Source organism: Aulostomus chinensis, chromosome 12, assembly GCF_037954235.1.
Source record: "Aulostomus chinensis isolate RoL2024-O1b breed Wild chromosome 12, RoL_Achi_v1.0, whole genome shotgun sequence".
Classification (NCBI taxonomy): Eukaryota; Metazoa; Chordata; class Actinopteri; order Syngnathiformes; family Aulostomidae; genus Aulostomus; species Aulostomus chinensis.
The window spans coordinates 17,051,686-17,195,864 of NC_141331.1; the positions used below are offsets into that span (position 1 = coordinate 17,051,686).

The 144,179-nt window shown below is 41.6% G+C and overlaps 5 protein-coding genes across 11 annotated transcripts in view; 3 read left to right on the forward strand and 2 right to left on the reverse strand.

Annotated features, from left to right (window-relative positions):
* The window catches only part of LOC147252296 (toll-like receptor 7), a 3,518-nt gene extending 1,806 nt beyond the window's left edge, over positions 1-1,712 (reverse strand). Inside the window, exons 1-2 of one of the 2 annotated variants that reach the window (XM_086220535.1) lie at positions 1,574-1,658; positions 1-1,350 (exon numbers count right to left, since the gene is read on the reverse strand). The exon at positions 1-1,350 is cut by the window's left edge and continues 1,806 nt beyond it. In XM_086220535.1, coding sequence (XP_086076661.1) covers positions 1-1,350; positions 1,574-1,588 — 1,365 coding nt within the window. In that variant the 5' untranslated portion in view covers positions 1,589-1,658. Of the gene's footprint in view, positions 1,351-1,573 lie in introns of both variants that reach the window. The other variant, XM_086220536.1, reaches the window with a different exon arrangement.
* A 2,175-nt stretch (positions 1,713-3,887) lies between these two features.
* Positions 3,888-42,475, reverse strand: LOC147252297 (FERM and PDZ domain-containing protein 4-like). 3 transcript variants are annotated; one of them, XM_086220531.1, is made up of 17 exons: positions 42,289-42,475; positions 27,709-27,825; positions 19,692-19,852; positions 19,360-19,462; positions 18,789-18,834; positions 17,725-17,829; positions 15,354-15,461; positions 14,855-14,986; positions 14,260-14,379; positions 13,999-14,135; positions 11,507-11,633; positions 11,200-11,289; positions 10,930-11,112; positions 10,655-10,787; positions 9,598-10,575; positions 7,467-8,657; positions 3,888-5,566 (listed from the first exon to the last, which is right to left on the reverse strand). In XM_086220531.1, exons 1-17 carry the CDS (start codon positions 42,330-42,332, stop codon positions 4,353-4,355), a joined length of 4,989 nt encoding a protein of 1,662 aa, XP_086076657.1. In that variant the 5' UTR covers positions 42,333-42,475; the 3' UTR covers positions 3,888-4,352. The 3 variants fall into 3 exon arrangements, with proteins under 3 accessions (XP_086076657.1, XP_086076658.1, XP_086076659.1); XM_086220532.1 differs by lacking the exon at positions 42,289-42,475 and adding an exon at positions 35,248-35,662; XM_086220533.1 differs by lacking the exons at positions 27,709-27,825; positions 42,289-42,475 and adding an exon at positions 27,273-27,456.
* Positions 42,476-50,746: 8,271 nt separating this feature from the next.
* LOC147252298 (rho GTPase-activating protein 6) lies at positions 50,747-76,120 on the forward strand. Of its 2 annotated transcripts, none has more exons than XM_086220546.1 (13): positions 50,747-50,978; positions 65,388-65,547; positions 66,960-67,031; positions 67,842-68,095; positions 68,219-68,414; positions 68,504-68,559; positions 68,644-68,794; positions 68,885-69,033; positions 71,173-71,352; positions 71,854-71,951; positions 73,127-73,362; positions 73,806-73,880; positions 74,910-76,120. In XM_086220546.1, exons 1-13 carry the CDS (start codon positions 50,838-50,840, stop codon positions 75,461-75,463), a joined length of 2,322 nt encoding a protein of 773 aa, XP_086076672.1. In that variant the 5' UTR covers positions 50,747-50,837; the 3' UTR covers positions 75,464-76,120. The 2 variants fall into 2 exon arrangements, with proteins under 2 accessions (XP_086076672.1, XP_086076673.1); XM_086220547.1 differs by lacking the exon at positions 50,747-50,978 and adding an exon at positions 56,500-56,990.
* Positions 76,121-81,797: 5,677 nt separating this feature from the next.
* mid1 (midline 1) lies at positions 81,798-122,994 on the forward strand. Of its 3 annotated transcripts, XM_086220557.1 has the most exons (13): positions 81,798-81,893; positions 82,201-82,307; positions 87,213-87,291; positions 104,797-105,518; positions 107,941-108,000; positions 114,115-114,210; positions 114,787-114,894; positions 117,652-117,800; positions 117,879-118,006; positions 118,609-118,752; positions 120,220-120,381; positions 120,467-120,674; positions 120,751-122,992. In XM_086220557.1, the coding sequence occupies exons 4-13, from the start codon at positions 104,853-104,855 to the stop codon at positions 121,097-121,099; spliced, it is 2,070 nt and encodes a 689-aa protein (XP_086076683.1). In that variant the 5' UTR covers positions 81,798-81,893; positions 82,201-82,307; positions 87,213-87,291; positions 104,797-104,852; the 3' UTR covers positions 121,100-122,992. The 3 variants fall into 3 exon arrangements, with proteins under 3 accessions (XP_086076683.1, XP_086076685.1, XP_086076684.1); XM_086220559.1 differs by lacking the exon at positions 118,609-118,752 and having other exon boundaries at positions 120,751-122,994; XM_086220558.1 differs by lacking the exon at positions 107,941-108,000 and having other exon boundaries at positions 120,751-122,989.
* Positions 122,995-124,925: 1,931 nt separating this feature from the next.
* Positions 124,926-142,791, forward strand: cog3 (component of oligomeric golgi complex 3). The gene is made up of 23 exons (XM_086220560.1): positions 124,926-125,161; positions 125,394-125,540; positions 125,620-125,681; positions 126,017-126,182; positions 126,479-126,553; positions 127,573-127,665; positions 128,957-129,082; positions 129,163-129,243; positions 129,324-129,367; positions 129,466-129,592; positions 129,683-129,774; positions 129,941-130,080; positions 134,426-134,586; positions 136,587-136,695; positions 136,795-136,913; positions 137,002-137,091; positions 137,711-137,831; positions 138,122-138,210; positions 138,324-138,458; positions 138,970-139,045; positions 139,180-139,307; positions 140,917-141,015; positions 141,125-142,791. The coding sequence occupies exons 1-23, from the start codon at positions 124,994-124,996 to the stop codon at positions 141,152-141,154; spliced, it is 2,478 nt and encodes an 825-aa protein (XP_086076686.1). The 5' UTR covers positions 124,926-124,993; the 3' UTR covers positions 141,155-142,791.
* The last annotated feature ends 1,388 nt before the right edge of the window (positions 142,792-144,179 follow it).

A 144,179-nucleotide genomic window follows, 5' to 3' on the forward strand; every position in this document is an offset into this window, starting at 1 on the left:
CATGGGAGACCAGTTCAATGGCTCCTCTTCCCCTCCAGAGAACCCAACAGTATCTTTCCCGTCAGATGGGGAAGATATTTTGTTGTCAGAGAGACTGAATATCTTAAAGCTTTTCAACTCCATCAGAATCGAAAGGTTTGTCATTTTGATGAAGTTGGTACCCAAATCTACAACCTCCAAGCTGGTAAGAGGTTGTAAAGGTTCTAAGCTCTCTCGTTTGAGCTGCTGGAACACAAAGCCTTTTAATCTAAGAACTTTAAGGGAGTTTAGTCTGGAGAAATATTTGCTCAGTGTCAGAGTTTGTGGGTATTTCTGAAGCTCATAGTTAAATGAAAGATCCAGTTCTTCCAGTCTGCCTAGGACACATGGGAAGACGGTGTCTGCTATGTCCCTTGCTAAAAAGTTTGAAGACAAGTCAAGAACTCTCAGTTCTTTTGTTGTCGCAAACCATTCACTTGGCACTGATTTTAGAGAGTTGCTGTGCAGGCGAAGTGTCTTTAGTTTTCTCAACATTTTAAAAGCTGTCTTGCTGATTTTGAGCTCTGAATTATTCGGGCATGGGTTGCAGGGAAAAGGGACATTGTAACAACGAGGGCAGTTTCCGCTAATATCTAGAATCTCCAAGTTAGTTAAGTTTTTGAAATCCTCCTCTGTGACTACTTCAAAATTATTGTTGTAGAGATACAATTCTGTCAGACTTGTAGGTAGTTGATGGGGAATAAAGGATAAGTTATTTGATTTAAGAGAGAGAAGCCTTAATTTGTTTAGCTGCAGAAAGGCACCATCTTCTATATCGTAGGAGACGTTGCATGGGTTACGATAATAACAGTTTTGACCAAGGTAAAGCATCTCAACATTTCGGATTTCAGAGAGGTTTGCTTTAGAAATAGAGTAAATGTGATTCACCTCCAAGCTCAACAGGATCAGATTAGAAGGCAGGCCTTTAGGGACCTCATAGAGCTGGTTTCCGTCTAAATACAGAGCTTGCAGGTTCTTAAGGCTGCTAAAGGTGTTATCCTCTATCATCAAACTCTTAGTGCAGATGTTGTCCTTGGGGCCGATTTTGATGGGCACGCAATTGCACCTCATGTCAATCTCAGTCAGGTTGTCCAGGCTGTAAAAAGAGGTGGAGTTTAATTTGGGAATATGGTTGATGGTGAGCGTCAGATTGGTGGTGTCTCTCGGGATTCCTCGTGGGATGGCTTTGAGTTTCCTGGCGGTGCAGTCCACCGTCACCTCACTCCCGTTGTTGGCCTCGCTAACGTCACATGGCAGACTTTTAGGGTATGAAACGTTAGCTGTGGTTACAGAAGAACAACACCAGAGACCCAGCAGCAGCGCCACACACATCTGTCAGAAACACATGCAGTTCTCTGAGAAATGTGTGGAGGTAGAAAACTAATAATACAGTCATTGCGAAGAAAACAAGCGCTCAAAGGGCTATATTGAGAAAGTGTAAACCCACATTTTAACAGAGGATATGCCACCTCATAATAGAACTGGTACAAGCTAACTTTTCCACTACCTATGAATCATACTGTGTAGAACATAGCCAAAGATAAATGTTACTCACTAGGTGGAAGAACATTGTTCATGTGAGAGACAAAAAGCTGGTCCAGCAGTGACTTCGGTTTGCTCAGCCGAGCTCTGAAAGCATTACGTTACTGAAGGACTGGAGGAGTTTCTTTTAGAGCTGAAGAGAAAGTAACAGGTGTGCCTTGCTTATGGATCCCTGGGGATATGTTTAGCTAGCATTACTTCTCTATTGTCACAAACCACAAGCATCTAAATTTTTCCAACCCTCACAATTTGTTAATGTGCCTGCATTTTGACATATATAATGGCATAAATATGCTTTTAATGGAAGAGTAAGACTTCCTATGGTAGAGAAGGCTCGGGAATCTAACAGCGCAATATAATTAAACAGCTGGTTTTGAAGGTTATTCTGTGGCCACCACCAGGGGAAAGAGCTGTTTCATTTTCTGATCAGCCTGCAGGGAAATGAGAAACCAATGCTTAAGTAACGGTTTACACGCTCTGATGGTAAACATACTTTGGCACCCAGCAGTCTTCTTCTGCGACTGCTTTTCAACGATAAAGCTCCATAATGGGAACAGGACATTTGAAACTTGGAACCTCGGTTCATCCTGGTTCAACAAAAATATAAACATTCTCGCACAGCTAATAAGGTCAACTAAAGAATCAGCTGAACCAAATCTCCCTCTCCCGTTCTCACAAAACATTCTATGGCTAAAAGTAGCTCCATCTGCTATTTTTTAGGATTATTTCACAAAGCATTTTAGAACTAAAACCAGCTCCTGAATCTGTGAAAGGTTCAGGGTTGTCATCATCCCAAAGAATCCCGACATGGCAGTCAGTCTTGTTATCATGTCAACATTGCAGGAGCTATCGGGGGTACTGAACTTTTGAAAAAGTATCATCTTAATCGTGAGCCTTTTGATGCAGATCCAAATGTTCCTTTGTTCTTCCTCTCATCCACAAGCTATGCAAGAAGAACAAGCTGCGTCCAGTTTGGTTTTCTTTTTCATTTGGAGGGTGAAGTCAAAATCTTTTTGGAAAGATATGGCTGTTTTGGCCTTTATTTGAGAGAACTAAAGCTAAGGATGAGTAATGATGATTTCAAATACTTGAACGTTCATTAAATGACAAAAAAAAAATCAGTAGTTCATGCGGTCATTGTCTTGTTTATACTGTGTGGTTGTAATTTAGTATTACTGCCAGAGGGTGGTGCACTGCAATTAATAGCTCTTGACCAATCTCAAACACCTAAGGAACACAGATTTATCACTAATTTTATGAGTGTTTCATACTGCAAAATTATCAACCAAATTATCAAGTCGATCCAGAGCCAGTATCCACATACAACTACTGATAGGTTTTCTTTTTTGAGGGTCGATTTACTTTCACGCATGAGCCAAGAGTGTGGTGTGATTTATGAGGTGATCAGTGCGTTCAATCTGAAATCCTTCTCATGACTTTCTGATTCATGATGTAAAATTGATGGTTTTGCTTTCAACTAACCTCGTCACAACAATGTTAAAACAGGGGACAGTCGTTTCTGCTTCAGTGAGATACCCTTGCTAACGTTTCCTCCTGCAAGACCTGCTCTCGTGTCTTAAGCGAAACGATAGAACTTTGTCACGTTGATACACAAAAAAGTGAATGGAAGCAGACTCACCCACAACAGGACGGTTAGTGGCTGACTGTTGTGAACTGGTGATTCCATGTGTTATGTGGGCTAATATCCATTCATCTCTTATACTCCAAGAATAGTTGGTAACAGTTTCTCTGCATAGTGTGAGGGACTGCTTCATCTCAATGAAAAAATAATCTGTAAAGATTCCCCTGATGAATACTGACTAGTATTTCATCTTGGAATGCACAACCTTACACAATTCGTAAAAAATGTTTTCCCAGTCAGCCCCTTGTGACGACCCAGATGCATAAACATCATACAATATTTTGCCGTCTCCTCTCACATGTATGAACACACTGCAGCAACTAAAGTGAAATGGGCCATCATCATCATTAATGCAAAAAGCATTACCACCACTCAGGCCTGAGTAAATGCTAAAATGATGAATTATTAAACAACGTTATAAAATTAAACACGGCTCAAGCAACTTTTTTTTTTATGAATAATGCAATTTTAGGAACAAACTTGTACAGCCCGTAATAGTCATTCTGTCGACTTCTGTTATTCTGTTGTAATGCCTCAGAGAGAAGAAAGCAGAATTAATAATTGTAAATGTGCGTGTTCGACTTCAAAATTGCTTTAAAAATGCATTGTACTAGAGGTAATAAACAAGATTACCAGAGTAAACAAAAAATAGACACATTTGAGATAATCTCTTTAATGACTTTGACAAAAATAACAGGAAGTGTTACACAGTGTACACAGTGTCCATGTGTAAAGTATTCATTAAATTAAGGTGAATTCATGTGCATCTCTTTCATTTCTTCATGTCTTGTCTGGTGCAATGATTTGTCTAGAGCTGTTTATAGTGTATGTAATTCTCTAACATAATATTTTTTACAATTTATAAACATATATTAAGGTTATCTACATGTTAAACCCCTATATAAGCAATAAATTATTTAAATAATCCTTATCATGTAATGTTAGATAATATACTAGGGAGGTGTGTCATATGCTTCATATAGAGGCCTTAAATCTATTTAAAATGTTCATATAATTTCATTTTATTATACATAATAAAATATTGTGTACACAAGGCAATTTTCTTCCACAGCAGTTCCCATTGGCTGTTACACCCATGTCTCTCATGTATGGCTTTGAAATCAGTTATTGGGACAAAAAGAAGAGCAGTTTATTTGTCGAGCAGTGTTTTCAGTGAGCGAGTTAGTGTGTTTAGAACAGCAGACATGGTGGCAGAGTGATGTGTCAATGCATTCACACTTTGATCGCCCGCGGAGCTTACCAGCGCCGCCTCGGCAGCTTTCAGCAGACACACGTAGTTCATGACGACCTCGTCTACCTTGGCTACCACCTCACGCCGCTCCGTCTTGCTGCCCAGTCCTTCCACTAATGACATGCAGGCTTGTGTGAGGCAGCAGAGTGTGTGGAAGCTGTGTGTCAGAGTGAGCAGTAACTCCTCCGGGCTGCTGTACTCTGCCACCATCTGACTGCAGGCGCTGCTCAACACTTTGGCCTGCATGAAAAGCAGTTGGGAGAAGGTCTCCATGTCTCCTTCGTTGACCTTCTCACCTCTAGATTTATTGCTCACGCTCGAACGCAGCAAGCTAATCATCTCTAAGGCATCCTTCCGAGCGAGTGCAAACCCTGTGTGGAGGCTGTAGGTTTTTCCCTTCATTGAATTTACACGAGCTAACCTCGCCTTCAGGGTCATGCCATTCATCGCAGCGACCATGTTACTCTGTTCAGCATCATGGTCTGATTTGGCTGTGTTTTCCTCACCACCGACAGAGAACAGAAGCTGCGAGGGCTTCTTTCTGTCGTCATCACCACCATCAGTGTTGGTCTTTCTCTGTAGGAAGCAGCGACTGAGCGACCCATGGCACCAACCTGTATTTAGCCTCAGAGCTGTTGACTCTGGCAGCAAAAGGGAAACTCCTCTTGACAACCTTCTACGTGATGAATTAGAGGCCACTGAAGCCTGGGAAGAACTCTTGGGCAAGGTTTTGGCAGAGATTATCCTTTGAATTTGTGGGGGATCTTGCGACTGGACATTTTCTCCAGCACTCTTCCCTGTAAATGAGGCTTTGGTTTTCTCTAACAGAGCCTCTAAGCTCCTAGAACCTGGCAACATGGTGCTCCAGCTCCTCCTGAACATCGGAGCCCTACGTGGCTTCCTGAGGCTGCCTGTTATTAGGTCACATGAAGGTCCGCATGAAGGGAAAGCCAGGGCGTGCGGGTTGGGCTCGGGTCCGGCCTGTGTCAGCCCGCTGGGCTCTGTGCTTCTTCGTAATGATGAAGGTGAGATGATTGTGGTGGTAGTGGTACTGGTCTCATTAAAGAGAGTTAAAGATGATTCTTCCCCAACCTTCTTCAGCTGTGTGCAAGCTACACTAGGGGCAGGAGGAAGACAGAGAGAACTGTTAAGCATCCACCTGACTACAACATGCGACTAGATTATCTTAAAGTCTGAGGGATCCAATTGCTGCAAAAAATGGGTCATTCTCCCTTTAAGACCCCATACAACGTCCATGTCGTTCAGGTGTTTTATTGATTTTCAAAAATATTTATGAAAACATAGGAGAAAGTCAAGTCATTTCACACAGACACTCTTTTGGGTTCCATTTAATATTTGTTACTGCTACATGAGAAATAAAGGTTTTCATAGGCAACCCTGTAGGTTTTCAGTTCCAGTAATAAATTCTCAGGCTTGAGGAGGTTATTTACAAAATGCCATAGGTTTTTTAATTTATTTATTTTTTTCAGATGTTTTAGGATTTTAGGACTGAGTGGCTTTGGCTTAAAAGTGGAAGAGACAACAATTGGGAGGAAACGGATTTGTTGGGTTTTTTGTTTTTTGTTTTTTTTTGGAAATTATTTAGAAAGGTACAGGACAAAAGTCTTAACTTACCGAACAAAATTAGAGAGGCAAAATATTCATATTTACATTACAGCAAGTTGGCTGAAAAACCTCGAAGTATTTCTGAGCTAATAGCGTAAAACACATTGATATTTATGTGTCATCACCAACTGCGGGAGCGCCGAAGTTATCAGGTGTTGGATTAACTGGGGAACTGGCTGAGAAATGTAAGGGTTCGTTCCATTCTCTGTCTCAAATACTGTCTCACCAACAGAAGAGCAAGATGAGGGTCAGTAGGGGTTCAGCATTTCTACGATGATCTAAGTTGAAAAACCAAAATGTTGTCCATGGCACTTTTAAGCAACAGTTTCAGATATACGCTTTTTTTGGCTTTCTTGTTGCATCATACAAGAAGATCTATCACTTTTATATTCGTCTGTCAGATTAATACGAAGCCAGCAGCCAGTTTGGAGGTTCAGAAATCTCTTTCCGTCACCAAAACAACAGAGGAAAGAGGATTCTCTTTCCCTGCTACCTTGCAAAATATACTGCAGACAGGGAATAGTTTCTCAGTGGAGAAAACATCCCTTAATGATGATATTTTAGTGTTGGATTTTTAAATTATGGAAGGAGAAGAAAAAAAATCTCAGGGAAAAGCTGGGAAAGTAAAACAAAAAGTAGTCCGAGGAAAGTGATGTTCCCCTTATTTGAACTAACAACTGAAAGTACATTCCTGACCTTGTCTGTTCAGTGGCCCTGAGACGCTGCAACTTAAGAAAACACTCAACAAAACATGAGCAAATTAAGAAAACATCTTCATCAAATTGACAACTTGTGAGCAAAGATTAGAAAAGATGCTGCAAATTCACAACATTGCAGAAATACTGCAAATTTTTATTACAGGACAAATGAAAAAGTTTATAAGTGCACTTAAAAGGGATGAACACGACTAAATAGGCTTTGCCTTGCCACAGTTCGTGACCGGGGCTCATCCCATGCTGAATTTAAGCGTTTTGGGTTTATTTAAAACTGACTTTTAAGAAAATGTTGCCCAAGTGTTGTCAAACTCACAAAGATGTTCTTTTATTACCGCCATCAAGGTTTGTTTGTTTGTCAGTTTGCAGGATTTGTAAAAAAATGACGGGGCCAATTTTCACCTGACCGTGAGGAGGAGTGTAGCATGGGAATAGCAATTAAATTTTAGGGCAGATCTTTTTAATCGTTGCAAAGAAGTGAGTTTGGCTGGGGGGGGGGGGGTTTAGGCTTCAAATGCCTGTCTTTCAGCAAGTAACCTCGTATCGCTTTGGTGAAGGTATGTCTTGCTCATGTTTAGTCTGTTTACTGTGTGCTGAGCTCTGTGTGGGGCTTTTCAAAACACTTTCATCCACTCACGCAGTCTTAGATTGCTGGATGACTATTTAGTTTTACCTGTGGTTTCTTTTATCTTGGGCATCCTGTGACTGCTGTCCCTCATGGTCCCAAACCCAGGCTCAGCACTGGTAGCTGCGTGGATCTTCCTCAGGAGGGTGGGGTCCATGGGATGGCCTGTCTTCCCTTGGCCTGGTGGGCCATAAACCTTTTCCTCTGCAGTTACATAACTAATCCCCTTCAGCGAGGACTCGGACAGTGCATGCATATTGTCTGTGACACAAAGAGGAGAATCCATGGGGGTGACACAGCTGCTGCTGCCTGTGCTACAACCGGCGTCTATAGAGGAACATTGTGAACTTTGGAGAGAGTGGACTCCTTCACTTTGTATCGAAGACATGCGCTTGCTCACGTGATATTCGTATAGCCGCGTGACATCTTGCTCTGATGGCGCGATCTTAATTTGCTGGTGCTCGCTGTCCTGTGAAGTTTCCTCTCCCTCTGCTGGGACCTTGGAAGGGGAACGGAGACGGACATTTAACTGTTGGCTTCTCTCATCCGAGTCCTGCTTCTCTCCCTTTACTGTCAACCTGTCTGCGTGGGAAGCCTGTGACTCATTCACACATTCTGGAGTGAGATTCTCTTCCATTTTGTTCACCGTTGCTCTCTGCTGCCATTTTTGATGCCTGTCTTTGAAGTGAGTCCGACCCAGATCAAGTTGATTCATGTAATAGGAATCTCTCACAGTGAAGGCGTTATACTTCCCAACTAGATGAGTGGGTTCCTCTTTTGCTGAGTCTTGAGAACCCATGTGAGATCTCTCACAGGTTTCTCGTTGGACTCGGCTCTCTGGCTCCCTCAGTTTTCCCCTTTGCCTGCTCATCACTGAGCCCATATGCATCTTAGTGAAGTATTCACTGACAGATTTTGTCTCCATCGTCTCTGGCTCCATCTCACCGCCATCTGAGTGGAAAAGCTGCGAGGAGGCAACAGCAGATGATTTTGCCTCATCCTCCTGGTGCTCCTGGGTCTGCTGCCCAGCTCCGGCTCCACCATCTCTCAGTGCAGTGACCTCTGTCTTCTCCTCAGCCACGGCGGGGTAGCCCTCTGTCACAGATACATGCATCCTCAGGTGGTTGTCGGAATGTCTCTGAGCGGTGGCCAGCTCTGAGCTCTCTGTCATCTCAGAGGAGTTTGTCTCGTTTCCAGAATCTGAGGACTCGGGACTAAACGCTCGTGATATTTCAACACCTGTGTATCACAAACAGAGAAACACCTCATTATAAAAGGAAAATACAACAGACGGTAGCACGAGTCACATTTAGTTAATTGCAAAGAGATTGGACCTCGTTCATGAAATATTCTTACAAATTTGATCTCAGACATAACCTCTGGTTTACAGACAGGAATTAAAGTCTGATGGCTGTGTGTAACTGCTGGCTCTTGACATCTATTGTGTACCTCTTGTAACTACCAGTCACCCACGCTTGCAGAGACTTTGTTACAAGAGGTACACAGTAGGCATTCAAAAATGAACCACTGAGAAAAGTGCAGAAAAATTACAGGCATTAACGAACAGCACCTACGTTATTCATTCTGCCCAGCTCAGAGTGAGTTTCTCTGTGGTTCTGCTGTCACTCACTGAGGATGTTTTCCTCTCTTTAATGAACACATAAGTCAAATTGAAACTGACTCAAAAATTAAAAAAAACAAAAACGGATCTGTGTTCTTGCAGACCTGTTTCAGCCACTGACCACACAATACATGCCAAGGTTAAGGAGTTACAAATAGGCTTTTCATCAGGCTTTGTTTCCTGTCTATAAGACAGAATTAGATATAAAAGAACATTTCATGAATGAGGCCCAATAACTGGGTGGAGGGTGAAAAAAATTCCTTGGGATACCACTAACAATATAAATAAAAGCCAAAAACTATGACTATCTTACCGACAACAGGTTGTCTCACATTTAACTGTTTGATAAAATGACCAAAGCGATGGTCAAAACAGCAACAAATCTTGACAAAAAGAATGATATCGTGACGGTGAGGATGAAATGAAATGAGGTACTCACACAAAAGGAAGTGTAGAACAAAATGGGCTTTATTGAAAAAAAACAACGACAAATCAAAAGTGAGTGGCTGGAGCATGCGTGATGTTAATGTATGAATGTTACAATAGTGAAAGCAGAACCTGCGCTACTCTCTGACTGTGCAGGACTCTGTTCCTCAGATGCAGCAAGGGCCTCGAGTGCCTGCAAAGTGGACACCACCGCATCGTCCAGAGGCTCCCCCTGGCCCTCCACTCTGTGGGTGGGCACTGAATCTATGAGGGACACTGGGATATCATTGCCACCCCCCTGGGCCTGACTCCCCGCACCTTGCTGCTCCTCCTCATCCGAGCTGTCCCTGAAGCCAGGAGGAGGAGCGGCAATGGCCAGGTTAAGAGAGTGCAGCAGTACGTCATTGTCCTCCTCATCATTTCCCTCTGGCGGCGGAGGGAGGGAGGTCAAGTCAATGATGTCATCGCTGGACCCTGAGAGCGAGAGTAATGTAGGCTTGTCAATGTCACTCATCACCATGTCCTCCTCGCAGCTGATGTCATCCTCATCCTCTGCATCATCTGTTGTCTCTGCATAGCAGATATCGTGTAGCAGCGGCTCCTCGATGCACTCAGTAGCACCGAAGATTTTGGTAGAGTATTGATACCCGTCCCCGTCTTCTATGGCATCCATCATCTTGTAGTCCTCCTCGAGACGCCTGTACATGTGGCTGTGATTGTCTATAATTTCTGGACTTTCATCCATCAGTCTCTGGTAACCCAGATTTTGGGGGTTTACACTGTCTAAGGGAGGATCTCCAAATATGAAGGAGACCTTTGCACTCCTTGAGGAGTCTTGGGATTTGGGTCTTGGGATGTTGAGGTAAGTTTGGGAGCATGGGACCCGGCAGCACTCTACTCTCTCTGCCATGTGCATTAAGTGCTGAGGCTGGTGGATCTCAGTTATGTAGACTGGCTGGCCTTCGCATCTGCCCTGGTCGAGGTATTCACACTCCTGGTCAGAAAACTCTTGGCTGCACCTCTGGTTGTTTCTGTCTTCGGGCCCCTTATGGGGGGTGCTGTACGTGCACTCAATGGCCTGGTAGTTCTGCTTTATTCTCGCTGCGTGGCCTGCAAAAAGGATGCAAAGATGAAAATAGCTCCATATGAGCATGTCATTGGCTATGTGTTATGATCTTATGACACGTACTTATTTCCATGCTGTTTGTGTTCTTGGCCACATTGAAGATAGAGCGCCGAGAGTCCACCAATAATCTGTAGTAGCCAGCAGTCAAACAGGCCAGATTCATTGCATCAACGGACTCCATTAAGAGAGTGATGGGCTGTGAAAGAGGCACATAAGCAGATGACTATGAGCGCAAAATGTCTGGCTGTAGAATGAGGCTATAATGGTTGCTAAACACACTTGGAGTGTACTCATAAAACCAGTCATTTTCTCTTTGAAAGGGCAGAAAGTTTGTTAACCTTCACATCCAGAACATGGAGCTCCACACGGACCCTGTTCTCATCTTCTGTGTACATCTCAATGCGGTTGACGTGACTAAAATCCGCCAGAAGTGCCACTAGGTTGGTTTTGGTGTTAATCACATGACTGATGCCGTATTTGGGCCCCACCAGTAAAGTCACTTCCGTGTGTTTCTCGCCTTGCTGCAAGAGACAGTCAGCAGTGACATTATGTGAAGTGAACAGGAGTTAACGTGGTATCTGCTGGCATAAAAGAAAGCTTTCACTCACAATTAGTGTGGATTTAAACACCCGTCCTCCGTAGAGCCTCAAGTCACTGAGATACTTCAGATAATGGACCTTTGCCTGCAAGGCAGTCAGCTGGAATGGGGAGGGACAAGTGACACGAGGTAATTAACATGAAGTATTCTCAGCAGCAAGTAAAACCCTATCTAATAAGCAGCTGGAAATGCTCTGAGAATGAACAGTCCAGTAGGTGGTGGCCAAGCATCTTTTGTGATGCTTCTATAAAGAAGACAGATGAAGCGAGATGTAGTTAAGAAGCGGTGAAATGGATAGAGATTACTAGGTGTTCTACCTTTTTACCAGGCGGCACCAGGTTCTGGTTGGTTTTGAGGATGTGAGTGAGAGCTTTTTTAATGTTCTTCTCTTTCATGCTTGACAGCACCGCAGGAGGCAAGAACAAAGCCAGGCCCCACTCCTTCCTACAGAGACACGATTCGCAGGAATCAGAGAGGGTCACGATGAAAAACAGTCGAGGCATCACTCCAGATCAGTTTATTCACCCTGAGGTGTTGGATTCTATGGCATTGCAGCAGAACAATACAGCTGAGATCATTATTATTTAATTGTGGAACAGCAGTCTAGCCTTCTCTACAGCAGTGGTTCCCACCCTATTTTCCCTTACAGTCTGTATGCACACACAGACACAGACACACACAGACACACACAGACACACAGACACACACACACACACACACACACACACACACACACACACACACAAACACCAAAAGAATAATAAATTGATCTTTAGGGCTTAAAATGAACATTGAACTCAATAGTGAAATTCTGGAAGTGAAAATAATGATATTCTCCACTATATCCAAGTTAAATTTATTACAAGCTGGCAGATTGAGACTCTATGGTATGAACTCCGATGGAAGGATAGCTTGTTTGATCAATGAAAAATTATAAGAGATTTCACTGAGAGGTATTTCACTTCCCACAATCCCAATATGATTACACTGTCACTATAAAGGTTACATTCAAGAAGGACGCTAAACTGTCGTTAGTTTTGGACTCATTGGATCAGCTCCCGTTAGCTTTTTTCCTTGCTTTGCTTCGCTTTGATTTGATTGAATCTGGTTGTTAATCATTACTTCTTTTTATTTTTTTAGCCACGAATCAAATATTTTATGGTGAAGATTAGGGCTGCAGCTATCGATTCGTTTAGTATTCGAGTAATCGGATAACAAGTGTTGCGTATTCTGCAATTTTTTTCTTTGCAACTTTTGCTTTATTTAAGAGAAATGGTACTATACAAAAGAGAAAATAAGACAAGTCTCTTAAATTGACAAGTATGAAATGGTAATATAAAAGTACTAAGTTAAGTAACAACTTCTGCTGTACTTTTACTTTTACTGTTTTTAGTTTACGTTTGACTGAAGTACAGACAGGGTCCTACAGGAGATCGGTTCACCAACGCGCCGCCTTTTTCTCCTCCTATGAGTTTGCGTGTCTGTATTTGGCCATCAAAAAACACCAATGAGAGAGCCATTAAAGTAGACTCGACCCTCTCTGTCTTTCTGTCAAACTCATGATAGCAGACTGTCTGTGTTTCACACACAGAGACTGTAGGTGTGCGGACACTCAAGTATAGTTTGTGACCAATTTTGGCATTTTTATTTTTTTAATTAGTCTGAGAGGACGACAGCATCCGCGATTGATGAGTGCTCAGTCTGCCCTCCTCTTCTCCCTCACCTGTTCGCTCTGCTCTGAGACGGTCTGACAGTTTCTGACAGAGAGACAGACTCTCATGTTTAATGTAAAGGCCTCCTTCTGTAGTTGTTTCATCTTATAAGTACACCTGGTTGCTGTCAATGTCATTCACCATCATGTTAGTTTCCACTGTTTTAATAAACTCCGTCCTTAACAACAAGTCTCCTCCCCATGCAGCTTCCTGCTGTGAGAACTGAAGCGCGGGTGAATTTATACATGGAAAACAAAAATAGACGCGTTGGGATTTGGTGTGACTTTATAAAACATCCTGCTGAGAGAGAAAGTCAACAGATCAGACACAGACAGGGTGAGAGGAACGCACTGAGCTCCTGTGTGTGTGTGTGTCTGTGTGTGTGTGTGTGTGTGTGTGTGTGTGTGTGTGTGTGTGTGTGTGTACTGCCTGCGCGTGAATGGAGGAACTGCACTGATGCAGAGAGGAGAGACGCTGCAGCCGTGTGATGATAAATTATATCAAAATTTAAACTTAAGCTTATCAGTGCTCTGGTCTTGAATAATTCAGCTGTTTAATACCGAATTTCAGTGCCCACACCGACATGCAAAACAAAGTACAGTTCAGATTTAAACGAGGCTTGCCCCGAGGAATTTTAGTAATCCCATTACTTGAGTTACTCGAGGAATCGTTTCAGCCCAAGTCAAGATTCACCTCGTAGTTGGTTGGCTTAGATTCCAGGCTTGAAACTCTTTCTGTTAGGATTTGCTGAAACATCGATGGTAAGTCAACTGCTGGACCCCCAGGAGCAGTTCAAAAAGTGCGTGGTCACTGTTGAGCTCTATTATATTTGCCTTAACCTTTGCAGGAGGACACACGTTATGATTCACCCTTGCAAATATGTCTCTCTTGACTGTTATATGTCCTGAATTTTTTATAAAACAAATTGTCCAGCAAGTGTGTTATTTTAATTTCATTTAATGCCCCCTTTGGAGGGCCTGGATGCCAGGTTGAGAACCACTGCTCTATAACCGCATTAGAAACAACAAAATGTCTCTGTAGTTCGGAGACATGCAGTCCGAGCCTACATGGCGCTGTGTGAAATCCAATATACTTACTCAATATACTTGAGGGAAACTTTCTGAGACTGCTTGGTATTGATGGTCAGAATATACATTTGCAGGGCAGCCAGACGGAGAGCTGTGTCATATTTCAGCTCTGACCCAAATCTCTCCAATACCACATCATTACAGCTCTGGAGGCGTCAGGGAGGGAGAGGACGAGAGCAGGTTACATTACAACAGAGATGGACTGAAGTCTTCTGGTTAGCATACTGAGATTCACGCTAGACTGTACCACCTACCGGCAGATCCACTCACCTGGACGTAGAGGTACTCAAATGCTACCGCGTCTCTCCTAAGCAGGTCCACGGGATCCTTTGGAACAAATGTGATACGAAAGAAGCACTTCATCTTGTGTGACCCTGGCCTCTGTGTCACCTAGAGTCAAATATAAAGGGAGGGGGATCTATTATTAAGACAGTCTTCCAAAAGTCTAATTATTAAATTTTAACATGCCTTTCAGGATTTCTACATTCGGATGATAAGGGGAAGTATTTTGCATGCGACCTTGTTCTAGGATTGATGTGGAGTACAAGTATCTCAGGATTATTACTGTGATTCATTTTGAGTGAAGGTATGGTTTGACATTTTCAGAAGTACGGTTATTTTCTTTCTTGCTTGTTTTTTCCTCATGTTTTTTGTTTCTTCTTAGTCTTTTTTTAACATGAAGTGGACAAATATGAGGGTGACGTTTCATCTAATTCTTAGCAGCAAGGAGACAAAGCACATTTGAGTGTTTGTTCGCCATTTTTCACGTTTAACAGTTGGCCGGTGAAGGGAAGAGTAATACCTCCCTCAGTTCAGTGTCAACTGTCTCTCTCAGGTTGAGTAGCACAGAAGAGAGCTTTCTCACCTGAGTTAGCATCTCCTGCTCGTGCAGGAGCATGAGTTTGCTGGCGGATCCTTCAGCTCTTTGCTCCAGCATCAGAGAAAAGTGCTCGATGCTCTTGATGGAGAGCTTCTCTTGCAGGGTCAGGATGACATCCTTTCACACGGACATAGTCTTGATTACAACAACTTCAAAACAATGCAGCTGCCTCATTGAGCACAAGAAAATGCCATTAACATTTGTAACGGATGAACACACTCATGACCACTGCTGTGCGTACAACCACAATTTCAAATGCGAGAGAAATAAATGAGGAGGATTTGAATTGCTGACCAAGTTCCTCCTGCTCCACTTCATTGAGTTCAAACTGTTCAGAGTTTAAATCCTATTTTAAAATTACGTAAGGCCCGAAGGCCGCTGTGAAGTGAGAACTTTGCTCTTGCAGACAGTGGTTAATAACATTTAGCAACTTTACATTATGCAGCTGCATTTATAGTGAGACAAGGTTCTCTCCAGCACTTACCTTAATGGATGTGTTACAGTCAAATTTAAATGATTTTGTCTGCCCATTCTCCAGGTACACCTTCAGAACATTTGGCATAAAAAGAAGAGAGTTGTCCTTCACCGTTTCCTGTTGATAGATTAAAAAGAAATCTGATCAGTAAATCTTACTCTTTCTTATGGAATAGAGAGGTCAAAGTACACAGTGTGTGTAGAAAATATCGTGTAGAAGTTTCACTATGGAAGTGAGTAAAGGACAATGGGAGAAGCAGTTTAAAATGTTGGGATGTTTTAATATACTGATTTAGTAACAGAAGTCATCCATCCATCGATTTATCCATCCATTTTCTTCCACTTATCCTCTTAAGGGTTGCAGGGGGGGCAGGGTTCGCCCTGGACAGGTCACCAGTCCATCACAGGACCAACACATAGAGACAGACAACCATTCACACTCACAGTCACACCTACGGTCAGTTTAGAGTATCAATCAGCCTCGTCCCCTCTTGATGTCTTTGGACTGTGGGAGGAAGCTGGAGTACCAGAGAGAACCCACACAGGAACAGGGAGAACATGGAGACTCACACTGAAAGATCCTGTGATGGAGCCGGGACTCAAACCTGGAACCTTCTTGCTGTGAGGCGACAGTGCTGACCACTGCACCACTGTAGTTGTATGTGTTAAAATGGAGCTGCTAATGATTAGTGCTATACTGACAGAGTAACAGAAGGTAAAGGTCTACTTTTCTCTTTTCCACTTTTCATCTTCCTCCAAACCTGTTCTTTTTCTGTTAGTCTCAAACCAATTCAAGCTAGCTTCTTCCTCTACGTAGCACTACAAGCTAGCAGGAGATTCATGCCTGGTTGTCCTAAGTTACATAGTTTGAAAACACATGTGAAAATGTGCTCTCCTTATTCACAAGTCTGAGCACCAACAAAATCATGCTAGCAGCAGTCAGCTAAGCATAAAGATTAGAAACAAGAAGCCCGGCTATATCCAAACATGACAAATCTGCTTGGAAGTTATAACCCGCCAAAACAATCTGTCCTGTTTACACTTCCTTTTTGTACAAAATAAACAAATAATATATAAAGTTTTAAAGAGGCCCTGTGGAGTTTTATAAAGGTTATTTAAACTGTTCAATATGTATGCTTTTGTATATGCTTGTGTTGAATCAGTTTTTCCTCTCATCAAACATTTATTCTTTACATCCATGTTTAATAGCTTGCAGTCTTCTTCCATCCTGCCCCTCTGGTGCACTGCTGTTTCTTGGTGCATTATAGCCACCTGTAGAGCAGTAGCGTGAAGCACAACACCAATACAAACCTGCTTCGTAGTGCAACAGTCTGTCTGTATCCCCTGATTCCATGTCTTTATGTCGAGCTAAGCTAACCACCTCCTAACTGTAGCTTCATATTCAAACCTGGTAGAAACTTGCCCGGGGCATTAAATGTGGACACCCTGGGGACACTCTGTCCTGAACCTCGGCAACCAGACGAACATGAGCACAGGATTTATGCAGGCATGCAACAGTCCACCTGATGCAGCGGCCTGCCAGGATTTATCCTGTGTCCTTCAGATACAATGGCGTAGTCACAGATAATATTTTTTTTGCTAAGAATTATTTTTTTCAGAACTTTTTTCCTCCCAATAATGTACCATGAACACAAATGAACATAGAGTTACTCTCCCATTAAACCCTGCAAGAAATAATTTTCCCTAACTGTCAAGCTTGTTATAATCTTTTTAAATCAACATTTAATAGTTTTCACTATATTTACCGAGGGGACATTGGAGCGAGACAACAGTCATAAAAAGCAAAACACATATGAATCGTTCTTAAAAATCTCCTAACTGTGGAGTTACTCTGTCTCTGTGACTCCGCCGCATGTCATACTTTGCATATCAGGGAAGCTGTGAGTCCTCCCTGTTTCCATCAGTCTTATCCACGATTCCTTTTACAACAATTTTCATGTCTTGTGTCTTGATGTTATAGTTTATTTCTCATATTTTGGTTCTCCGCGTGCCTGCGTGGGTTCTCTCCGGGTACTCCGGCTTCTTCCTACTGTCTAGGCTAATTGGATACTTCAATTGACCGTAGGTGTGACTGTGAGTGTGAATGGTTGTCTGTCTCTATGTGTTGGCCCTTCGATGGACTGGTGACCTGTCCAGGGTGAACCCCACCTCTTGACCGTAGCTGCTGGGATAGACTCCAGCCCCTCCCCGCAACCCTTAGTAGGTATAAGCGGAAGAAAATGGATGGATGGATGGATGGATGGATGGATGGATGGATGGATGGATGGGCTCTGTACCAGCTTTAAGACTCCAAATTTGCCTCGACCCGCTATTGATAACCTGAAAGTGTGCTGAATGAACGTGTGTCCAGAGCGACTCACAGGGACTTGGCCATTGATGATGACTTCTTCAGCAAAACGTACTTTCACAGGATTCGTCTTTAACTTGGCTTTCTTGGCTGCACTGATGAATGCCGATTTGGGTGACTTTTTATGAGGGGGGAAAAAGAAGAAGGAAAAACAAAAAGATATTAGACTATAAGACTAACAGTTTCTTCGGAGATGAGTCATGAATCCACAAAATTCAACATGTAACCTTTGCAAAAGATTACAAACTGCCATCTTTTCTCTCCTCGCTGAACCAATTAAGGCGTGTCTGTGTAAAAAGCACATGAGGGAGGAGACCCTAGCTGCCGCTATGTCATTGAGGTTGCAAAGAAACGCCTGGCAAACGGAAGTAATTACAGGCTGGATTATAAGAGCTGCTTGGTCCTCTGTGGATGACTGAATACTACACCCACATTTTCTGAGATTCAAATCCTTGTTCAAGCAAATTCACTTGTTAGGTATCCTCAATATTTTTGGAGCTGTTATGTTTTTTTTTCTTTCTTTTTTTGTGCAACTGATGGTGTTTTTTTTTTTTTTAAACTGACATTAAAAGCAAATTGATGAATTGAAACGTATGGATGCAGAATGGATTCAGACACTGTTGTGTGGTTTCAAACCCCAATAGTTATTGTCTTTCATCATTTCATGTCTGCCACAAAAGCAGCGGCGCGCATGTTGTTCAGTGCGCACATATCGATGAGTCGGTCTATTTTTGGTGCAAAATCGAGCATAATTCCATTTTCACTGACATATCATGTGAACTGTAAAGGAAGGGCAAATATAAGCTCTTGGCTCTGCTTTCAGGACCATCTGGTGCTCGGTGGCTTGTAAATGTTGATGTGGCGGGTTCATCTGAGGTCTTGCGAAGATCTGACGCTACAACATGAGAAAGCTGGGAAAGACTGAAGCAATTTAAGTGGCTTTGAGTTTAGTGAGATGCAACCTTTCTGATGCAGCGCCAACACCCACATATGGCATGATTAATGGACTATACTGAATAGTAGGCTACCAACAAACGTGACAGAAAGTTAGCGCTCCTGGAGGATTGATGTACTTACTGGGTACGGCTGAACGACAGTTAACAAAATGGACTCCTTGCAGCTCCTGTGGGAAAGACTGCCGTTTAATAACATGTTGAAACAAAGGAGCAAAAATAAAAAGAGGTTCAGGAAATCTTGGAGGGGTGGGACAAGATATCAAGACTGAAATATATCACTACATGTCTCGTGGCACATGGAGTTTTATCAGGAGGTTTTTGCAGTATTTTACAACATGTGTGTGTCATGAATCCATCTCTAACTTCCAGCAAGTGTTGCGTACTCTGCCCTAAGCACAGAGTTTGGCATAATTAACATTTCAATGGAATCAGGATTCAATGTGGCTGCGTATCTTCAACCATTAGTCAGACTTTGCTCTCTAGCATGTAAACAAGAATATGAATGGAATATCTGACTAACAATTCATGTAAAAACCTCCTCAGTGTAAAAGGAAAACAAAAACAACTCTAATTGGATTGGCAGTTGTAGGATAATGAATCATAAATCCATCAAGATGGCTGGTGTTTATAGCCACTATATCAACAGGTGTAACAGCAGGTAGATGGCGTCTCACCTCAGTGTGTTGTCATACCTGACAAGGTCAATAACCCTCTCCCTGGGTGCTGAACTGACTGGCTCATCGTTAATCATAATGATCTCGTCCCCCGGGATCAGCTTGCCTTCTGATGGACCCCCTGCCAACACACGCCAACGGAGAGTTAAGTGGTACAACCAGGCAAACCATTTGTCTTGGTAGCGACTCAAGGCTCTAACAAACGCTTACTCACTGGAAGCTGTTAAGAGCAATGAATCAGCGATGTAAACCACAGCCTCACACGGGTTTCCCCTCTGATATTTGCTGCCATTTAAGGAGCATTTCATCTCCTTTGGGGAAATGTGTTGATAATAATGTTACGACTCTACCTGGTGTGACTGAGCGGACCACCACAGGTTTCTCACTGCCTGCAACAAAGCCAAATCCAAGCACTGGGTCTCGTCTCATCTCCACCTTCCTGGGTGCTGGCGGTACAAACTTGTCTCCATCCAGACGAACCTCCTCCAGGGAGCTGCTCTGGGACACGTGGCTGCAGAAATAGGAGAAACACGATGTTTCCATTTAGCATCACCACATTCAGTTGTTGTTGTTACAATGGAATGTTTTTGTTTTCTGTCAAGGCCATAATTATAATTTATATTGAAAAGGGACACTCACACTCCCAATCAGTAAATATATAGCACAATGAAAAGAAGTCAAAGCCAAGAGCAATGAGAAAATGAGTTCCAGTCAGATAATTAGAATTTTGCAGAAGTACAATACATACACGAATATGACTTTATTTAATAATAATTACTTTCTGAGCATCATGCCAAGAGCCACCACTAACAATGACTGATGATTTATTTCATGTACAGATTTTTTTTGTTCACGGCTGTCTCTGTGTCATGAACTGAAACATGAATGTAAAATATTGCATTCAATTTCCATGTTATAATAACATTAAAATGAAAATGCTGGGCTCGGTCCAAGGACAGAGGGGAGGATATGTTGGGTCCAAACACCAACCTATCAATAAAGTATTGATAGGTCCATTGGCAATAATCTATAGGGCTAGAAAGCACAGAGAGAGTACACACATAGATACAGAAAATGTACAGTATCATCGAAAAAATTACAAAGAATTTAATCAAATTATGCCTACGTTTTTAGGGAGCAAGACCATTATATCACAAATGAGTCCTTTGGATCACAAAAGGAGAAAAATGACAAAGATAAAGCCAAAAAAAATCACACAGAAATTCATTTATGACAAAAAATAAGTTAGTCAGTTCTTCATATCATCACCTGCATCTCCACCAACTTTAATCAAAATCCAGCCGTTAGTTTTGGAGATATCCTGCTCATAAATACAGACACGCTGGTGATCACATGACCTTTGCAGAGGTAATTATCACCTTCAAGAAACAATGGCAGCTGGGACTCTGGTGAATTGTGTTCAAGCTTTAGAAATAAAGAGGACAACAATAAATGCAATTATGATTTGTGTAAAAACTGTCAATCCTCAGCATGTTTAAAGACAGCTTTTTTAAATAAAGAACTGGAGCAACGCTGCAAAAATAGAACATGTGGGTGATGAAATTCAAGCTCCAATGTTTGTATTCTCACATTGCAGATATCAAGTGTGGCATCGACTGTTTACTGTAGTACTCACACTTTTGTAGGTTACTGGACGGGCCAAGTTAAAAATGTAAGAGAGCAAAGATGTGAGATTTTTCTTGGAGTCTAACATTTCTGCAGGCTGCTTGCGCAAGCGTTTATATTTTGAACCATCTCTGACCCTTTGTTTCAGTTACCCTGATCAATGTGTTTGCTTGTGCCCTTGTAACGCAGCCGTGGTTCCTTTAGATGTGATCAGCTTCATAATGTCTCTCTGGCTGCAAAAGCAGCAGCGGTGGCGGCGGCGGCGGCAGCAGCAGCAGCAGCTCTGCGTGGTGCCAACAATGTTGGTTAATTAAAGCTGTTGGTCTGGGCAGACAGTGTGTAATTCACAGTTATTCTTGACACATGCACTATTCAGCACTAAATAATAACAATTAATCTTTCATGGAACAAAGGCACAGTGAGATCTGTCAATTGCAATCTGAATACGATGAAAAAAACAACCAGAACAAAATGGTACACAGTGTTCGAAGCTGAGTTATGTCAACTTTGATTTGGGTGGGATTCAACATTTTGCCTCACAGGTTTACACAAAAATGATTGACACTGTAAACTCAGCTTCCACTATATATATATATATATATATATATATATATATATATATATATATATATATATATATATATATATATATATATATATGAAGGGACTTCAATTATGTAGCACCTTTTCTACCTCGGCAGTACTCAAAGCACTCTAGACTCATTTGCACACACTGATGGGGGAGGTGGCCATGCATGGCGCCAACATACTTATCAGGGGCAATTAGGGGTTCAGTGTCTTGTTCAAGGACGCTTAAAACACAGTCTATGAAGGAGTCAGGAACCAGTTACCTTCCCACCACTAGACAGCCACTCTAACTCATGGGCCATGCAGGCCCTAACACACACATAAATCAAATGTTTTGTCATTTTATAAGCCTCCACATAAAATTTAAGGATATACACACTTATTTTACCCACCTATTCAAGTATCGTGAGGCCTTTGTTGTGTCGGTGAGCAATCATCAGCATAAAGCTGTGGTGGGGTACAGACTTGTCTGAGCCAGAACCATCTGTTAAATCTTATTCTGCAAATAACAGCAGTGCTCCAAATGAACTATTAAATAGCGATAAAATAGCAAAATAATTGTCTTTCTCTTGCCAGCTGCGGATCCAAACATTTTTGGTGTTTGTGTTTGCTTTCTTTTGAACGGTAGTTTCTGTACCACTATCTTAAGGGTGTCTGCTACAAGATCTTTTCTTCCAAATTTGCAAGGAATGACTTTTCATCCCTCTGTCTACTCCCTTTTTGAGCTTTCTTTGGTTTTTGCCATGCAAAAGGAAACAATAAACCGTTTAAAACCTTTTCCAAGCAATAAACAATGCCAAATTCAGTAAGTTTAAAGAACAGGCTAGAAAAAGCGGGAGAAACCATGTGACGCCACCCTTGCAACATGTTTAAGTTCAACACAGCAAGAAACCATGACTACACATTTCAATATCAGTCAAACAAAATATATTCAAATCCTTAAATGTATGTATTAAACGGCTTTAAAGCCAAGTCCCCTGTAGCAACAGCAGCTAACATTATCATCGCACCTGAAGGCAGCACTGAACACACTGAACCCTCAATGGATGACAAAGCCTTAGGTGAGGCATGAACAACTTTAGGTGATAACGATCTAGTCGGATAAGTTGTTGCTGGAGAAAATGTGGTTGGTGTTAGCTTAGCATTTTGCTTGCATGTGTCTGCATTGAAATTACTTACCAGCATGCTAAATCAAAAAAACAAAACAAAAAAAATCCAGGTATGCTGCTATCAGTCCAGATGTTCACAGGACCTGATTTTAAATTACCAACAGAACAAATAAGAAACAATCCAGCAGATATTGTGTAAATCTGACCCACCGGCACACTGATGCTAACGTGCTCACAGGCATAGGTGCTGTTTAACAAACAGCTCTAATATCAAACGCTACCGATTCAATTTAAATGATAAACTGTGTAATAAGTGCTGCATTTGTATCACGCAGCGGTCATAATTTATTTACAATGAAGATCCTTCCATTGGTGAGCTTGGTTACACAGATATGTTAAGTCTTATTTATATTTATATATATACTTATTTATAACATGAAGGGGAAAAGCGGCGTCTTCTTCCCACCATATAAACATAACGTGCTGTGTTTGAGGCTCATCACAACTCACAAAAAGCTCATTATGGACAAGACAACAGAGATGTTGAGAGCAAATAACAGGAAGACACATTGGTAAAAGTGAGTAAAAACCAGTTCAAAGCCTTTCAACAAACATTTTGAATCCATTTAATGATCAGACCAATCATGACTGACAAAACGGTGGTACAGGCTGTGTCCAAAGCCTGCAGCAACAACAAGGAAAAAAAATCTCACCAATTAAAAATAATGAGCTGGGTTGGATTTTGCTGTAACTAATATCATGAACCTCATCATGGTAATTTGACAAAAAGTACGTCTGCCTGCATGGAAGACTCATTTCTACCTCAACTCAGGTGTCATTTCAGGCTATGTGTAAGATTTCCTTTTTATTCAGTGACTTAGTACATAACTTTTAGGGTGTAGCTTAACGTAACGTAGCAGAGTATTTTTGCTATCATTGCTTTACACCATTTGGAATAACCGCCTGATAGCTTATCTACCCTCATCTCGACGATAATTACATGTTTCTCACAACCTGTTTACAAGCAAGGCGCTTACATTTCCACACCTCTACGTGTAACATCTACCCACAAACACCCTTGGGGCAAATTTATACTTCTGCGTCGAATCGGTGACTTATTGCAGTCTGATGTGCACCTAGAAGTGGAACTGCATACCGTGACATCGCAGACCACAACAACTGTGACAGGTGCGCTTTGTATAGCATCACATTTCCTCCTACCCAGTTCCACACCGCCCCCTCCTCTGGTCTTAGCTCTTTTATATTTATTTCAGTAAAGGTAATCACAAAATGATCAGATCCAGTTTGAGATGCCATTGCTTGAAGTGCGGGGTCCACATAGACTGGGCCCAGGAGTATACAGTGCATTAACCTTTAGGTGTGTATGACGTACGATGCTTTCAAATATCTCCATATTAATGACCCTTGGTGCTCTAAATGTTGGGGATGGAAGCTGTCACTGCAGCGATAGGTGAGTACAGGATCACCGAATAGGTGCCCTTTTTACCAACAACCTGTCCCTTCTTACACAAGTGTAACACCGAGCCAGGCACTACATAACACTGACAAGGTATTCTCTAGTGGACCCTTCAGGTCTGCTAAAGGCTTTGGCTGGTTGTTTTTTTTTTTTCTCATATCACAGCAAAATAATTGGCATCTGGATCGCTGTGCAAATCAAAGAACACAGACTAAGAGGGCTTTCACTTCACTACAGGGACCCCAGGGCTGGATCTGAGGACCCCTGACCCCAAAGTGTACTTTGATCAGTGTTAACCCTGTAGCAAACCATACTGGGATTGACTTGAAAGGGGGTCTCAATTATGATTCATATGTGCTCAAGGCCTCTTGGATCAGGTGTGAACCCCACTAAACATGGAAGTTTCATTTCAAATCTGTACTCTCCTTCCTCTCCATGTTAAGGACCAATGGCTCGGCATTTTATACAGTAGATGCACTTGAGTACAGAGCAAACAGCAAGATGTGGAAACTGAGGGAGGGAGGGGGGGTGGGACCAGAGCAAATTAATTGTACCCAGTGTGAAAATCCCCTTACATTACACACTAAATAAGAAATTTCTTTCCAAATGTGTCATTTAACAACATGAATCAGCCAAACTGCTTTCTAAACGTATCAATTAAACATTTGATTATAATTAACCACTCAAGTCCATAATTATTCCAGTGGCACTTTCAGGCAGCCAGAGATTGCTTATGTTTTGCCTCAATTCTAGCAAATATATTATTTACTCTCGCACATTTGTCATTGCCTGTATTATCCCAATACAAAGACCTGTCACAATTAATACAATAGATACCATACAATAAATACCAAACATTTAAATTTATATCTTTTGAAGGACGTTTAGTTTTGATTTGTCGTTTCATCACTCCACTGACAAACTCAACAGATTGCACAAATCACAACCATATGGACCTGTGCATTCAGGAAGAATACTGTCTCCTCCCCAGCATTGCCACCTGCTAAACATGGCTGGCTTCCCATTGTGCAGACAACCATGCATCAAATGGCCACTAATCATACCCATTAGCTGTTAGTGTAGCTCCACAACACTCCATACTGTAATCAGAAGCCTCCGTGTCAGCCACACATTCGACACGAAGCAGAAACACGAGCAGAAAGAAGACAGGAAGATCTTACTGTTACGGTGCAGAGAGTATTTCTTAAAGGGACAGTTTGTAGGATTTAGTATCTTGCAAGTTGCATAATGTAACTTTACTGCTCAGGAGAACCTACAGTGGATCTCAGGCTAAGTTATCTGTTCAGCGTTCGTCCCACATTAGCAATTTCCAACTGGGGAAAAAACACACTTGTGTAAATTAATAAAAGTTATCTCATGACACTTTAAAAAAAGAGTAAGTCACATTTTTTAAAATCAATTTTAAGCTACTCAACATTTCCCCATGAGTGATAGATGTGACAATAAACTGTTTTTAACAAGCAGGAACATTGTGCTAAACCAGGATCTATGTGGGTGGTCATCTGCCTCGACAGGTTGTTTTTGTTTTTTTGTTTTTTTTTGGGGGGGGGGTGGTACAGGGAGTGTTCTCTGTTCAGATTTTGCTTCCCCACACTTGTTTTTTGTTTTTGCCAAATATAGTCTTTTAAACCCCCCCAAAATAGTAATTTTAGTCTTTCATCCATCCATCCATCCATCCATTTTCTTCTGCTTATCCTGTTGAGGGTCATGGGGGGCTGTAGCCTATCCCAGCAGCCTTCAGGTGAGAGGCAGGGTTCACCCTGGACAGGTCACCAGTCCATCACAGGACCAACACATAGAGACAGACAACCATTCACACTCACAGTCACACCTACAGTCAATTTAGAGTATCAATCAGCCTCGTCCCCTCTTGATGTCTTTGGACTGTGGGAGGAAGCTGGAGTACCAGAGAGAACCCACACAGGAACAGGGAGAACATGGAGACTCACACAGAAAGATCCTGTGCTGGAGCCGGGACTCAAACCTGGAACCTTCTTGCTGTGAGGCGACAGTGCTGACCACTGCACCACCATGCCGGTGTTTTTAGTCTTCATTTGCATAATAAAGTAAAACTCTCAGTTCAGTGTAAAAATGTGAAAAAGGAAATGGTTTCATGTGGAAACCTGGTACTCAACATGGGCTCTCTATGTTGGTATGAAGGGCTCATTCTACATGGATGAAAGACAAAATATGTCTTTGTTTTAGGTGATTACACAAAAACTACTCTTTCTCAACGTTTTGCCACTGATGCCTTGACATTCATAGCCTGTCAGGTTTGAATTGTCTTGGTTCTACTTTGTGGTATAGCTGTGCTTTGTCCCTATCCTCTTTCTGAGGAATGTGAGCACCAACATTGAATATGTTAAACCTACCAAAGGGAAATCCTAATTCAATGTGGCAAATGCTTTGATTAAATTTGAAAATGGAACAACCACTTTGACATCTTTGTATAATGTGGAAAGAGATTGCCGTGTCATGCTCGGCATTTAGACTGATTGCTCAACCCATTTAACAAGAAGTCTCTGTTAAATCGTTTGTTTGGTGATGTCGATCCACGCAGCTCCCTAAACTATATTATATCTCTTTAATACCATGTGTCACACTGTTAATATTAAATGGCTCCTGGTTTATTTATGTGCTGCTGTCACGCGGACTTGTTCCTTTAAGAAATATAACAATCTAGTGTCAGCACCCTGCAGCCTTGACAAACTCAGATGGCCAGCATCAGTCACAGAAAAGGCCATTTGATTATTCATGAGTCTTCCTCAAATTTAGAAAGCAAAAGCCAATGCCAAAACAGCCTCCACGATCCATCCGCCTCATCCAGACACATGCAGCATCCAGCACTTTCACTGCTCCTTACTTCTTATATAACACCTCTGGCATCACGCTTCTCATGCTACAACCCATGTGTGACAAGTGCTCACCTCCTATTTGGTGCATCATTCAAATACACACAAGATCTCACAGTGGAGCGTAGAAAAACAATACCACACACATAATTCTATAAGAAGTAATGAAATGAAGCAGAGCAGCTCAGCAACAACGGATGAAACAAACACTCACTTGTTACCTTAGAACATGTGCACACACGCGCAGCTTCTCTTTACCTGCATGTGCAGAGATACGCACAAATGACTGGAACGAAGGATTAACTAGGACGCTATGACCCGGCACTCTCTGAGGACAAACTATCAGATAAAAACAAAATCCCTGCACAGGTGATTTTCTTCTTCAGCAGCACCAGCAGCCGCGCTCTGAAAAGTCCTTCTTCTGCATTTGGGAGACTGCATGAGGAGTATTGTGGGTGTGTGAGAGGGTGAGAGAGAAAGAAAGCGAGAGAGGGAGAGGGAGGGAGAGAGAGAGAGAGAGAGAGAGAGAGAGTGGGCAGAGAGAGAGAGGGAGCGCGGCAGGGGAGGAAAATTGGTATTCTGAATGCACAAATGGAGACAGAATGGAGGCAGTGACGTGGCTAGAATAATCATAGGTTAGCAAAGTGTCTCGAACATCTGGGAGAGAGAGTTTGGTTAAACACAGGGCGCTCACTTGATGTAGCAGTCACGCCCCTCTCTACTGGTGCCCATGTCCCATCCATTGGGGGGTCCCTGTGAAGCATTCCAGGTCCCTGAAGGAGGCGGCCACCCTGATGATTTGGTCCTGTGGCTGCAGAGGGAGGAAGGACACAGAAATCAAGTGTTGATCAACTTTATAGTGCAGCTTCATAATGGTTTAAACACGTTCCACCAGCGCTAAACTGCAAAAGGTTCAGAGGTAATGCAGAATATGAGTTTAGTTTATTCATTTATGCAAAAAAATAATAATACAATTTACTCCGAAAATATATATATATTGGCGTATCAAACTGGAAAAGATTAAAAAAATAATATTGAGATATGGGGTTCATAATAGAAAGAAATGATTCGTGCGGTGAGGCGATTGAAACCAAGTGATAAGGGAACGTCTGATTCTGGAGATGTTCAACAGCGTTTGTAAAACGACAGTTCACTCAGCGAATACAAATTAATTACGTAACACAGGCGGAGTTGTCACGCCTTACTCATGCGCTTTGAGAGGCATGAAATTGGTTTTATTTCTCCATGTCAGCACATTCTTTACACAAGAAGCCCAGAGGAATTCTTACATTATTGAATCCCATGAAGTTTATCAGAGAGAAGGACAATCACTTGTAGCCTATTGTACGAAAGAATCTGCGTGTCGAGATTGTTGCCGATTTCACCAGCAAAACACAATTCGGTGTCGTCGGTTCCCCTCTGTGCTACAAGTTGGCATGGATTTAGAAGATGTGTAATTGTCTTTTCTTGTCTTTCCCCACCCTCCGTCTTTGTCTTGCCTTTATCTCGGTCTTTTTGTATGCACACTGGTGACGCTATGAAAGCAGTGGCAGTAAGTTATGTCACTTCAAAGGCTTGTCTGCTGTGTAACAGGGCTCTTCGCATTCATTATTCAAAGCCTCCCTGTCCTTCCCTCTAAATGTTTCCCCAGTTACTGTACCGATGATAATACATGGGTATACTGTGTGCCCGTGAGCATGCCTGTCTGAATGTATGCATTTTCATGAGATAACACACACAACGTGAATAGTTCTGGTCGACTTGTTTTCCTTTTGTTTTGTAGAAAAGTTTGTTTCTGAACACAAACAGGAAGCAATCTGATTTCTTGCCCGATACGGGCAGTGTGTTTGAGGGATATTAGTGTTTCCACAGAGATATGGATTAATCTGACCTCCAGTACATCAGCTGTGAGCAGACCTTGATGGTGTATATTTAGAGCACATTTCCAGGAGCTCAAACGACGTGTGTGAACACAACTGGATACTGTCCGACACTGTTGGAGCCATATTCGCCTCATTGACGAGTCCTACGTTTGAACTCCATTAAAGCTCCTGGGCTAGAGTGATGTTACCACAATTTAATGCATGTTTATATATTTTTCGTTCTCAACCGCTCGAGAGGTGGAATATAGAGGAGGACGAAGATGATTGATATATTGAACAGAGCCTACAAGTCGATGGAGCAAATTACTTACAGTTTTAGATGCAGTGTCCTCAAAACACGTTTCACATTGTCCCGCAAAATCCATTTTTCTGTTTCTCAGTCGTGATGTATGTGTATGAACAGACTAGCTGTAGATACTCTGATCTCTGATTTCTTTTGTCTGCAAGCGTGTGGTGTATTATGGCATTGACTCGCAGCACTCCGGCTTACATGGAGGCTGAAAAGGTTCACTCACTGGTGGACAGTGAAACTGATCTTCCTCTGCTAGCATTAATAAATCATGGCTGCACAGTCACATCGGACTAAGTAATTGAGAGCCAAGTGGGTAAACCTTGCTGCACAATTCATGAACAGGTTACCCAAGAGTCATGCAGAGAGAGGACAAGTAGAACTAGAAAGCACATCCCTCCGCAGAGGAGGAATCATGGATACAGACTATTCCTATTTATTTTCTGTTCGACCTCGAAAAATAACGGCCGCCCGGGACCGCCAATCCAGACGATGATCCTATAGGAGCTTCACGCTAACCTCTCTCATTAAAATACGTCGCCTCCACCAACGTCATCAAAATATGTAGGAAGTTTTCTGAAATATCCACAAGTACATGAAACCAGATGGAGAATCTGACTTGTGCATAGGTGTCTCCTTTACACCTCAACCCTAATTTTCATATTTGATAAACAGTCGCTCATAAAGTGCTTATTTAACCAAAAACATCATTGTGACTGATAATCGTACTCGTACGATATTTTCGGAGACATTTCTCATACCATGAAAATTTCCCGCCACCGCATCCCCATTTTTATATGTCTAAGGATGTCCAAATGTTACCGCTCAATAGAAGCAGAAAAAGTTGCTGTGTAATAAATTCTGACTCGCAGTTAAATAAAAATAATATTGCCACTGCCTGTAAGATTTGCTGCCACATCAATTTCCATAAGAGCTTTACAACCTGAACCTTTTTAGATTATTTAAAATTTTCATTTCATTCCTTCTTATTATCTCAATAAAGAGAAACAACGGCAAAGACCTGTCCCGCAAAATTATCACTAGCCATGATTAGGAAGATATTATATTCATACGGCCTGAGAGACAGGGACAGATCACTTTTCAGTCCTTCATAAAAATTGCATGAACAATGTGATCTGTGCTTTATCACAGTTGTTCACTTTCACTTTCATCTCTTGGAATACAAGCGAGTTGTGAAGAAGCATTCTGGTGTGTTATGAAAGCTGTTAGTGTAGCGAGTAACTATGCATTATAGACAAGCTATGGCTAAGAAAAGCACACTCCAACACAGTCACTCAAGTTAGTTTGAATAATTCACATTGATTATCTCCATGAGGCTAAGTTCTATGAAACCACATTCTGGTACCCCCCGGCTACAAATTTATGCTTCAAAACAGTCTGACACGTCAATGGGAGATGACTCACATTAGAACACGATGGCGAGATTTTTACTGACTCTTAAGTGCTGATTGCCATAAGACTCTTTTTTTTTATTTTATGGCTCTTGTAGTTTTCCCAGCGTGTATTGTCCAACATTGCAGGAAATAACCCCGGAGCTTTAGATTTCCCTTCGACAATCAGACATCACATTCTACTCCTCCAGTGTCGCCGGTTTGGAGTGTGTTAATGAGCTGTTCTGTATTAACACACGCATTCACACTCTGTCACATCTAAAGGGCACAGGTGTAGTTTAAACATGGAATAAGAGGAAAGTTTAATAACGTCGCGCTACTGCACGGGTGAAACTAGTTGGCTTTGTGTGATAACTTAGGCTCTGGGAATAAGGGCCAGTATTTCAGTGCTCTAGAGTAGCCAGCGAATATCCACTCCAAGACTTCCTTGTTCCGTCCGCCATCATAGTTCACAGTCCATTCGCAACTTGAGAAATTTGCATGGAGTTGAAAGATAATAACAAAAATATCATCTAATACGATCGGATCGTTTCAAAGTAGCCAGTTTACTCTCGGTTAACAAATGAAAGCCACTACAACGGCTTTGTTCTATCGTCAGACTACAGCCAGTTTTCCAAACTTGCATTTTGGCTGTTTGTTTTGTCTGTTTTGCACACAAACTGCTCACTCTGGACGCAACCAAGGTTCGCTCGAACGTGATTGATCCAAGATACTCAAACGGAAACCAGAAGCTTCTCTGACTCTACGTTTTGGTCTTGGAGGCTGATGACAATCTCCCAGATTTTGTTGGGATAAATGGGTGGAAACATTGCTGACCCAGTCCAACGTCTTAAGGATGATGTGCAGCAGCCATGTACCCATCAACTCTGTCCTAGCAACAACTCAAGAATTGTTGGAGCGCAGTCACAGGACAAAACTCCTTCAAAATACTGGTTGTTACATGCCACTATACTAGTTATATTCTATGTCTTACACAGTGAAAGACATTTGGGGGTTGGCACAATGATAATTCCCAATAAGATGTATCGTTCACAAAATGTAAGGGTGCCATCCAAGCAACTACCCTTAGCATTTAAAAATCTCTTTTTTTGGTAGGCGGACATCTCTGATATCTGGTATTACAAGACTTTAAGTAAACAGTAACCGTTGTAAGATCGCCTGGGTGAAAAGGAGCACAGTGTTACAGTCGTTGCATGGAGGCAGCAGTTCTTTCAACCTTCAGCTCTGTGGCGAATGGGTTAAACCCAGAGAAAACCTTGTTTTTGCTTTTAGACTTTCTTCTTCGATATGGTGAAGAGGCTGTGTCGCAGCACTCTCGCTGTTCTTGAATTAAACTGAGACACTGGCTGATGCACAGAAAAGCTGCTAATTTGATTCTGTTTGGATACAAAATCTGTGGAAAGACGACAGAGGAGATGAAGACTCCTGGGAGGAGGCCTGAGAGGAGCAGAGAAGTGGCTCAGACTGAGAGGAACCGCTCTGATTAAAGGCTTTATTTAAAGACTTCAACTGCCGTTACTGTTTTTAGGGCACAAACACTTTGGCTTTTGTTGCACATAAAAAATGTCTGCCCTCTACTTGACTTTTTTCCACATTACCACTACCTTGGCCCTAAGGCTTTGGTCAGCATGAGAGCACAAGAGAACATGCACCAATCTGCTACGTAGAGCTTGACTGTATAAAAAGTGGACATTGCCTCCAAATCTGTGGGCATGCTTTAAACCTGAAATCCCTGAAGCGACCAGCAGGGGCGACCACTTCACTGGTTGCAAGAAGAAGTCTATCACACTTACTCACAAGAGTTCATCTTCTGCCTTTGCATTTGAACTTCTTTAGCTAGCTAGCTAGCCTTACTTAGCTCTTTACCCTTCTGAAGACATTTTGTTTAAATAGCCCACCTGATGGCGACCGTGCCCCACTCCTAACATCAGCTGTCACACCAGAACTTCCAGGTAGAAACAAACAAAGATGGCCGATCTGTTGAAGCCTGTGAGAGAATGACCCTTCTCTCACTCGATTTATTTCCAGAGCCAACTTTTTCTTCCAATATGGTCACTTCTGGCTCCAAAACAACAAGATGGTGAGAGTCAAAATGCCAAAATCAAGTCTTTCTATTCCACAAATGAAGAGGTTAAATGATCGTGTCTACGTCCACTAATTTTATACAGGCTATTGATATTGCTGACCATGCATCATTCTGTACCAAAACCACTTCCAAATGTTGTTTGATTGACACTGGCGAAGACGGCACTGTTTTTTACATGATGTCAAAGAAACCACTACAACATGATCACACCACAACCAAAACTCACACTCTCGTTTCTGCACAACATTCACTTCTAGAGAATCTCTTATTTTTCTCCATTTTTTTCCAAATGAATATTATTTTTGTCTTTGGATGCTCTGATATTGTTGCCATGGGCAACCACACTATCCTTAGCAGCTCTCTGGTGCCTCTATAAAGAAAGGTTTTTTTTTGTTGTTGTTTGTTAATCTCTGCTGGGTGGGAATAAAACCGCATCTGGGAAGCAGCCCACCCACCATGATCCTGCTTCTATTTGCTGGCGAGTCTCTAGTTTACCTGTAAATAGAAAAACACCACAATCTCTGGAAATAGCAAGCGTGAACCACTTACAACATTGGGAATCTAGTAAATATATTCCCACGGCCAGCCAGCACCATAATTCACATGATTGAACTGCTCTTGTATTATACTGCATTAGGTGTATCTAAAATTTGGCAATATATATCCAGCTATAAAAGTAAGAGGCGTACAAAATTGAAGGAAGGCATCTGTGTTCTCCTTATAATTTATGACTCCTCGCTGATCTAAACTTGAACTTCGCTGCACCTCATTGTGCTGCTCGCTGCTTTTATGCTAAAAGCTCTAAAGGACAAAACCAAGTAAATGGTTGCCCGAGACCTCGTCCATCAGCCAGCTGGCTACTGTTTCTGACCCTGAGCCATATCTGGTCTCTTACAGCTTCTGACTTTAAGCAGCTAAGTATGACAGACCTTTGTGTACTCAAATAAACATTCAGGCTAATCTATTTGTTTCCAAAAGTTGAGGCAAAGCATGACGAACTGCCAAAACAGTAACCGGTAATCAGAAAATATTCCTATGTGCAAGTATGTGGTTTATGTAAAAAGGATACATATTTATCTCATCTTTTCTTGATTGACAGAAAGTATGCAATGTGAAGATGTGATAATTGATACTTTTCCATGTAAGCTATTCCATGTATAAATTTGTGTAATCTGTAACTTTCCAGCTGTGAGTTCACCCAAAGTTCTACAAAACACAGCCCAAGCAACTTTGGTCAGATGAGGTTTTGAATTCAGCACAAAGAGTTGGACGGATCAATGCAGGAAAAAGGTTTTTGTGCGTGACAGCAGACACGTCTGGGGTGTTGTTAGGCTTGAGGAAGAGGAAAAACCTCACATTCCCTGTAGATTTCTTTTATAAATACAAGTAATTGTTGTTGTTTTTCTGGTGAAATCAACCTTAGCAAAACAGCATCCGTCTGACTTAAATTCTTGCTGGCAGCTGAGTGGGAGAAAAAATAAAAACGGCAGTGTAGCAGTGGCAAGTGGTAATCAGGGATAGCACTGTGTGGCATTATTAACAGTGACAGGATGCAGTGACGTTGGTGGTCCACTGGGAGCCGCATCATAAACGCTTCCAGGAGGGGGGATACTAACTAGAAAGCAACAGTCCTCTCCCACTCTGATGGAAAATCCCTGCCACTTTCACCAGGTATGTCAGCGACAATAACAACAGAACTTTGAATTGCATCGCAATTCGGTGCACCCTTGTCTTTCCGCAGGAATTAAACAGCGTGTCATTTTTCTGCCAGCTCCAGAAAAGAACATATGAGTCATCAACAGATTGCAGTGGAGATGAAGTGAAATAAAAGACTCTGTAAAAGGCACGTGCAGTGCCGGATTTTTGATATTCTCCAATTATGGTCAGTTCTCCCACCACTTTTGGTTCTGTGGTGCTGCTGATGGAACCAAATCCTCTTGGAGGATTACTGTCCACTGGGGCAGATCAACTCAATCTAGCAGACCCATGGGTGCATAAGGTGAGGTGTTTGGCCTGGCCGTGAATGAATTCCTCACGATTGGTAGTTTAAAGTTGTACTTTCTATCACTTCTTATATCACAAATACCATTTCTGATCTCTGTCACTGCAGAAGAAATGATCTATTAGAACTGGAAAGTGATGCATGTAATATTTTCATTAGCCCCAAGTGTTCGTCTTCTGTTAGGCTTGACCACTCATCTTAAATTACGCATTTATGTAGGAAGACATACTATTATACTTCAGTCACACGATGTCTGCTAGAAACTATTTTGAATAATCTATCCATGCAATTGTTTTTTTCATTTAATATTAAAAGAACATTTTAGACACATGAACAGCCTCAGCTTCTGCATCCATCCCCACTCCCATCTCCGTCACTTGTTCATTCATTTCACATCATACATGACTGCACAACTCTTGAGTGATCAAAAAAAGAAAAGAAAAAAAAAAACCTCAGCATTTTTAATCACCCCGTTCTCTCTAAATCACGGCGATGTTCATACTCTGCCACCTTACTAGAAGAACGGAGGGGAACATCCACAGCAGCATCCAGCGGACTCACCCTGACAGCTTTGGCATCTTCACAAAGCTGAACACATCCATGTGTGCTGCAGACTGCAGTCAAGGCTAAAAAAAAAATTCTACTTCACTCTGGCTCCATTGTGCCACGCTGTCTGTAGCAGCGACAAATAAATAATTCAGGGGAAAAAAGTAGAGCTTCCACAAGTCAGGTGGAGAGATTAGTCCTGTTGTCTGGGCTTCTGCATGGCTGAGTGATTGCTGTGTCCTCGCCTCAGCGGCACAAATCCATAGCCCATGGAAAAGAATCTGGCAGTGCAGCGTCCCCCAGTTACATCCTTCAAAGCATGCCTCTGTTAGCAGCGTTAAGCCACCTTCATTTAATTTCCATCGCAGCGGAATTATGAGCAGGACCCGCACAGTAACAACAGCTTTGGTGAGAGGCAGGGAGAGCCAAAGCGAGGGGCAGTGGGAGGGAGAGAGAGAGAGAGGGAGGGAGGGACAGTGTTGGTGGTGGTGGTGGGAGATGAGAGAGGAATGTGACAGGATGTTATATGTGTGTATGGGTGAAGGAGCCACAAGAATTACTACTAAAGGATGCAGCCAGCTTCCTAGCATTCCCCAGAGGCTAGTCTCATCAATCCTCCACAATGTGAAGTGTTGTCAGACAGCAGGGTAAAAAGAATGACAGCAATGAAGGGACACGCGGCGCCATGTGCAATATAATGTGAAAACGCAACAGTGGAGAGCAGCTGGAGAGATGGCAGGACCTAATGTGTGTCCTCCCCCAGCTGAGGTCTCTGCCTCACAGCTGCACATTAGCACACCCCGTACTGTACAGTACACTGCATTTGTTTTTGACCTTTCAAAACAGTTCAGCTGTTAAATGCTCGCTCACCATGATAGCATCTATGAGAGGCCTCAAAACATTTTAGCAATTCACACAACACTCAGCGATGATGCAACCCTATAAAAGAAGACGATAGTCAGGATTCTTCATATATATATGTATATACATACATACATACATACTGTCTCAATATGTATGTATATATATATATATATATATATGTATGTATGTATATGTATATATATATATATATATATATATATATATATATATATATATATATATATATATATATATATATATATATATATATGTATACATACATATTGAGACAGTATGTATGTATGTATGTATATAAAGAGAAGGTGTGATTCATCAATTTCCAGAAGGGAGAAGACTATAATAGGACTGGTCATAATGCTTTTATGCATGTTAATAGATGCCTCAAGCATCTAATTTTCTCTCTGAGATTCCTTAAGATCAAATTTAATCACCATATTTTTTCCAGCTGGTTCAGGGTGTAGTGACATTTCTGTTGAATCCTCATAAATTGATATTAGTGAGCAGCAGCAGCAGCACAGTCTTGAGAGTCAGGCAAAGGGTACTTGCCAACATCACATCCCAGCTCCCAATGAAGAATCACCACGTGTCTATTAGCGCAAGGAGGAAGAATCACCCTTCATAAATCAAAACGCCACAGATGAGGCACCTCTGCCCAAACCCGCCAAGTTCCAATTAGCCTCGTCTCTGATCCACAGAGGTTTGATTCTTCTTCACGCCGACTTTTGATAAAAGGAAGTCCTCTGTGGTGTGACGTGCAGGAAACACACAACATCAAATAGTAATCTTCTAAGAGAATCCGCAACACTTCTATGGCTACAGTATATCATCAGCTATAAATATGCTTATGAGAATCATTTTAGTAGGAATGAGAGTAAATATAGTTGACAAGGATAACAAGAGTTATTCCCCTACCCAGTTACATTCAGTGTGAATCTCAGCTGGGGGCCTGACAGCATGATAGAAAATACAAATCAATAAAAATGTCAAGCGGTCAGGGATAAATAAATACATAGAATACAAACACTGCTAGATTCTCGTTGACAATTTTTCAAGCTACCATTTGTAATTCCTTCCACAGTGGAGAAGCAAACCATCCTGTATTAAAATGCCACAACTTGTAAGCTTCTGCGGGGTTGAGTCAATGCGCCTTTGCTGAGAGTGATACATTGCAATAAAGAATGTTGTCACTCTGACTCAGGGTCAGTCTCAGATTTGTTTCCTGCCTTGAATAAAATGAAACTAGATTGGTGAGAAAGGTGAACCACCCAATTGTCCCTGACAGATTTTTTTTTTCCTTTTTTTAATTCGACAGTGAAAAGTGTAAAAAAAAAAAAAAAAAAAAAAAAAGATGGAGCTGATGATACATTTTTGGAACAAAGTACTGTTTGTTTTGGGGTAGGGTCACTAAAGACATCAAGAATACCCTGATGAGGGAGGAGAGCATGTCTAACAGTTTGCTTTAAATGCAGCGGCGGTGTCCTGTGGCAGAGGGATTGAGAGACTCAGCGTATTGTGGACAGTTATGTTTGCCCATTTGAGCTTGTGGCCTGGAGGCCAACATGAGTGGCAGCAGATATTAGGGTCAGACAGCAGCGTGATCTAAGGAGAATATGGCTGAAGCTTTACTGATAAAACCCTGCTGATCCCTAACTCTCCTCTCTCCCAGCCACTTTTAAAACAGCTGAATTCAGTCATTCGGGCACACTTGACCACTTAAAACCCAACTGTGCTTAAATTTTGCAAGCCCTGCCTTTGGATTACATCGCTTGACTTTAAAAGTTTAAAATAAGCAGAGCACAACCACTTTGCATTAATTGCTAACCATGCTAAATAACAAGGCCGTGAATGTGTGCTCAGAAGAGCTTTAGATCAACAGAATTGGACTCTGATCATGCATTCATCTACAGTGGTGTACTGTACTGCAGATTGTATCACCTTGATTTTGCACTGCAGTAATGTGACTATGTAGCCCTCCGGCCTCTACTTAGCATTAGCTCCCCCTGGACCTTAATCGGATGTGTGTCAGCGACAGCAAACTGCCCTCAGACACCCCGCACAACTGTGTCGACGGCAGCGTTTTGTTGCTTTGTGTGTGTGTGTGTGTGTGTGTGTTTGTCCGCCTAGGAGCCACCTTAGTACCTAAACTTTCCCAATCTGTTAGTGCAACACTAATTATGGCAGCGCTGAAGCTGATTTATTCAGTGAATTAAACAGCTTTTAGGAGGGAGTTTAAAGATGTGAACGCTGGGTCCCGTCCCCCCGCCCCCCCCCCCCCCCCCCCCATCCATGAATATTCAGTGGTGTGACTAATTGGGATAAAAAAGTGAAGTGTTACCTGGCTGAGTTGTGCTACGCTTTGAAAAGATTATGGATTTGGTTTGCCATTTCCACTACACCTGCTGATAAAGTTCAAAGTAACACTGGGAGGCTGGGGACTATTCTGTGTGGACTGAATAAAACAACATACTGCCACGATACTCCGCACCTGCAGCTGTTGTGGGTTATATGCCGGTTTTTAAACATGATCATGTTTGTCACTTTTATCCAACTACTCATCTTCTATCCAAGGCTCACCAGCATAGAGCTTTATAAATAGCTCAGTGGTGCATGAAGCCAAAACAGTTTTGCATCCGAGTAAAAAAAGAAACACAAGTTCACACGTCTATAGAACAAGAATACAAGCAACATCCCCCTTCCAACGTCCAGTTTAATCCATGGTCAACTTGAATGGGTAAAAATAATGTAATCTTGTGGCTCTTCTAGATTTTCCAAAGGTCAATGGACCAAATTGATCTAATTATGGTAGTTAAACAAGTCATTTTGCAGTGGTTGGGAAGCTAAAATATTCTTAGTCTTCTTTCTCAGTGTAGGTCCCAGGGAAACTGTCTTTATGGGCTACGTGATAGACACCGTAGTTGTTATTATTCACTTTTGCCACTATTTAAAACTGACCTCAACACAGGCACACCCTAACCCTGAAAAATCTCTGTGAGCCATGACAGCTGTCCAGTTTGACTTCAATCAGCTAGTCCTGGTGTAACTAGTGTGACTGGGGAGTTGTTGCATGAATGCATTCCACTAACAAACATAGTTGGATGAAAACGTGTAAACCTACGGTGGGTGAATAAACAGAACAGAGCTTTCTCTGCTTGCTTGTTTAGGGAGGTTTAAAGAAGTCGCTAGTGGTGTTTTTGTTTTTGTTTTTCAAACATGACCAAATAAAAGGCAACGCAAAAGTCTTTATTTTGTCCATCTAGAGCTACAGTAGAGGCAACATGGGGTTGGGGGCCTATAAAGGTCTCTGTCCAAAAAAAAAAAAAAAAAAAATAGTCTGAGTTAAGTTAATTATACATTAATTTAAAAAGTATTTTTAAATATATGTAGTTAAATTCTACGCACTGGACATTTAATTTGGGAGCAGACTGTGATTGACCAGCTTTATACCCATTCAACCGTCTGGAATTGTAAATGCTACTGTTGACATTTTGACTTATCACATCAAAAGTTTTGATTGAAGAAGATTTATATGGTTGTTCCAATAGTTTTGTTTCATTTAAGATCCTCCATTAGTTTCGCATTGAACTCCTAATTCGCGGTCAGATAAATGATTGACTCAACGAGACTCAGTTGCCTGGGAAACTGAAGCTTCAGTGCCAACAGTTTGGACTCTTACTCCGGATAATGTGGCCACTCACTGTTTATGAAGCCCCAGTAACAACCTTGGAGAAGATGGCGCGAATCATCACTTCATACAAAAACAATGTTGACATCAGCCTCTAAGATGAAGTGGTCCTGGAACTACCTCTCACTTGTCTAACTGAGGAATACAAATGTTTTAAAGAACAACTCCACTTGACACTGAAGGACTCCAGAGACAAGACTATCAATATTGCTGCACTGCACCTACCAAGTGGGCGGAAGTGGACACCATCCGATGCAGCGCAGCAAGCTTCTACAGGCCTTCGGCACAAAGATATTGAGGGCCAAGTCCAGCACAGAAGGGAGGTGTTGTCCTTAAAGCTTCTAACCAAACTGGCAAAAGGCTACAACGTCAGGGCAAAGGACGCTAGTGGTCGAGGACGTGCGTTGACAGGAGGACGTCTTGAGAAGTGCAAAGGCAGGGCCAATGCAAGGTGAAAGTGTAGGGAGAAGAAAGATCAGCTAGAGGGAGCTTTGGGGAATAGAAACAAATAAGATCACCTTTTTCATAAGAGTGACATATGACTTGATTCCATCACCAAAGAATCTCAATCAATGGTAGAGTGAAGATCTCACTTGTGCCAAACCAGCCAGCAACTCTCGAACACATCATGGGAGCCTGCAAGACAGGCCTCACACAAAGGAGATACACCTGGGAGCACGTTCGGGTCCTCGAAAGCTTCTGGAGAAAATGCAGATTGTGACTAAACCTTGTTTAAGTGTATATAAGTGCTCATCACCCACTGGCAGAAAGGACGGTTCCTAACATCTTGTCCTATGTTTTCATGACTAAATTTTCAGATGTGGGCAGGTTATGCTTTTTGAAGACAAAGTAGCCTTGAGCTGCCAGCCTCAAGTAGAAATATGTAATGGGCTGCTTTAGAAACTAAACTAGATTGACTAGATTCTCTCTAGACTAACTAGATTCTCTCTAGACTAACTAGATTTTCACTGAATACTGCTGATTTTACTTTGACTCGTGTAACAGCCCTCTAGACAAATTACCACTTTTCCCAGTTCCCCACAACCCTCAGTTAGACTTGCAATATCCCCAGTATCCCAGTTAGCAAGCAGGAAGACGGACCAGTGAGAAAAATAGCCCCATTCCCACTGGCCGAAAAACCAACTAACATCAGATTTTTTTCTCCAGCTTTAATATGTATTCACTCCAGGGTAAACCTGCAGTAAACACAAGTATTTATTGGCTCCATCATCGATCCACATCGGTGGGAACACAAAAGGGGGTGAACACGGCCATTTTCAGCTGGCCTCTGTTGTTTCCAATCTTGGACACATATGCGATGAGTGATGGGCTCCACTATCAAGAATATACATGAGATCTTGTCACCTCTGCTGGTATCCTCTTCAACCTTTTATCCTCTCAGTCACATATTCAAAAACATTTGCGTTCAAGAGGCGACAGTAATATCTCTCAGTCAGCGCTGAGTTTGAAAAACTTACAGAAACACGACCACTTTCCCTCATGCTGCTTTTTACTACTGTACACAAGCCTAGGAGGCTACACTCTGTTTTGAAATCTTTCACTTCTTTCCGGTGTAGAAGAGAAACAAAGAGGCAACTCCTTGTCTACTGGTAATAGGAACGGGATCAGTCTGCTTAAAAATTGCTGAAAGCAGTTTTCAAGATTCAAGATCTGGAATTTGATCCAGGTCATCTCCAAATGATCAAAATCTGCTCATCTGTTTTCAGTTGTTGTTGTTTTTTTTAGATATTCTGTTCGCAAACCAAGCAACCAACAAACACTCACACATGCTGGTGATCGCTTTACCTCCCTGGCAGAGGTGAAGATTGAATGCTGTGGTTAAGGCCTGGTTATAATTAGGCACAAAAACACTTTTTTTTAGGATAAGGGTGTTTTTGGTAATGTTACTCTTGGCTTTTGAAACAGTGGCTCCACCTGGACCCATGGAGTCATCCATCACCCCCAACCTTCTTTCCAATGTAGACATTTTCCTTATCTTGGTATCATCAGATTCCCTACGTTCCTGTGTTCATAATTTCTATGGCCACTAGATGGCATCTGTCACTTAAATATACAGTATATCGCTTTCAGCACCTGGTTTATAATGGTCTAGTAAAAACAACAAAAAAAGCGAAATGTCACAATGGTGAAAAAAAAAAGAATATAAATGTTTGAATCTGCCCCTTGATGCATTCTAATACTCCACCACTCAACTGTGTTTCCTGAAAATAAGTTTGGTAATTTTCGGTGTAATGCAGCACAGGAAACATAATTAACTCCACGTGGTGGAGGCGCTTCTAAATAATTTGATTGCACGACTTATTAAAGCTAAACCTTTCTGTTCTGCACTTTAAACTGCCTTTAGCTGTAAATATCTGCTAAGAAGAATGAAAACAAAGGACAACCATCAGCGCGTTCGTCTCCGCAACAAGAGATCAGCTCTGACTGACTTTGAGAGTTATTGCAGGACAACACAGAACACTACTCACTGAATGACAGTGAAGATACCGACTTCATTGTCGTCTGGGTCCATTCTTGATGACAAGTCTTTTAATGCAGCGCTTGTTTCAGTGTTTCCTGTCCAAGCAGTTAAAGCCCCTTTTGCTAATGTGCGCGCCAGTCCTTCCAAAGTTTTTCCCTGCTTGATTTGGACTCTCCATAGGCAACTGAGCTTGTCTGACTAAGGCATTCAGTTATGATTACATACAGTGGTCCTGTCCAAGTGACTGGCCAGTGCCCTCGGGGAGGAGGCCGAGCTTGTCGCTTCTGCCTCAGTAATGAAATAACATCACATTCCGGGCCAGTGCATCGGCAAACACACACAGGGATCAATGCTGAACAGCTGGACTCCAATGAAACGTTTTGAGGTTGCCTCCATGAGCTGAAGGAGAATATGTTGTGTTTGGGTGAAACTCAACTATGGTGTTTTTATATTCAAGCAGGTATTAAAAGACATTTTCAAGCTCATGAGCGAACTTAAATTTTGCAGGTATGGTTTAAAATCTTTTTACAAATTGTAAAAACTGTTATATTAATCTTATCCCCTGCGCAAGGCTTTCAGAAAAGGCATTTGTTTTATCATCCATGAGGGTTTAAAAATTAAGCTTCAGCCATAATCCAGACTCTATCACTGTCTGCTTGCCAACTGTCACCCTTAACGGAGCCAAATATAAATCCTATATAAACCATGGAATTAGATCTTAACCCAAATATTATACAGTAGCACTGTTTCATGACTCATATTTGTAATATTTATGCGTGTGGTTTTTTTTTTCCAAATCATAGTTCATAATGCTGTAAATTCGATAGATTTTTGTCCATATTCTGAGATTCTTTAAGGGCATTCTCTCATAACGTCATGGTATTTTAACATCACTACGGTTCACGTTGGATTATGCCATGCAGAGTCTCTCATGCATGAATGGCACACACAGTCTTCCATTAGTTATGAACTGAGGCACGTGTCTTTGCCTCTGCAAGCAAATGGAACTGCTTGCATAACATTTCCCATCCCGTGTACACACAACAAGAACTGAGAACTGAAAGTTGGGCCTCCTTGACAACTAAGACACATGTAACATAGAGAAGTGTCTCCTGTGTATTACCACAGTGCCGTACAATTATTTCAGTTGGCACCATTTTTCCACGCTCTCTCTTTCTGCATGTACAGCTGCCGCGCATGACCATATGGCCACAACAGAGCGAACGCTGCGGGAGGTTAAAGCAAACAAAAGCCGACCTTTTTCTCAGAGAAAAATACTGCATGTGAATCCGTCCAGTCATGGGGACTAACACTCGCCCCTGGGCCACAGCACCCTGCATCAGCGGCCTGTTTTTTCCGTGACACACAGGCCGCACCATTTAGAGTCAGAGGAGGGGACGCTCAAAGTGCGATAACCCTGCTCTGTTTACAGGACTGAGAATTCCGTTTAGCGTTGTCTTGGGGGTCACAACAGCGATGATTTAAGACGGTGATGACGATGATGATGATAGGCAGAGTGCGTTGTGATTTAATGTGCTGCTCACTGCGTGTGGGCGGATGGCTCATTTGTTTCTCTTTAAAACAATGTGATGCTTCAAGCTTCTTTGCAAATATCTCTGACAGCTTGTATGACAGCAGGCTCTGATTAGTCAAATGCATTTAAAGACATACAAGCGTTCTCAACCGAATGATACATTATGAGGAACAGCAGCGAGCAAAACCAGTGAAACTGTGAAAAATGAGAAAATAGGTAGGAATTGACTCTCAGTCCATCAAAGCAGATCTGAGTTTTACATAATAACGGGGGAAAAGTGATTTTTTTTTTCATTATTTCATGATCCATACAAACAGTAGATGCCCTAATTTGCATAAAATAATGAGAAATGCTCCATGCAGAACTTGAAAACTCATATAATACAAAGGCCTGTCCTCACTAAAGGTTACAGATGTATTTGTTACTGCTGTCCATTGCCCTCACTCCAGTAATGTGATTTACACTATTTACCTAGCAATAATTGTCTTCTTTTTGCCATTACAGAAGAATGCCAAATAGGTCATTAATCATAGTTAATTAAACAACTTTGAAATCCATTAACACAGTTGGATAAACGCTTACGCTCTTGAAAGTCGAGTTGCTCTTGCTGTTTAAAACAAACATTATTTAATGAAACATTTCTCATCATTTTCTGGGCACAATGAAAGTGGAACAGTACAAACCCCGACAGGCATAAGCCGGTAAACATACTCAAATCATAGACAGGAAGTACGCAGACGTCAATGCTAGTCAATGAAATCACAGGATATCAAATTCCTCAAATCAGATAGCCACTCCCGTGTCGACACCCGACAGAAGCTCCGAGCTGCTACCCTGGGAGGATAGGATTCACAGCAGCCAGCCATTATCTGTAATGTGGGAGAGAAAATCAATGTGCCCATGGAAAGCTGCGAAGGTCATCAGGCCAACAACGTTGCCACTTGCATCAGACGCAGTGCGTCGCTTCAGGCTGGGCTCTGAGCCAATCAGCCAGCGTCTGTGAGAGCACGCTGATGATATGGAGGAGAACTGTTTTTCTATTCTCAATAGAATGGAAAAATTTGAGTAATAATTTAATAGAGATGGCAGAAATCTACTTACAAGGTTCAGTTACATTTTCTACTGCTGGAATGACACATCACTTACACAATTCCAGACTTTATTCATCTGAGAGAGAAAAAAATCCCAGTTTTTCTGAAATGTTTGAATGACAAATGCCTATTTTCATTTTCGAAATTTACAACACACACTTTTCCAGAGGGCATTTGGGGAGTGCATATCACTGTCATGGTGAACCTGATGTTAAAATGTACAATTTTTCACCATGTTGAACAGATCTACCTCCAAATTGAAAGGTTTCTGTCCTGGCCCACGCTAAACCCCTCCACCAAGGTTTTTGAAATTCACCCACAAAGTTTTTTCATAATCCCGCTGACAGACGAGCAGCACCGTCAACATCAGGCGGGGGTAAAAAGTCTTCTTGAAAAGGGGACCCTTCAGTCACCTGCATGGGGACCTAAGTTTCTAATCGGCCTCATTATCATTATACATATATTTACAGGATCCTTCAAAGATGATACGGGGACATGTTTGCTTCCATGAGCTCTCAAAGAGGAATAAGTGCCTTCTCTTATGGGATTTGAGGGTATCTCATTAACTCAGAGAAAAACTCTATTATTCCACAAAAAAAGTGTCTTGTTATTTTAGAAGCGCAGGGCAGAGGGTTTTCTTTCCCATGAAAAGTTATCTTATTAATTCAGAAAATGGGGAATCGTTTTTATTAGAGTCTTTTTAAGTAGAAGACAAACAGGAAGAGGACTTGTTTTACCTTAAATGTAGTAAATTGTTCACATAACAAATCTGTTGTCACGTGAATAGCGAAGTAAAACAGACTCACCTCTGTTGCTCCTGGTTGTTTTCCAAACTGCTGCTGACGCATATATCACTTTTGTCTGCATAACCAATTATGTCCATGTCTCCTCCGTCAGCTGGATGCTCACATCTGGAACTTATGCAAGGCGAGCTCTAAATGTGCTACTGCGAGGGTGAGAGGATCCTTGCAAGATCCTACGGGGAGGGGAGAGGCCTCCTTGAAACATTGATAGTCTGGTGTAAATTCTATTAACAGCTAGGGGATATTGAGCAAAATGAAAAATCAATAACTTGTAGCCAGTAATGCTTGAAGGATCAGGCTGAGAGGAAATGTGAGATGGCGTGGCCTTGCCCTGACGCAGATACAGCTTCTGTAAGTGGCTAATCAAGTGTTTGTCTGACATCCAGATTGCATTTTCCTCTCACCATTACTCACGCTTTCCCCCCTTTCACTCTATCAAAGATGTGCTATCACATGGAAGAGATAGTAATCTACGTAATTGCTGCTACCAATCTGATGTAGCTGCACTCTAACAAAGGGATTAAATTATGGGTTGATGCACTGTGTTTTACTCCTGCACCGATTGCACATCTAGATAAGCCCTACACATGTTAAAGTCTGTATGATGTGGAAATGGCCATGTGGTGTCAGCGGTGACTCACTGTCTCATAGATGTGCATCTCTGCTGTCTTGAATTGAACCCTGCCATTTTGTAGAGACTTTAAATAAATAGATTAACAATAACAAATTCCATCTCCTGTCTACATTTGCATTATTAAAAACACAAAAGCTGCAGTCTATAAGTCACAGTCCATCCATTTATTTATTCTCTTAGATTATAAGGGTTATAAATTTACATATATGGCGTGAATATAATTGCAGTGAAAACAATATTTCCAACGGTGCCATTCCACTCTGTTTTTGTGGCCCACTAGGACATATTGTAGCCTTGATATATCTTATTAAAGGCTCGTTATATTGTGTTGCTACCATAAATCTGATTAAATCCGCGCTGAACTTGCTCATTAGCACAGACAAGTGGCAGAACCAAGGTACTGCGTTTGATCAACGGGTTACAGCGCCAAACATCATCAAACTTGCCTGTGGCAGGTTATCTAGCGGCTGGACAAGAGCCTGAAAAACTCATCCTTGAAAACTGTTGAGGATCATATTTGTAGATGAACTGCATTTGGTGAATTATGAAAACATTTTCACAAAAGCATTTCACTACATTTTGTTTGTATATTGTTGTATATGGAGAAATATAATTATAGATTTTTTTTCACATCACGTCGTCAACAACTACACGACTACACTACACAAATCTCATGTTGAATCAAAGTGTATTGTACACTGTAGTTTTACCATCGCTGGAGTATTTCATAGATGAAACTAAGTGACGTCATAATAATCCGCCCAGAGACGCCAGATTTGAAACTGATGTGGAAACTAAAACATTTACTTTTCCTGGTGAATAAATTAGCATATAAAAATAAAATAAATACGTAAACTCGACACAAACTCGTGTAGTTTAACATATTGAATTAATGCGAGGCTACAAAATGATCGTCGTGATACTTCAGACCATAAATTTGTTAGGAAGCAGTTTAGCGAGGTAATAAAGAAAGCAAATCAAGCGAGAAGTATGGAAGCCGCAAACGAATCTTTTTGCAGCGTGGTCGCCCCCTGCTGTTCATTAGACAGAATGCTGGTTCGAAGCACACCTGCAGGACCCTTGTTTGTTTGTTTTTTACTGCCCCAGCTTCCATTCTTTTACAAAGTTATATTACATTCCATGATATAATTATTACTTTCACTTGACCAACTGCTGAATCTTTTACCAATGTGTGTGTGAGCAGGAAGGGAAATTCCCGCATGGGTCGTGAGTGTTTACTTTTTTAAATGGTACGCTACTACCATCTAGTTGTCAGTCGTTTAAAAGTGACAGCGCAGTTTAGTCTGGATGAGATTCAACCTCATGTGTCAATATTATTATTGCTATTATTATTATTCAAAAAATATTAAAACATTTCAAAATAAGGCATCCCTTTAAAAAACAACAACTGCTAATCGTGCGGACTTAAATGTTGGTACAACAGAGCCTGGGTGGCTTTCATCTCACATCCCCCTCAAAATCTATTACACCTGATAAGAGAGCTAATTACTAATTAACTGGAAAATGTGAGCGCCCACACACGTCCCTAGAAGCATGCGTGGTCCCAGTGAGGCAGCAGTCTCAGCATGCCAGCTACAAACCTATTTGGGATTATTTAGAGGTGGTAGAATGACTTAAAGCCGTTGATGGAGAACGCCGCCATCATTTAGAAATATAAATTAAATCCTCTTCAAATGACTGCGATGATATAAATCGAGAGGCCGTCAAAAATATCACATCGTATAGATATTTACATTTGACAAAATCCCTCTCGTGGGACCTGCCAACATGTGTTCTCCTCTACAAGGTTAGCTGATAGATGCTCCCACTGAGAGATGACATAACGGGAAGTGTGCTGAGGGAATCTGCTAGGAGTCTTAAAGCTCGCCAAATAAGTGGATCAAACACAAAGCCGACTCCTTATCGCCACTTCCCTTGTGTGTTTGGTGGACTCCGGTATCTGATGAGGCCTTATCGTGGCCATACAGCGCTGGTTCACATGTCATGTTATCACACAGGTCCTTTCCCCAGGGCTCCCACAGGAAGACTGGGCTCCCAGGGCACTACATGCCAAGTATCTCCACTGGCTTGGGGCGAGGGAAAAGCGCGGTGCAGTCGGGAGAGGAGTGGGACTGTGAGGAGGGTCCGACAAACTTTCTTTTCACTTTGAGTGTCTTATAAGTGGCTGCGTATTGAATATTGATAATTTTGTAGCACTGACCCAGCTGTTGCAATATTAGCGAATATCGAGTCCGAGAGCTTTGGCTCATTTTTACGTTTCAAACAGGAAACTGAAAACTTGTTGACAGATGAGCCAAATCAGCTGAAAAAGACAAATTAAGTAAAGTATGAAATTAGTTTCTATTATCACATTGTGAAAGTGTTTTTGGTGTATAAAATGCCAAGCAGCTGAAAAACAAAGATTTGTAAAGTAGCGTGTGACTCAAGAAGTATCTAAGGCAAGCTATCGGTATATTGAAGATATTTTATGGAAGCTCAGCCCTTTGGACAAACCTCGACAGCTGCTCTGGTTCCTCAAATACTCCAAAGGATGTTTACTACTTAAAGCTCAAGTTAAACATTGGCACGCTGACTATGACATAAATAAATACTTCGGAATACTTCATTTTTTCTTGGTGGAGGTAAAGTATTGCATGTCATTTGTCTGCAACATTTCACAAAAACTTATGAGGCCTGTTTTCACCAAATGGTGATGGATTGCCATTACATTTTAAGGCCAGTTGGTCATACAGCCTCCTGGTCGCATCGGGAAATTACATGTTTCTTTTTGTTGTTTTTCAACATTTTGATGTAGATCCACTGGGGTGACCAGACCAGATCCGCCTCAAATTTGATCAGAAGCTTCTTTAAAAAAAAATTGACGCATTACGGTGAAGACTGAAGTAATTCATTAATCAGCATTTAACTAAAACCAAGGAAGTTGGGTGTTTGGGGGCATTTGCTTGTCCGTCTGTCTGACTGTCAGCCGGATTACACGAAAACTCTGAGGATGATGTTCATCAAACTTGGTGAATCCATGTAGGATAAGCCATGGAATAATTCCTCACATTTTGTGGCTGATTAGTCAAAGCGCCACCTGGTGGCAACAGGAAATGCTTTACACTGAGATGTACTCCTCCTAGTGGGTTGACCAGAACGGTGTCAGATGTGGTCCATAAGAACTTGGTGATAATTTACTGTAAAGAGACTTTTTGTGGGGCTGCACGGTGGTGCAGTGGTCAGCACTGTGGCCTCACAGCAAGAAGGTTCCAGGTTCGAGCTCCGGCTCGGGCACAGGATCTTTCTGTGTGGAGTTTACATGTTCTCCCTGTGCCTGCATGGGTTCTCTCTGGTACTCCAGCTTCCTCCCACAGTCCAAAAACATGCAATTTGGGGACTAGGCTGATTGATACTCGAAATTGACCGTAGGTGTGACTGTGAGTGTGAATGGTTGTTCGTCACTGTATGTTGGCCCTGCGATGGACTGGCGACCTGTCCAGGGTGAACCCTGCCTCTCACCCGTAGATGCTGGGATAGGCTCCAGCCCCCTCGCGACCCTTAATAGTAAGGAATAAGCGGAAGACAACGATGGACAATGGACTTTTTGTGAAACAGTGTTGCTGTGGTGAGATGGCCATTTTAGATATTTCACCATAGTACAGGAAACTGTCATAACCCCACATGGTGGGATCTTTTCCTGTAGGCCTGAGTGCTTCTGAACTTAAGTCATTATCATAGCAGCACCAGGAAGTCAGCCTGATGAAACAAACACCATTTGGTTTCAATCAAAATGACGCCGTGTGGTCTTCACACGATGTACAGCAGCAACATTGTGAGTGTAGGGAGTGATATTTGCACCACAGTGCTGCATTAGTCTGCTCCATCATGCAAAATCAAGGTATGACCAGGGGTCACCTCCCACTCCCGCTACCGAGTGGTGACAGTGTGAAGGTCCGCTCATCACTGTTTGCAGCTTTAATTCAGTACAGACCACCTAAGTTCACCTCAGCTGCAGTACTCACTTTGTCAGTACATTGCTTGTTTGTACTATTTTTTTTACAGTGTTTTTAAAAATTCAGGAGTTATGGTTACTTAACTCAAGCGGAATTATCATCTCATGTTTAACTATGATAATTCAGCCTCTTAACAGCAGGAGGAAGTTTAACCTCCTCAACCTAAGACTTCTGACGTCACAGTCTCAGCTGGTTTGAACGCATTTAGTTGTCGGAGGTGAGACCATGAAGTTTGGAATTTCTAGCTTTACAGCTCTAGTTTGAGCAGTTAAGGGAAGAGGGATTTGAAAGCCCACGACTATTCCCACTTATCTTCAGATCTAGAGAGCCTAGAAACGCCTCTGGTCCTGAGTCAGTCTGGGGGCGGGGGGCGCGTTGGGGAGCTGCGCCGTCAATCGGCTCTTCTTCTTCCTCCCGTTTGTCAGAGAGATGAACTCTCATTTACTCCTCGCTTTTCACTATTCGGTCGTCTAAAGTAGAAATGTCCGCACAAGGATTGTTGAGCAGCGTGTTCATGTGTTCGCTCAGCCCCAAAACGATCTCTAAACGGAGGCTGAGGCAGACCCGGAGCCTGGACCCGGCGCTGATGCGCCACTATGAGGCGGAGGAGACGTCGTATAAGGTCAGACACTTGCAAGCTTCTCACACACTCTCACTCACACACACACACACACACGCGCGCACACACACACACACACACACACACACACACACACACACACACTGTGTAGTACTGACCAAAACACTGCTGGTTTCATTGAAGAAGTCATTATTTTCTCCCTCGGTGTGAGCGCAGGTTGTGATGATGATGACGATGATGACGATGACGATGCTGTTATGGAAGACTTTTCCTTAAGTAAAGGTTTAGGTTGTTATATTGCAGTTTTTCTTCATTATTGCACCCTTGAAGCTCTGACTTGCCCAGAAAAAAGAAGATGAATTTGGCTCAGCTTCTAATGACTGTGTCCGAATTCCGGAAGTGTCTGAAATTCCCTCAAGGAGGATGTAGCTAAGTGGCCCCGGCGCTCACTCTTTATTCTGCTACGAAAAACTTCAGATTTCCTACTTCCAACTATTAACATAGAAGTATGCACCTTGCAACAATTGCACCATGGCCTCTTCTGTGACGTCATGGGAAAGGCACAGTAAACCGGTTGCTTCGACCCTGACTGGACGGTGACAGTGACTTAACTCATAGCAGCTCAGCTTGTTCGAACTCGTCGCCTGACGAGGAGTGACGTCACTGCAGCGCCCTGGAACATGTGGCATGTTGGATGAGGCTCAGAGAGCTTCAGCCACTTTCTAATGAGCATAAACTGGGGTGAACTAGCAGGCTGTTGTGTACTCAAAAGCAAGGACAGGGATGTTTTCATGATCTAGTTTTTATGAATTGATTTATCTGGGAGTTCTGTAAGAGCAGTGCGGTGAATGCAGTAAAAAACTCTGACATTTATAGGACTAGGTTGCATTTCTACATGCTGTTATTAAAACACATTCGACTCTGTGTGGCGTAGGAGTGACTGTTGTCCATCATGTTTGTCTCCATGGGGAGGCACCCGAGTCTCATTCAGAGCTGCAGCTAACAATTATTTGCCATCATCTGCAATTTGTATTCTTCATGATTTATCGACGAATCATTTCGACTTTAAAATTTCGAGACAGTTCAGAAAATGTTCTTCCCAATGTCCCAGAGGCTAAATTTTTCAAATTTCAGTCTTATCAGTGTTATCGGTCCAAAACCCAAAGATTCTCCCACCAAATGGAATGCCTGGCAAAAATGACACAAATTCTTATATTAGAGAGGCCAGAGCCAGTAAATGTTTCAGATTTTTCCTTGGAAAAAGACTGGAAAGGCTGGTTTTCCTGAGATGGCAAGTCAATCAATCAATCGATGGATCTATTTTATTCTGTGTAATAAGGAGAAAGGAACATGTGAACGCAGATCCTTCAGTCAGAACTTTTAGAACTGTAATTACATTTAATCTGAAGGAACTTGATTGAGGTGGCACGGTGGTGCAGTGGTCAGCACTGTGGCCTCACAGCAAGAAGGTTCCTGGTTCCAGTGCCGGCTCCAGCACAGGATCTTTCTGTGTGAGTCTGCATGTTCTCCCTGTTCCTGTGTGGGTTCTCTCTGGTACTCCAGCTTCCTCCCACAGTCCAAAGACATCAAGAGGGGACGAGGCTGATTGATACTCTAAATTGACCGTAGGTGTGACTGTGAGTGTGAATGGTTGTCTGTCTCTATGTGTTGGTCCTGAGATGGACTGGTGACCTGTCCAGGGTGAACCCCTCCTCTCACCTGAAGGCTGCTGGGATAGGCTCCAGCCCCCCCCCCCCCCCCCCCCGCGACCCTTAACAGGATAAGTGGAAGAAAATGGATGGATGGATGGATGGGACTTGATTGAAAGGAGGCAACAGTATGTCATGCAGGATATTCTGCAAACTTGGGGCTTTTTTACGTGTCTCCCCTTGTGTTGGTTCTCTCCGGCCACTGCAGCCTCCTCCTACAGACTAAAAATATGCCAGTTATCTTAATTGGAGACTTACAGCGATACTTTGCCCTTTCAAGTTCTCACCAATAGGGTTGATGCTCATGGTAACTGACAGCTTACAACAGCAAAACTGCCCAAAAATATGATTTCAAATTCTCAAGCATATCATCTAGAGTACGAATCAATTCTTCTGTATCTATCTGCTGAACAGACGTGTGTGCTCTTACTAGGCTCCAGCTCCCAGGACCTGATATAGCGTTAGTGCTTCAGATAAATGTTGATTTATCGTCTTGCATAGTATATAGTGACAGACAACAGTCTGCTACAAACTGTGTCCTCTTTTAAAAGCAGGTTCAAAATGTATCTTTTTCGAAAAACCTTTGGCTTTTGGTGTTAAATGATGTCTTAACAGGTAGTACATCTTAATCTTAATCCTAACTATTATTATTGTTATTATTACTATTATTATTCCCTTTTAACATGATTCTGTTGTATCGTGTTGCCCTCCCATCTTGTAGGTTTTATCATGTGTTTTTTATATATGAAATCTTACTATCCTATTCGTTTTTACTGCATATAATTTGGTCATTTGTGCCATTTACTATTTTATTATTTTCAAACATGTTGAGTTTGCACTTGTTGCCTGAAATGTGCTCCATAATCAAACTTGACTTGATGACTAAAGGGATTGCTTTTTATGCTCCATTTCACTACAGGCAACAATCTCAGGAAATTCATCAGAAATAGTTGTTCCTACAACTAAGTGAAGGCTTTTAGGAGTATGAAGTGGTTCTAGCAACTCCAGTGAATGTTAAGAGCTCCTAAGTGTCACTCAGAAGAACTCAAGCTGAGGTCTGAGTCCTTCTGGAGACTCTCATGACCACACTGTCGGCTTACACTGACAGTAAGTATGTGCTCTGTACACAAACCTCGCCCAAAGTCTGCAATGAAAGTCTCATATTCTGGGTGTTCAACCAGAGGTTCCTTCAGGGACAACAGTATCCATGCAACCCAATAACATTAGATTAACAGTGTTTTCCCTTTAGCACTGTACCTCCGCCCTCTAACAACACCAATTTTACAAGACTCTCTCCATTTACGACATGCTTTCTGAATTAGCATAGCCAATAAAACAATTCCTTTTCTTTCTTCCTTGCTATTCAGTGTATATGTAGCATGTTTAGAAAAGAAGAACTCACACAAGCAAGCGCAGATACCCAGCAGGATTATACAGGCTCCATATGAATGTCCTATCTATAATTGTGATTTAAATGATCGGACAAAACACAGCATTTCCATATTTAGAGAGGGGTGGTCACTGTGCTAAATGTTATAAATGTTTTCCCTCAGTTTAATTTCCCTGTAGTTTATTATAGGTGTACTCGCTCAGTATTTAGACCTGAGATGGAACGCAGAGGCATCTGGTTTATATGAAGAAAGACTCAAGTCTTGTTTCTCACAGTGGAGCAGCATGATCTGATCCTTGGCTACGGTCCCTTAGGCACATATTTCTTCCCACAGGAGAATGTCCTTTTAGATGGCATGGAACGAAGCCTGCTGGCGTACAACTGCAGCCCTATTAGCATCCAATCTGCCTGAGAAAGACACACACAATTGGTTCGAAGTGAGCGTAGGTTTAAAAGTCCTCTGTTACCATCACTTCATTCAAATCCCACATTAAAGGAACACGCCGGCTTTTTGGGAAATTTACTTATGTCATCCTCACCAGAGCCAGGCTCTTCAGAAGACAAGTGCCCTCCTGTCGTCTGGGCATGCATTACAGAGATCAGCTAGTTAGCTTTGCACAATGAACAGCATACCTCTGTCAAATCTCATCAAATAGATCGGCATCTTGGTTTGTCATTAAAATCATCTCCTCTTACAAAGTCGGCCATGATTATCAGTAGCAGTCACTCCTCTAGTTATCAGCACCAAAGTTACAATAAGGCGCTGCGAGAAAACACAACCGTTTAAGAAAGCAGTTCTGACTGTGATTGGTATAATATCTCATAATTCCAAATCATTATTTCACGATGGATATTCTACACAACTTTAGTAACATAAACGCAGGCAGAGACCATCTTAGAGAAAAGTGTATTTGATGACTGAAGATTGTATGCGAACGCTTCACAACTTCATTGCAGGAAGTGGAGAGGCATATTAACTCTATTGTAGCAAGCGGCATTATTTGGAGACGACAGTTTCTGTGCGCGCTCAGTTCTAGCTCTATCAGGCTCAGCAGTGGTACCTTGCAGAAAACGAGCTCAAAATGTTCCCAGAAGAAATCGTTTTTTTATGACCCAGATGTAATAAACACTCCGTGGGAGACCAAAAATGAACCAGTCAAAGTATTATGGGATTAGGCGGAACTGATTTTGAAGTGTTTTGCACACAATTGGATATCATGACTGTAGGCATGACTGCTCAACGCTTAAGTCAGAGACCGTTTAATATCTCTGCTGTGGATTGTTTTTCTGATCCACATGATATTAAACGCCTTCTCCAGAAAACAAAGCATATATCAATATATAATCAATGTGTAATGAAGTGAAGATATTTAAAATGGCCCGTGTGTGTTAAAAAGCATATCACATTTATTTTTAATAGAAAGCGGAGATGATAAAAACCCAGATGCTTTTCAAAAGTTGAATTCCTGCCAAAAATAGAGATTCCTTGCAGCAGAGGCTTAATATTCTGCTACAGGCAAACAGCAGATGGCAGAATTTGTCTGGTGATGTGCAGGGACCAAGAGGCTGAAAACTGAAGCCAATCAAGCGCCAGAAACTGCAGTTAATCGAGCACCCACTTGAGGCCTGTACTAAAAGTTAGTCATTTTCTATAAACCTGAAATGATTTGCTAAACTTTATAGCATAGATAAATCTATTCACAGCCTGCTGTAACAAAAACAAGCCGGGTCTTGTTAAGTTTTCAGAATGTTTATATAACCCAGCATTTTAAATTATCTCAAGGCCTAACGTTACGCATAATTGAGGGCATGGCCTCTATGGCACGATGACATAATTGTCACAAGTTCAGATTTGGTTTTTTTACGTTTTTTTTTTCACAGCAAGTTTGTTCAGTGCTCATGCTATGGCAGCAAGCAGCAACTATGAAACACTTTTAAAAGGGACATACATTAGCATATCATTAGCATATTAAAGAACAGGTACCGAGATGTGCCCCTTGAGAGGCGTGATTAATGCAAATAACGGCAAGCTGTGAAAAATTAATACACTGCCATTATTTTGCTGGACAGCCGTGACCAAGTTGTATAATCCCAAACTAATGATGCACCAGAGCTATTATTCTGAGAATTAGCGAGTGCAGCACTATTGTAGCTGATTTTGACCAGACCTGAAAGTACTTGGATTTTGCTTGAAGGAGTGGGTGAATGCATCAGTTGTTGTGCAAATATCTCTTCCAGTGCCCACAAGTTAAATCAAATGATGTTTGTTACATTAGGCTGACTTCCTAAGCTGCGAAGACCTGGGTTTAAAATGCATAAATTTTAAGATAAGTCTTTGAAAGTATGAGACGTCAATTTCAAGCTTTTTTTTTTTTTTTTTTTTTTGTGTGTGCGTGGAAAAAATAGTTCCTCCTGTGTTTTACTGTGTTTGAACAGCATCGGTCTGGATTAAGAGAAAGTCTCAAGGTGAGCTGGTGAAAGATTAGCTTCTAAATTAGTTTCATTACTAAACGGATGTGTGCACTTTCTGCTCCTTAGCAACGGTAGCTAAGCCTTACAGTTTAAGAGAGATCCTCTCAAAGTTGTGTGCAATGAGAAAGATAAATCATGTACCGAAATGATGACTTAGCAGAACCAAGTATACAGGTGAGGAGAACCTCAATGTTTCCACTGACCCCTCCTCCCCTCCCCCTCCCATCCAGGGCTTGTGTTAAAGCAGTTCCTGAACTTGCTCCACTTAGACAGTGCATGCTGTGAGAGCTAGATTGAGGCTACAGCTGTGAGCATGTGGACCGTCTATATCTGGGGCATTTCATCAGGAGTGAGATGGCCTTGGGTAACTTAATTACCGGTCAGCAACTAGTTTGAGGGGGGTGGAAGGGGTGGGACTTCTAGTTGTTGCCACCAGACTTTGACATGGGGGACTCCCCTCTGCTGCAAAGCATCACCAATCCTGTGAGTACAACAGCTGTCTGCTGGAATTGTGAAATTGTAAACTTTCTGAAGACTTTTACTTATGCGGCATGTAAAAAGTGGAGGAATATGACCAGATGTGACTTTACCTAGGACATGTATGTTACGCCAGTCAGATGCAAACAATAATTTGAAAGAATCCAAACATTTGACCTTCCTGTACCTACATCATCATTACCTGCTGTCCAAGGGTAGCCTTTGACTTTCTCTTTGTTGTAACATATTACCTCGAAAGCAAAGGACAGCAGATGTCTTCCCTTTCAAAGTACCGCAGCAGACCACATGTATTATTATTGTTGTATTGTTATAAAGAATAACAGGATGTGAGTAATAGATGTATTTTAAGCTACGACGTGAAAATACACATTTATCTCGCTTGGACTTTTTTTTTTTTTTACGCTGATGAGGAAAACTAAAGCAAGACACAGCATAAACATGATGCAGTTTAAATGTCTAATGGAGGCTTAAACTGCAGAAAAAGTGGAGGGCCGTTTATGGAAAAGTATTTCAGATAAGACCCTATTGAATGGTTTCCTGACTACTGAAGAATATTCACCTCACTGCATCTAGTTCAAGTGTGTTTGATTAGTGTAATCACAGCTTTCAATCTCACTACATTGTATGAGCCACCTTGCAGGTTTCCTGTCATTGTTTTCCAGGGAGCGCTAACAAAAGCTGTGTGTTTCACCAAAGCATCAACTGGATTCACTTTGTTAGTCAAGGAAAGTGCACCATTGAGTCTCCACTGGAATAGAAAACTTGTTCTTTTACTGTCACCGCTAATGCATGAATCACAGAACTAGAGCGACAAATGTTACTTGATCAATAGCGGTGACTGAGTCACTGATGTTTTTGTTGCCGTTTTTTTCTTTTTTCTTTTTTATAAACATTTTTCATTGTCCCAAATAGAACAAGAAAAACGGCACAGCTGGATTTCATTCATGAGTTTGTGGCGAAGCGGCAAAGACAAATCCTGTATTTTAATTGTGAACTTAATTTAACCGCAGGCATATAGATAATCATCATAATTGCAGCAGTTATGAAATATGTTACCTCACCCAAGAATAGTCTTGACTTCCTTCCTTTGAAACTAGCGGGAAACTATGTCGTCCAACACAGCACTGTCGGAACATGTCATTTAAAACAATCTCATTGTAGTTGTTTTTGTCACTTTTTTGTTTTCTCACACACTTTTTGAGATGTTTTTAAGTCGATTCATTATCAGATATGATTGAGCCCAATTATATCTGATGAAAAGTCTACTAACAATCAATAGTGATCCAATATTTTGGTGATTTATGAATTGAAATTCTGTTGTTGTGTCAGAGTTTGTCCAGGGAGAACAGAAAAGTAAGCCACAGCATACGTTAAGATAAAACCTCAGGTTAAAAAACAACAACACGGTAACTGTAGTGTGGCAAATGTGCAAAAAAAGAAGAGAGGTATTCACATGAGCGTTTAGATTTTGTAGTGGTCGTAGTATCTAGAAGGATGACGGCACATTTATCTCCCTGGATTTATTTAAATCGTTATTTTGACCTCACTGTGCCATCTCCAACTGTCTAATTTTAGAATGATAGATCTGTACTTTACTCTGACATTAATAACGTTGCTATAAAGAGATACTAGAAAGTTTGGCTCTCAGATGTCATGTCTGGGCATGAGGCGCGTGCATTGTTGTGGAAAAGCTAAAACTGTATTGCATGAAAAAGCTGCAGAAAGCAGACGACGCTTACGTAGAGCAACTGTGGGAACCCGGCTTAGCCTCAGATCAGATAGGGAGAAAGCTTCCACTCCCATACAGTCACACGAGAGGAATGTCCCAAAAAAAAAAGTTGATAGCATCAATGTGACTTCCTCACAGCATCGTAATCGACAAGAAGTGTGTATAGATAGAGCTCACTAGGAGTGAATGATTATCATGGCATTGACTTTGATATATTCTGTGATAAGACATCTAGTTTTAGTGGGAATGATCTTTTATGTATTTTATTTTCATTGAAAACAATACAGAATTTTGATATATGAAAAAGTCTGTCCCAACAACTATAATTTCCTCCATCCAGAGGACATGAATCAAAGGCAGAGTCATTGCTGTTGCTTCACCGAGGATGTGATGTCTTTAGTGGCATTTGTTCGTCTCTCAGCAGGATTACGCAAAAACTATGAAGGAGACTTTCACCAGACATGGTGAAGGGGGGCTGAGACAAAATCCCTTAAAATTGTGGGCAGTGCACTTATAGCCCTACCTAGGAGCAACAGGAAATTACATCTTTTTTAGACTTTGATATACTCCATTTTAAATTTGCCCAAAAATGTCTTCATTATTTGGTGATAAGTTACTCTGAAGACTGAGAGTTTTAGGTCAACAGTATTACCATGGCAGACCATTTTAATTTGTCACCAAAGAACTGAAAACTGGCAGCACGGTGGTGCAGTGCTCAGCACTGTCGCCTCACAGCAAGAAGTTTCCAAGCTCGAGTCCCGGCTCCAGCACGGGATCTTTCTATGTGGAGTCTGCATGTTCTCCCTGTTCCTGTGTGGGTTCTCTCTGGTACTCCAGCTTCCTCCCACAGTCCAAAGACATCAAGAGAGGACGAGGCTGATTGATACTCTAAATTGACCGTAGGTGTGACTGTGAGTGTGAATGGTTGTCTGTCTCTATGTGTTGGTCCTGTGATGGACAGGTGAACTGCCCTGGGTGAACCCCGCCTCTCACCTGAAGGCTTCTGGGATAGGCTCCACCCCCCACAACCCTTAACAGGGTAAGCGAAGAAACTGGATGGATGTATGGATGAATGGATGGATGGATGGAGAACTGAAAACTGTTATAACTGGACTCCACATAGTCATAGTAAATCACTGCCTAGTAGTTGGAGGAAGGAAGCCCTGATGTAAGAAGCATCAGGTGTTGTCACTTGATGAACAGCGTCATAACATTTAGTAGGTGTCAAGTGTTGTGTCAGTGCAAGCTTTCCCACAACGGAAAGGGAAGGGCCTCTCCTCACAAACCAGACACTGGACTTCACTCAGTTCTTTTAGCTCCTTTTTTATTACTCTTGCAAACCGTGAAAAACCTTTAAAAAATTGAAACCGACTGGCAATTATGATTCATCAGTACGGTCGTTGTAGACGTGTGAACAGAAGAATTGATTTGTGACCAGTACGCCTTTCAGTGGGCTGATGAGGCTTTATCTATTGTGGTTATTTATTTTCATTAATTTCTCAGGAAGTTTTACATGAACTTAGGAAATGAAAAGGGCGCCACAGAGCTCCAGCACTATATTCTTTGGTCAAAATGAATCATTAAGTGTTGCTACAGAGTACAAACACAGTGCCGTATTGTGCTTTAGGGTCTTTTTTTTTGTGTGGTCTCCATCTGTTATTACAACTTCACCTCCTAAAGTTTTCGCATGAGAATTTACGTGAGTTACGCACATTACACCACAGAAACGTTCCAAAGCCATGAGTTGGTGCAGTGGGAGATGGCTGCTGCCCAGCCAGAGCAGGAGATTGCGTCTATCTGGGCGAAACAGGCTCTTTAGGTGCACACACACACAAAAAAAAAAAAAAAAAAACTGGGGAGAAGAAAACTTACTGCTGATGCCTGTGAACTTTCTGCTGTGATGAGACATAGAACATCTGAAGGTGAAAGATCGAGGCAAGAGGCGAAAAACTCTAAAGGATGCTTGAAGGTCCCATCTTTAGGGGGGCTGCCTTCACGTTAACCCCCATCCGCCATCTGGTGAGTGACTACGTCCATAGCGGCCCCTAACTCGAGAGGGGCTACGTCCACAGTTGCCCTCATCCCAGGCGTGATTACGTTCATGTCTGGCTCCATCTTGAGGGTGGGGACGTTCATAGTTGCCCCTATCTTAAGAGTTCCTCAGAATTCTAAATGCCAGCATTCTGACTACAATCTCTACGACCTTACTTTACTTGCGTAGGGATAGAAATGGAATCACAGAGATTCTGAGTTTGCCGGGATTCCAAATGCCAACATTCCTGTGCTGGAGCCGGGACTCGAACCTGGAAACTTCTTGCTGTGAGGCGACAGTGCTGACCACTGCACCACCGTGCTGCCCGAATGTGATGTCATTATTGACAAGTGTAGGGACTATAATCTCACATTATTAATACCACTGGGTAGAAATGGAATCCTGTCATATCTGTGATTTCCTGTCGAGTCATAGATATTCGGAGTTTGTCAGAATTCTAAATGCCAACATTCCGATTTATGATCTCTTGTATGTTCTAAATATGATCTCACTTTTGACAAATGTAGGGACTATAATCCCCACATTATTAATAACACTGGGTAGAAATGGAATCCTGTCATATGTGTGATTTCCTGTCAGGTCACAGACATTCTGGGTTTGTCAGTGTTACAGGTTGTGGGGTCTTTGTTCCTACACAAACAGGCCTACTGTGTAGTTTGGTTTGTCTCCCCACGTGCCATTTATCAACTCAGCTTCTTTCTCCTCTCTCAGTTGGCTCTATCCAGTGTCTTGTTTGCAGTTAATTATCAGGATTGTCTGCAGCTGGTACTGCACTTGTCCCACACCACATGCACGCTTTTCCTGAGCTCATTTGCTTGATTTCAGTAAGAGAGGTGGCAGCTTTTAGATTTCTGTTTTGTTGTAATTAGGGCCTGAGCCTGAAGGTACTTCAGGCGAAGACCTTATTATGTTTGTTTGGTTTTATTTCCTCCCATTTTTGCTTATGTAGTTTTTGTTGCCTTACGTTTTTGCCTTCTTAGTTTTCCAGGTTTGTTATCTTTTGTATATTTTTTGTCTTCTATTTCAGCAGGGTGCTGGGTAGAGAGGTAGCGCACCCAGGTAGATACCTGCAGGGTTTCATCTGGTCTCCCACCACACGTAGGTTACTCTCTGTGTCCAGGGGGTTTAGTTCTGGGGTTGTTTTTGAGTTTATAGTTTTGGCTTTAGTGTTCATGAGGGTTTTTTTTCTTTAGTAGTTGCTGCCTAGTTCAGCAGATGGGAATATGTTGTATCTGCACTGTGTCCCATGCTGTTTGTATGGATAAATTATTGTTTATAGCAGTAATTTGGTGTCCCTGCCTCTTGTATTCCCACTCTCACTGTCATGCTGGCAGCCTCCAGCCATTGAGGTGGGCAAAACTCTAGAATTCTAAATGCTAACATGTGGACTATGATCTCTGATAACTAGCATAGATCAGAAATGGAATACTGTCAAGTCGCCTGTCAAGTCACAGATATTCTGAGTGACTAGCATAGGTCAGACCCATAGACTATTTTCTCTGCCACTCTGGCATAGGTTAGAAATGGAATGCTGTCATCTGTGACTTACTGTCAAATCCCAAATATTGTTAGAATTCTAAATGACTGCGTCTACTGTGTGACGATGTCACATTGACTAGCGTAGGGCAGAAATGGAATCCTGTTATGTGATCTCCTGTCAAGTCACAGATATTCTGAGTTTGTCAGAATTCTGAATACCAACGTTCTGAATATGGCCTCACACTCTTATAAGCAGAAGTTCATTTCTCACTCTGATCTTAAGATAATCTCTTACTGCAGGGGTGTCACACTGATCTTGTAAAGAGCCGTGTGGCTGCAGGTTTTCATTCCAACCATCAAAAGCAACACCTGATCCAACAAATGAGTTGTGTGGACACAGCTTAGTTGATTTAAATTGAATCAGGTGTTGCTTTCGTGGGGAGGCTGGAACCTATCCCAGGTTCCTTTGGGCCGGAGGCAGGGTTCACCCCGGACAGGTCACCAGTCCATTGCAGCGTCAACACATAGACGGACAACCATTCACACTCACAGCCACGCCTACGGTCAATTTAGAGTATCCAAGTAACCTAGTCCCCTCTTGATGTCTTTGGACTGTGGGAGGAAGCCACACAGAAAGACCCCACGCTTGAACCCAGAACCTTCTTGTTGTGAGGTGACAGTGCTAACCACTGCACCACTCTGCTGCCCTGTTCAGCATCAATGTTTTTCTGTGAAACATTAATGAATTATCACTTCACGATCAGCAGTTGCTTCAATTGATCTTAGTAATCAAGCTTTAGTCTGTGGTCAGTGTCAAATCTATCAGTTTGTCAAGCCTCCCTAAATTCAAGAGGGGATACCTACATAGTTGCTCCCACCTCCAGGGCGGCTGTGTTCATTGCTTCTCCAAGCTTAAGGGGGGCCACCTTCATTTCTGCTCACATTTGGTAGGACTGTGTCTCCTGTTGTGTCCGTATGTATTCAGGAGACCCTGAATCTGTGTCCCTGCCCCTATCTTGAGAGGTGCTGGAACCATAGCTGTCCCCAACTCAGGAGGGTCAACGTCCATAGTGGCCCCTATCTCGAGAGGGGCTACCTTCATTCTTGCCCCCAGCATGAGGGCAGCTTTGTTCGAGGCACCCAGTTACCCAGAGGAACAGAAAAGGAAGATGATTTAAATAATGTGAAAACCCGTCCAATACTAGTCAACATCCCATAATTCCACATATGATACATAATTTGTTACAAACCCTGTTTCTTGAACATAAACCTTCAGGAACTTCAAAATGAACTTAATGGTCCACGTTGTTCCCCCTGTGTGGAGGAAATTCTCAGAGTACGAGGGATTAGAATCAGGACCGAGTCTCATCCTTGAGGCTGGTTCTGCAGGTGGCAGTGGAGTCTTGTTCAACTAAAACCCACAACATGACAGTCAGGATGACGTCTGAGTTCAAGGTCAGAGATTAAATCAGAAAGCTACTGGGACATTTCGAGGCTGGACTCCTCCTCAGACATGTCCACAATTTGATTTGATGTTGTGATATAATTTCAGTAACATTCCCTCACGTATCTAAAATATCTTTTGTCGCACAAATAAATGCAACTGACTAAAAAAAAAAATTAAATTTAAAAAGTCGATGTATAATAAAACTGAGCGATTTAAATGCAGCTGGGCCCTTCTCATCTTTTTTTTCCAAGGTGTCCCTTTCATTGTGCATCAAAGGACACACAAAAGACGTGTGTGTAGCAAGAGAAAGAGCAGCTCAGCTATAATGGCTGTTTCCATACGCTGGCCTACATACTGCTTGGGCTTGGGTTGGTTATTCTTTGGACGATATCGTCACAGGCATTTAACTGAACTCTAGGGTTTGTTCCTTCTCTTCCTCATACTTGTATAAAAATGTAATCCCAGTTATAAAATAAAGTCCAAATGTCTCAGTTTGCGTCAACGCTACTTACCGTGTGTTAGCTGCTGCTATGTTTGCTCTCCAGGTGGTGTTGATGAGCTGTTTCTTCAGGTTCGATGTGTCGCCATGGCTAACTTGGTTTTTCGTATTAGAAACGTCACAGAGAACATGGTTTCTATCAAGTTTCGGCCCTGGTTGTCAACTGATGGTTTGGAACAAGTTGCAGGGACGATGTCACACGGCGTTGCTCTTTCTCTCATACTGTACCCTCTCACCTACATGTGCTCTTAAAGATGAATGAATTGCGAGTCAGATACAAGTGGTTATCTTAAAAGTAAACACTTCAGCACTCAACACAGTGGACATTGATTCAAATGTAATGTATGTCTTTGTCATACTGTATGTGCACTACAAAAATGAATGCTACTGTAGCATGAGGCTAATTCTCATTTAATAGGAGTGAGCCACTTTGCTGTAAGCCTTATCCTGATAATGAGTGACTAAGCCTCTTTGGAACACGGCTCATATGATTATCGTGACTGCACTGGATCAAGGAAACCGTAATCTCTTGCAAAGGTTGAGGATTTCAGATCAGATTATTTGGCCCATCATTAGTACGGAACCACTGATTTTCCTGTCTGTAGACATGTTTACTCGTCATGTACAGTTAAGGAAATGCTTGTGATCGAGATGGATGATAAACTATCAAACTAGAAGAGTATGCACGCAAATTATATGCAGAATCTTACTGAGTGAACATTTAACAGTTTATGGTTCGCATATTTATAGATAATCTTGACGATCAGTATTTTTTTCTGTTTTCTCTGGTAAAACAGTTGCAACTAATCACTTTGCTAAATCCCCTCACTGGAGAACAGTGCCAGAAACGTTTCATTAATTATATCAATCACATCACTCATGGATTACGTCAACTGCTGTCTACTCACATCAAGACAGGAACACCCTTCTTCCTCCTGATAACACACCAGCATCTGAGAGGGTCTTTATAGCCTAAACTGTCAGTATTAGTCATGTCTACACACGGTGAGTAATGCTGTCGTCAAGTCAAGCGAAGGTATCTGTCGGGTCATGTCCATCGAGGGGCTTTGGAGTGTGACAGGTCATGAACCATGGGAAGTGACAGCACTGATAGATGTATGTGTTGCGTAATTTTAATCTGTGTGTCTGTGTGTCTGTGTGTGTGCGCACGTCAGGGTGGCTTCACCTGGAGCAGCGTGTCAGGACGTACCGTTGGACTGAAGCCTGTCCCCCTGCAAAGCCTCTCAGAGCTGGAGAGGGTTCGTCTCCAGGATGTGGCCTTCAGGCGACTGCTTCGGGACCGCGACCTGGGCTGCCACATCAACATCCCGAAATGTACTGAAACGCACACCAAAACACACATCCCTGAACTTACAGTATAACTTTGTGTGGACCCTTATTGATAGAATGCTTTTCCAAGCCCCTTACGCTAACCTTAACATCACAATTTCATACCTCACTCTGACCCTAAACTTGTCCTTAAACTCATTTTAACCCTGACCCTAAAATCCAGTTTTGATCTTCAAACAGCCCTTTTAAGGTGTGGGTACTGGCCAAAATGTTCTCCTTCTGCTGCTTAATAACACACTCTGTTCCTCACTATGTAGCAAGTCCAAGAACACACATCCACATCCATCTTAGTGAAGACATTCATTGGCATTCCTTAACCCCTTCCCCTAACCATAACAAGTGAGTGTGTAATCCCCAGCTGTTACCCTAACCTGAACCACACACACACACACACAAACACACACATTTTCACATATTTGCTATCCTGTCACAGGCAAACACTTGTTAGCTGAAACACTTGTCCTTTATGTTGTTTTATGTGCACAGAAGATTTTGCTTAGATTTTATTTGCTTTTATAAAAGAATAAAGTGCCTATAAACACTTGCCGCATTGTAATTTCCAGCAAGGAAGTCCTATTTTTGTTTGAATTTGTTTGTCTGTCTGTTTGCAGGATTACATGAAAACTGTAAGGCCAATTGATCACGTTCACATGTAATCTTCACTGACGACACGCTTACAGATCCCCTGACAAGTGTTTTGGGTTCAAGGAAGCAGCTGGAGGACACTTCCTGGAAGCAGGCGTGTCTCTCCAGCCTCTTTATACACAAGAAACACTCATTTCCAAAGTGCTTACAACACATTATAGTTGGAAAGTAAATATGTGTCACATCAATTGAATTTACTACTTTCCTTTTTTATTATTTCACAAAACAACCAGTCATGTTAGTTAGAAAGTGGTTGAATGCTAACGTTAGAAAGGTGATAGATGACCAAATATGTTGTCTTACCTTCAAATATGGCCCGGCGTGTTTACAGCGGGAGGAATTAGATGGATTGCCTACATTTACAGGAGTTACACAACATTTCCCAGCATTCTAGCCTCCCACCCTGAACAATGACGTCAGAGGAACATGGCCTCCGTGTGAATCTGGTCAAGTTTTGCCAAACTTGGGCCAAGGAACATTCTATCCACAACACCCATTTTCACATCTGCATCTCTGACTGTTTATACCTTTCAGAGTGACGTTAATGCGAGATGTGAAAACGTTTGATTTCTCCAGAGGTCACAAACTACAATTCCTATTCCAAATCTCACGCTCCGTTCAGCTTGCTTTCATTTCTGTGCTTTTTAATCAGTTAAGAAAACAAAACTAAGATTAATGAAAATAAAGCCAGAACAGGAAGAAAACTAGGATGCGTTTTTTTTTCTTTGTTTTATTTGTTTGTTTGTTTTCAGATGGTCACAAGCACAAGAAGTCCCTGAGGCGGAAGCTGGATTCATTATCGAAAGAGAAGAGTAAAGACAAAGGTAATGTGTGTGAATCAGTCTATTGGGTCACAGGATCGTAGTATTACACTAGTTTTCATTTGTTGAACAGAGCCTTTGAAACTTAAAACAGCATCATTCAATTGCACTTTTGTAGGAATCGGTGCTCTACATGAAAACTTGTGAACAGATAAGAGATTCTAACACACTCAGTGACAATATTATTGTTAGTCTTTCCAATTCCAGGAAAGATAAACAGTTCTTTTTTGGGTTTGTGGGAGAGTCCTGTCAGTTTGTAGCCTAGCCAAGCTCTAAGGATACTCTGATACTTTTGTATTTAGATGAACTGAAGAGAGAGCAGAACGCAGCAAAGGAGCTGAGAGCTACAACCACAGCACTGGCCCGACCACTGCAACAGCCTGGCAGGAAAATGATGTTCTAGGCAGTCAAGGGAAATAACAAAAACAATCTTAAATGGCGGCTCATTCATTACAGTGTGTCCTCGGGCATAGCCAGCCCCCTCTTTCCTCTTTTCCCCTTTTGTTTACAAAAGCACTTCAGAAAGTATGCACTCTGACTCAGAATATTGAGGGTGTGCTGCAAAACATTGCTCCCAGTATCTCTTGTGTCATATTTGTTCTGAATCTCAAGAAGCGAATCCACACTTGTTTTGTATGCTTTGCATGAGAAGAGAGGTTAAAAAATGTAATAATGCACCCATTTGGCATGAAGCCAATGATATGATATGAACTTTAGTTCTCTCTCTCTCTCTCTCTCTCTCTCTCTCTCTCTCTCTCTCTCTCTCTCTCTCTCTCTCTCTCTCTCTCTCTCTCTCTCCCCTCCTTTGAACAGAGGCGACACCTCAGGCATTTAGCATACCGCTGTCACAGGTCATATCCAATGACCGCACACACAAGCAGCGACATGATCCTCCGCTCAGTGACCCCACTGAGTTGATGCTGTCCTTCCTCCACCTCACCTCCAACTTCAAAAGGCCCAACAAAGAGTTCTCCAGCAGCAACTCGTCCCTCAGTTCTACTTCAGAGACCCTTAATGAATCACCTCTGCACAGCACACCAGATGCAGCCCCGCGGACACGCAGGCGGGTAGGCTTCTCTCTCAATAAAGCTGTCCTGACCTTTTTGGATATTCATAAAGTGATGCAGCTGCAGCACATTTAACCAAAACATAGCCCCTGTCACTATGGTTGTCACCCATGTGCTTGAAAGGGCGGAGTGTCTGTGGATTGCATCACCGACCTTGATGATAACCAGTCGCAGCTCTTGGAGGCCCTCCAGCTGTCTCTGCCTGTAGAGGCAGCCGGTAACAGGAAGAAGACTCGGGACAAAAAGCTGAGTCTGAACCCCATTTACAGACAGGTGCCCAGGGTGGTGGATCTCTGCTGCCAGCACCTGGAAAAATACGGTACACCTCATTAAAGTTTGAGCTGCACGACTGAAGAATATATTTATGAAACTTTGAGTCTAATCAAAATAAAATAAATCCTTGTGTAGGGCTACAAACTGTTGGAATTTTCCGTGTAGGGAGTTCCAAGAAAAGAGTACGCCAGGTAAGATTTCACTTCCTGTATCTGCACTGAAGTCAGTTTCATCTGCAACTTTTTCTGTACTGATTTCTCTACTATTTCACGCAGCTTCGCGAAGAGTTCGATCAGGGATGGGAGGTGCATTTGGATGAGCAGCACAGCGCCCACGATGTAGCCGCATTACTAAAAGAATTCCTCCGAGACCTTCCTGACCCACTGCTGACGAGAGAGCTCTACACGGCGTTCATCAACACAATGTGTGAGGACCTCACGCAACAGCGCACAAGTTACAAATCACAGCTCTGATGTTTTCTGAGTTGTGCGTCTTGAATGTCAATTATTTCCACAGTGCTGGATTACTCGGAGCAGCAGAGCGCCATCCAGCTCCTGATGTTTCTGCTTCCTCCCTGTAACTGCGACACGCTCCAGCGTCTCCTCTGTTTGTTGTCCTCTGTGGCTGCACATGCTGATGACATCCTGGACAAGAGCGGGCATGAGGTCAGCACACGGGTCCTGTTTTCATTCAAGGAACATGAAGTGGCGTGAGACTAAGAATTCAGATCAAATGTAGGAATAATGCAAAGTATTCATATGCCGATACTCATAATGCTGCATGATTAAACGCAACTAGCTGGTACCTGATTAGCATAGTAGCATAGTAGAAGTAGGAACAGTCAAGTCATTAGAAAAACTGATGATCTTCTACTTTCAGACCACAGAGCCAAAGCTCACTGCACTCTTAAAACGACAAACCAATGTGTCAAAAAATGAAATTCATCATAGGTGCATTGCAGTTTCCTTTTTTAAATTCACCGTGAAAACAAAAACAGAAAACAACCTGCATCTGCATATCCAATGTAGTTAACACACACATGCAACATTTCCTTGAATGGAGTTTCCGTTCGGAAGTCGATAAACACATTTTTGGGGCGTAAATGGAAATAAGAAGAACAGAGAGAGGGCAACATTCATACAAAAATTGCGGTTCAAAGTGTTTTAAAGAGAACATTAAAATTATGTTGAAGGAGAATATTGAAAAGAGAACAAACCAGAATGCATTTCATATATGGAAAATAAACGATTTAGCAATAAAGAGAAATGCAGCGGAAATCAGATTCAAAGCGAAATAAAGCAAAGACACAAGTTTTAATCTTTCTTTTGAAAAATAGCTATTTAGCGACCTGGTTTAGCAGATATCTGCAGGTTTTGTGTTCAGGTTTTGAACAGTGCACAGTTTGGGGCCATAAATTCCAAAAACTGCTGCACTTATCAGAGAAAGGTGGGATAAAAATCCATAACTGTAACAAAAGTTCAAGGTACTCTTACTCACTACTGAAAAACTTTTATTGCTGGTTTAGTTCATGTTGAAGAGAAAGAAATCACGACCATCTTTTGGTCATGAAGGCCACCATCGTATTCAACATGAACTAGCCTTAAATCAAAGGCTTTTTTTTTTTTTCCCCGAAAGTGAAGAAGAGTTCCTTGGACTTTTATTATGTTTTTTTTAGCTGTTTCCCAATTCATTGACCACACAAACACACACCCACACACACACACACACACACACACACACACTGAAAATTACATCAGCTTAGCCATAGCTGCTACAGGTAGGTATAAAATACATTCTGGGATAGGTTGGATCCACCTGTTGGATCCTTTAAATTCAAGAAAATTACTAAATTTCCCCTTGGTGTCTCGTAGGACAGAATATATCCAGCGTGACTTTATTTTCTGGCCATGATTCAACACCGTAGCTCAGGAGCAGAAGGGAACAGTATGATGTATGTGGCCAGATACTGAGAGGGTGTAGCCTGGGCCAGGGAAGAACCCATTAAATTTTGTGGTTAGATTCATTTAACACGGCGAAAAATGTCATTTACATAGGGTTTGATGGAGGTACCTGCTCTCCAAGCGCCTCCTAGTTTAAATTTTGACAATATTTCTATAATATATAAACTTGCTCATGGCCTCATACCAGGATTCTGCTGTTAAACTGTCGTCTTTGAGTTTTGCTTTTCCTTTGTTAATCTTAGTGTTATTATTTTATTTATTTGTAGCTTCTAATGATGGTAATGGACATAAATGGATTCCCAGGGATATAAAAGCGCTTTAGTTTTTCCCTTCAGTGTTGGAAGCATTTACACTAATGGTGAACAAGAGGTCTGCTGGGTCTCTTTGAACAAAAGAAGGTATCACCAGCGTCATTAATGCTGGCAGGCTGCTGTTAAGTGCACATTTTCAACATTTTCTGTCATCGCCTTCTGTATTAAAATTCTCATTTCTGTGGGTGAGCAAGCGTGCGGGTAAATGAATTGAAAATTTTGAGTGATTCATCTCCATTGTTCAGTGGAGAAAACATTTCCTGTTATTACGGGGGTCAAATCTGGGTAATCGGGCGATAACAACTGATCTGAGATTTTCACTCATAAAGCTGCTGAAAAGGATATATTTTTCTGGCACCTGATGATTATTTGTTGGGGATTTAAGGACTATCATTCTATGTAAAAGTTGATTTTGGGACTGCTCACTTAAGTGACGCAGCGAATAAAAATCCACCAGTGAACATACTGGTGCGTGCATGTGTGTACTTTTTGCGGCAACGTTCCATAAAATCTTGTTATTCCTTGTCTTCAGATAACCGGAAACAAGATGACGTCTCTAAATTTAGCAACCATCTTCGGACCCAACCTCTTACATAAGCGGAAAAACTCAGACAAGGAGTTTTCTGTCCAGAGTTTAGCCCGAGCCGAGGAGAGCACCGCCATCATCAGCGTGGTCCAAAAGATGATCAATACCTATGACGCCCTCTTCATGGTAAGACGTTCTTCGGGGTATTTGAAAGAGTAAAAGACGCTTCTCTGGTACAGTGTTTCTGAGGAATTCTCCAGCTTGATAGAGCGCAGCCATCTAATGAAATGTAAACATTAACTTAATAGGTTTTCAAAATGAAAGAGCTTTTACAGGCACCTATTAAACAAAGTCGAGTAAAATTTAAAAATCCGTAAAATGCCTTTTACTCTCCCGAGCCTTGTAAAGTTAAGGACCATGGAAGCACCTTACAGGTCGTGGCAAATGAGAACAGATGACTGCGACTGTTAGGATCCTCCGCACTTTCTTATCTTATGTGAAAATAATTTGTCATGCAAGCCAAATGGATAAAAAAAAATGTAAAAACATGCTGATGACTGCATATATTAAACCTCACCAACCCTCTTCCTCTGTGGTATATCTCACTGAGGATACTATGTAATGCTACGTACTATTACAACTCTCATCTTTATCGGCATCAATCAAACCGCGTTCTTGTTCTTCCAGGTTCCTGCTGACTTGCAGAATGAGGTGCTGATGAGTTTACTTGAAACGGATCCTGATATTGTGGACTATTTACTGCGGAGGAAGGATTCTCGGTACTCGTAAGTGTTTCACTGTGTCCAGAGAGATTATTTCTCATGATTGTGCGGTGATGCTAAAAATCACGAGAACTTTTACACTACGTTTTTTTTTATTCAGTTGACATCATACAAACGACTTAAACAATAAATGAGTTTCAAACCTTCATGGTCTGTTCAGTTCTAGGACTTCAAAAATGGGTAATCGTGACTCATCATCATTTTTATTCATGCTTTGATTCAAAATTGTACTTTTGAGCACAAATTTAAAACAAAATGTGGCTTCTTCTAATTTTCCATCTATGTGTTTTGTGCTTGTGGCAGGACTGGGCCACTACAACCCAGCTGAATTTAAATATCTCAAACCCTTTTTTGATTAGTTTGGGTCCCTGGTCACATTGTTCATCTCGCACCAAAAAAAATCAGGTGGGCTTTCTCGGGCTTGGTTGATAATATCATAACATCCACCCTTCAAACCATGTTGTTACACACTCCAGATACACTCACTTTTCAGCTTTAAAATCCATTCCTCCCGATCTTATTTACATCCCTTTCAACTCCATTTCACTTGGAAATAGGTTACAACACAGCCAGACTTTTAAAGTCGGACCAGAAAGGCAAGATCATTATGTTGAACTAACAAGTCAATAACTATCCAGTGTGATTGACCGCACAGCTGGCGGGACTGTGGGTTGCGGGAGAGAAGCGAGGAGAGCCTGGTGTGTGTGAGTGTGTTCTGGTATCACAAGGGGGGAGTGTGTCTGTTAGGACCGGTATGTATGGTCTCAAGCTGCCAGACTGCAAGCCCCTCCTGGCATCCGTGGCTGGTCCACCTGTTGCTCTGCTGCACCATCTGACAAAACTGTGTGATTCTCCTGAGCGCTGGACTCTACCACATACTTAGACCAGGGGGTAGGCTGAAAGAAAAATGAATAATTGATAATAAGTACTTGTAATAATGTCCGTGAAGATTCTCAGTCATCCGGGTCATGTTATCGCTTAAGAGATACTTGTAATAATTGAAAATGGAGTCAGTCAACCTGAGGCTCGTTAGATTGTTTCTAATTGGTGCAATGGTGAAAAATTCAACAGTTCACTTCACTGTTCACATTGAAATCCATGATGAAGAAGAACGGCGATATTACAACTCCAGCTGTGTTACGTAGACAACATGATAACCACATCTTGTCTTTCTGCAGACAGTCATGTCTTAGAACAGGAAAGCCTGAGAGATGCTCATCCAGCGAGTCCATCAAAGCGTCTAGCGGCGAGGTGTCTCCCTATGACAACAACTCTCCGGTCCTGTCCGACCGACTGCTGTGTAAACACCCAGAGGAGAGCAGCTCACTCTCTGACAGGGACCCCGCATTCACTTACAAACTCAGAGCTCATTCAAAAGAGGGCTCTGGCAGCACGTCGCCAACATTTTCTACAGGTGAGTCACGCCCCCACACAGTTGGGTTAGAGTTAGGGTTACGCCAAGAGTTATTAGCAAATGGCATCAAACGTTTTGGAATGAGTGGTTTGTGTCTTATTAACTTATCATTAAAAAAAAGTAAAGGCTAACGAAACCTGATGCCTTGCAAATGCTTCTGCCGCTGATGACGAATTCAATTTGCTAATTATAAGTTATATGAAAAAAATAAGACGGAAGAAATTAATTTTATAATTTAACTATGCAAATCAAAGCTGTGGCTTCCATTGTTTTACCTCCAACTGAGTTCAAACTTAGTCTGAAGAACAAAGAAGGTACAACCATGCAGTACTATCTAGATTATACTGTATCTCACATGAAAGCTAATCTACTAATGAAGCACCATTTCATTTTTACCTCTGATATCATCCATTAAACCAAATGATCTTCCTTGTTTTTATCAGGACACTCCAATGATCATTTCTGGGACAGCTGGCATGAACTGTTCAGCAAGGATTTTACTGGTCGTAACACCACTGGTAATATGTCCTCTTTAAATAAAGCTTTAGATAGCCTTGAGATATGGTTTTTGATCATCATCATCAATCCGTGAGGGTTAGCTTAATAGCTGTCTGCATTCATTGTCTCAAAACTTGAGCGGGAAAACTAGAGGCATCATGCCCCGCAGTTTTGTTTTTTTTTCCAACAGGCAGGTTTTGTGTTCTTGTTATTGAGCTGAGACCCACAGAGAAGGTCTAGTTAGCTTAGCACACTGAATTGTAGTCGATGGGAAGCGTTAGCATATTTCCATCCAAGGTTATCCAATAGCTCAGGTTCAGAACGCTGGTTTGTCCAGAGGTAGTCCTCTTCTTCATGTTTTAAAAGGTCAATCATGTTTACTAGTAGCAGTCACTCTCCCGGACATCAACGAGTGTTTTGTTTTGTTGGCTGAAGTTACATTGTGGCTTAAAGTGTTATTTGAAGTCACTGCACTCCATCAGGAAAGTAGTTGTGACAGTGTCTGGTTCTGAAGCGTCACAACAATCGTACAGAACATAGACGGATGCAGGCAAAGACGAAAGTGTAGTTGGTGGGTTTCAACAGAAGCATGCTAACACTTCCCCTTCACAACCATTCATTGTGCTAAGCTAAGTAGCTGTCAGCAGGTCCCACCCCAGGGTGGAGAATAAACATATATCTCAAAAAAGTTGTTGTATTCCTTTATAATTTTTTTCAAGCAAAGGTGCTAAAATTTTAAACGTACTCTTTGAAATAGACTTGAAATTCAGCTGAATATCTGGTGTTTCATTCGTGCAGTATTAACATATTTGAAATTAAATGATCCTGTTTCATGTTGATGGAGAATGAAATAATCATGATCAAAACATCAAATCAAAGATGAAAAGCTGGGATGATTAACAAACGCAATAACGCGGGTATAAAGGAATTCCCCAGAGCCTCATTCCTCATTGTTATAGTGATAAAAGTTTAGATCTGAATCTGCTGTAATTGTGCTCTGAAGAAGCTGCGGTATCAATGTAATGCCTGACACTGAACTGACTCTCTAGGCTCCCTTGGCGACATGTCGGAATGTGAGTCGTTTGGATCATCAGAAGGGTTGAGCAGTCACCAAGGTAACAACAAGCTGCCCGTCAGGCCAATGCAAACCTCATTGGGTGCCTTGGAAGTTAGGCCACACCTCCCAGTGACTCGCAGCAGCAGCAGCCCTCATGACCAGAGAGGACAGAGGCAACCAGAATCATCACTTTATCAGCAGCTGAGCGGCCAATCAGCTGCGATCAGCTCTGACAACTTAGCAGAGAGGACAGGGCAGACGCTCGCCCCGTTCCTAAAGGTCAGGAGAGACAGTTTGTCCTTACTTCACTACTCTGGACCTCTAAGAGAAACCCACATCTCTCATTCCTCTCCCTCCATCTTCACGTATCAGCCTGACGCTCAGACCCCCCAGCTGAGCGTCTGCCCCCAAACTGTTCACACTGAAAATGCTTCTGGAGTGGAAGAACAAGCGTCTGGGAAACCAGACTGGCAGACAGATAGATGGCATATATGGCAGATTCTGTCCAAAGACAATGCAGACGCGCTGCCTGAAACCTTGGTGTGAACCTGCACCTGTGACTACTGAAGAAACCTGGAAGGTTTAATGTTTCTATCATGCTGAGACACTCCTGCCCGTCCCTGTTTGTAGTATTAGTTCCAGTAACAGACTGTTCTCCGAAAGGAATCCGATGTTTTTCAAAGGTGTATACTGTATGTAGACAAGTGCAAAATGCATATATTTTCCTTGATCATGTTTTTTTTGTCACTTCTGATATTTTTGCAGGTTATAACATGAATAATCAAGAACTACTGTTAATGTTTAACTCTTAAACTTTTGTTTATGTTGTAATATTGCTTTAAATGTGTTGTACGTTGATACTTGCCACTTTTGAATTCTGTTACATACTGTTTTATTATCTGCATTTATGACTAAATGTCACAGTCTGTGTCACCACCCATGTTTCATTTTCCTGAAGATGGAAGATGGATTTTGATAGGAGTTATTACACCGCTATGTGTTCTGTATAATACAGAGGACAGATAGTAGTCGGACATGCTCCGATTCATTGTCACTGTTCGGATGGAATTATTAGCACAGAGCAATTCAAAGGTTTGTTTAAGGTGATTGTTTGAAATGTTGAATGTAAATGTGCAGTTGTCATTATTATTATTATTATTATTATACACATTTTTCTATTGCTGAATAAAATGGCTGGCTATTTCACCAACATTTTCAACCAGGTACTGCGTAGAAATCACAATAATCTCTGTGTTTTTCCTGAATACGTGACGTCAGTACATGTGGGTGTGGCTCGTGTCCTCGAGCTAAAGCTTGGGTATGAAACATCACATGATGACTAATGAAATTTGACTGGATTTTAAATTTTAAAAAAAAGAGGCTACGGGAGTTTCGAGATGAATTAATAGTATAGAAGCAAAAACCATGAGCGTGAGAGTCATCTTGTTTCTATCTGAGTTAGCCTCTAACTTCCTAAATTATCATTTTAAACATCTTCTGTGGAGTAAATTACATGAGGATTAATTCTTTTACTTGTTGAATTTGATATTCTTAGCATACAATGGGCCAAATCCCAGCTTTTTATCTCACCTCTTTTGACAAGAAAAAAATGAAGGGAATTCAACTATTAAAGTGTGAGTAAGCATACTTTATGATATGGACCTCACAATAAGGTCATTTTTCAGAATTCATCCATATATTGACCCTAAGTTCAAACTTCTAATGCCAGTGAAGAGTCTTGAGTTAATTTCTCCTCATTAGTTTGGAAAACAGGCAGCACGGTGGTGCAGTGGTCAGCACTGTCGCTTCACAGCTAGAAGGTTCCAGGGTCAAGTCCTGGCTCCAGCATGGAGCATCTCCATGTTCTCCCTGTTCCTGTGTGGGTTCTCTCTGGTACTCCAGCTTCCTCCCACAGTCCAAAGACATCAAGAGGGGACGAGGCTGATTGATACTCTAAATTGACCATAGGTGTGACTGTGAGTGTGAATGGTTGTCTGTCTCTATGTGTTGGTCCTGAGATGGACTGGTGACCTGTCCAGGGTGAACCTCACGCCCAAAAGCCGCTGGGATAGGCTCCAGCCTCCCTGTGACCCTTAACAGGAATAAGTGGAAGAAAATGGATGGATGAATAGATGGATGGATAGTTCAGAAAACAAAGAAACATTTACCTCTGTTGGCCACATGAGGGAAGCATAAGATCAGGAAATTATTCTCTCTTCTCCTGTCTCATCCATTTATACAAGACAGTTTTATTCATTGCTCATTGAATAGCTGCCTGTAAAGTCCCATCAACATTTTGTACTTTAATTTAAAGTTCTATTAAACAGTTTGACTGTTTTATCAATAATAATCATCCTTCATGAATAAAATTGTGATTTAAAGTGAGATAATGATCGGAGACCAGCAGTTTTAAACAAAAATACACTTTAAAGTATTGAACTGAAGGAACTACAAGGACGCCAACAAATGAATTTTGATACAGATTGTTTAGAAATACCACAGCTGCCAAAAAAAGAGACTATGTTATTGATTTCAGTATAACGCTGTAACCCGATTCCCTCCACAGAAAATAAAAATAATCTTGTGCGTTTGGCAGAAACCAGGGGATTTCCTCCACACTGAGACAGATTGGTGGTTAAATGTTTTAGACCAAATCTGACTCCAGCTCCATATGAGTGACCACACCACTGCTGAGACCAAAGAGCCACAACAGGACGACTGGGTGTGTTTACCAGAGAATCACTGCCAGTACTCTTTTCTTTCCTGCGCCACAATCATCTGCCTTCAGAGCTCTAACAGTCCCGAGCACTCTTCTTTTGTGACCTGCCTACCGAAAGCACACGAAGAAGATAAAAATATTTAATTTCACATTGTATCTCTGCAGCATTGATTGATGTAAGTTGATCCTTTTGGCACAGAGCCGCAACCGTTCCCAGCAGGCGGTCCATCCTGTCTGAATCGGCTCGCTGGCATCAGGAGCAGCTGCAGGGAGGAGAGAGGAAGGTCACAACTGAAAGGAGGCTGACTGTCCAGTAACAAGAGAATCCCGCCCGCCATGTTCCCAAGGTCGAGATTGATACACTAATCTTTGCAGGGCTAAAATAGAGCTCAGTGGAGCTCATTAAGGTGTCCGTTTGGTACACAACCCTTTTCAAATCACATGCTACTAAGCCTCAATCCATTTTCACGAGACGGCTTTATGTGCTCTTGGCTACTAAATGCTTTTCAATTACTTGCCACTTCTATTGAATACAGATTTACTCCTTTGTTTTCGTGGAGCATTCCATTAAACTTAAATCACAAATTTTGACATGATAAAATCGGAGAAGGGGCCTTCTTTTCTCTTCTTTTAAATAAACAAATCTTGCCTTTAATCACTTTTTTATAAATCAAACTGATGTCCAAAACTGAGGTAGACACTTGACCATCACTACTGCCAAAGCCTTTTGATGCAGTGCAGGATACGACAATCAAAGAAGTCATGAACACACTACCCATCAGCTATGGAACAAATCTGATCCAGATTTTGGTTAGTCTAGACATCAGGCTCTTGTTACCAATCTATGTCATAATCCAGATTCAGGGCCTAATCACACTGGGTGGTCGGTATGGTTCCTGAGCACATTTGCCCCCCCCCCCAATGCTGAGTACGTCTGACCAGCATGATCGCACAGTACAATAAGCTCTCCTCTCTCTGCCACAGCTGGAAGCGGGCTTCAGCACAGTTACACAAGCACAGAAAATGGACATGATGTAATCTGTCAGATAATCTGGCAGATGATAAGAATAAACTCTAGTTGTACAATGCTGTCAATTTAATAATCTGTCTTAAACTAAGTAGTAAACCTACAGTTTTGGGATCTGGTTCAGAAAGGCAATCTGAGACCTCCTTGAGCAAACTGTAGTGTTAGCTTATGCTAGCTAGTTTGGTGCAATGTGTATTCGAGGTTAGAGCGCGTGCAGCTCAGACGGAAGTGACAAGACATAAGCACGAATTCTGGTCTGGTCTGCCAAAGTTCAACTATTAGAAAGACACTTTTGCACTAAGGGGCAAAAATACACAAAACATGAATATAGAGAACTCTCACAGAGCCGCAAATACTTCTAATAAGTACTAAGTGGTTAACTAAGGCCTTTTAATTCTACCAGCAGTAATCACAATATTCATATGTAATTGCATCATCATCATCATCATCATCATCATCATCATCGGCAGTTATTCAAAGTCAGGTATCGTAAACCGCTTGGGACCGAATATACAATGTCAACTGTTCAAAGGGAAATTCAATACAAGACAGCAATGATTGTATGAACGAGTAGGTTCGAAACAGAAGTAGAAGACAAGCGAAGCACCAGGAAGTGCATTATTCATCATGGTCAGTAGGGGGAGACTCTTCTGTTTGAGTCTATTAGAAAAAAAACATTTTATCTTGATGTATCACCTCAGTAAACGTTTTCCTAAGAAGTTTATGGAGTCACTCTCTAGTTTTCACCAATATTTATCCTTAAATTCTGAATTAGCATCTTCATTGCGTCAATTTTGGAGTAAAATAAACAAGATTCGGGCGTGGCTACCGCTGGCTGACCTAAGATTTCACTGTGGTTGTCCACAAAACAATCTATGATGTCACCTTCACTTAAAAAACAAACCAACAAAAAATACACTCATTGTTTTTATCCATAGATACTTAACATTTATGAGTCTTGAGCATGACTCTCCTGATTGAGGGTTTTTGTTTTGCAGTGCACTGTTTAATCCAGTTCGCCATTAAATGAGAAGTTTAAGGAGTGCGACGAATTAAATAATTTCAGACTGCACAGAACGCTGACCTTTTCTCAACAATTTGATTTATTACATTTGTCGCTATAAACTGATACATTCATATCTGTTAGAGATTAGCATAGAAAGATTTGCTCCTCTTTCCTGCTTTCCACAGTCTAAGAGGAGCAACATCAGAGCTTTGAGTAAGCAACTCAGAACAAAATCTTGTTTCATATAACTCAAGACTTTTTAATATCAGATCAAACTGCTATGAAAAACAGTAGAATCGTGTTAAATCTGTGTGTACACGCGCAGACTGAGGAGAACAGGGTGTGTGAACATCACGCATGCTTGTTCTGTCCCAAATGCTCTATTACTTTTACTGCGTATGAATGCTTTTTTCTTCTCAAGTCCTGATAATAAAGTTGAGCAGTTGAGTTGAAATGCAGGCCGTGTCTAGAGGGGGACAAGGGATCAAGTTAGGTCAGCCTCCATGTGTCAGTTCTTTGGCCGGCTGGGCAGTGAATGATTTGCTGTTTTAAATTGCGTACACTGCAGGACTGCCACCAAAAGGCAATTTGCAACAGGCAATTTAGTTCTGCCTTCAGACTTGTGCAACAGAGAATTATGTGGCTAACTTTACATGCAGCATCAGAAATTACAGCAAACAGATGTTTTCCTCCTTTTAACGTTATCAAGGATGGTTTACGGTCCAACGATGAACACTGATCAGATTTTAAATTCTTTATGAGTCACTTAGTATCTTGGAAGTGTATACTTGTGTTGTTTACACAGTCACATCGTGGAAACTCGGCTCTATAATGTAAATGTTTAAATTGAGGGATGCAGACTTTGCTCAAAGTTTACATAAGAGACTGGCCAGTGGCTGATAGAGGGTGCAGCGTGATCTGGATTGATGGAAACACAAGCATGACAGAGACAATTAGATTAGATTAGCACTGGATCACACAAACTCTGCAGTGTTACCATCCATCCATTTTCTTCCGCTTATTCCTGTTAAGGGTCACGGGGAGACTGGAGCCTATCCCAGCAGCCTTCAGGCGAGAGGTGGGGTTCACCCTGGACAGGTCCCCAGTCCATCACAGGACCAACACACAGAGACAGACAACCATTCACACTCACAGTCACACCTACGGTCAATTTAGAGTATCAATCAGTCTCGTCCTCTCTTGATGTCTTTGGACTGTGGGAGGAAGCTGGAGTACCAGAGAGAACCCACACAGGAACAGGGAGAACATGCAGACTCACACAGAAAGATCCTGTGCTGGAGCCGGGACTTGAACCTGGAACCTTCTTGCTGTGAGGCGACAGTGCGACAGTGCTAACCACTACACCACGCCCCCTGCAGTGTTACATTTTTTTGTTTTTTTGTTTGTGTTTGTTTTTACCATTGAAACTGCAACTCATCATTCATGTTGCGTTGTAACTCAAGGATCATTTCACGGCATCTTACGAAATGTTACACGTTTTCAAGACAGTCAGTGCTGAATCCCATTATGTTTTTATCAAGACCTTCTTGTGGCAGCCATATTAGTTTTATTACATGCACTTCTTGTGCACACTGTGATGTTTCATGACCTCCCAGTAGGTGAATACAGGTGTGAGAATGAGCATGACACATTTGGCGAATACCCCTCGTAGTTGCAGGCATGTCTAGTTTAAACATGCACAACACAGGTGGTCATTAGTATAAAATGTCTCATCATGATGAGTACTAGATGTGTGATTACAAGAGAAGCTGCTGGAACTGTAGAAGACACGCAAAAAAAAAAAAAAAATCAACTGACAAACATGCATTCAGGTCCCCTAATAATTCAAGAGGCTCAAGATTCTTCAAAAAAGGAAAGTTGTTGAAGTTGAGAAGCAAACAGGCACCCATTTGGTATTGGACTGTTTCTGTGAGGGGAAAAAGTTTTGAACGGTTTTACAGTTTCAGTCTTTTGCTGTGCATTCCAGGTGTGATTAACTCTGTTTTTAAATGTGAATAGACCAACTGACATTTCTTTCTTTCTTATACCTAAGTTTTTAATTATAGTCCTTATTTTTGAGGGCAGAGACGCTTTTGTTTTGAAAAGGCCTCTGACAGCATACTTAGCAGACTTCCTGTTAAACATATCGGAGGGAAAAACGCAATGATTAAAACAGGGAAGACGGAAAGGTTCCATGTTTTATCAACCTCGAAGGACACACAAGGTTAGTGGTTGTTTTTGGACTATATGTATGTCGTTAAATACAACTTTAACATTTATTTAGCTTTAAGGTAGCTACTTCTACGTCTTTAAACTGCTGCTATAAAACAACACTATATATATATATTCTTTTCAATTATATCTAAATTAATATACTTAGAGTCACAGCCTCTCAGGAGGGAATAGGCTACTTTGATACAGCTGAGTTTATGCGGATTGAAATTAAACTGTAACAGTCTTCAAATGTGCAGTTAAGTTAGAAAATACATGCAAATAATCACCTGAGCTATTCTTGCTTCCTTTCTCAACAGGTCTTCAGGCTGTACTTGAAGCTCAAACGTCCACATCATTCTTCTGCCTGCTTAATATGGGACCAGGATTGACTTCCCAACAGGTTGTGATGTCACAAATCCTGCTGGTGGGTTCACCTCTAGATACGAGCACCCTCATTGAGTCAGTGAAAACAGCCTTGTAGTGTCACACATCACTAACCACACAGAGACGCTCAAACATTCAGCTGGGAACGAGATACATTTTTGACGTTATGAATGCCAGGATGTTTGCTGTGTTGACGCGGTTTGGTCAGTATTAGCGGTGACATCCTCAAAGGAGCAGTCAAATCTGAGCTATTCCCTGGTCTGGTAGGTATCGTCTTGGTTCCAGTTCCATATTGGTACAGAGTTGAGGTACCCATTCACTGGATTTAGGGTGATATTTTGACAGAAAAAAGTCCAATAATCAATGTACATAGAATATACATCCATCTTTGTAAGTGGGTGCATTCTTTTTGTGTCAACATTTGAATGAGCGTGGTTTCATCTTCCGAAAAAACTGAGAAAAAAGTAATCTTGCAAAGGAAGTGATTTTCAAGCATTGAGTTGATTTGATATTTATATTTATTTGTTTGTTTTTGTTTTTTTTAACCCACCCCCATGTGGTCACTTTGAATAGTATAAAAATAAGCAATTCTAATTGGCCTGATGGCTCTGGGATCTCACCCCCCCAGACACTCAACACATCTATCCGCCTTGCCTGCGCAATTAAGTGCCCCTGAATCAGCCTGCAGCAGCGCCACAGGCCCCTCAGAGAACCGCATCTGTCTGCTGCGTCTTCTGGTGTCTGGAGTTGCTTCTTCACTGGTTTCTGGACCTGGACAGGGAGAGGGAAAAGGTTTAATCACCTCAAAGGATGAATCTCGTTTTTGTTTACTGAGACCGACTACATCTACAAAAGGATCTATATATGGTTCTGTTCCCAAATTTGAGAAGTTTGAGAACACAGATTAGAGAAACTTTTTTTTAATCATACAGTATGGGAATGACCCTGTAAGCCCCTGTAGGTTTGAGGTGAGGGGCTGCAGTCATCCAACCCCAATGCTGGATGACACTGGAGCTTTACTTCTGAATCAAGTATGTCGGTATTACACAACGTGTTTAAAGTACAGGCTCAGACTATTGAATTAATAGACACTCTGTGGTCGTTTGCTTGGGTCCTGCACATCTACAGTAAGTGTTTAAAATCTAGTCACACACAAACATGACCTGTAAATCTGTCTGATCTTTTGTTCAGTTTAAAATGGGATTTAGTTTGGCTGGAATTTTGCTGAATCATCAAATTCCACTGTGCCGAGAGGAATAAAAGTAATAATCATCCCACCTTGACTGCATTGCAAAAAGTCCCTCTAATCCCTAGACCTCGTAGGCGGATCCCTGAATCTTTCGACGGTAGGAATGTTCAAAAAAACAACTCCCCAGTTTGAATTCACACACGTTAATCTCTCCTAATAGACAAGGTAATTGTTATTCCTGGAGCAAGCAACAAATTATGTTGACAGTAGAATACTTTAAGCACTTTTGGATCTGTTTAGCTGATAGACTGGCAGTACCCGATGACCCTCACACCTTCAGGAAGACGCTCTGACTCATTCGTCTCCAGCTAAATGTGATTTGTACCTCAGGGTGTTGGACCACCTCTCAGCAACCTTGACATTTACATTTTAATTATATCCACTTCATATAGATTTGTTCATTTGTCAGCTTTTTAAAAGAATTCAAATTCTCAAGACCTCAGACGGATTTGTGTCGATGAGTCAGTATCATCTGCCACCTGCGGCGCCTACGCCGTCATCTCTGCTTACCCCCCCGTTCTCCCCAACACCTTGTCTCTCAGCCTACACAGTCTCAAAAGTACAAGGTCAGCACAGGTTAGTGAGCGCTCTGATGATCAAACTCTTTATGTCTCAAGAGGATCATTACAGGTACAATCAGCATTAGACAGATATCCAATAATGGCCAGAGACGAGGACCCAGTTTGCCTCCACAGATGAGACAAAGTGTCTGCCATTGAAGCCTAAGGTGATGTCGAATGGCTTCGCGATCCTATTCTAGTTCCTTGATTAACAGTCTTAAACATATTGGACTCTGTTGCTCTGTACATACCAAAGTACCTGTGACCTCAGTTGCCACCAGTCTGGTTCACTTACACACTCATCATTGCAGGGTTACAGGTTCCTCCCACATGAACTAACCAAATCTATAAACACCACCAGAAGGACCATGCTGCTGCAACTCGGGTGAATAAGGCAAGAAATGCGAATTTATAAACAGCTAATCTCTGTTTTTCTGAAACTTGTGCATTTAGGAGTAGGTTAATACCAATAACCTCCCATGACAAACACATACTGACAGAAATACATTATTTATCTCAACCAAGGAGGTCATATTGTCGGTGGCAGTGAGCTTTTTATTCATCTGTCAGCAGCATTATGCAGAGACTAAAAGGCTGGGTTTCATCAGACTGGGTGATGGGGTGGAGAATGGGCGAGAGAAGAGCCTTGTACATTTTGAGGCAGAATGATAAACTTCTCCATGTTAAATTCGGTAAGAAATTCTGAAGAATTTTCCTTCCTACACTTTCATTCATTTCATAAAATATTTAAAAGCTCAATACATTCAAAAACATTTTTTTTTAGGTGTTTCAGGAAGAAAGGTTTTGAAGAAAACATTTCCCTTGAGCAAGCCGGCTCTGAAGTCAGTCCCATAGATGCCCCTGTTAAAATAACAAACTTGAAAATGGACATAAAAATCTTTACATTCTGACCACAAAATCTGTTTTATCACCCCTCACTCCTCCTCAGCTCAAGTGTCTCATCAAAATGTGGTTACCTCTGGCTGTTAAAAGCCAAGATAGTGATGGCCAAAATGTTCCACCGGATGGTCCAAATGGGAGTTCACAAGCAAAAAGCTGATGTCACGTCCACCTATTACACAGGACGATTGGACAACAGGATGTGTTAAAGAGTACTTGGCAGGAGTTGGTGGTCGGGGACACTCCAGCTGCGTGATGCTGCTGTATACAACAGATACAGAGGGTTTGTGATGCTCTACTGTCAGCTGTGTCCAAAACCACGCAAGAATTTTGAGGCAGTGTGGAAATGCTGTATTTGGCGAAAGGAAATCTCTCAAGGGATGACGCACACGTTAGCGATTTCTCTAGATAATGATGTCATTTTTACATCTTCTTGATTATTATTGTTTTATAGTCCTCTCTTGTTTTTAGTTTGCGACTCTGCTCTCGGCTCATGCACCATTAGCAATGATTTACAGTACGAAGGCTTTTAGATGTGATATAATAATTGCAACATAAGTACCTTGTTTGACATGAAATTATGGTGAATTTTAATTGTATGAAGATTTAAAAATGAGTAGTTTCTCAAGATGATATTTTTCCCTGCACCTGTGGAACCTTCACCCAATTCCTCAAATATGATCTCATTACTGCAAGTATAGAATTGTCTTTTCTGACTGACTCATCTATCTCCCTGGCTGAATTCTCATTATGGAGGAGAAAACTATTTCTCTCATTCTTAATAAGACCTTTTCTGTGCAGCTGTCAGCTGTTTAGGATGCTCAAGCTTGGCAACTTAACCCCTGGTGATGAAGACATGCCCTTTATCCTTATTAGCTGATGCTGATTTACAATCCACCATTGTTACTATTGTCAGTAGATGCATTTTTCTGCCCGTCTGTGACATTTGAATGTTGCCCTCTTGTTTATAGTGCTAGTTACATTGGTGCAAAAAAGCCAGACTCCCAAATTTCTGATTGAGTTTGAGAATCATTCCGGCGGCTCTGAATTGAATCCTAAAACCTGTAGCATTGTCTTGTTCCCTTGGGGTAAAGTCAGTTGGTTCTATGCATATTTTTTTCAGATAAATGCCTGAAATAAGGTCTGTGGTTCAAACTATATTAAGGTATTTTAACATTGCATTTTTCGGCCTACAGAGTTTATTCCAGACATTAAACATGATCAAGCCAACACACAGAAGAAGCATGAAGTTAGTTGTGGGGGTTTAAAAGTTATGGGTCCGTGCTGTAGTTTGTTCAGAACATAACATTAGCTTTGGACCTCTAATGACTACGTTCACGCTTCAAGAAGTGTCCATTAGTGAAGATCGTCCCGTGAATCAAAATTTGTAATTATCGTTAACTTTTGTTTGCCACAGCATTCCTTTTGTGGCAGTGATCCTATATCCTACCCTGGTGAGATTACCTCGATCTCATGAGCTCAGGGGTCGAGCCCTGCAACTACAAATGGAACCCTTCCCCTCTAAAACCATTGTGAGAAGTTAGAAAGTAATCAGCCAATCAGAACCATGTTTCAACTTCTTTCCTGCCCCCCCCAACAGTAATAGCCCCTGATCGCTTCTTGTAGTGAATGAATTTGCCTGCAAAACTGAGTTGAAGAAAATGGCGTCTCTTGGATTAACAAATTGTAACATTAGAAGAATAAACACACAGTGCAGGTGTTGCATAAATCAACTCATTAACTGCAATTCAACAAGAATAGGATGCACTAACACAGCTTCTAGGTAGAAAACATATTTTTGTTGCTCTTCCAACTAGATTTGCATGTGATGGTGGTGTATGTTTTGTTAAACTGATTGAATGAAGGAGCTCTTAAGGCACGTGCCCCCACCCTGTCGCAGTCGTTCTAGGTCAGAGGGATGCTCAGTTTTTGAGCTTTCGAGGTACAGATGGTGTGACCAGGTGACCAAAATCAACCGAGGGTGATGCAATAATTTCTGGATTGGCTACAAACATACATCATCCCCATTTTCTTGTAGTTGAGTGCCAGCCCTCCAAAGGGTTAAGCATTTTTCTCAGGAGATTTTCGGTGCTCCTGTGTGAACCTGTAGAGCAGATGACAGGCAGTACATGTCAGACAGTTAGGTATGTTAGCACAGTAGTACACACCCTGTTAAAGGGAGAGTACAGAAGGGGCAGACACCTTCAACCTTCTGTCTCCTGCCTCTCTTCCTCAGGGAAACTGCAGTTTACATCCAGTAATAGCCAAGTATTCACCAGGGAGAGACACTTACCACTGCAGCCATGGGGAAGCAGGTAAGACTGGACAAGCAGAAGTGGTGCTGGGTTGAGGGTGTTTACACACTTGGTCTTACATTTCTATAAGGACTAGTCAAGCAGATCATCCTGATCAGTGGAATGCAGGGCGTAAAATATGCAAGTAGCTGGTAGATTCAGTCACCAGAGCGCAAAAAGAGGGTTAAATTTAAGCTTTAAGAATTTGAACATTCAAGATTCATTTGGCCGGGGGACAAAAAAGTTAATGTTGCATCCTGGTGGGAAGATGAGGGTGCAGTTGAAGTGATTGTGAGGGCATTAATCCTTTAACTTAAACCCAACAGGAGCTGGAGGAAAGTAGATACATATATATTTATATTTTATATCCTGTGAATGCTAATTTATGGAAATCAATATATACAACTTATTTAAAGACATTCAGTGCACCTATGCTCAGGAATGTCCATGCAGGCTTGCACACGAAGAAGCACTAGCACATGAATGGATTTCAGGAGGTGTTTTAGTCAGATATCAATTTAGAAAGAGGAAAGCTGATACTTAAAAACAGGTCCAGTCTTGTTTTCACATAAACTGCACATCTGCAGAACTCAACCTGCACATAAAACTGCAGCTTAGGAAATTGTTTGAACTGGCAAAAATATACCATTTCCTATGAACGGGGAACAACTTGTTCATCCAGATTAGACTTTTAGGTAATTTCACTGAGCTGATTTTCTCTCCTCTCACTTGTTTTGGTGAGAGCTAATCAATACCATGTTGTTCTAAGAGAGAACAGAATAACTGTGCCAAATACACGTGGATAGTGAACTCTGGTGAACTAGTTTTGGTTTTCAGTTCAGCATCTGGTTCTGCTATTGCTCTGAAACGCTCCTCTCACCTCAAGTTTTGAGGAGGAAGAACTCTTCCTTGATATGAATCCTTTCTCTTTGCACTTTCAGGTATCCATTTTCTACTGGCCAGGGGAGACAGTTTATTTAAAGGTTATGTCATTTACATTAGATCTTTTTCGATTGCTTTGACATATTCATTCCTTTTTAAAAAACATTCTCCGTCAGGTCAGTCTTGCCAGCTTCATCAGCAGCTGCGGCAGTTGTTATGACAGGACGTGAGCCGATGCTGCTTCGCTCTCATTGTCAGAGCCAATAACTCTGGATGGAAATGGGACGTGTGCATGTGCCAGCTGTGCAGCTCAATAATATTCTTTTATCATCTAGTTTGAATCCCAGTGAATTTTCTGCAGAAGCCAGGATTGGGAAACGTGTCCTACAATGTTTTGCATGAATATTTTGTTGCCATGGAGCATAAGATTGTGATACTAAGCCAAGCTTCGCAGCAATAACAGAAAACAGATCAGTTTGACTGTCATCTAACCTTTAAAGTATCTGGAACACAGCCGAGATGGGCCTTCTACCTCGATGTGCTTATCGTGCTGACAGCACTAACTGCAACAATGACAACACTGTAAAAGCAGCTTATTCTGAGTGTTTCAAAAACATGCCCGGCCCCGATGTAGCCGACCCAGTTTGAAACAGCTGGGCTTCTGCCTTTGGCTCTGACAGTCTCCTTTGACACATGAACGCAGCACACTACAACAGATGTTCAGACCTCCTCCAGCAAATCTTGTTGCAGGAGGTCTCAGAGCCTTGCTCACCGTAGACCCCTGCTTATTCTGATTGCAGGATGGAGAAACAGTGTGGCTCTTCGGGCGTGGAACCTCTGTTTGCTCCTCTATATCAGATAGGTAGTGTCTTTAAAAGCAGAAGTGTTCTCGAGCTTTGTCTCCAATAACATAGGGGAACAGTTATGGAGAGTTCTTGATAAGACGTGACACTACCTTCTTTTTTGTTTTTTTTGTTTTCCTACTCTGTATCCCTGAAAATCTGGAACCAATTTGTCTAAACAGCAAAGAATGTGGCAGGCGTTAACTGCACCCTTTCGAAAGGATGCAATTTCAGGACAAAATAAAAAAAAACCAAGACTTCTAGGCAAAAATGCTGTCAGACAGTAAAATGTTACATTTTATTGCACTCAACCTAAAATAAAAATCTCTGATTTTTTTTTGGTGATTGATAAAAGAATGTTTCCTTTGATACCTTGTCATGAGTATTGTGATACTTCAAGTAAACCTTTAAAAATACTGTGTCAAACCAAGTAATATTTTATTTACATAGCTCAAAATCACAGTTTACCCCAGAGTACGACCTCGCTCTCCTTATAGCGGATGTTGAAGGTCAGAAATGGGAGTGATGTCACACCACAGTTGACTGCATTCCAATGAAGTGAGAAAAAAACACAGTGTTGACATCTCAGCCGGTTGCAGTACCAGTTGTTTCTTTGTTTGTGTTTGTTTAGGAGTGGGGGGGGGGGGGGGTGTAAAAAACACAAACACTCTCCTACAAAACTTCAATACCAACACAAGGCAAGTGTGCTGTAAGCAAAAAAGCAAAAGCTACAAGACAAAACACTCAATTTAAAAACAAAGCCTTGCTGTGTCTTCGAAAAACATTGGAGATCTGAGTTTGTTGGACGCCGGCAGCCATTAGAAGAGGTAATACTACTATTACTACTACTACTACTCATGAGAATGTTTATGGTATTATAATAATAGTATTTGATATCATTATAATAATTATTGTAAGAGTGAACATACAGCTTGAATTGAGCAAAGACATGAAAAATAAATTAATAGTTAAATAACTACCAAATATCTAAAAAGGAAAAAATGAAGGGAGAAGACAAAATAGCATACACTTAAGTTATATGTATGTGTGTATATGTATACTGTATATATTTAAAAAAAAATATATATATATATATATATGTTCACACATTCAGTACTATGCAGTATTTGGAAATGCAGACATCCTTGAGAAGCAACACTTCTGAGGTAATGCGTGTAAGACTGATTTTAAATTTGGACATGAAACTGCGAAAACTTTATCCTGGAGCATCCATTTTTGCTGGGATGTGGAGGTTAACCGGTATCAGAGTAGGAGGGCAAACCTCAAGGGTGTTTCAGTCAGAATTTCTGGGAATTGGGAAATTCCAACTTCAGTTTAACTGGAATGCACTACTAGACCTTTTATTCAAGCGAGGAAAAAGCTACCCAAACAGGAAAGAAACTGAAAGAAACATCAGGGAGATTCTCAGAGAGGGATGATGAGAACAGAGCAGAGATAATGATTTGGTTTAATGTGGTGACAACAATTTCTGATACATTTTATGGAATAAAATGACATGGATCCCAATGTCCGATCTCCAGTACAGCCAGAAGACACCGCCTGGCTGTATGTGGGGAAGGAAACAGAATAGAGATTTAAAAGATGCTGTGGGAAAGACTCTCAAGATAAGATGCACATTTTGATAATATCATACAGAGATGTCAAGAGTGGAGGTGAAGCGATGGAGATCCGAGAGGACTCTGAGCGGCTCTGGTGTCATCAGACCAGAGGACAGATAACACAAAGAGAGAGAGAGAGAGAGATTGAGAGAGCCAGAGTGCTACAAAGGGTCTCAGCATGAGGAACGTGGGAACAGAGAGTAAACATGGCGTGAGAGAACTGCACCAATTATTAGGAAGTTTACAGTTTTATTCTTGTCAACAGGACAAAGATGGACTGAAATTCCTTTGCGTGACAGGAGTTCCCAAGGTTGGACATGAGACACAGATTGGGGGGGGGGTGCAAGATAAATTACAGAAATCAAAACCTAAACATAGGAAAAAGGCCTTAATAATTTTAAAAATAAAAAAATTACTACTTTAGAAATAGCAGTTTAATCTTGAATCTGTTTGAATTTGGTCCTGTGTGTGTGTGTGTGTGTGTGTGTGTGTGTGTGTGTGTGTGTGTGTGTGTGTGTGTGTGTGTGTGTGTGTGTGAGTGTGTGAGCAAGGATTGCACGCTTCATCCAGCTTTATAGATAGTGGGGGTTGCAAGTCCAAGTCTCTGGCACCTTTATTTTTTCTTGTCCTGAGCTGAAACATTTGGGATCCCCATGGGTTAAGAAATGCATTGAAGTAAACAGCCACAACATTATAACCACCTGCCTAATATGTAGGCCCACCTTAATGGCTTTGACCCATCAAGAGCTGGACCAGACCTCAGAGGGTGTGCTGTGGTATGTGGTACCATGTCAGTAGCAGCACATCCATTTCAAACAGGGGTAGGCGCTGTCTGTTTTTGGCTCTTTTTTTTTCTCTTTTTTCATATTCTTTTCTTTTCTTTTTTTTAATTAAACAAAAGAAGAATGATATACAAACGGTTTGGCATAGATCAGTCGAAATCATTTTTTACTTTTACTCTGATCATGAACCCTCCTCACTCCTCATAACCTACACCGGCAATAAATCACAGCAAATATAGCCTCGGTAGCTAGCTAGGAAAGTCCGCAAATGGGTTTCTTACCTGTCCAAAAGAAAGGGTTGTACTTGTGCCTCCGTAGCTAAACCTTTAGATTCTTTTAGTCTCCTCCAGCGAGCAAATGAATCCCCAAGAATCACTCGCGTTGCACCGAGCCTTTTATCCTTCTCCCTCATATCTATTGCTTGTTCTACAAAGACCTTTTTCTTTCTGCTGTTCTTCTGGCTTTTTGGGATCTATCCATCCTCCTCCTTGATGCTGCTCACCCAGCACTGATCCATCAAGGCTTTGATACCTGCTGTAGACTTCCCGGTCTAAGCCTGTTGACGGACAGCCAATCTGCGTAATCAGGTGCATTCTGGTTTCGGCTGTTGATGGACAGCTATACGGGCCAACCAAAAGGTAAATTTGGCCCTACACCCCTTATGTATTAGGGATTTTTGAAGCTTTCTTTTTTAAACATCATAGTTTATTGATTACCATTGAGACATCAAGACAAAGTCAGGGATTCTAACAAAAAGTATCATTAACAAAGTATAAAGTATAAACATCCCAAAGACGCTCGATTGGATTGACGTCTGGAAACTTTGGAGGCCAAGTCAACACCTTGTTGTTTTGTTCCTCAAACCACGGGCTCCCGTGACCCTTTCGCTGGTTCTCCAGTCCTCCTTCTTTAGACCACTGCAGACAAGTAACCCCCATCAAGCCCGGTAGTTTGAGAGCTACCCTGAGCCTGTCACCAAGCCTTGTCAAGGTTGCTCAGATCTTTGTGATTGCCCAATCCTTTGCTTCCAGCTTGCTGCCTGATATGTCACATGCACATACAGGTGCTACTGTCATGAGATAATCTATGTTATTTTCTTCTCCCGTGGTCCTAATATAATGGCTGATAGGTGGGTTAAGTCTGTTTGAGTCTTTTATGGTAAATTCTGTCCCAGCTGCTCGTTCAAAACCAGTTCTGTTGTTGGTTAAATCCCGAGCGTGGCTCTGATAAAGATGTAGCATACTAGGAACGGATCATTTCCAGGTCAATGGCCACCACAATCCTATATGTCCTGCCAGCTCATCATATAGCACAGCGATGCAGGCAGGCACGTGTATCGTGCAGCAGATATTTCACTGTCCACCTCAGTCACTTGTAACGAATAGCTTTGTCAGTTAAGAGTATTATATCTGGAATACCACCCTGATATCACCTCACACCACAGTGTTAATTGGCTTGCTTTTAACAAGCTTGTGTATTTGGATGTTTGGTTTGATGGTGTGTTACTTCGTTTTGGACGCAGCATCTCAAGTGGGAAAGTAAGCAATTAAAATCTTGATCCTTTGCCACAGAGGGGGCATGTTATGCTGCCATCTTACTGCCAAAATGCGGAGTAGCTGTTTTGAACTCTCTTAGTTAGGGAAACAATTGCTGCATGGATCAGAGGTTGGGCTCAAAAAGACAATCTTGATGACAAAGCGTTTGCGAACTCAATTAAGCTGCTAAACGTGTGTATGTGTGGTCCATGATGAGGAGGAGGAGCAGGATGAAGAAGATGCATAGTACTGTGTATTGAATATGACTGTCATCTGTTTGCCCCATCTGTTCTGGGCTTGGTCTCATCAAAATGTGGTTACCATGATTTATGCAGTACCCCTTTTGTCTCTCCATTGTCTTTGTCTTATTGCTGCAAGGGTGGGGAGCCTTGGGGAGCCAGGGGCAAGAGCTCCAACCCCCAGAGCAGGGGTGGGATGGGGGTGGGGGCTGGTGGGCCCGAGTGTTAATGGAGACAGAATCTATGAAGTGACCCAGTGGAAGTGACGCTTCCTGGGCACGTTTTACGCTTGCACGAGCATACGGCTAGGGCTGGGGGCCGGGTGGGGAGCCGCTGCTGCACATGAGGGAGGGAGTGTGGAAGGAGACTAGTCGGATGCTACTGTGTGTTTTGTTTCGCCTCTCATCCCTCCATGTGCTTTTGCAGTAGAGAGAGCTGAGGCTTGAGTGAGAGCTGCATCTTGTTGATGCATCTCAGAAGATCGCGCTGCATCACAGCATGTAAGTCAGGCTAACGTTCCTTTGGCTGCTGAATCTCCTGGAAAAGTTGTGATGATTGCTTTGGTTTCTGGTTTTGACTCCGCTGATCAAATGTGACTCTTTGTGGTTGTGCAGTTACAAAGTGTTTCCTTACACTTCTAGCTTTTCATAGTGCAGACGTGGACAAATTCAGGATTAATTTATTAGACACATGAGGGTTTTTCATATCGTAAATAAATGTCTGCATCTTTTCTGTTTTCCTCACGTGAATCAAAGTTAATATAATATGATATTTTGCTCCCTTTTTGTTCCAACTTTTTATCAGCTCCTTGAAGAAGGCTTTCCTGGCTCTTTTCTGGTCTTTTTTCCAATTAATACAGCTTGATGTGCCAACTGGCGCCATGAGAATAGCTTCAGGCAGCAAATGGCCTTATTTAGTAGGGATACATATTCATTTGTTTTGAATAATTATTTTGAGAGCGCTGTTACTTATTGATAAGAGGATATACGTGCAATATAATGAAGCATATTTGCTGCAAGTGATTTTACTAGGATAGCAGCAAGAATGTAAACATCTTGATTGCCAGTTATATAAACAAATAGCAGGAAAAAATGTCATTGTTTTTACAATGTCCCAACCTTTGGAATTGATTAAATTCTATTTCATACAATGGCTTTAAGGGAAGCCAAGGGATAAAACTGCCAATTTTGTTCTTTGTCAAAGTTGATGTGTTCTGACACAGTGGATGTTAAATATTTGGACTTAAAAAGTGTATCATATTTGTTTGGATTGGGACGTTTAATTGCTGCGGGGGCGCAGGGAAGCACAAAAGTTGTGCATACATTTTCCGGAGTGTGCGCCAGAGGAACTTGTGTGTGGATCAAGGATGAGGTTGGGTTTCCAGTGGGTGAGGTGGGGACAGTTGCTAAAACCGCAAACCAGACAAGCTGTTTTTTGAAATTGTTAAAACAGAAACAGACATTTTTCCACTTAATGTTTATTACAGTCCAGAGTGGGACATGACTTTGGGTTGACCCTGGAAGAGCAAAACCATTTTCAACAGAAGCAATGGCCTCAAATGTCAGCGCCACGCCAAAATTTTTGTAAATGTCACAAGATTTGTGACATTTTATTGCGTTGAAATGGAGATGTGAAGTCATTACTTCACTGACAATTTATGGATGTGTATGGCTTTTGGCAGGCGCGGTAACACTTTCAACTAGATTTCCTCACTGTAAATTGTTATAGAGGTGGCTTACTTTTGAGAAGTGAATATTGCTCATGTGTGTTTGTGTGCATTTTACACAGGAAAGTTGTGTTTTTTGTGCTGTTTACAAATCTGTGAACATGTTAGCAACCTATGCAAAGAGTCAGGTAAAGAAATCCAACTGGAAGCCATGCTTAATTCAGCCATTATTTCCTCTTGCTTGTCTGAGTTTAGTCGCGGTCACTGGGAGCAGAGTTACCCCTCTCAGGTTTTGTCATCCTGCTAAAAGTGTCTTTACAAATGTATATTCTTAACAAAATGCCTCAGACTGCTTGTTGGCATGGCGATACTGGAAGGAACAGGAGAGTGACAGACAGGAGTGGGCTTGACGGAGAAACAAACAAGCTGTGAAGAGAGGGCTGAAGGATTGCCAATGAAAAGATTAGAGTGGCATTTGGCTGTGGTGCAAAGATGCATCGCTGCTCTCGCCACACCGCCATGGCAACAGAAGCTTTATGCGTCCCCCGCTGTGCCCCCACTGAGTGTCCAGACTGTACCAAACAGCCATTTAAACATCTTGAGATTATTCACACTGACCCTGACATGTCCCCAAGTTTGCTGTGCGCAACATAAATTACATTTTTATTAGCTTAACCACACATTTGTTTACCCATTCATGCATTTTCTTCTAAATGTAAATGAGTACGCTGTCTAAAAGTCTAATATAAATGTGAGCAACCTCAGCTGTGCTTCGCTGCAGGCCCATCCGTCCCAGTGCTCTCATTTATCATGCAGGGCACCTCTGTTCCCCGGTGGCCAATCAGGAGTGCCCCCTCACCACCTCATCCTAACATGTGATTGACATCCTCCCACAGAAGGAAGGAGGTGTTTTTTTTGTATTTACCTCCTATTTTCTCTTGGGACTAAGTTAATGATCCAAGCCAACAAAATAATACAAAGAGAGAAAACGGGAAAAGCCTGAGAAGTCTGTGCCTGCTCGAACCATTTGGAGCAGTTTCGGCTTCCTTTAGAGAGGATTAGAGAAGAGGAGGCTGTGTGAGGAGCGTTTCAGAGATAGCGGTAAGACAGATGAAGCAGCGCAGGCAGAAAAGTAGGAGCTAAAGGGAGGCTTCTGAGGCAAGCTGGTGTTTTCAGAAATATCTCTTTATTTCTGTCTTCATCTGTCACCCTGACTATGGACTGTGTCGCTGACTGACAGAGAGGTAGGGATCATCTGCAGTTCCAATGTTAGACTTCTAGGTTCTAAGAAAGTTTTGTTGTGCTAAAATAAACATTTTAGCAGTATTATGCATGCTTTTTTTAGGCACAAAATTAAAATGCTAAAAAGTTAGTTAGCAGCTGTAATTTTTTTCACTTTTCCATGATTTTTTTTTGGCTTAACTTTCATTTTGTTTTGGAGTCTGCCGTATGGGCATATTTGTTTTAAATGAAATACTTAACTCATTTACTGTGTCAGACTCTTATTGCCCTCAGTCTGCAGACAAAACTGTCAAATATGCTCCATTTTTAACGCATAAGCATTTGCTTTATGATGACATATCTTATCACAAAGACTGAATTTTTGTCACTGACAATGTCACTGCAGGTAATCTTTCACTCCTCTCACTTGAACAGAGAGCATTTAATGCAGAGACGCCAAACTGCTCCAACTTTCTCTAATCAACAACACTATTTGGATGCCAGTCGTGCTGCCCAGCATATGTTTGAGTTGGGAACATTTTCCACTCAGCCAAAGACGGTTGGCAACACAATCTGAGACAACTGTCTTTCAGTCAGCTGCTTTAGCTGTAATGAATTCCTGTGTGCTTCCAGTTCCGCTTAATGTACATGGAAATTCAAACAAGTGTGAGAGAAAAGATTGCAAAATAGAAGCCCCTGACTGTGCTTATGGACAAGTCATCTAACATTAGAATATGTGAGTGCTCGTCTTCACTGTTAGTCTGACACCTTTATTCACCTCAAAGTGTCATTGTTTTACTTTTGTCTTTCAATGTGTGTCTGTTTTTAGCAGGATATCACTAAAATGAATGTATTGATTCTGAGGAAATATGATGGAAAGATTTGAATCAATGCATGGATCAAGTGATTCATTTTTGAGGTGATCCGGATCAAATAGTTTAATGATTCTAGGCTATAGGATGTCAAAGTGTGAGATGAGTCCTCTCAGGGCAGAAAGAAAGAAAGCTTCAGGGGAGGATGGGCGAAAGAGCGTTAGACAGCCCAAAGGAATGGGGAAATTTTTAAAAAATGATTAAGAGATGTATTGTTTTGGGAGATGTTACTGTTTTTCTACTTTCTAAGAATCATAAAACAAGAAATAACTCAGTATTTATTCCCTTAAATTATGTAAAACAGCAACATTAAACCCTGCTTAATCATTAGTTGTCACTGTCATCAAGTACCATAATAAAGATCTTATATCAGCATCCAGAAACAAAACTGAGTAATGGAGGGAGGGGGAAGGGGGGAGGCACCTTATTTCAGGCTCTGTCTCTGGGAGGCCCACTATCTTTGAAAACCCCTGTTCTACCCTAATGGGAGGATGTACTTGTGTTGTAGCGATATTGTTCTGGGCTTGTCAGAAAATTTCAGATCAGATTCCTTGAGTCCATGTCAAATGGTTGGAAGAAGAACTTTTTGGTTTCCTGAAATTATTTCCATCTTATTATTCTTCTGCATCTTATATTCTGCATGTCTGATCCTGAAGGTCTATTTTTGATTTATTGGTCAATATCTGAAAAAAAAAAGAGCATATGTTCATGAAATTCATTTAGTCCAATAAGAAGCAAGGAGACGGTAATGGATTAGGTTTGGATTGGTGATGCAGATATCGTGTTTTATTCAGTTGGGAAGACAATTATTGAGCAGATTTTGATGATGTGTTCAAATTCTGTATCCACAGAACCTTCTAAGCAGAGATATTTACTCTGACTGCTTTCTAGTTAATTACTGTGTTTTCTCTTTCATGTCTGTAAGCTGGGAACACATTTAGAACTGTGGTAATTTTGTCCAAGTGTCTTGAAAATAAATGGCAGCTCAAGTTATACCTGTTTATGTGAGCGTACCAGACAGAAACTAGAGCTGAGTGCTGTTTTCATGGTGTAAAGCTGTGCTATCTGAAAGATGTTTAGCTCTGCTGAGACTTATGGCATGGCTCCATGCTCTGATAGCCCTGAGTGATAGAACTACCCAGCAGAAGTCCTGCCCCTTTCAGTGATTGGCTATCATAACAATTTGCAGTCCTAAACGGGGAAGATACAGTTCCAGGGAGAAGAGAGGAAGGGTGAAAAGTTTCGATCTTCCTGCTGGCTGTCAGTGGACTTGAACAGGGCGAGAGTGTCAGGAAATCACATTAGAGCCTTGGAGAGACCAGTCACACTGCTCAAAGTTCAGACCACTGCTGTGGATCAGCTTTGTGGAGCCCAAACATCAACACTGGCTGACTTTAGAGGTGTCTCTCCCCACTCTTGCTTATTTATGGATGTAATCATGTGGCGGGTAAGTCAGAGGGTCAATCTGTATTTTCTGTAAATGTGTTCTGTGTTTTCAACCAGTCATCGTATGTTTTAGCCTGCAGACAGAACTCTGTTTAAGCTTTGAGGTTGTCAGGCCTTGTTGTTTTAACAGATTCCTTCATGTTTGGAGCTGAGTGATACTTGAGGATGACTAAGGAGGAAGTCCAAGGGGATTTTTGTGATTAAATGAATCAAAGAGACTGGGAGTCGCTTTCCTAATGTCAAAGTAGCAATTTGGTGTGTGTGCTTTGTAGGGTTTCCTGAAAATATATACCTTCACACAGACTGTTTTGAAAACAGCACTTTGTCATATAATTTGTAAGGGAAGTTTCTGAAGTTAAAACCCCAGACAATTCCTCCCCTTTATGTCATTTTTTTCTCTCTTTTTTTTTTATGACCTTACCCCAGCACTCCAGGAGATAAACCAGCCTTTCATCCATAATCTGTTAACCTCCATGACCTAAAAAATACCACTGATAAGATCAAAGATGCAGACATTTCTCTCCTGCGACGTCAGCACATCTGGACACAGTGTGTATTATTCACACATAATGCTGTTGAGGAGTAAACGTGGGAAGTGGCAGTCTTAACTAATTAGTAACTTATTTGGTCCCCGTGAGGAGGGATCTTTCTCCCCCAAGTCTGTGTCGCCTTTGATCACCAGTGTGACAAACAGATATCAAGCTGTCACCATGGAAACGCGTGGAGTTTTGAAGAGTACTGATTTTGAAGAAAAAGGGGGAAGTGAGAACTAATGGCAGATTTGTGATATTTGATAGATTTGTGGAATACATTTAAAAAAAATATGAATAAACCTATAATTGAAGTTGTAAATGGGTAATACTACCATGTTTATATGGTAAACTTCCCATATGTGTGGACCACAGCTGTAGTTTATATGTCAGCCACATGGTAGCACTGTTTGACTGTTCTCCACAAAAGTCTCTGGTTGCAAATTACCTTTTCAGTATCAGGTAAAAAGGATAAACACCCTTCTTCTTTTCTTTTTTTTTTAACAGAATGCATAATTCTTGATATTACTGAGTCCAGTGAAAGATTTCCTCTGTCTGGATGTCAAAGCGACATGCTGCAGCTGCTTGTATTGAAAGTCACATTTTGCACAATGAGTGTGTTTTTCCCCGCCGGTTGCCACCTGTTCAGCCTGAGAGGAAATGAGAGTTTAGCACAAGGTTTGAGCAGAGTGACCTGAACAGCACAAACAAGATGAATACAGACAAAAAAGAAGTAGAGGAAGAACTTGTTTAACTGTGCTTAAGAGATCAATTCAACCATGAAGAACCTCATTATACAGACAACAACATTTTATGAGATAGACCTTTACAATGATTTAATTTACAACATGTTTATTATTATGGCTGTAGTTTTCAGCTGTCTTTAAATTTACTATGTTATATTGATATTTTGAGAGGTGATTCTATTTTTCAATATAATGAATTCCAGTGCACCCACCAGTATCACATACCAAACATAACAGCAGGATTACAAACTGAAAAAAATGAGATGAGCTATGTTAACATAGAACGTGACACACACAGGTGTAATTAATAACCTTAATTATGTCGAAGTTACATTGAGGCAGCCAGAGCATTGATATTGTGCTCTCTGACTTGCTAGAATGATTGTGACACACGAAATAGGACAGGGCCAAAATTGCTTCCATCAATTACAGCTTTGTTTACCTGCCACGAGCTGACAGAATGGCTGCTGCTGTGGACAATTGTACAGGTGTACCACGCCAGTCAGTCTTCAGCTTGAGTCTTCATTTTAACTTTCTGCTCAGCCAACCAGGAAGATTTATTTTTAATTTGTTTGTTTATTTAACCGGGTCAAAGGTCGGCCATGTCCCAGATTTAACCAGCTGGTTAGCTGCATCTCATTGGGTTGGAAATGAATCCGCTGGAAAATATGATCTCAAATATTACAATTCAGACAGAGATATGAAGAATAAAACATTGCCGCACTGAAAGCAGTCCTTTGACAGTGTCTGTTTTACTGTTAGTGCATTTCATTAGAATCCAAGAGTGAAGTTTTCACAGCACAAGAAAATAGTTTTGGCATGATTGAAGACAAACAGGTTCAGAAGTAGAGACAAGAAGTATTTAAAAGGGGCTGTGACCTTGAAATACAGAAAAAGAAATGAAATAGTTGACTAACTACTGACAAACATGAAAGGAATGATTGTATTACATTCACTGGTGAGTGCACAACAAAAACAAAAGATCAGTTTTTAGTTCAGTAGCTGAAATGTTTAGGTGTATAATTACCTCGTCTCTATAATCAGTGACAGAATGGCAAGGAGCAGGGTGTGTGAGGCTAATCTCAATAATGTGTGCAGCTGCAGATCAGGTAGATTTGTCCATCTAATCAGCTGGCTTGTGCCGGCATAGCTGTAAATCACATTAGGCCTGAGTGGGCTGCTGCTGAGCATGGCTGCTTTAGGGAGCAGCAACAGGCCACACATTGGTCACAGTTACGCCAGCAATACAGGATTACAGATAATTATGTTAGGTGTCTTCCCTAGGAAAGAAGACAAAGAGCAATTATACTCTTTCAGCCACTGAATACATGGTGCAGTGCCATCATTAAGTGATAAAAGACCATAACCAAAAGGATTAGAAAGTGCTTGAGCGAGAAATAGTCTTCCTATCTTTGACACTGTAGTCGTTCCATCTCTAAATGACCCATTACTTCCTAATCAAATGAAATAAGTTCATCTTCTGACAGAAACCCACGCAATTACATTAAGTGCATGTGTGAGACATCTCACACCTGTCATATCTGCTCATGCCTGACATTTACCTTCCTGACTCATTGTTTTCCTCGGATTCACCTTAAATACATTACAAGCAGAAGCTTTGACCCCAGAATAATAAAAAAAAAGATTTCTGTAAATGGTCTTTCAGACTGTTTGCTTGGCTTGGCTGATCATCATTGGTTATAGTTTTACACACCAGGAACTTGATATTATCCAGGATTTTGTAACATTTTAAAACCACATTTAGTTCATGCACTCATTGGAACAACTCATCATTGTATTATTGGTCCTCTTCCTCATCTTGAAAGATCACTTAAAGCTTTTGCTTGGAATATTTGCCTCCATCTTATGCCAGTGACAGTTATTAGAAGCAACTCTTCCCAGGTGCTTACGTTGCTACGCTTAAGTTGTCAGCGTCACACAACCCGCACAAAATTACTTGCTTTATTATCTCAAATTGAATTTTTCAGTCTGATAACATTTAGACTGTTGAGAAGTGATGGGAAAAAGAAAATTATTCATTTTTTAGTTAAGGGAGTGCTAACCACAGGTAGCTGGCTTGACCATCCTGAAACACACGGGAGTAATTGTTCTGGCCATTCTCCAGTCCAAATGGAGCAGGTACAGATTCTACCATTTCAAGTGCCTGGAGGACAAAAAAGACCTGCTGCAAATAAAAATCTCAGGTAAATCTCAGGTGTGCAGGCTCAGTAAGCATCGTCCAGTGGGTGTGAGAATGTCACACTGGCACGAGCCAACGACCATTGTGAGAACTCGTACGACGAGAGCTTAAATGTAAGACGTGTTAATTTATATGAAATGCGATGCTTTAAAACTTCTAAATGCAGCAGCATAATGTCCTGCGACACAAACTTTTTTTCTAAACACATCTCTGTTATATTCAGATGTCTTCTATGGTTCTCACTGATTACATGATCAGATATTATCTCTATCTCTGGACACATAGAAGAATGCCCGTGAGGCCATTGCATTCCCTTGTGCGTCTCCCAGCAATGTAACTCACACCCACTGCACCCACTGAACTTCAGCATGTCTTTAATATTTACCGTGTGTGTGTTGTGTGTTGTGTGTGCATGTGTGTCTCACTCTGGGGACTCCTTTGAATGACAGGAGGATTGAAACAGAGCGTAGCGGGGGGAAGGTGTCTGGAGATAGAGGCACATGGTTAGCAGATGGTACCTCAGTGATTCCCACATGAGGGCCGACTGGGATGCCGCAGCTGATGCCATGTTGTGTCTGTCTTTATTTATGTCTGTCAAAGAGGAGACTTCAGCTTTCTGGAAGTTAATAGGAATGTTGTGAGTCAGTGTTTGGAGTATAACATTTGTCAGATCTTATTCCACATCACCTTGTTTGTAGGTTGCCATACTTCTGTCCCACTTTCTAGATGAGTCCTGCTGCCTCTGTGGCTCCCTCACTGTTGTCTTCAGCTTTTTACTTTAAATCCCTGGTGGAATCACCAAGACAAGAAAGGTACCAATCCTGGTATTGTTGTGCTAGGGGCAGGGGATGGACACGCACACACGCATGCATGCACTCACACTCTCTCACAAACATGTATCCACACACGCACGCACGCACACACACACACACACACACACACACACACACACACACACACACACACACACACACAGGCAAACTTGAAACTGATCCTGATGCTTTGAGTCTCTGAATGGGATGGGCTGACACAAACCTGCCTGTGAGGACATGGGCTGGGTCTTTGCACAATCCTGCGCCTACGCTTATAAGCTGATTTTAACCCCCCCTCCCTCCCCTCTCCCTCCCTCCTCTCTCTCACTCTTCTCCCAGTACTGGCCAGCACTCCAGCTGTAGGTGGAGCTGGCTTTCCTGGAATTGTCGGGCAACTTTTCCTGTTGTGCTTGCTAACTCTTACTCAATCTCTTGTCCAGCCCTGCAGCAGGACTAACAGCCATCGGGATGCCCCATCTTTACAGCATGCTGCGGTCTACGGCTTGTGCTGTCACGATTATATTTTCATGATTCAGGTCAAAGGTTTTCCTTTCGCAGAAATGTCTCGGCAGCGCAAAGCAGGGCGAAATCCATCGGTGGGTATGAATGGAGGAGCTTTCAAGAGTGTGTAATGTGCTTGGTGCTGTAACGCAGTTTGCAGTGGCTAAGAACTACACTGTCACTTTACATGCTTTTTGTAACTTGAGGGTGTTTTTGTATACATGGACAATGACACGGGATTAGTCTGCATTGTCTTTGTCACACAAAGCACTTTCTTTAGTTTGTATTTAGAACAGCCTGCATGAACCTGTTTGACAAGACCTGTGCAAATGCAATAACTGCTATGTTGTAGCAGATGTTCAGTAAAAACTGTCGAACAAGCTAAAGAATTTGATGTGTATTTTTCTGCAAAGATGACCTCTAAGCAGCCGAATTACCAGTATTTTTCCATATGACTTGAATGTTTTCTCTGTGCTGAGAGACTTCATTTTTAATGCTCATGACTGAGTGGATTGCATCGTGGTTTGAACCTCAGTAATAATTGAAGACACCTGAGCATTTGTCTGTAAAGAGGAGAATAGCATAGCAACAAAGGCCCACAGATGCATCCCAGTCACCAGAGACAAGTGTAACAATTGCCTCTTGTCTGGCACAGTACAGCAGGATGGGTGGATGTCTTAAGATCTGAACAGAATTGAAAGCCAGGTCTGTAGCTCGGGGGGTAATTGCTGCATCTCCACAACTTCAAACAGCTACTTGTACCCGACTATCCCGCTGATGAGCTTTTTACCTTCCTCACACATAATGAGTGGAGGTAGAAAGTTTGCGCATACACACAGAGACGCTGTGAGCACAGTGTGTCCACTCACAGCTGGGGTGTCGGCCTGGCCTGGAACAAAGGCTCAGTGTCTGTGATAGTGTGGAGCCCCAGCCATCAGCAAGCAGGCCAATAGACTTCTGCTTGGCTGAGCTGTCAGTCCTCACTGGCCTTCTGGCTCACAGATACAGTAGAGAGTTGAATGCATGGGGGTCAGGCGAGAATTCTCTTTTTGCCAAATTAAAAATGAGTAACTCCTGCACTTTCTCATTTGTAAATTCAGCCAAACAGCATTCTGATACATGTCAAATAAGGAGACAAGTGTTTTTATTGGAGTATTCTCAATATTTCCTGTTTCATTTGCACAGTTTGTTCCTTTTTTAGCATTACGTCATTTACAGATGTCTATCCCTTTTACATAAATGAGGGTTGCGTTATGTTTTGCTTACTTTCAGCTCAACTAAAGCACAGTTGTAGTCTGGATGTGCATGCTTACCTCTTCCAAAATATATTCATATTAACATTAAAACTTAACAAATTGCAGCCCGCAGAATCAAGCTGAAAACTGCCATCCTGATGAAGGGAGGGTTGGTTGCAGGTCTGTGGTTTCATGCTGCAATAGTATTGATCTACAGTACCTGCCCCTAATACATTGTCAGCTGAAAGTAATTACATGAGGGCAGATATACTAAATGTATATCGCTTTTTTTACTCATCAAGTGTAACCCTGAAAATGTTGAAAGGCTGCTTGTGTCAAAGAATTTTGTGGATTTGTAGCTCTCCACATTTCTAATTTTGTCTGTGTCATCTCTACAGATAGCTGATCAGCTTCCCTGGATTTCGCTGACAACCCCTCTTCGTTTTGCCTGAAGATGGAAACACTGGAGTCAGAGCTGACATGCCCAATTTGTCTGGAGCTCTTTGAGGACCCACTGCTCTTGCCTTGCGCTCACAGCCTTTGTTTCAACTGTGCCCATCGTATCCTGGCCTCACATTGCGCCCCCAGCGAGTCGATTCAATCCATCCGCGCCTTTCAGTGCCCCACCTGTCGCTATGTCATCACCCTCAACCAGAGAGGCCTAGAGGGACTCAAGCGCAACGTAACTCTGCAGAACATCATCGATCGCTATCAGAAGGCTTCTCTAAGTGGACCTAACTCTCCCAACGAGACTCGGCGTGAGCGAGCCGTACCCGACAGCAGAGCCATGACGTCTCCTGGTGACAGAGTCCAGTGTCAGTTCTGCGAGCAGGACCCTCCACAGGATGCAGTGAAGACCTGCGTCACCTGTGAGGTGTCGTATTGTGATGAGTGTCTGAAGGCCACTCACCCTAACAAGAAGCCTTTCACGGGCCATCGTCTAATTGAACCATTGCTGGACTCCCATCTGCGTGGGCTCATGTGTGTGGAGCACGAGGATGAGAAGGTCAACATGTACTGTGTGACAGATGAGCAGTTGATCTGCGCCTTGTGCAAGCTGGTCGGCCGACATCGGGACCACCAAGTGGCTGCCCTGGGTGACAGATACGAAAAACTGAAGGTAAGAAATGATCTACTGCTGGCGGAATGCACGGAGATCTAGATGTACCCAGCTTATCTGATATGCATTCACCTAAAAACCTCATCCCTCCGTGCACTCGATCACATTATGACAGGTGCACAGGCTGCTGAGAAAGATTAGTAACATATTAAGTAAGATAGATAAATTCGAATATCACATAACTGTGATTTTTGACAACATAATGTCAAAATTACATTAGGAGTAAACTTAGTATAATTATCATCGATGCAAATCTCTCTTGATTTTTACTGTGTTGTTTAGCTGAACCAGTTGTATTCCTGGAACGTTCTGTGACAGAATAATTATCAAAATAATGCACCACATCAACCTCTTAATTAATGCAATAATTTCATGGAAATTTAAGATGCATTCATGAAACGCTGCTTATTGCAACAGAGTAAATTTAAGGTAAAGAAATCATTACTCATTTGGAAATTTACTTTGCAAATAGTATAAACTTCCCGTGATAACCACGAGAAAATGAACTCCTTCATTCAGTGACTGATCGCAGTTGTTTAGGTGTCTTTTTATAGAATCCCTGGTAACAATTAAAGAAAGAACAGTAACCAAAAAAAAGCTCTCTATTTCTTGGATAGTGGTAGGTTAATACAAAGAATAAAAAGCTAGTTCGATGATGTCATAACATTACTGTTCACATTAGCTTGGTTGCTAGCATGGGGCACTTGTCGTAGTGGCACATCTTAATATAAGCTAGAACGATCCTGAAATATCAAGATCATAAATTAATGTGCTGCAGAATGGCAGGGTCAGCATCTACCAACGTTTCTGATTAAACTAACAGATCTGAAGTGGCCATGGCAGCCGTCTCCAATTCTCGATTCAAGCTAACTACTTCTGCTGCGTACCGGTGGTCATTTCATGTTCGGGTGACCTATTTTTGTCTGATGTTCTGTAGCAGCACCCCCCACATATAATAACATTGAACTTTACTGGTCAATCCTGTTAGTGGCGGGAAGCATTGGGTCATAGTATAATGAAAAATCTTGTCAATGACAAAAAGAAATTCTGCTGAGAGGCAAAACATAGTGCTGAGTCAGAGCAACTGCAGGATGTAGAGGGTATATGGTCACTGTGAAGCGACTGGGTGAAATTGTCTGTTACAGAACCTTGATAACAAAATGTTGGTAACATTTAGGATAATCTAAATCTACAGCTCAACACAGGTCTGTTTGTTATTTATTCATTTTACTGCATAAACTTTTACAAATTATTTACTTCTAATTCACTCATGAATGAGGCTTTAAATGATGCTGTTCGCTGCAGAATGTGAAAAGGTGATTCTGTACGCTGTCCGATGTAGATGTGTGTCAGTAGTATGTGAAGGCTGTTAGATTAAAATAGAGAGTTCAAATTTGTCCTTTTAAAGCATAATTTCATCCAAATAGTGTGAATACTCTTTGGGAAGTGAGCTCGTAGAGATGTTTTTTTCCCCTCTGCATTACTTCTTTGTGCCTCCAAAATGCAGGAACCAGCATTTTAAAGAACCTAATGGTGACTTATGGCAAGGGACAGCTACAGGAACAAAAGAACCGCAAAACTGCCCAAAAATCTCCCTTTACAAACAGTCAAGCACATTTTCCAGTATAAAATGCATCTTATTTATCCATCAGTAATGCTCAGTAATCTAGAAACACTTTGATTTATGCTAAAATCAAAGTGTAACACGTCTTTTTTTTGGTGCTACCATGAATGAGCACTAGTGACTTGGTTCAACTGAATGTGCCAGCCAGTCATGCTTGGTGCAATCATTGAGAAGCAGCTGTTTGAGTGTGTTTGATTTTAGCTCAAATCAATGTGTTTCTGGATTATTTGGCATACTGCTGGATAACAAAAATGTGGATTTTACCTGACAGTGCACAAGAGAGTTTGTGAGGTTTTGCTGTTATTAGCATCATGCGCAATTACCCTCAAGCTAAATATATATTCAGCTGGCTCTTTATGCATTCTGGACTCACAAAGAAGTAATGCAAGTGGGGAAAAAAACATCTACATGAGCTCCAGACACCTCTTTGTGAGTACTTGAAAAGGCAAATGACACTTAAACACATTTCAGGCAGTCTCTTAAAGTGTTTTAATTCAGGCTAGGTCTTTCACTTCAGCTAAAGTTAGCTTAAGTGCATCCTGAAGTGCATGCTGAGAATGGCATACACTGCATGAAATTTAAATGAGGGTCCGTCTTTTTCTCATCAACACTCGCAATATTTAATGCATGACACACAGAAGGGAGGGGGGTTACCCTATCACAAGTTTCCCCCCTTTGCACCAGTTCCTCTCTTCCACATTGCTTGGTCACAGTGGGATGAAGTAATCCTTTGGCTAGATAGATACAAGGATCCGCCTTAACCTGTCTGCTTTGTTTGATCATGCTGTCATTGTGCAGAAATCTCCTGGCCGCTTTCTCTGTGTGGGGCGTGATCATCCACACCAGGAGGCAGACCAGGTGATCCGCATCCTTCTCTCACATTCAGAGATAGGCTTGTTTGATGAAACAACCTAAACCTGAATGTCACTTACCAAGGGCTAAGATATTCTTTAACAGTCAACGCATACGTATGTCTGGTGAAATGTGGTAGCTTTACAGTGGAATATAAATCCATTTTACATGTGTGTATTGTTGACCACATCTTACATGCAGGTCGTTGCATTATTAGAAGCCTGGAATGACAGAAGACACAGCATTTCCCACCTTAATGAAGAAAAAGATTGTTTTGTCTCATGGCAAGCTGAGCAGAAACCAGCTGGCACACAGCTGAGCCTCCTCAGAGTTGCTGGTGTCTCTAAACACATATGTCAGACATTTCCACACAAATGGATATGATGACTCTATAAAGGCGAGTGTGTGCCTGCACCATTGTTTCTTTAGGCTCTTTTTGCATATTATTTTTTTGATTCTATTCAGTTATGATATTAGCAACTACCCACCAGCACATGTCCTGAGTAGAGGAACTCTGTGGCCATACAGGAATAACACATAAACAAACAAAACATTCTCAGCAACATTATTAGGTTTATTAGGGATGATCAATGGTCATTGTTATCAGCAGATGTTGTCACTTTTCTTAAAAAAATCAATAGCAGTTTGATGGCTTTTATTTAAATCTAAGTTATGTTCTGCTTAAGTCTCTTCTTCTTTGCTCATCAACAGTGATGAGGAAACGGCAATAAAAATACAGTAGGGTTTATAGGGTTTTCCAAATATTTTGGAAATAAAGAAAACTTTACTTTATCAAATGCACATAATTATGTAGCACCTTAGTAGGTGCAAAATGCACTATCTGCCAGAATCACATGTAAACATCAGTTTATTGCTTATGTGCAAAAAGTCTGATATCGTGTATCCATGGCAATTCTTCGTTTGTGAAGAATTGAACTCCCTGGCCTAACAATGCAGTGCTCTTGGCAACAATTAGTGTTGTTTTGGTTTAGAAAACTTGTTTTTATTGTCATGCACTTCACAACAGCTTCTTTAAATAAAATTCCTTCTCAGAAAATAATTTTCCACTCTGTACCAATACAGTTAAGATCAGGTCAGGGTTAGTCACAAAAGCACACACACAAAAAAACAACAACATTGGTTTGAGGGTTGTGAAGTGTATAGATGGGGTTATGAACAGGACTTTGCTGGAGCCTGTCCCAGCTGATGTTGGCCGAGAGGCAGGGTGCAGGTACAGTACTGGATGGGTCACCGGTCCATCGCAGGGCCAACACATAGAGACAGACAACCATTCACACTCACAGTCACACCTACGGTCAATTTAGAGTATCAATCAGCCTCGTCCCCTCTTGATGTCTTTGGACTGTGGGAGGAAGCCGGAGAACCAGAACCCACGCAGGTGCACAGAGAGAACATGCAAATTCCACACAGAAAAGCCTCAAACAGGGGCTCAAACCCGGAACCTTCTTACTGTGAGGCAACAGTGCTAACCACTGCTCCTCTGTTCGAGTTAAATGGCTTTAAAATTAAGGAGATACTAATAATGATAATTTCAATACATTTTATTTATAAGCACCTTTCAAAACACAACTTAGGACACTTAACAAATCAAGAAAACAGCTACACGATAGCTTCAGATTTATCCTGGTTGAGTTTTACGTAGGGGGTCATCTAAGCATTGATATCATTGTAGCAGTGTGTCAGGTTGGATGGTGGTAGGGTGTCAGAGCGCTTGCTGTATATGTAAAGTTGTGTACCATCAGCAGTAGTGGTGAAAGCTTAGACCATGTTTGGGACTTATTTGTCCAAGAAGGAGAGAGTAGAATGTGAGTAGCAGTGGACCAAAAACTGAACCTTGTGGGGCACCATGCAAAAGGGAGCATGTTGGAGGTCTGAAACTGCCAAACCATCATAATGGAGAGTTTCTAACCTGTTCAGTTGAAGAGGTGATGACATGCTGTGTCAAATGTAGTACTGAGATCTAACAGGATGAGTATGTTGACAAAGCTGGATTCTGCAGCCATACAGTAAGCAGGCCCTTTATTTCCTTGATGACGGCTGTCTCAGTACTTTGCTTTTTCCTGTACTCTGACTTTAACTCCTTCCATGAACTTAACTACATGTACATGTGAATGGAAGTCAGATCATTGTGCTAAACAGTATATACAGTTTATTCAGTGTTGATGGTAGAGACAGACAGACAGGCCTTGGGGGAGAGAGGAGACAACATGTTGCAGGAGTCCAGGCTGGATTTAATCCCATGCTGCGATGTTGCACAACACAGACCACCAACCACTGGACCATAGAGCTACTCGACACTCCCAATAGTGAAACACTCACATCTGTGGCACAAATAATAATCTTTGAATATGATTATTTCAGTGGGCCTTCTTAAAGTATATTAAAGAATGTATTGATGTATCAACTGATATCGTAGCTACATACTTGAATACATATACTTCGAATCATAAAATAATTAACTAGAATATTCCTAAGTGTATAAGTATGGGTAGGCACCTGGGATACTGTAAACTCTGGTGAATGTTTGCAGGGCTATGGCTATCTTAAAGAGATCAACATTTCACTCAGTTTTTTTATGGTGCAGATCCCTCTGTGTAAGACCGAAAAGAATTAATAAATGACATACTGTCAACCTTGAAAGTCCCTGTCTGACCCAGATGAATAAAGCAGAGAAAAAGAGATGGTGAAAGTATGTAATTTAGTATTTAAGTGAGGCCAGGGCTATCTGTCCTACACTATAACAATTCCACTTTATATTCTGCTATAATTTAATTCTGAGGTGGAACATTATGAAACTGTATCCGTCAGCAGATTAATAATGGGCCGAAATGAGAAGTTTTGTCGGCAGCATATTCAACATTGAAACTAAAACCTGCATTTTGTGTTTGTTGACTCGCAACTTTTACCCTCTCTTTGATTTTTACTAATTTAATAAAAGTAGAAAAACTGCAAATCTCAAAAATAAGATAAGAGATACACCTCCACATGTATTAAGATACACATACTTGGCCCTGTGTACAAAATCATGTGTCTCACATGTTTTTACAGTAAAAACATCTAATTAAACTCCTTAAAATGCCACTTCCCTTGTTAAAAATTCCAGATGAGGGTGTCTACTGAATAGCCAGTTTGGTTCCCTCCAGCTTGGTTGGGCATCCCTCCTGCATAACTGGCCCTGTTTAAAAAGTGGGAAGCTGGCTGAGAGCATGTGTCCCAGTCACTGCGCCAGTGCTCAGTCTGGTCGGTCAGTTGAGACACTTGGAACTGGGGGAATAGCGGGATTGTCCCACGGGATATATCCTACTGGTAAAACTTATCACCGTCAAGTAAAAAGATGTTGTGAACAGCTCAAATGTGAAAAAAACATTTGTGATATCACAAATCCTGCTCTCGAAATCAGATTTTTGTCAAACAGAGAGAAAATGTGCACTTTCCTGTTAACACAGACTTCAAGTCTAAGTTCTCTGCATCTTTTTACACAGTGAAGTGCAAACATTCAAGGAAGAAGGCCAACAACACATTTCTACCCCCCCCAACTGTCCCAGTGCACCATGTCAGCACTGGGGCATTGAAACCAAGGCAGCTAACTGGAATTCAGCTTCATTTACTACTTGTATTAGGGTAACATGTGACTATGTGACATGTAACTAATGCCCTCTCTTGTGCTCTCCTAGGGACTTCTGTTGTTGTTCTTTTAAATCGTGCATGTTTTATTTTATTTATTTATCTATTTTAAACCGTTGTATGGCGACCTTGAGTGCCTTGAAAGGCGCCTTATAAATAAAATGTATTATTATTATTATTATTATCTGTACTAGACAGTTCTACTTGGATTATTTGTAGACTGGCTGTGCGGTTCAGTGAAAGCTTAAAAATCCCTCCATCAAACTTTGACTTGATTGGATTTGTGGCGCTCCAAACATAAAACATCAGACTTTTTTCACGTGTTGACGCAGGATCAAATTCCAGGTCGTGACAGAGACCTGTCAGGATGGAGAGAGGAAGGAAGAGAAACTGGCCAAAGCAAAGGTGTGGGACCAGAAGCTTTCACATACAAAAGGAAACCACTATTCTTTCCTCTCATCCGGTTTAGATGAGTTTAGGAAAGAGAACTCCGTTAGAAAGGACTGTCTAAACACAAAAAGAGGATTAATTTAGCAGAAGGCATATTTTAGACACATTGAGAAAATTAAGAAGAAATGCGTTCACTGTCTCTTCTCTCTTTCTCTATTAATTTTCCTTTCCTTTCTGTTTGCCTTTATTAATATGAAACTTGTACAAACTTCAAAATTGCACAGAGACCTTTAAGCATACATATTTGCTATTTTCAACATCAAATGGATTATTATGTTCTATGCTTCTTTCATTTTTGAACTCACCTCACCTTTACCTGAACCTCAGCATTTGAAATTGCTTTCATCCTCTGCTTCTTCTATGTAAATAAATCATATTTATAAAAGTGGTAAAGTAAAGCTGCAGCTATTTTAGAACACAGTGATGCACACACACCTTATGAAAGCACAAGGTGAATATGAAATATGCTCTGCGGGTCTCTCATTCTTACCTGTTTGGTCTGGTTTTTTTGTTTGTTTGTTTGCTTTTCTTTTGATCAAAGGAAATTAGAATTGATGTTCAAAATATAGTTTTACATTTTTGAAATGACCATATTTCAAATTGTCAGCATCCACTAAAACCTGTATTCCGCAGCCTCCATTGCAGATAAAAACATCGAATTTAAAAAAGCCTCTTTGCCGAACTGTTCATTAAATGTATTTTTTCTAAATCGATGAAAAAGAACTAAAGGGAACATGTTGCTTTAGTTTTTATGTCATTGCAGTGGCTTTCTTTAACATTGAGGATACTTGTATTTAAAGCCCTTATTTTTAAAGCTCTTATTAGGGCCTGAGCCAGAAGGTACTTCTGGCGAAGACCCTATTATGTTTGTTTTTCAGATTGCTTTTCATCTCAAATAACATGACTTAACACCGGTTTGTTAACTACCCTTAAATGAACCGCAAAAATGACATTGAGGCAGATTTTATAGTTATTTAGCAAAGATTTGGACCAAACTACAACCACATATGGGAGGTAAGCATCCTCTGTAAACAGATTTTTTTCATATTTTTTCACTTTCAATTAAGGGATCCTTTTATGTGATATTTATTTTATATTTCATGTTGTTTTATATATATATATTTATTCCGTTTTTCTTACTGTCAATTTGATCCTCTTCATCTGTCACTCTTTTTAATCTCCTCATGTTTTTTAATGTTTATCTTCTTAATACCTGTCTTTAATACTGTTTTCTGGTGAGGCTCTCTGAGCTGTATTTCATGTAAGGAATGGTACTAGATAATGAAAAGCGTATAATTATCGTTATCAGGATTGATTTTATTATGATCTATAATGCAATCTTATTATTGGTAGAATAACTCATATGCTACATCAGCTTTACCATCTTGAATTTAAACACATTAACAACCCACCCAGACTTGTCTTCAATCAAGCCTGATGCTTCACAGGCTCATTATAGAAGTCAGTTTTTGTTTTTATTACATTTGGATATTTAATAATAGTTTTCTTTTTTCCTATTTTATCTAATCACAACGAAAAGACTCATTACCAAATCAGAAGAGAATCATAATTTTTCAGTGAATTAAAACATCATTTGCGTAATGGCTTGTAAATCAAGAATTTAAGAATGTTATATTACAGAAGACATTTCGTGGGACCGCATTATGGCGTCATTATGTTACCCAATTACAGTGAGAGATTAAGTTTGAAACATAAGCCTTTGATCTGAGTCAGTGATTAACACAGTCAGGGTTTAGTTGTCCAAATCACTGGCAGATGCTCTGCTAAGCTCCACGGCCTCAGCAGACAGTCTGATGCGATCTTTGGCACACAGCAACGACCGCGGGCTCCAGACTTATCACAAACCAAATGTGGCCACTCATATCCAGAAGCGACGTTGTGTGTCTTCTCCTGCTTGATGTTCGCTCTCTCCCAAGATGTATTTAACTGTTAACAGTTTTATGGTGAGGGGTGATGGTGGTGGTGGTGTGTAATGAAATATTCCCTTTGAATTTTGTTTTTCAGCAAGCCCTGGATTCCAACCTCAGCAATCTAATTAAGAGGACCAGTGAGTTGGAAACTCTGATGGGCAAACTAATCCAAACCTGCCAACACATGGAGGTGAGGTTGTTTATCTGTTCCCGTTCAGGTGGGAGCGCTCAGCCTCGGTGGCATTTCATGGGCAATAACTCATTAAATTATTAACACAGTGATGAATTACTGACTGCAAGTGGCTTTACATCATGTCAACATTAAGCTCTCATTAGTTGAGAAATCAATGATTTTTGTAAAGTTCTAACAAGCTGACACCCTCCAGGGTACAACAGATCTGAATACATTGATCTTGTTACTTCTCTAAATACAAACAAATGTTATATATTTACATTCATGCGTATTTTGTGAATTATTTCATCCATGTTTCACATATAATTTGTAAAAGCCACCAAACAGACCAACTTTGACCAAGGGCATCTAATTGTTACTCTGTCCCACCTGACATATCTCAGTTGTACTCTAATGCGGTTTTCCTCTCCTGCGGGACTTATATAGGATTAATTATACTGTCTGTAATTCATGTTGGTGCAGTTTTAATAAATTAACCTGCATTTGTGGAACAAAAACATTTTGGCAAAGCAAATGAATCAGAGGACATGTCAGTTATCGCCTGTTACTTATCTCTGCATATGTCCTGTCTAGATAAACGCATCAAGACAAGAGAACAAGCTGCTGGAGGAGTGTGACCTGCTGATTAACATCATACAGCAGAGAAGACAAATCATAGCAACCAAGATAAAGGAGGGAAAGGTATTGTTTATCACCTTTTATATCTTGATAACCTTAATGGCCCCATGCAGCAGACAAGCTAGTTTACAGCTCACTACTGTCCTCATTACAATGCAGCAATAACATATCACCGTGCTTGGTAGAAACCTTGTTATACATTGCCAGTGTCTTTTGCAGATGAAACTGACAGCTATAGCCCTTTTGGTCTGATATGTGTAGCGGGGTTGCGGTGGCTAATATTCACAGATTTTAGACAGATAAAGTGATACTTCACCTCAAAAGTGTATTTTGCCTTTTCAAGTACACTCAAATAAGTGTCTTGAGTTCATGAAGATGTTTTTTTTTTGTTTTTTGTTTTTTTTTTCCGATGCTGCATCACATCTTTGGGAGTCCAGAATACATAAAATAACAGCCATGTATAATTAGCTTAAAGCTAGTGAGCTGACAGCTAATAGCATTTATAGTAACAAAACAGCAAAACTGTTCAAAAACCTCAATTTACAGACTCTCAAGCACATCGTCAGGTATAATTCATGTCGTCTTTAATCAGCCATATGCTCAGTAACCCACAAACGCTTGGAGTTAAAACCAACAATAACACCTCTGTTTCAAGGCTGCCATGAATGAACAGGGGCAAGCGCGAAACAGTTGGTTCAAGTGAATGTGGCAACTTTCCAAGATAGATGGATAGACTGAACATTATTGATCCTCAGGGAAATTGCGTGGTGTTATTAGTTTTTTTTGTAGCTCTGAACATGAATTTTGCTGTTGTTAGCTGCCAGTTGCCATTAGCTTTAAGCTAAAGATACATCGCTGGCTCTTTTGCATTCTGGAGTCTCAAAGAAGTGACGCAGGAGGGAAAAACATAATTGGGAACTTAAAACACCTATTTATTAGAATTTGAAAGGTCAAATATATTTTTGCTGGAAGTATCACTCTAAACCAGTTGGTCAGCTATACTCCTCTCAGTCTCAACCACCACTGTGTAGTGCATCCATTACCTTGTTTTTATTTTTGGTTTCTGGTATTTGGTCTTTGGTTCTTCTAACCTACTTGTACTATAATCGTGCAGGATTGTTATTAAGGAAGGCACACCATGAGGCCCCGGGGGGTTCTTTGGTCTTCCATGCACATGCTTCTCCCATTATATATTGTTTGGATAGATTTTTTTTATGCTAAATTAAATAAAATATGAAAAGAAAAGAATGCTTTCTCAGGTCCGTCTGGAAGACAAACAGAAAACTTTTAAAATGATTGCACTCTGAGAGGTTATTGTCCATTTTACACAGCGGCACACTTATTTCTCATAGACTTGAATGTTTCAAACTCAAAAAATATTCCGTTCTTGCCACCCAGCGCAAATGTCCTCTCAGTTGCATCATTATATATCTTTGTTATGTTAATTATGATAAGAGTATTAGCATTACCACATTAAGAGAATTTGGAATGAAGCACAGACTTTTATTTTGAAGGTTAAAATGGTCACCATCCACTAGCCGAGAGTATAACAGTGCCCTTATCTGAGGAAATTGTTACTGAACCACATATTCCTCAGTTCAGCTTTGTCAGACACAGACCTCAGTGGACTGCTGAGGTGGAATAAATGAAAGTTTTACTACTGAGCTCATATAGTAGTTTTATTGTTACATGCAATTGTTTATATTAACCATGAAAACCAAAGATCAGAATCAGAGAGTCAAGCTGCTGAGTTTATTGCTTTTTTTTATTCTCTGGTGGTTCCCACTATAAATATTTCCAGTATAGAGCCCATACAACAAATGTAAAAGTGCCATGCCCCTGGAGTAGTTTCCTTCATTTCCCCTGTTAGAAGGTGTTATGCCATCTTCAGTGTCAGACGAAGATGTGTCGTGCTTCCTGTGATTGCCCTCTCAGGAGGACTCTCTCTCGCCCTCTGTTCTGGTGTTGCTATCAGCCGGTAAGCCAATGAGGCACAGTGTTGGGAGGAATTGTTCCTAACTCATACATATGTATATCTGCTCTAATGCAGTTAGTGCCATTGTTGCATAGCAACCAAATAACTTGTTTCATTATACAATCAATCAGGGAACAGACAGCAGGAAAGCATCAGTTTAGACACCTTGACTGAGTGAGTCAAGTCAAGTCAAGTCAGTTTTATTTGTATTGCACCAAATCACAACAGAAGTTATCTCATGACACTTTACATTTAGAGCAGGTCCAGTACCACACTCCTTCAATGAATTTACACCCAACAATTCTCCATCAGCAGCACATCCTGCAACAGCGGCGATAGAAACCTTCCTTTTAACAGGCAGGAACGTCGAGCAGATCCAGGCTCAGTGGGGACGGACATCTGCTTTGACCGGTTGGGGGGGAAAGCGAGCAGGAGAGCGGGGCAGAGAGGGACAGATCATGGAGGAAGACAGATATACTGAAGGAAAGAGGGGCAGAGATAAAGAGAGAGAAGAACGAAAAGAGACTGATGGAAGGATGGGGACAGGAGCAGGTGGTGCTACGGGTGGCAGCTTGAGCCTCTTCAGGTCTGCAGCCTCCTCCAGCAGCACAGTGAGGCCCCCTCATGCCACCATGCTGCACAGCTTGAAGCCCAGAACCTTGAGAATATTAAACATCCAACAAATCAAATTGTCAATGGTGAAAATCAGATTTGTCTTTGATTTTATCTTTTAACTTTTCACAGGTAAAATCAAATCCAACATCTGGCTGGTTGGTGCCTCCCAGGCTCCACTGTTAGGTCTTATTTACTGAGCTATTAATCATCATGTCCTGTGTTGGTTCCAGTCTGTGCGACTGAGGAAACTGGCCCAGCAGATAGCCAGCTGCAAACAGTGCATCGAGAGATCCTCCTCTCTCATCACTCAGGCGGACCAAACCCTCAAAGAGACGGACCACGCTCGCTTTCTACAGACAGCTAAGAGCATCTGTGAGAGGTAACGCCACAGTGCCAGTCAAAACATGTGAACAAATGCATAATTGCCATCACCTCATAATGTACTTCTGTGTTACAGAGTCTCTATGGCAACAGCCTCCTCTCAAATCCTGTTACCTGAAATAAACCTGAATGACACCTTCGATACTTTTGCTCTGGACTTCTCAAGAGAGAAGAAAATGCTTGAAAGCTTGGATTACCTCACAGGTGAGTGCAGGCTTAAATAGATGAAGTAAAAAAAAAAAATATATACACATTTAATTGTCAGGCAGGAAGATTTTGTGAAGAGTAATTTTCGGACTTAATATGTGGTGCCAAACTAGTTTTCTTTCACTCTGTTATTCTTAAGAAATTTCAGGTGATTTGTTAGGCTTCTTTATCCAAACAGCATGCTTTTATTACCTTTAAATAGGTTTAGAAAATTAATTTGGCATTTGCAGAAGAGACAGAATTGAATTCATTTATATTTCACCTACGTTTAAATGGTAAAAAAAAAAAAAAAAAAAAAATCTCCCAAGTGTTGCCGTAGATAAAGTGTATTTTCTACAAAATGCTTTATGCTCAGTGCCTGTCGTGCAGAGTGAATTTACCTCAGCATGGGATTCTAACGGCAATAGCTGGAGGATCTGCAGCCTATCTTAATTACACTTGTCAAACTAAAGAAAGACACAAAGGATGATGCTAATTACCATCTCTGGTCTCCTGCAACAAATTGTGGGTTTTTTGTTTTTCCATTCTTATGTTGTGCAGAATGGAGTCGACTCGGCTGTAAATATTGCCTTTGAACAACATTTGTCTTTTGTTTGCAGCACCGAGTCCACCAGTAATCCGCGAGGAATTATGCACAGCTTCATATGACACAATTACAGTTCACTGGACGTCGGATGATGAGTTCTCAGTTGTATCATATGAACTTCAGTATGCCATCTTCACGAGCCAGTGTAATGTTGTCAGTAAGTCTGCTGTGGAGGGAAACATGACAATTGAGGGGTTTGAAAAGGATCTCTGTGTTTAGATAGTTTTTGGGGGGATGTGTTTTATTCAAACATATTATTGTAGTGCAGCAGCAGCCAAGGAGAAATCAATGAGATGTTGGCAAAATATACTGTCATTCTTGAATTGTTTAGGAGGAAATAAACAGCTCCGACTAGACTTACATCCAGATACACATCACGGGCTCCGTATTATCTGGTTTGACATGAGCAACAGACTGAGCTGATTGCTCTAATAAGTTCACAACATGCTTGATTAGGCAGGTAATCAGGACCCAGCACTCAAGAATACGTGGTTGGGTAGTAATGTGATATGAAGGAGGATTTGGGCCTTTTGATCAATATTGAGCAAGTCGCTCAATGCTGCACCCAGGAAATGGGGGCAACTTTTTGTGTTAAAGTCCAGCCACTAAAAGAGTGGGGGGGGGGGGGGGGGGCACTGACACATTGTTGTTGTCAGAATCCTCCCGAGAAAGCCGTGTGTTCAACTGTGAAATCTCACGTGCTTATTCCGCGGATGGTTTCCCATCACCCCGCTGGTCTTGTCCGTCTCTTATATTTCACTTTAGAAGAGAAAAAATCATGATCAGAGGGGTAAACCAGGGAGTGTTGAGTTCTCACCACCGCTGGACTACAAACACACAAGCATTCTTCCTCGGTGGGCGTCAGATCACAGTAACGCCACCAGAGCTCCGTGACCTCATAGACGATTCAGACCGGCTCAAACAAATAAAGACGGACATCAAATTCAAACACCTTATCCACATCGAAATCAGCTAAATATTCATGCGTGTCTGTCGGCTCAGATACGTTTCAGCGTGACTCTCTCCTGTAAACATGTCAAAACATGAGCCCTCACCACACGGCTAGAGAGAGTGATGGGGAAACTCACCGTGACTGAAGGATCCTCTTTGATGTTTGATATCAGACATGGAAAATAACAGACTAGGCTGTCCCACAGTAAAAAAATAATCACAGCTGATGGACCTGGAAGCAGTTGTGCCACATTATGATACAGCTATTTTACAGTCGCTGGTCAATATTGGAGCAGTTTTTTGATCAATGAGGAAGGCAAATATGGCCTGTTTGAAAAATACCAACATTTTCATCACACTGGATTTAAATGCTGCTTGTACAAGTTATACTCTGGCTGTTTGATTTATTTTGTATTATTATTATTTTAATACGATTTTATTCAAGTTTCCACGTGCATTAAAGACATTCACGACTAACGATCCAGGTAAACGATACTTTCAAAACGAATCAGAAGTTCCAAACAGTAGCAAAACAGAAAGGAATATATACATGGCTGGATATCTGCATATGTACATAAATGGGACACGACAGTAAAACATAAACACTAACCTTTTTCATCCAGCGGCCCCAACAGAAGCCATTGTCATGAGTTGCTTTCTGTCTGAACTGTAGGTTTGTGTAACTCTGCTGACAGCTGGATGATCGTCCCCAATATCAAACAGAACCACTACACCGTTCACGGGCTCCAGTGTGGCACCAAGTACATTTTCATTGTAAAGGCCATAAACCAGGCTGGAAACCGCAGCAGCGAACCAGGAAAACTGAAAACTAACAGTATGTCAACTTCAGCTACTGCACAGAATCTCGTCAGTTTTTCCAAACAGTCATTATAAGAAGTTTGTGTCTGTCTGTCTTCAAGGTCAGCCATTCAAGCTGGACCCAAAGTCTGCTCACAGGAAGTTGAGGGTGTCCCACGATAACCTGACGGTGGAGCGGGATGAGACGTCGTCCAAGAAGAGTCACAGTCAGGACCGCTTCGCCAGCCACAGCAGCTACGGTGTCACGGGAAACGTCTATATTGACAGTGGCCGTCATTACTGGGAGGCTCTGATAGGAGGAAGCACATGGTAAAAACACTTCAACCTCGGTTCAGATTTACTTTGCTCCAACTGTATTCATGATGTTTTCTTTCTTTACATGGAGGTTTGCGGTGGGGATTGCCTACAAGTCGGCACCAAAACATGAATGGGTTGGCAAAAACTCCTCCTCCTGGGTTCTATCTCGCTGTAACAACTCCTGGGTTGTTCGGCACAACAGTAAGGAGATACCCATCGAGCCCTCGCCACACCTGCGGCGTCTCGGGGTTCTGTTGGACTACGACTCTGGATACCTGTCTTTCTACGACGCCGTCAGCTCTCAGCACTTGTACACCTTTGACATCACCTTTGCTCAACCCGTCTGCCCTGTGTTTAACGTGTGGAACAGATGTGTGACCGTTCTCACCGGTCTCCCTATTCCAGACCACTTAGAGGGAACAGAGTACCCCAACTGACAAAACATGCCAAGCTGGATTTTTGTCATGCAACCCCCCAAAGAGACCAGAGCGCCTGCACCTGGGCCTCTTTGACTCTGATGACCACGTTTGCTGGCCAAAAAAAAAAGAGAAAAAGAGATGCAATTAATAGCTCAGGCGAGCATTTCCAAACAAGCCTATTTTGAAATTAATTTTTGTAAGTATGTTTGGAATTTGTTTGTCGATAAATGTCTTTGCTTTGCACATTTTCAGCTATCATAAATTTTAAATTGTAGGGATGTTTTAGATCGATTTTTTTTTCTTTTTTTAGATTTTGGATTTGTTATGTTTTTTCTATTCATGTGTTGTAAAAAAACAAAAACAAATAACGACTGGAATAATTTTGTGATTCTAATGTTGCTGGAGCGTTGTATTATATGACATTTTAATGTTTCTGAAAGAGTTTTAGCACTTTGTGAAGACTGTCACTCTAAAATGCATTTCACTTGTACCATAATGCAATGCAAATCCCCGTTTTCTCTTTTTTTTCTTTTTTTTTTAAGGAAAAGCGTCCAACGCAAATGATCAGATAACGATCATCTCACGAATGCTGCATACCAGTTTTGAGGGGGAAAAAATTGGCATGTTGGCATCAATAACTTCATCACAATTTTCCTTTTTTAGTTCCTCTGTGGCAACGTGTAATCAAAGTGACTTCATTTGATAATCAGTCTGACTTGTTCGGGGGTAAATGATGCTACAAATGAGTCTCATTAAGATGATAATATAATAATTGTTTACTATAATAACATGTCATCTCTCATTAAAGCTTGAACAAACCCCCACACCACCGCAGTGAAAAGGAAACACCAAACAACAACAACAACAAAAAAACGGCAGAGTGTGTGTTGTGTGTGTGTTGTGTGTTGCTCTGCGGGGACTCCTTCAGACCCACACTGAGCCGAAATATAACTTCTGACAAGATTTGCTCTGACGTCCCTTTTTGTACTGGTGTAACGTGGCCTGAATTCTGCTGCGTCTCTTTTCAACTAAAGTAGACAAGAGCAAGGCAATAAATAAAATGAACTCCGTGTGACCTCTTCACGAGACGCCCCGCCGACATGCCTGCCACCAGGACTTTGGATTAGAAGATGTTGGGTTTTTTTTTGTATATAAACAAATACTGGAGGCCATTTGGGAAAATACAATAATGGGTACACATAATTCTGTTAGCTTTTTACTTGAACAATTGAAAATAACCTTTTCAAAAATGGAAGGGAGAGGGTCAAACCTACCAAACAGCCTCCCATGTATGTATAAAATCCACAAGTTAAATGTAGGTACAGCAGAATGCTGAAGGAACGTTTGGTTATTTTGGGTGACAGAAGACACAAAATCTACTGACACCCCAGGGTCCTTGACCTCATCACCTATTTTATTCTAATCACATAATCTGATTTGTATTAATGAAATGCAACAACACTACTCCCTCTTACTCAGGAGGGAGTTCTTGAATTAAATAAATAAAACAATGAAGGTCTTGAAAATATTATGTGTCCGTCCTGATAAATGTCCCATTTTCCGCCACAGCACAGCCTTTAGTTGATCCCAAACATACAGTTTGATCGAGAATTTCTATTGGATTATATTTTAATTTAAAAAAAAACAAAACATGTTTTGACTGTTTCACTATATTTTTAGATTAATATTCCACTCTGGTGGTTGACAAACTGACCTACTGTGCAACATCTTGGGGTGTGGTTTAATGCTTTCTTTAGTTATGTAAAACAAACTGCAATAAAAGGCACTTTTTCCTTTTTCTCAGTGCAGTTGTATCCATTGTTACTTGACAAATGGGCCTTCAACAGGCAAGCTGCACTCACACATACCAGGTATTTATTATGCATGTCTTCTACTTCATGTAAGATTTGGAATAAGAACAAATTGAGCTGTTTTGGGTTTGTTTTGTTTTTTTGGTAAATTTATAGTCAATAAATTGGTCAACGGGATGTTGAGGAGGACGTGAACTTTTTAACACTACAGTGTGAGAGCAAGTGAAACGTGTTCCTTTAAGAGAACCCACTGTCACACCAGGGGGCGGGCTGGAGCGCAACACGCAAGACAGAGAACATGAAGCTTTTTTAATGCTCTTTGTCAATTACATAACCTATTAACCTAAAGAGGTACATGGGATGTAAAGTAAAAGTATAGTATATATAGAAGTATATTATTAGTATTATTTATATTCTATCATTACATCCAATAATGTTATTTTTTCCTCTAAATATTCTTAATTTGTCCCCTGTGCCTATTTAACTCACTTAAGTAGGAACCTGAAGGGTTTTATTGGTGCAAGTTCATACAGGGAAGCTACACTTTAAATTCTGGGAACATTTCTGGTTCTATGAGAAACGCAGACTGCGTTCTGTGGTGTTCCACAGTTTTATTAAGAAATGCTTGAATGGAAATAATATTGAAGCTTTCTGTATAACAGACACAAGACGATAGAAACGTGAATCCAAAGAAATGATTTTTCTGTTAGTTTCAACTCATTCAACACAGCATGTTTTAGGAAAGATGTAAAATGTGTCAAAGAAGCAGCGAGGCCTTAAATTACAGTGTCTTTTTCCGTTATGGGAATATAAAAACCCAATGATTGTTGATATCAGGATACACATGGGCAGAGTTTTAGGTCAAGGCTCGTCTTTGTTGAGGAGGATAATAATTCTGTCTGATGCTTGTATATCTGGAACAGTGCATTTGACCAAGTGGTTCACTCTGGGTGAAGTGAACTGCAGACATCTTCATTAAAATATGCTTTCACCTACAGATTTGTCTTTATCTGTGTGGGCGGCACTGGTCAGCACTGTTCCCTCACAGCAAGAAGGTTCCGGGTTCGAGCCCCGGCTCCAGCACAGGATCTTTCTGTGTGAGTCTCCATGTTCTCCCTGTTCCTGTGTGGGTTCTCTCTGGTACTCCAGCTTCCTCCCACAGTCCAAAGACATCAAGAGGGGACGAGGCTGATTGATACTCTAAATTGACTGTAGGTGTGACTGTGAGTGTGAATGGTTGTCTGTCTCTATGTGTTGGTCCTGAGATGAACTGGTGACCTGTCCAGGGTGAACCTCGCCTCACACCAGAAGGCTGCTGAGTTAGGCTCCATCCCCCGCGACCCTTAATAGGATAAATGAAAGAAGATGGATTGTGTGTGTGTGTGTGTGTGTGTGTGCGCGCGCGCGCGCGTGTCTTCCATCTCTATGAACGGTGTTGATACTGCTTTTTTCTTCACTGCCCTACAGCCCAAATTCCAAATATTTCGATGTCTACCTTGGAGATTTGATTACAGTTGCTGTGGTGAAATGTAAGATTTCCTTGGCACTAATTTACACCCAAGCACAAGAAAGACCTCTCTGTGGGAGATAAATTTAGCCTTCATTTAAAATACACCCACAGGAGTAGGAAGAAGTATAAACTCATTTAATCCACGAATCATAACATTTATCTACGAATCAACTTTTGCTTTCCCCCTACATAATATACAGAATCAACCAATCCCACAGATAAATCAATGTCTAATGCATTTTAATGCACACATAAATACTTTCATACATCTTGTCTTATAACATCTATTAACTAATTATCTTATCGATGTCAATTTGTCACCCAGTTTTCCTCGTAATTAAAGATTCATTGAAATTATAAACCGATTGTCAAGTTATAAGCGTTGTATATTTATCTTATCTACATTCACTGAATGATCAAATACCCAAACAACTTCCCCTTCTGTATTAATTTGTACGTTGTAATGAAATGAACGAGTTTGTAAATCAACAAAGGGTTAAGAATCAAACCCCGCCCACCTTCCCGGAACAGGAAGTTCCTGCAGTCCTGCTGCTGTTGCTGCTGCTGACGTTGGTGCTGTCCAGAGTGACGATGTCGTCCACAGAGCAGTCCCTGCTGGACCTGACAGATAAAGAAACCCGGGAGAAACTGTCGTTATGGGATCGGCGCCCCGATGCCTCGGCTCCCCTCACGGAGAAACAGACGGACTCGGTGCTGGAGATCCGAGCTGCCGCTGAGACGCTCTCTGTCCCCTCCGAGGTGAGATGTAGCTCCGGAGTTAGCTAGCTAGCTAGTTAGCTAAGTGTATTGCTAAGTTACTTTATGAAGATATTTAGAACAGCTAAACTCGGTAGCTGCATGTGCTTGAATTTCATTCACCTGATTGTCCTGCTTACACGTCCTTAAATTGTATTGTTGCTAGCTTGTGCGCTGCAGGGATAACACTCCGACACCTCAAACATCCAAATAGCCTCAAGTGTTTGTTTTGCAGTTACCCATTGAGGACCTGGGCAGCCTCTCGTCTCGGTCCCTTCAGTCCCCTTTCACAGCGGCTGTCCCCGCATCCACAGAGGACGTCCTGCTCAGAGGCTTCCAGATGCTCGAAATAGAGTGTAACAGGATTGAAACTGCTCAACAGGTGACCTCTTTGTTAGCCAGCTGCTGTAAATGTTCGGGTGTGTTACGTGGTTGTAATACACTGTCAATGTGTCTTGCAGTTTTTTTCCTGGTTCGCCAAGTTGCAGGCTAACATGGACCAGGATGAGAGCTCGAAATACAGGTGTGTAAACACAAACGTGACTCAACCTGTTTACTTTGGTTACTTCAGAACAGTTGTAAAGGAAAAAACAAGGTAAAGCTGTCAGATGAAAATGAAGGAAATATTGAAATGCGTTTCCTGTGGAATGAGCTGTGCTATCTAGAAACACTCCAACACAAGCCATGACACCTGGTGGAACACATCTGCTATATTTCGGGTTTGGCTGGAAGAGCAACATGCTTTTCAGTTCCACCCATAATAAAGAGTAGTGCATCAAATTTCCAGCTCATGACAGAAAAGTTGTCGTACTGCAGTTAAGGCAAGCAAGTGATCAGTAACATGTCCACTAACTTCAGGCAAACCAGAGACGAGCTAAACTGCTACCAGGAACAGTGCGATGCTATTCTGAAAGACGTCAGCGCGGCTCTGGAGCAGCTGGAGTCCCTTCAGAAACAGTATCTCTTTGTGTCCAACAAGACGGGCACGTTACACGAAGCTTGTGAGCAACTTCTGAAAGAGCAGGTTAGTTGTCCTCTCTCCTGATGGCACTTTTACAAGCATGAAATGTATATGTGAAGATAAACCTCCTGCAGTTAAAACTGCTTGACATTTGCTGCTCTCAGTTTGAACTTTTTGTAAAAACAACTGTGGTAGATCCCACAGGGAGATACTCAATTTGATACACTATTGCAAAGTCTGATTATGAAATAAATGTCTGCTTCCTTCTCTGGAATCTGTGTCAGATTCCAGAGATTAAAAAAATGAACTTGACGCTTTGTGTTCTCTCAGCTGCAGTTTATTGTTGTCTCTCCTGGCAGGCAGAGCTTGTTGACCTGGCAGAGAGCATCCAGCAGAAACTTTCATATTTTAATGAGTTAGAGCACATAAACACGGTAGGCTCGCTTTCTTCATCTTCCAAGATTCCACAGCTGAGTGTGTTGTTAGGAAATGTGAAGCCAGTGAACTAGATCACAACTTCAGGGACTCTTCAGAATGTCATCATCGCTATCACACGATATCGTCGTTGTCTTAACATAGCGATATTTATTTCAGCCCTGTTCTGCTGAGGTCTCCTCTTTTCTCATCATCTGTTGTTTGTGACGAGGGGACAAGAAAATAAATAAATAAATGACGATTTTTTTTTTTTAAGTTCGTATTTTTGGACAGACAATATATTGACATCAGACGTTATCGGCTGTCGGCAAATTCCGTTGTTAAAATATCAGATGTTGGCCAAAAATTAAATTAAAAAATCCAATATTATGCATTTCACATTCATTTATTTTTTAAGTGAATCTGATGTCTATTTTTCCTTGAATAGGACTTCAGTGAGGTTTTGTCTCACCTGGCTGACAAGTCGGCTTTATAAATGTGAAATATGAATATCTCCCTGACTTAAAAATAACAGTTTACATTTTTTTTGCGGCGCTTATTTCCCAGAATGCAACAAAAATAATGCCGTAGCCAAAAAACAACAACAACAACAAAAAAGATAACATTCAGGGTTCTTAGAGTCGTGAAAAACGTGGAAAAGTCCTTGAATATGAAAAAGGCTTTCCAGGTTTGGAAAAGTTTTTGAAAAATAAATAAAACTTGAAAATATAGGAAAAATCGTGGAAACTTTCCTCACACGTATTTGCAGACTGACTTATATGTGGTTCAGTTAAAACTGTCTGGTACGCAGGACTACGTTATCCTTTAATTCATGTTTATGTGGTGTCAAACTGTAGAGCTCGCCATTGACTTGAGCTAAAGATGGCACATGTTATATTTGTTGATGAATCTTTCAGAGAACATACAGCTATGAAACTTTTCCTAAAAGTGGTGGAAAAGTCCCGGAAATGCGCTGGTCAAAATGTCTACGGACCCTGAATATTGAATCGGTATTGAAAGTTTCTCTCCGTCTTCACAGAAACTGAACTCGCCAACCTTGTCTGTAAACAGTGAAGGCTTTATACCGATGCTGTCTAAACTGGATGACTGCATCGAGTATGTTTCCTCACATGTAAGTAACGCTCAAGTCTGCCAGTGCAGCTCTTACCTTTTTAACTGGGAATGTTCCTAAGTTGACGACCTTGATGACACGCGAGTGAAAACCTTTGTTGTTAACTGCCGCAGTCAGACTGATGTCAAATACATACGTACTGCTAAATGTAGTAAATTCTTTTTTTTTTAACGATTGAAGGCACATGTTTCTCTGCAGGTTTTTTTTTTTTCATCCTTTCATAACGCTTTAGAATATTCTTGGTGCTAATGTGCAGCTCACCACAAGAGGTAAATATTCACTAATGCAATCAAATCACTTCACACACAACTCCTGAGCCCTTTGCATGTTTCTCCCAACAACAACAACGACAACGTCACCACAAGTCCTGTTCCTACTAAACAAGTAGTCGGTCATCCCATGCAGATACACAGCTCGCTAACTTGAGGTTGTGTCGTGAGAGAAGTGCTGCAGCAGAGCAGCAGTGCTAAAAACTTCCCATCTCTTGGGACCGAGAACGCCAGCCTTCCTGTCTGTAGTCCAGCTCTCTGCGGGAAGTCTCTGACCCTTAGAATGCTATCCACAGTAGGAAATGTGCGTCACAAAGCAGTTGTGGGGGATTCCTTTTGGTGAAGTTCAACAAAATAAATGTGTGTATGAAGAAAGATGGATGAGGAAAAAGAAGCCATAAAGTAGTCACACAGTCATGTATTGATCAAAGTATTTATGCACTTGATTGTGTGCTGCAACAGGCTGGCAGCATTAGAAAAAGCGAAGTGGGTGTCAGAATGTGTCGTCAAAACAGCGGGCAGTCCCCATCCTGGTTCTGGGTCTGTTTATCTTCTTGGCAGCAGCAATTTCTCTTGTTGTACTAGAGGAGACTAGTAGAAGTGGATGTCACGCTGAGCCTTGTACATCCTGGGGGATAATGTCAGTAAATTCAAGTAAATTACAGACTTCTTCATCTTATGTGAATGCGCTTCACAAAGCACAGATGTTCAGGGGGTTAATTTTAAAATTACATCAGGTCACACTGACATGATTATATCCAAAAGGTAGTAAATTGCTGTGTAATGTACAGTTCATTCTGTTCTAGTCAATTTATAATTCATGTAATATTGAAATTAAACATGCAAAACTGACTGAAGATGAAAATTTTCAGTCGGAAAGACAAAACAAATTGAAAAATTGAACTCATTATTGAGAAATGTGTGTAATCCATAAAACTGTAACTTTAGAACCGTGCAATATCTGTCCTATGATTATCATTATTAAAAGTGCCTAATACTTGTTTGCCTGTGTTTGATTTCAGCCCAATTTCAAGGACTATCCAGTGTACCTGGCCAAGTTTAAACAATGTCTCTCTAAGGCTATGCACTTCATGAAGGTCCACATCGTAAACACTATGCAGAATCTCACCAGCCAGTTAACAAAAAGGGTGAGAAGCAGAAGAAGACACAGTGAAGAAGTAGAACTGTAGAGTTGCCTGGTTCATGATTCTATTGTTTCTCTCTTCAGGATCCAATGGGTTTGCCCAATGCGGACAATGCCTTTACGCTTTACTACGTGAAGTTTAGAGCAGCTGCACCTAAAGTTAGAGTGAGTATATTGTTTTGTCCTTTTCACATCGGTCACTTCCTGTGATGAAATGACTGATCGGCACACATGCTCTCTTTCAGTCTCTGATTGAGCAGATAGAACAGCGAGCACAGAAGATTCCAGAGTGAGTATTGCTGTTCCTCCAGCATAAAGTAGATCTCCTTCAACGATTGCACGCGTTTTTCCAGAGGTCATGAATCCTCCTTATATTGATATGAGCAGATACCACCAGCTCCTCGATGAAGTTCACCAGTGCTACCTTGACCAGAGAGAGCAGCTCCTCAGTCCCAGCATCACATCCACCATCACCGAGCTGACCAACCAAAACAGCAAAGACCACTGCGCTCTGGTGAGGCTCGGCTATCTCTGGAGTCTTTGATACATCCACTAAGCTGCGCTCATGAGTACAGCACAGGCTTGCTTTCCTTCTATCATTCAGGTTCGCAGTGGCTGTGCCTTCATGGTTCACGTTTGCCAGGATGAACATCAGCTATACAACGAGTTCTTCTGTAAACCTACACCTAAACTAGAGTGAGTAGCACCCAGGTTTTTGTAGTTCTCTGCACGTGTGTTTTATTCATCACGCGATCATCAAGAATAGCAAACAAATACCCCTGCCCAGAAAACCTAACATTATTATTTCAGAGGTTTGTTTTCTATTGTACTAAGCAGTGAAATGATGTTAAATCTCTGACAGCGAGCTACTAGAGAAGTTATGTCTGTCCCTGTACGATGTCCTCCGGCCTCTCATCATCCACATCATTCACCTGGAAACTCTCTCTGAGCTCTGTGGCATCCTCAAGAATGAGATGCTGGAAGACCACGTCTGCAACAATGGTACGTCAAATGTTGTCAAATGTTGTACAGGCTTTAAGTTTGCGTCACCAGTGGTATATCGATATGCTGATGATGCACTGTTGTATATTTCATATTCCCACAATAACCTTCCCGTGTAAAGGACCTCATAAACTGCACTGACATTACACACTTGATTACAGCAGGAACTCGTAATTTTTTTGGTTTTCAACTATTTAATGAATCGCTAACAATTTTGAGTTCATTTGACTTCCAGTTCCGGTGTTAAAAATGTGTTGATAGAAGACAGAAGTCATTGTGTTTGGTCCCAAAAACGCAAGGCTTGAGGTCAGCAGCCAACTTGACTCAATGACACTACAAACCACCGACCAAGCTAGAAACCTTGGTGTTGTTATGGACTCAGACCTGAATTTTAAGAGCCACATAAAAACTATCACTATATCAACCTATTATCATCTCAAAAACATTGCACTAATTAAAGGATTTCTGTCTAAACAAGACATGGAAGAACTCATCCGTGCATTTATTCTTAGTTGGCTAGATTATTGTAACGGTGTCTTTGCAGGTCTCAGTAAAAAATCAATCAAGCACCTGCAGCTCATCCAAAATGCTGCTGCCAGAGTCCTGACCAACACTAAGAAAATGGACCACATTGCACCTGTCCTTAAATCACTGCACTGGCTCCCTGTGTGTCAAAGGATTGAGTTCAAAATCCTGTTACTGGTCTATAAGTCACCTAAATACATGTCAGAGCTGCTGACTGGGTATGAAGCATCCAGACCCCTCAGGTCATCAGGGACAGGTCTACTCAGTGTCCCCAGGGTCAGAACCAAGCAGGGTGAAGCTGCTTTCAGCTTCTGTGGTCCACACCTGTGGAACAAACTCCCTGAACCTCTGAGGTGTGCACAAACTGTCAGCTCATTTAAATCAGGGCTGAAAACACTGCTGTTTACTGCAGCCTTCTTATAGGATTGATTTGGGATTGATCTGGGTGATTTGGTGTTGATGGATGGATTTAATATTGATTTGTCTGCTGTTGAATTGATCTTAAACTGTTTAATTGATTTTAAATGATTTTTGAATGTTTTAATTCATGTTTTTCGATTTTTAAACCGATTCTAACTTTCAGTTTCTCTTTCCCTCTGTAAAGCACGATGATTTGCCCTGTGTATGAATGGTGCTATACAAATAAATTTGCCTTGCCTTGCCTTGATGCTTCTAGAAAAAAAGAGCTTGTGTTGGTGACTGGAATAAGGGTTAATGGCATCTCGAGCTTTGGGAGACTTTATCCATTTTTGACTTTAAATTTACCAACTTAATTAAGTAAAAAAAATGGCTCTGTATTGAAGACTCATCATCTGTTGCTTCCCTAATCTGGATGACTAGGAAGCTTGTGGTAGGGGTGAGACTGAGAGACTAGGAGCCTTGTGGTAGGGGTGAGACTGAGAGACTAGGAGCCTTGTGGTAGGGGTGAGACTGAGAGCCTGCGAGCCTTGTGGTAGGGGTGAGACTGAGAGACTAGGAGCCTTGTGGTAGGGGTGAGACTGAGAGACTAGGAAGCTTGTGGTAGGGGTGAGACTGAGAGACTAGGAGCCTTGTGGTAGGGGTGAGACTGAGAGACTAGGAAGCTTGTGGTAGGGGTGAGACTGAGAGACTAGGAGCCTTGTGGTAGGGGTGAGACTGAGAGCCTGCGAGCCTTGTGGTAGGGGTGAGACTGAGAGACTAGGAGCGTGAGACTGAGAGACTAGGAAGCTTGTGGTAGGGGTGAGACTGAGAGACTAGGAGCCTTGTGGTAGGGGTGAGACTGAGAGACTAGGAAGCTTGTGGTAGGGGTGAGACTGAGAGACTAGGAGCCTTGTGGTAGGGATGAGACTGAGAGACTAGGAAGCTTGTGGTAGGGGTGAGACTGAGAGACTAGGAGCCTTGTGGTAGGGGTGAGACTGAGAGACTAGGAGCCTTGTGGTAGGGATGAGACTGAGAGACTAGGAGCCTTGTGGTAGGGGTGAGACTGAGAGACTAGGAGCCTTGTGGTAGGGGTGAGACTGAGAGACTAGGAGCCTTGTGGTAGGGGTGAGACTGAGAGACTAGGAGCCTTGTGGTAGGGGTGAGACTGAGAGACTAGGAGCCTTGTGGTAGGGATGAGACTGAGAGACTAGGAGCCTTGTGGTAGGGGTGAGACTGAGAGACTAGGAGCCTTGTGGTAGGGGTGAGACAAGAGGAGATCCTGAAGCCCAGCCAGCAGGATAGAAGTCTTTCTTAGCGCTAGAACTTCTTAAACACCATACCTAGGACAATGTTTTAACACCTAAAAAAAAACCCTAAAGCAAAATCCAGTTCAGTCCCACCTCCAGGCTAGACTGCTGTAATGCCCCTCTGGCTGGACTTTGAGAAAATCGAACAGTGAGCAGACTAAATTCTGCAGCCATATTCACTGAAACAGGAAAGATCGAACATTTTACTCGGATACTTGATTCACTTCACTAGCTTCCAATAAAACTGAGAATAATCTTTAGTACTACTCAATGTTTACAAATCCCCTAAATGTCAGTACCCAGTTGCCTTCACTTGTTTGTCCCTAAGCTGAGTTGTTCATTTACGAGTGCTGCATAAAGCCTCTTAGGTCGTTCCCTTGTGTGATTAGACTAAGGTTTTCACATACGCACTTCAGTTTCCATGGTTACGCTTCACTGGCATCATCATCTGACAGCATCATTGTCAGTGTAAGTTAGCCTCTCCTAAATGGACAACAAAGAGAAAACAAAAAAGAAAAAGGAAAGCTGGACAGAAGATGAGAATTTTTGACGGATTTTGAAAGAGCAAGCAGATGGATGAAAATAAATTTAGCCCGGCTCCACCAAATGAGAAGATAAAGATGCAAAAGATACCAGTCAGTGCAATACAACCTGCTCTTAAAGAACTGGGGATGAAGTAGATTAAGGATTATGGTCATGTTATTGTGACAGCAGCAACTTCGACACAGGCCGAAGGCCCTAGTTTGATGTTCTGTGGTTTGTTCAAATCCAAACATGGACAAATCACAATCTCTGTTGTGCATCCAAATGACAATATTCCGACTTGAATATGGGTCAACATATTCTGGTTAGATTTTTAGTGAATTTAAACTTTTTTCTTCCTTTTTTATGTTCTTGAAGTTTGGTTTTTGGAGCATTCTTTGGCTTTGTTCTACAGCATATTTGGAATATGCATCTTGCCTCTGTTAAGCAATTTAGCTCATCTAACTTCCTTCCTTCCCAAGTCTTATTAACAGTAATCATAATGAGGTGACAAATCAGAAGACTAACTCAGCATCACTTTCTTTTCTTTCATTAATACACATCGGGAGAAAATTACGACAAATTATCATGGTGTGTATTACATATAAATGGAGTTGAGTGGGACGTCAGCTCCTTTGTCTCACTGACAAACCTTGATAGGAATTTTCATGGCCTCATATAAACACAGAAGATAATCACTGGAATATTCATTTTCCTTAGCCGTGTAAATAGCTTAGTTGGAGTGTTGTTATTTTTGGAAGAAGGGAAAGAAACGGAGTAATAGCGGAATATTGAGTGCATGTAAATATACTGATTGTCTCCAGTGGGTTTTTTGGTTTGGTGGTTTGGTTTCCTCTCCTTCTCTTCATTCACCATAAACCTCTATCTTATGTTGCACAATTTTAATGGAAAAGCATGAATCTAATAAAGCACAGAGGTACAATGTATTTAAGGGGGAGCTCTTTGCGATCAAAGAAATCTGCAGGATAAATTTCTGCTGCTAATTTCCGTCCCCAGCCTCTCGCCCCGTCTCTGGAAGCCTCAGATCATCAGGCACTGGTCTCCTCTAACTCTACCTGTGATCAAACATAAATCCAAGGAAGATGCATTCAGTTAGGACAGACCCACTCTCTGGAACATATTAGAAGATATACCTCCACTGTCTGTGTCGTCTTTTAAAAGCAAGACTATGATGAACTGATGACACTGCCTCTGTCTATCTTTTCATATTGGAAGTTTAGTTGATTTATTTTTGAGCGCAGTGTGCAAAGTGCATTGAGCAGCACACTTTAGTGGGATGGATGAGGAGAGAAGAAGCTCCAGAGAAATTGTGTACTTCTGGAAAAACTAGAGCAACACAATATATTTCTCTTTTAAATTTGAATGCTAGGAGCGTTCATGCCTCTGCACCTGCCTTTAGGTTCTCATTCACCTGTTCTGATTTTCATATCAGGAGCCCAACTGCTGAGCTTACACTTGAGAGACAAAACGACACGTGTGTGTGTGTGTGTGTGTGTGTGTGTGTTCATGTGAACATGTTGAATGAAAAAGAGGATGGATGGTGATAATGGTTGAATTGTGTCTGCGTGCAGCGTGTCAGTTGGGGGCCTTTGATGCAGTGGTGAAGCAGATGTTGGAGGATGTGCAGGAGCGGCTGGTCTACAGGACTCACATTTACATCCAGACTGATATCACAGGCTACAACCCAGCTCCAGGGGATCTGGCCTATCCAGAAAAACTTGAGATGATGGAGGTGAGGCTCGTGTGCTGCGAGGAATTTCTATTAACTTGAGAGAGAAAGACATCTTCGGTCGCTTTACGCAGCATGCATGTAATTACTGCTTAAACAGACGAAAACGGCCTCATTAATGTTTTGAATTTGGTTTATTTGATTGTCGGCCAACCATTTGAGCTAGTAAATATCAAAGATGGGGAAAAATAAGCTTGTAACATTCCAAAGACCAAAGCTAATAAATAATGCAATGACGTAAAAGAAGCAAGTCATCATGTCTGAGTAGCCAGAAACTGACAAATGACCTAAACATTTATCAAACATGTCATTCCGGCAATAACTGTAATTACTGATTGATGATGGTGTTTATTTGACCCGCTAAGAAATGTTGCAGATTTCAGACAGTTATTATTTGCCAAGTATTTATAACTCATCATTCACTCCCTTTTTTTTTTTTTTTTTTTCTTATTCCATCTGGGTGTCCGTAACAATCGTCTTTACCCGCGCCAGTCGGTCCCCACGCTCACCCTCAGCTCGCCCAAAATATGGCAGCTAGACTCTAAACGAAATGGTTTCAAGATCCTTTTAATTCCTTGTGAAGCTCTGGACGGCTCGCCCCTGTTTACATTTGAGAGTGAACGCACACCTCCCAGGTTGTCCTATCAGAATCTGTTGACTCTTCCTCGGAACCCCTCATAAAACCAAAGGTGACTACTGTTTGCGCTCAGGTTCTGGAGCAACCTTCCGCTTGAGCCCCCCATGGGACTGCTGTATCAGTACCACCTACACTTGCAGTGAGCACATTACACCTCCAGCCCCCACCCTTGCCTGACAACCATTTATGCTCATTTATGTTGTATCTCATCTTGTCCTGCAGGGAGAAAACACCAGTTTCCTGTTCAGCATGAAAGTGTTACTTCTCCCATTAAGTGTATTTCAAGTACACACTACTAGATGTCATTGGCTCACAAAGATATTTTTCTCTCTGAATTACTTTCTGACTCTACAAGTCAGAAAACTGCCCAAAAATGTCCCGTCTACAGCTCTCAACGTCCCTCACGTCTTCTTTATCTGGTCCGTGTACTCAGTAATCCAAAAATAAACAGTGCCTTGCTTTGCTTTTATAAAAGCAGGCTTTTATCTTGATTTCAACTGCATTGGTTGACTCCGTCTCCATCTTTTCCAGCCAGTTTCAACCTGCAGCAAAATTAGAACGACCCGTTCTCGTGAGCTTTGCGCCCCGTGGGAACTCCTGCCATTGCTGTCATCTGCCTCCCGTCTTCCATTAACTCATCTCAGTTTAACAACTTTAGAACATCGAAAACCCACTTTTTAAAGTTGGATTTTCAATCATTTATATCTGGGGTTACTCAGTGGAGTGACTGATTGCTGTAGGTGGGCTGTTAATATGCACTCGTCAATACTTCCTCCACATGGGTTGCAGAGCACTTGTAAATTCCATTACGTTGCTTATTTATTTATACATTTTTTTGCTGAGGAAAAGTACTTGTAATAAGTGTTTCGAAATGTGTTTTGTAATGTCCATCATTATTTCACTAGAAGAAAGCACGAGTTATTTGTCATCTGAAATTCCTCCCTTTCTCTTAGATCGAAGCGAAGTAAAATCTGGTCAACTGGACGTAAGTTTATCTTGAAGACGTTTCAGTTCCAGTTGACCAGATTTTACTTCGCTTCGATCTACGATGACCTGGATGAATGAGAACCTACACAGACATCCCTTTCTCTTGAAAGCTTTAGATGGTCTTTGGACCTGTGAATTAAAAGTCTTTTGCATCATATTAGAAATATCGCATGCACAGTCTTTCCTCAACATCTAATCTCCTCGCTAGAAATGGCGTGCGCTCTGATGTCAGCGTCTTTCTTGGCGAATGTTATTTTATGTTAATTTAGCCTCTGTAAACCCGGAGACCTCCTATGAAAGCAAATGACAAAAATATCTCTCCAGCATCTATCACGTCGTTCTGTCTGCTAACTCTTGCGTTTCCTTTTCTTGACAACAGAGAATTGCTCAGAGCTTGAAGGAAGAGCAGATGAAGCAAGTGTCACAAGAAGCCGTGTTTTCTGATGTTCAGCTTGAGGACTCTGATGGTAGAAGAAACAGTAATGCTGGTGTGTGTTTCCAGATTTTTGACACTTGTATTTTTTAACTACTTTCTGTGTTATTGTCATTCGTCTAATGGCTCTTAAACCTTGTTATGATGATTTCAGGGAATGTCGAAGCATCACGCCTCCAGACGTCCATCTCTCCAGCTGATTTGCACGGCATGTGGTACCCTACAGTCCGGCGGACGCTGGTTTGTCTGTCCAAGCTCTACAGATGTATAGATGTGAGTCTTCACTGTTATCCACCAAAATGTGTGTGTAATGTTTTCCTTTTTCTTTTTTAAATTTCTGTGTCGCTTTTTCTTTTTGCAGCGAGCAGTCTTCCAGGGTTTATCTCAAGAAGCCTTATCTGCCTGCATCCAGTCCCTGCTTAAAGCCTCTGATATCATCCTTAAAAACAAGGTTGGCACGCTTAACTTTTCAGATTTTTTTTTTATGATTATCAAACGAGCTGGAAAGGTGCCTTTCTTTCTTTTTTTTCTGTAAATAAGAGTTCCTTCTTAATTAAAATGTGCTCTGTTTCATTAGAATTTCTTGAGGCAACCGCGTACTTAACTCAAGCAGCTGGGATGTCATTTAAAGTTTATTTTCATGGGTGCTTTATTACGCTCCACAGAAGGTTCAGCAGACCGTCCTTTATTTATGGGAGCTCTCTCACCTTCAGATGTGCTTTTAATATCTGTGGTAACTGGCCCGTTTCAACTTAACATTTAAAATAAATGCAGTGACATCAATTTCTGAGGCAGAGTATCCTCCCTGAGCTGATGATGTCTTTTTTTTTTTTTCCTGATATGTTAGTCTCTTGCTGAGCAATAAATGGTTTCACAGCTGTCTTATTTATTTATTTTCCTGTTGGTGTATATGCCTCTTTCCAACGGTAGTCGATCACTAGTTACTTATTCGCCTTATCATTTCTAAGCCTGTGTTTTCTATGTTCTCGGTAGCTTAAATACCAGTATTTGCCCTTTTCTGTTGGCAGCCTGCAGTGCGGATTTAACAGCGTGCTATCGTTTTTCCGTAGACACAAATAGACGGGCAACTTTTCCTGATCAAGCACCTGCTGATAATGCGTGAACAGATTGCTCCATTTCACACTGATTTTGCCATCAAGGAAATCTCACTGGACCTGAAGAAAACTCGAGGTAAGATAATTACGGGTGGAGGGGAACATTGGCGTTGAGCTCCATAAAGCCAGTCATTACATTCCCCTGCTCATTAAGCAACTTGTGTCTTTCACATGCACCGGTGGCAACGATTAATGTGGAAATTACAGTGTAATCCAACACCATAATGTACATTAACCGACGGCTCACAGGACAGATTTGCCTCCTCCCTTGTCTCACTCAAGGTCGTACTCCATGTGCAGCACTAGAGGGCACTCTAATTCTACAACCCATCCCTGATTACATCTCTGTCTGTGCTCTTTGTTCAGATGCTGCCTTCAAAATCCTGAACCCCAAGGCTGTTCCCAAATTCTTCCGGCTTAACAGTCACAACGCCATACTTGAATTCCTGTTGGAGGTTTTTATTTTTTTGGTCTTTTTTCTTATTAAACACACCTTCTGTACTGTGTTAGCACCCGGCAGGGGAACTGCTCCTTTAAAGTACTGTCTGTTTCCCTCTGGCCCCCATAGGGAACCCCAGAGATAAAGGAGCACTACATTGACTCGAAGAAGGATGTGGACCGACACCTGAAGTTCAGTTGCGAGCAGTTCATCCAGCAGCAGACTCGGATCTTTGTGGGAAACCTTGAAGAGTTTCTCACTAAGGTAACTGCTGCAGCGAATGCAGACGTAGCTGGCAGCGCAGACGGCACACTGACCTTCATAGTTTTCGGCTCTTACCTTTTTGTATATATATACATATATATATGTGTGTGTGTGTGTGTGTATGTATGTATAAATATGTATATATGTGTGTATGTATGTACATATATATGTGTGTGTATGTATGTATGTATATATATGTATGTATGTATATATATGTGTGTGTATATATGTATGTATATATATATGTGTGTGTATGTGTGTATATATATATATGTATGTATGTATATATATGTGTATATATATATATATAAGTATGTATGTATAACAACCAAATCATTTTCTTCTTCACTGATTACTGGTGTTGTGATTTCTCGCAGTGCAGTCATTCTATAGCAGTCGCCTTCATTGTTTCGTAAGACTTCTGTTTTCGACTGAGTTGAATTGAATTCACTCAGTAGCAAAGCTGTGGTCTCTGCACCCACATGAACCTGTTACTGATGTCTCCACTCAGGCTGCAGCTCTAAAAACTACAGCTGTCCAAGGGGGTCCAACATATTCTCTGTCTCAGCAACCTTGGGCGCAGCCAGGTTGGTTTTTAGTCTCAGGAAAGCCCACCAGCATCACCCTGCTATTCATCACATCTTATACAATGTGCGCTAGAGGGCATGACATTGTTTGTCTTATTGTTTTGTTTTGTTTTTTCTCTCTCTCTTCCTTTCAGCAAAGATCAATGATATAGTGATGGCAACCTACCGGGTGATGAAGAGCAAGCTGCCAAGCACTTTACAGAGCATGTCCTTGTACCTGGCCAATAGAGACACCGAGTTCATCCTTTTCAAGCCTGTCAGGGTGGGTGTCCAGAAAACTAGCATGTAGCATGAGCTCATTTCAAGGGTCCCTGGAGAAATAGCAGGTGCTTGTACTTACAGGTTCAGTCAATATGAATTTAAATTAGAATACATGTATATTCACATGCATCACTGCAGCCAATTAGAAAGGTACTTTTATTTTGACTCCTTTAGGATGTAGCACTTTAAATACTTTAGTAAAAGATCTCCTAATAGTTTTGAGGATGGCTTACCATCTTACCATTTGGCCCTTGAGGTGACTCCAGGGTGAGCGCGCTTCCTACTTTATGCCGGACAGCGCAGCAGTTTTAGCCCGTGTCCTTCATACTCAGACACTGGCTCTAGTTTTCAAAATCAAGCTTTTAAAAACTGGCCTTTATCCAACCACCGTGGGGGAAAAAAAAGCAGGGAAGGCTGTCACCGCTGGGCTGTGTTAGACGTCAATCAAAACCGTGCAGACATGGGTCAGAAGCAGGTTAACCTGTCACCGCCTTTGCTGCCTCCACGACACCAAAAAGAAAAACCACGAGTCTCCTCAAAGTCACAAGTGACGCTGATTCAGGCAGAATATGATGGAAACAACTACAAAGACAAAGAAATGCAGCTACAACAAAGATAAATACTTGACAGTTGCATAGTGTTTCAATTCCAGATCCCAGGGAATTCGCTGTGGAGCCGCGCCGTGAATTAGACATTACACATCAGTGTGAGAGGCTCTCAGCAATGGGGCCTTGTTCCATGTCTGGTTTGGTGGGAATTGGCTAGCTGGCATCCTCATAGTGCCTTTTTTGCATGATCATGTGTTGGGTGATAATGTTGACGAATCATACAGCATATTTGAAGAAAAAGATGGAAAAATATTGAAAGAAGAGTCAATAAAGGTTAGTTTTAATAGATTTTTTTTTTTAAACGGTCATAAATTTTTAAGTCGTGGTATTCTGGTCCAGCGGTGACAGCCTGTCAGTCATTATCACCATTTCTTTCTATCAGCCGTGAATGAAGCAACCATATTGCCGGCCTGTGCTCTGTCATGTCTGGGTCTGTCCCATTATCCAGAGGCAGTTAAAATGATGAAACTGATGTGAGAAGTGATTCACTGTGAGCAGCAATGGTCACAGTCTGAGACACTCACCACCGTTTCCAGGAACAACGTCTGAATGACTGCTGCTTTCATCTCGGCTTTTACTGTCATTTAATTGCAGCAAACAAATCAAAAATAATGCAGAACTGAAGACATCTCAACGCTAATTTGTACAAATCAAGAACCGATGCTTTTTCATGTCTTTCCTCAAGATGACAAACAAAGGACATTTTAAAATGCTTATTTTCTGAGTGGAGTTTGGGTTGGAAAGGCAGAATAAAGATAATCATGAAGGGTATTTAAAATAATCAATACAAGCTTAACACCGGTCCTAAAATAAACACGGCAACTAGTGTAGGGATTGTGAAAGTTGTGACATGGTGCAGCTGCATTCTTTACAGTCAGGAAGGAGCGATGCTGAATGAGAGGAAACCAATTCCGCTGTTGACATGGAAACAAGTTAGTTGGGCATTTAGACTGGACTAATTTCTCCCCTTCAGCACTGAGTAATGGGATGTATTTTCCACAGAATAACATCCAGCAGGTATTCCAAAGACTGCACGCTTTGCTCCAGGAGGAGTACAATGGAGAGGACCTTCAAATTATTGCATGTCCATCTATGGAGCAGGTACAGCACATGTGCATGATAATGCCACTGTAACAGCCATTACTGCTGGAAGCAACTTCACAAGGCTAAATAAGATATATGTGCATTAATCTTGCGCACACTCTTTCAGATTAACCTGCTGCTATCCGTGAATAAGTAATGCCCAGGTTTGGTGTTGCAACGCTGGCGAGCACCCTCTGGAGCGCAGTGTGATGTTGCATATCCCAGACCAGGAGCTGGAGGTCTGACGAGTGGGCGAGATGACCAGAGAGCTGCACACGAGCTGCGAATCTGACCCGAGATCGCCGATCAGACAGCGAACAAGGCAACAACAAAAAAAAAAGTCCTGAACAAAGCCAAAGATTTCACAAAAGAGTGTCAAGCAGTTAGGAGTACAATCCAAACACCCAGTGGAACGGCATGATCTCTTTAGGTTACGGGGGTTTTAATATTTTGTTTGAGTAAAAATTGGAGGTGCTGTTGTGATAGGGGTTGTTTTCATGTGGGAGGAATCCATTTGTACAAGAGTGGATTTGTGATAACAGTTGCATCTCCCCTAACACCAAATTATTTTGAATAAAAAGAGCAGGTGCACTGTGTGAGGTGGAGAGCGAGGTGGTGAGGGGTTGGATGAATTATATTGAAGTGTTCAGACAAGGACACTTTGGGTGTGCAAATAGAGGAACTGGAGGGCTGTTCATCAGCCAGGTAGCTAATGGCCAGTAAGGGGGGTGGGGGGTGGGCTTGCATTCAGATGCCTTCATTCCCTCAGTGGTTTTAGAAGAGTAACAAAGAGAAGGAGAAAAAAATGCTGCAAAAAAATTTTATTCACCTGTTTTAAAAAGCTAACTGTCTTTGTAATGGTCGTAAGATCTCTGTTTGCCTGTGTTACATGATCCTCAGGTCCAGCAGCTTTCTGTCTCTGATCTTCAAAGGGCGTATTCACTCATGCAGCTTGTTGGCTTTGTTCATTATACTCTCCCCGCAGTGTTCATTTACGCTCTCGTAGTAGTTGTGAACGATCACCAGGAAGCTCTTCTCTCATTGGTCAGAAATGTTACTAAGCTAATTAGCGGTCAGCTGGTCTCTGTGGGTCTCAGCTCCCTAACGCACACGCGTTTGGAGAGAAGGGTGTCTATCTTCTCGTCTGCTTGTGAGATTGGTCATTAAGTGCATTTCCTTAAAAAAGATTGGTTATCCCTTTCAAATCATTATGGCTACTGTACATACTGGCTGTGAATTTATACAAACTTTTTGCACACTTTCCCACCACAACTTTGTTGAAGCAGTTTTATGCATCCTGACAGCAGTGTCTTACCGAATGTGACTTGGTACAGGCCTTCCAGTTGGTCTCACTGCAAACCTACCATTCTGGCCTCTACCACCATTTTCGGGGGGTTGCGGCACTCGTTTTGTCCCTCAATCTGAGTTTTCGCTTTCTCCTGAAATGCATCGATCACAAGGGTAAATATTCCTGGCTTCAAAACAATTGTTCCAAATGAGCCCGGTGTGAATACGCCTTGGAAGTTTCTGTTGTCGTTCTGTTTTTTTGTGTCTGTTTACCTGTAACACACATGTACAAAAGAAACAAATAGACAATTTATTCTAAAGTTTTATACGCTTTTCTTTTATAACTAGGTTGATTAAAACCCATACTTTTACTCTGACAAATTAACAATTAACAAGGGTAATTGGGAACGTGTCATTGTAACAGTTGCTATGGTTTCCCCATGTAAAATTCTCTGTACAGTTATACTATTTATGAACACTCTGAATTAAAATGTGTAATGATCTCTGGTTTAACGTCTGGTAAGAATGTGTCGTCTCATTCAGATTTTGTGAATTCTATGGGCTGCTTCACCGGAAGGCAAAGGTGCCCTTCAAGGACTTTATTGGCTTAAGGGGGTCTTCTTGGCAGACTGGGCTGTTTCACTGGCTGCCGCCGTCTTTCCACCTGTGAGATGAGGCTTTGCCGGGGCTTGACCTTCCATGGACTGACAGTCTTTTGATGGGAGATGAGGGACTGGATGTTCTGGAGCAGGATATTGATTTCTCCACTCTTCTGCTGAAGATACCCCTGAAGCATGTCCAGCCTCAGCAGCGTTAGACCCTCGTCTTGATCTAGACAGCAGCCAAATGTTACGTAAAGCTTAATCAATGGCGTGGTCTGCTCTCTGTGCAGTCATCGTAGCTGCTATTGCGGGAGATGAATAATCCGCCACTATAATTGGAGAACAATTCCTGACTTGCACCATCTTCGCTTGACCAAAAGGTCCAAGCATGGGATTTTTTGGCTTGGTGACTTTCAAGGTGGCCAAAGAAAGTCATTTTCTTTATTTTGAAATCCAAAACAATGGTAGATGACTTGTTTGTGCGGCGCACCCTCATCTGACTAACCTATCAAGTTACAATAATGCACCTCGTCTAAAAAGAAGCACAAAACACTGTAAGCTGCTTGTCGTTCTACAAACAACCTCTCTTTCACCTCAACCTCTTCTTTTTAGGATAGGTCAATTGTTGAATGAAGCTTTGATGTTAACATGCTAAGAATAGCTAGCCATTGCGTCAAGCAAGCTCTCTGCCTCTAGCATGTTGTGTATTGATTATTTTTCAACATGTAATTAAGTTTTCAGTCTTAACTACGAACAGTGCGTGATACTTTTAAGCAACAGACATCCAGTCATGCTTTGTGGCGTGCTGCGCTGACCCAGTTGATGTTGATTTTTGGATCACGCTGGCGAAAGGAAAAAAAAAGATCTAAGTGACTTTGAAAGAGGGTTCATTGTTGGGCCACGAACAGGAGCCTCAGTCAATAAGACTGCTCAGTCAGGTTTGAATAGAAACGGAGTAAAATGAAATGCGTTAAGATCTGTGGGAAAGACATCAGTAATGGCTGGGCTTTTGGGGTTGTATTGAACGTTTAATGGCTATAATGCTTGAACATTAGTGTGTCAGGAGACATAGTGGAGCAAGAAGCCAGCACTGTTCCAATATCACGCCAGTATCTTGCAGTCAAGTACGGAAAATGGAAACACAATTCACATATTCTGGAATATGTAAACCTCACATTTGCATCGACTGAATTTAAAATTGAAGAAAGTGCAACATGAATTGCACCATTTCTCAGCACATAGCCTGGATTGTTAGAGCACCTCACCTTCAGTTACAGAATCTTCGAAAGAAAC

Bases quoted from the DNA above. Each gene is read 5' to 3' on its own strand.
- LOC147252297 (XM_086220531.1), bottom strand. From the start codon at position 42,332: ATGGACCCAGACGACAATGAAGTCGGTATCTTCACTGTCATTCA. The intron at 10,576-10,654 runs GTACGTGTCATA...TCCTTTTTGCAG, and splicing joins CACAAACAGCATGGAAATAA to GCCACGCAGCGAGAATAAAG. The intron at 8,658-9,597 runs GTTCTGCTTTCA...TGTGATACACAG, and splicing joins ACAGTCAGAGAGTAGCGCAG to GTGTTGAAATATCACGAGCG.
- LOC147252298 (XM_086220546.1), top strand. From the start codon at position 50,838: ATGTCCGCACAAGGATTGTTGAGCAGCGTGTTCATGTGTTCGCTCAGC. The intron at 68,415-68,503 runs GTACACCTCATT...ATCCTTGTGTAG, and splicing joins CCAGCACCTGGAAAAATACG to GGCTACAAACTGTTGGAATT. The intron at 73,881-74,909 runs GTAATATGTCCT...CTGACTCTCTAG, and splicing joins TACTGGTCGTAACACCACTG to GCTCCCTTGGCGACATGTCG.
- mid1 (XM_086220557.1), top strand. From the start codon at position 104,853: ATGGAAACACTGGAGTCAGAGCTGACATGCCCAATTTGTCTGGAGCTC. The intron at 120,382-120,466 runs GTATGTCAACTT...TCTGTCTTCAAG, and splicing joins AGGAAAACTGAAAACTAACA to GTCAGCCATTCAAGCTGGAC. The intron at 120,675-120,750 runs GTAAAAACACTT...CTTTACATGGAG, and splicing joins CTGATAGGAGGAAGCACATG to GTTTGCGGTGGGGATTGCCT.
- cog3 (XM_086220560.1), top strand. From the start codon at position 124,994: ATGTCGTCCACAGAGCAGTCCCTGCTGGACCTGACAGATAAAGAAACC. The intron at 125,541-125,619 runs GTGACCTCTTTG...TGTGTCTTGCAG, and splicing joins GGATTGAAACTGCTCAACAG to TTTTTTTCCTGGTTCGCCAA. The intron at 139,046-139,179 runs GTTGGTTTTTAG...TCTTCCTTTCAG, and splicing joins GCAACCTTGGGCGCAGCCAG to CAAAGATCAATGATATAGTG.